This window comes from Nipponia nippon, unplaced genomic scaffold, assembly GCF_047370975.1.
Source record: "Nipponia nippon isolate SJK-2023a ecotype South Korea unplaced genomic scaffold, ASM4737097v1 scaffold_1, whole genome shotgun sequence".
In the NCBI taxonomy this organism is placed as follows: domain Eukaryota; kingdom Metazoa; phylum Chordata; class Aves; order Pelecaniformes; family Threskiornithidae; genus Nipponia; species Nipponia nippon.
Window position 1 is genome coordinate 26,857,403 of NW_028262290.1, and position 144,179 is coordinate 27,001,581.

The window sequence follows — 144,179 nt, forward strand, 5'->3', positions numbered from 1 at the left end:
TCATTTTGGGATTCTTGTGTTGCAAAAGGTCAGGTCCAATTCTATAATTCTATGTATTGATCTTTCTTTACAAAGAGGTGTTTTGTTCAATCTAGACACAGAAAGATAATGAAAGCTCTTTAAACTGGTTAAAGGCGGACATGGATTCATTTATCCAGTCAATTTTGTTGGTTTTTGAAGAATAGTGAAGCACTGCGTTTGAAAAATCTTTGCTGAATTGCCTTGAGGAACCTTAGCGAAATCAAAATCAATGCACTTGTGAATACTTAAAAGAGCTGCCCATGCCATGATGACACATACTTTTTTTGTCTCCATACTGCAATCACTGAAGAGGATGACATAGAAAGGAGCTCCACTGTATTCTTATGAAACATTTTGGGTTTTTTTTCTGAAATGCTTTAGCGACATATGGATATGTTAGTCAGAAAGAAGTTCAGATGAAAAAAATAAAGTTATCAAAATTAATGACCATAAGCTTATCTGTCCCGGACAGTGTTATTGATGAAATGCTGGAGCATGCAGGAGTGTTGGATAAACTGGAAAGAAATAACTTGTCTGGAGATTTCATCATTTCTAATCCATATTAAATGTGGAACAGTTGTCTAATGATCCCCTTACAAGTACAGACCAAATCAGGAGATTACATAAACATACCTTCTCCTTTCTAGTGACTTACTAGCTAGAAAAAATAATACCTTTTTTTTTTTTTTATGGTGATCTGTTTTGGGACACAGTAACCATCTATGAAGAGTAAGAATTAGTTTTTCTTCTAGACAAGCACAACTAGGACATCATCAGGAAACCATGACAGATGGGCAGAGGTCTCTTCCAGGTATTCCAACCACAGTCTTTATTCCTGGTTTGTACAAGGAATAAGGCTTTATAAAAGGGATTTCAGGTGCATGCTGGTGAAGAGATTTTTAGCCAACAGGGAAGAATATGTCATTGTTTTTCCTGTCAAAAAGTCACTGATTAGCTCTTGATATTCTTGGGCATCTGAGCTGTAGGGCTTAGTGAACTTGCAATCATCACCAGCAGCAATGGGTTCAACTGAGCATAACTGTAGGCAGAAACTGTTAGGCCAGACTCAGTGACCTTCCACAAAACATCAGGTCCATGCAATATACCTCATGGAATGGTCTTTTCTAACAACAAAGTATGATGCATTGAACTGCATGATTTCTTTCCAATCTTGATTTCTGTCATGTGGGTGCTCTACTTTATGGGTGATAGAACCAGGTACCAAGAAACACTAGTTTCCACAATTCCAGGGACCTGCGGGTCAGAAGCTTGGTCAAACTGAGTATCTTCTGAATTGCTGAGACCACTGCAGTCAATAAGCCCATGACATTCAGTGTAAATGTAGACCATATTTTACAGCAACTCCAGCCAAGAGGAATCATGGATTCAGCATGGCACCAGCTAGAGGCATTTTGGAAGAAGAGAACCTTTGACTGAAATGCTTATGCTGGGAGCGTGACTTTCCTAAAGCCTCTCCCTGTAGGGTATGTCGGTATGTCTCAGGTTTTTTTCTCTGCATTTTGGACAGGTGAAAGAAAAATTGAGTTACTCCCCATGCTGTAAGCAGCATCCCTTCTGCTGTCAGTGGCGCGACAGGCATTTTCATTCTGGAGCTGTTCTGTGATCGTTTGTCTTGTGGCAAATAAGTGGAAGTAGGTACAAGGAGGTGTCTCACATTCTAACCAGGAAGAGGGGAGCCTGAGGACAGTGGCACAGACTGTGCTAAAAAGATACCCATTGGTGTCTGTATATTTATAAGTCGCCAAGGTAGGATGGATGGATGCACTGTATTATAAGGACCGATAAGGAAAATGTAGTCGATTGGTCAAAACCCAGATCCTTTGTTATAGAGTCATTCAAAGCCAGTGGGTTGGTCTGCTGGAAGCCCATGGCAAATGTACAGTGCAAACATTCACTGTTCATAGCCTGTGATTGCTCTGTCATCACTTTCCACATGGAATCTCACTACTATCAATCAGTTGTGCACTACTCTTCCAAAAGTTACCTTCAAAATAAGAGTTATTATGCCATATTGTATTAAGGAATTGGCTTGATAAATGGAATGCTGTATTTCTCTATTCCTTTGCTGCTGCGAAGTATTGATCTCTTAAGTTTAAACATGATCATACTTCCTCCTCTGTTCTGATATGAGCATGGCAACCACTGTTGTTCCAAGGTTGTAAAGCTTTCAAACATGTGACTACATTTTGTCCTTGTAAGATTACAGTTATACCAACATGTGTTTTTTGATTAAGCAATGGTAGCGGCATCTCATTTTGCATACCTTGTTGGTGGCTTTTTTATTGAATGTCTGAAATATAATAGATAGAAACGTATCCTTGGAAATGTAAAATAGTATTTCCTTTCTCACATATTTTACAGTTTTCTGATGAACACTACCCAAACCCTAGTCTCCTTGACTGCTGAAAGGGTTGATTTGCATCACCAGCTAAGGATGGTTCTGATGCCCAGACAGCCAGCTCCAAAAGGCTTGTCCTTTCCACTCTTTCTAGGTATAATGAAGTGCTCTGGAGCAATCTAAATTATGTAAATACTCTTTCCTATCAACTATGCCTCTCATATATTCTCTTAGAGCAAGATTAAAACAGTGTAGGAAGCGTGCTTGATATTCCTTCTAAAATGCTATGCACTTAAACTGTACTTTTTCATGGCTTTTCTGCTGGAATGAATTAGGCAAAGCAGAATTAGCCTTGTCAGTCACCAAGTCAGCTTCCATGACACAGAGCGCTGTAACTCAGAATACAGAAGTAACCAGAGAGCCCCAATGCAGTCACCCTCCACTGATTCCTGCATAGAGTATGCAAAGTGCTTTGGGGTGCTCTGAGAAGATAGACGCAATATAAATGTAAAGTAATAGTTAGCAAAGAAAAGCCTTTTTGCCTGGAAGTCAAGGGCAAGGGAAGGCGTTCTCAGGCAAACAAAAGGTTTTATGCCCAAAACCATGGATGGTGGAGGAAGCTCTGCACAGACCTCAGACACAGAAACATTGAGCTGCTAACTGGAATGTGTGGTGTGAGCAGGAGTTTAGGTGAAGGAAACAGGCTGCTTTAGCACAAGGGAGAGGAAAAGTGGGTTACCAGAAACAAGGAGTGAATTAGAAAAGAGAGAGCACATGCAGAGTGCTGCAAAAACTGAGTCTATGTGGTGGCAAACCAGCATGAACCCCGGAGAACGGTTGCCAGATCTTCCTCTTCTGGCTAATTTAGTCTGGTAAAGGCAGATGATAAATGGGAGCAAGGTGATCATGTTCTGAAAACATGACGTCTGCATTTATGCTGATGTAAGGCCCTAGGAACATCCTCCGGGTTAGAAAAGAAAAACAGTCTATCTTTGCGTGTACCGTATCTCACCCTCTCTTGGCTGTCTCAAAATCCTGAGCCAAGCCCCAGTCGTTATTCCAATGGACTGTTCCCAGGCAGAGGGCAGGATGAACCCAAAACACTGAACTCGAGCTGCTTCTGCCGATGTTCTTGGAGCAAGGGCAGGTGAGGGAGGACTCGCTTCTTCTCAGACTGAGGAAATCAGAAAACAGGGGAAGAATAAGGGGAAGTATCATCTAGTGTGAACTCCTGAACAATACTGTTAGATACCGTATGTCGCAGAGTGCAAGGGGCACTGTGTTAGACACACGCAAGCAGCCTGGTCCGTGCTGCTATTGAACAGTCTGCACAGATACCAGCTGAGATAACAAATCAGAAATGCCATCCCATGGTTGGCTTGTGCACACTGACATGGTGCCAGGCCTACCATTGCATCTGGCACTAGCGCAGGAACCTCTGCATCACAGGCTGTTGCATGATGAAGACAGGACTATGGCTCACTGGTTACCAGTAGCTCTACCAGTACAGTTCAGTGATACATTTGCTTTAGAAACTCAGCTGAGATCCTCACTAGTCAGGCTGTTCCTGGAGTAACTTTCTGAGAACTATTCCTGCAGCATACTTAAGAGAGAAGACAGATTCTCTGAAACAAGAGCTGAGGGTTTTGCGTTTTCTAAAAGCAAGCAAACAACAATTTCCAAAACTGTGGGGGTTTTAACATTATCAAACTTTCTTCTCCTTCCCAGACTTAGTGTTTCCAATTGACTGTGTTTCTGCTTGGTAACTCTAAAAAAATGATGCCCCTCAGGCTTTGCAAAATTCACAGGCTCTTGTCACCTAGTATAGAACTCTGTTGTGACAGGATGTCCCCCAAATTGGAGATAAAGTGCAATGCTATATCCATTAAGTTATCATTAGTAACTACCCATTTTAGTTTTGTGGTGTTGTTTCCTTGCCACATCTGGTTAATGGAGAAAGGAAGTCCAGAACACTCTGAATGGGAGCTATGGGGGCAATATCCTTTTTTTTTCGGAGCTTTATCTTGCGAGCACTTCAGTGCATCTCAAACGAACCTCTAATTGTAAATGCACAGAGCTGACTGGCATAAACAAAAGTGCCTAAAGTCCGATGGAGGGTCCAAGGCAGCTCTATGTATAATTGCTTCCAAAGAAATAACAGATGACCAGAAGATCTGTCCTATAAAATTTACAGATTAAGTAGATATAACTTTTGTATCAGAAGCAAAGTACTCCTCACTAACACTGGTGCGCATGATGAATCCAAATGTTTCTGGCAAGCTCTTCTTACTTCTGTCTTTCTAATAATGACTAAAGCAGTGAAAGACTCCTTTGTGTGGCAGGAAAGGAGATAAACTTGAGCAAAGCAGAAGCTTCAAGAAGAACATGTCATTTCAAAAGGCCTTGCCTTCCTGAGCTTTAACAGAATAGCCTAATTTTCATGATATAATGTTGCCAAAGAAAAACATATCTCAAAAACCCCTTTGTTCTGTGAACGCCTGTTTGTGTAACAGCAGCAGCATTGTTATTCTGTGTCATCCCTTGTTGACAAGCCTGTTTGAGTTCCAATAATGGAAAACTGTCATGTTGATTTGCTTCAGATTAACCTCATCTTCTTGTCATACTACAGGTATTTTCCATTACAAGAAACAAATATATGGTGATAGGTAAATGATTTTGATAAAGTCTGACAAAGATTTTAAAACAGCTGCATAGCTCCTTATTTTATTTTAGAAAAAACAATAGCATCACAAAGATGGCATCTGTCAGATGTCTTTGGTAATTTTATCATTAGGTGTTGTCATGACTTTCTACATCTGGCTATAAGCAACAAATGCTTTTTTGTGTGTTATAAATATTATTTTGAATAACTTAAAACTTCTAAACCAATCAGTAAGAAGAGCTGAAAATAGTGAAATCACCAGCAAAAGTAACAATAAGGACTGTAAATAATTGCTCTAACCAATTCTGATATGTTAGCTTCAGACTACAATGATTTTGTATCCCAGGCACAGAGCTGCTGATTGCTTCTTTTATATTTTTCTCTTCAGATGTAGGACTCGGGGAAAGCAAATTATTCTGATCCTATAATGATGGTACTAGTGTCACGATGCAGAAAGCATCGAAGCATACAGAGGTATATACTTGTTCTATGCAGAGAATGGTGTTTACTTTATTGTTAGCAATTACCAGAAGTGACTCAAAGTCAGCATGATTTCTGGGTATAACAAGACTTACCACTTCAGTCCCTTCCAACACAACAAAAACTTGTGCAATTGAAACTTTAAAATTCTGTTTCAGAAGGTAAGCTCTGTGCTTACTTAAAATGTGTAGATGTTGCAAGCCTGTATTTAACCACATACAGGTACTGTGGTGTGCACAGTAACTGCCTGTTAGGCAAATAAAATACAAAACCACTTGCATTAAATGCTACCAACACCGGGCTGCAACTTGAAGGCAGTCTCTGCTCTTTTTCTAAAAATTTACCCTTTTATCTCCTTTTGTTTATCAAAGGACGGAGAATGCCTGATTGGTAACAAACTCTTCTCCTTCCACCCCTTTGGACTGTAGTGTGTAGCAGAATCTTGCGTTGTGTTTGTCTATGTTGGAGTCAAGTCATTGGGGAAAGACCTTGGACAAAAATGGGACTGCGTGTAATGCCTTGAGATGGCCTCTACACTCCATAATAATACTGACTTCAGATATGATTTTTAAATTACCAGGAAAACTTGTCAGGGAACATGCAGGTCTTAGTCTGGTATGAAAAAAAACCATGTACCCAAATGACAAACCATGTTTCCACTACAGATTTAGAAGGAGCTGGTGGTTCTGTCTGGTGGTTTAATGCAGAGCCTTTTAAACCTGAACCCCATTGCTATCTGATGCCTACTTGGTCCATGTGAAATCATTTGCTGGTCTCTCTCCAGCTATGATCAGAGAAATGGTCCAACTACAAATTCCAGCATCATGATTAGCACTAATGGACCAACCTCAGAAAACAGGAGAAGGGCTGAAGAGCCAGCAAGGCAGAGCTGAGCCCTCTGATGTGATACCTCTGAATTAGGATCTCCCTCCCTTGACAGCCCACAGGAAGGAAATTTACCTTATCTCTGTCTTCTCTGTAAGTATCATCATCTAGCAGTACCAAATGACCATGACTGTCCAGCTCATGGGATGTAAGACTCTGTCAGAGAGTCTATTACAGACCACAGCAGCTGAGAATGGGACTCCTCCTCTTGTTCCTGTTGTGTCTGCAAGCTCTGGGCACTGGACTGAGCTTGTTCCTTCAGCTCATGAGTGTCCTCTCACACATCCACAACCCCACTCTGCCATCCAGTTTCTTTGTTTTACCTGTGGGAGGGAAGCGCTTGGAACCAAATGAGGGTTTCTAGTGTCTCCTCCTAGGAAGATTTAGTGCATTTTTAGTGGCATTATCTGACAGTCCAGGCACGAAAGTAAGGTCAGATCTATTCCTAGGGCCCTGTTGGCATCTGTAACTGCCTGAGTTGTACTCTAACCGTATGTGACACTCACCGAGTGAATTTATTGTAGCAATCACTTTGAGCATATCTCAAGGATTTCATGATGATATTTTGCTGCTTGCAATGCCAGAGAGAGAACAACAGCATGAAATAAAATGCACAGAACTTCCCCTCTTATGAAAGGGAAATGGAGGAGCAGAAAACAGGCTGAATTTCTCCAGGGTAATTTTATGTAAAAGAAAGACCAGCAACATCCTTTAAGGCCTGAAATGTCAAGCTTGTAAAAATAGTATTCTTGGGAGTTGTATTTGATCATTTGTTAAATACTGTGATATAAAATGTAGAAATCCATGTGTAATGCTTCAAATCCCTAATCTGGTTTAAAAGGTCAGTTGAAGCCTAAAAGGACTTGACATTTTCCCTTTAAAAATCTGACTTTTTGACTCAGAGCTAACAACATTTGAGCCTGAATGACCTGAAGGATAAATACAAAAGCTGATTTCAATTGAACTATTTAGAAAGCAGGGGATCTTCTAATTTGTAAGATAGCATTCAGGGAGGTTTTTCCATTAAGAACTCAATCGACTGAAAAATGATTTCCTTGGGTATTCCACAATCTTTCAATGCTTGTGTAAATTTTACACAGGAGGGGGCAGCGAGTGAGGCTGAAGATGTATAACACAATGCCAGGAGAGCAGAAAGATCTTTATGAAACAGAGGTAACTGGTATTTGCACCAAAAAAATGTACCCTTTCCACCTCCTCCTTCACTGCCTTGGAAGACTGGGTCTGCTTCAAAATCTTTACAGATTTGCTTTCAAACTCTTTTGCCCAGTGCAGGTGAGGCTTGCTGGCTAGTACTGATGTCTTGATAAGCATGATGGTAGTCCCTTCCAGCGACATGCCTGAGACCTCATTTGGCTCACAGTGAGTACTACGTGGGGGTTTGATGGCTGCTTTCGTGGAGGTGCGCACTAACCACCCGCCTGGCTGCACGCGTGTGCTGTGTGGGCGTGCTTCCTCACAGAGACTCAGGCTCTTCTCCTGCCCGGCTCCACCAGAAGGTCACTGTGACAACTGAAAGCATGGCCCCTTTTTCCTCCCCAAGCCTCCACTGCTCCCTGACTGCCTCCTTCCCTCATGACCTCCAGCGCCAGACCTCCTCCTGGTCATTTTGCACCCTCCCATCCATTTTTCCCAAAGCAATGGTGGAGAAACTAGGGTTGCCTCGTGGCCAGTCAGCCTCACCCCTCAGGCCTCTCATGCTCATGGGTGTTGGTCCTACTATGCACAATCTTCCAAGGGGTCCGTGAGGCTTGAGGTGAGCATGGGCCCACGCCAGGGGTGAGGCGCTGACCTCCTTGTCCAGCGCCATCTCTTGAGGGCCTGTGCTGAGCCCTCAGCCACGGATGTCCCCAGGGCAGGGGTGGGAGGCAGACGTGCAGCCCCCCTAGCCCCTCCACCACTGGGGAATCTGTACTGGGTTCCCCCCCACCAGCTCTGGCAGTCAGATAAGCAACAGGGCTGGAGATCACCACCTGGCGGCTGGGAGTGAGGCGGAGGCTGACGGAGGGGTGACACCGCACAACACCTCACAAAGCCCCCCTCTGACTGGGCACCCCATGCGGGTACCTGCTCTCCCTGGCCAATCACCACACAGCTCCCCGCAGTGTGGTGAGTGGGACCTTTGTGTCATACCGACACCCATCAGAGCCAGCGGTTGCATACCCATCAGTCACTCACGGGAACAGAAATACCAGTGATTTAACAGACTGTTGTCCCAGGATTGATGCTTCCCAGCTTCCCCCGGTGTTTATTTTTGATAAATGCCTCAGTTTCGGCTCACATCCACCCAGCAGCTGGGGACTATTATACCGTGACAACCTTCTATTCCATTGTCACAGTGTCAGATGCCTGAAAAGGATAATAGGTAGATATTTCTGCTCTTGGGATGTTAAGAAATAAGTGGCATTCCTATTCCTTATTTAGTTACTTCTTAATTTTAATGAATAGCTTTAGTGATAATTACCAGATTCCTGTATTGATAAAAACTGGCACATTCTGCATGTTAATAATAGCACAAATTTGATATTTATGAACTGCTGTTCTTTTGCAAATATAGACATTTGGTAATCATCACTATGATGATAAAATTCATTAAAATTTGAGAAAGAACCTATTATCCCTTCTGCCCATCATCTTTTAATTAAGTAACACAGAGAGATTTTATAAGACTTTCCTAGTCACACTGCAGAGTACTGTTTCTGTAAGGGAGTCTCTATGTATCAAAATACCTCCATTTCAGTTTTGACAGACTTAATGTAAAAGATCGAAAGAAGATTGACAGTAGATTTATTCCAAAATGTATTTCAGACATTTAAAAAATTTTAGCCACACTTAGTTCAGCACATACTTGAATCTTGTTTGGGTGTAGACTGGAGTTTGGGTGTAGATTGGAGGCTATAACAATGTTAGAGTCTATATTAGGATTTGGTAGTTTGCAATAGGAGAAAACTTTTGTGATAATTTATTCTTCAGAAACTTCTAGCAGTGCGAATGCTGGAAAATTTGTGAGGTCAGTCGCTCACATGAAAAGTTCAGTTGTATGTAAAATGATAAGTAAGTCCCTTTTTTAAATTGACTTTGGCCAAGAATCAAAAATGTATGGGGATGGGTTAGATTCAGACACATTCAAACAGTTCAGGCATTTGAAGAGGTTCAGTCAGATCTTTCAGTCCTCGTCTACTCTTGATCTGCATTATATTAAAAATTTTAAGCTGTATTTTGAATGACAAAAATATAAACAGTATGAAAATTAGCTTTTACTTTGGATCTCCTAGATATTAGTACCTGGACAGAAGAGTTTTCTTAAGTAATGAGTGTTTTGTTATTATCACCATGACCTTTAGGACTACATCCACAACACGCACAGTTTGTATTATTTGATAATATCCTAAATTGAAATCTCATCTTGTTGACGTGCACCTGATGTTGTTTCATTTTTAATGTATTTATTTACCTGACTTAACCAAACATTTATACTAATTTCCTCTGATGCTGCCTTTGTACTCGGTAGAACTGTCAAAAATACTGCTGAGAACTTATTTCAAGAGTTCTTATGTATTTCCTTTTTATTCCCAATCACTTTGACGCTGGAGAATACTCATGTGGGTAGCACTTACAGCACTAGCAAATGTTTCAGGGAAAGATGCAGCCTGTGCATATCCTATCTTTGCCTTTCAGTCTTAACTAGGGCCTAATATGCTAACAAATCCAGGCAGATTCTCATGCATACTGTGATATATCATCACTGTGTTCAGCCAAGAGTGAAGGAAGCAATTTTGTGAGGTCGCAGGATGGTCAATGCTCTTTTATTTGAGTTTTTCTTGGGTTCATCCAGACAATTTTCATCTCAAAAGGTTGTTCCCCCTCTTTACATAGTTAATTCCTTCCTCTACAAATGTGACATAACTCATTTGAGGAAAGCTACATAGGAGTTTCTTCTTCCAGACACGGTCTGGTGTCATGCAGAGGCTATGATGAAAGTAAGGAAAAAAACGTCATGAAATGGAAGAGCAAAATATTTTCTCTTACTTAGTCCAAATTTCGCTCTCGTATTTGTTTGGAAATTACTGGAGCTAGCTGGGGAAGTAAAATTCCCATAAACCAAACCAAACCAAACCAAACCAAACCAAACCAAACCAAACACACACTGCTATTTTAACAAAAAATAAGTAAAACCTCAAGAACTCAAATACTTCATCCTAAATGCAAAGATTTAGAGTCAAATGTGATGCTGCACTACTACCTGGGATTTGCTTCCCTTCTGTTCCCACCATTGTCTGAGGGTTTACTTTCTCTGGCAAACTGGAGTCTCCAGTGATGCATGAGAACCACTTCTGTTCTTGAAGAGCAATGGTATTTCACGGAAAATACTACCCTGTCCACCCACACACCGGAATGAGGCAACTGGACCACAACATCCAAGATGTGCTACAATTGTACTACAGAACTGGCGGAAAAAAACAAAGCAAAACAGTTTGATCCCCAAATTGAAATCTCTTCTGGAACATTTGCTTTATGAATAAACAAATCAAAGCACAGTTAGAGTTTTCTTAGCCTTTTTCTAAAAATCCTGTAGAATCACAGATTTTAGATGAATTCTGTGATAATCTGCAAATCAATATAAACATGCTGGGGAGGGGAGAAGAAGTAAAAATATTCCCCTTTCTAAGTTTCCGAGTCTAAATTGAAGTTACCTGGAATAACGCTGAATTTCTTTGCAAATATTTTACACTGTTCTTGGTAAGTATACCATTTTGTTGCTTTGAAATGACAGATAAAACAAGCTATATTAGCACAGACAATCTGCCAATCCTCTGCTCGAGTACTGCCTTTCACTAAAATTAATAAAAAAGTGATGGAAATATGATTTATATCTCCAGAAATTTCCAAGGGACTGCCAAATGTTGTCTTTAAGCATCCTGCTCTTAGGCAGCCACTATAGTGAAAACGTTCCCGACATCTTTCCAATGCACCAAGCAGGAATAATGTAATACTCTTCCTCCAGATGCATTACATTGTTAAGCACTTAATCTCAAGGACCTTTTTGAAGTTCAGATAGTCCTACTTTATTCATCATCTAGTGTTTAGTTTAAAGTAACAAATGATTGAGCTGAAAGTCTTTCAGGAACAAAATTCCTTTTTTCCCCATACATAAACAGAGTTGCAGCCTTTGCATTTTTCGCCATCTGGCCCGCAGTGTGAAATGACATTAGTAGCATGTCAGGTTTATTCCCTTTTCAAAAAAAAATAAAGAAAGAAAAAGAAAGAAAAAACATAATCCTAATCTATAGTATGAAGAGTATTAAAATGAAACATCTGCCTCACTGAAATGAGTGGATGAACTCTGAAGTCTACAAGCTGCTGGAGTTTGTCAAGTACATGTTTACATTGCTGACTGTTGTAAATTTGCAGGATGATGACAAGAAGTCTACAAACTAAAATATCTTATTCAAATGTTTTTAAACATCTGTTTCAAACAGAAAAGGCCAGAACAATGAAGTGGCATGGTGATCACAGGCAGATCAGGGATGCAATAGTATTATAACTTGGGTTACATAATAAAAGACAATGGCAACAGAGGTTTATAATTGCAGTTACTGGTTTGTGGTCTGAAGTCGATAGATTGGAGTGCTGAGAGGATTGTGTCTGCTGTCTAACTATGTGACTCCATCCAGAGTAAGGACAAAATACAGTCAAATGCCCCTTAAAAAGTTTGCTTTTACTACAGCACCTGCTGATTACAAAGCCAAATAAATTCTGTGCTCCAGAGAACAGCTTTGAACACCTCCAGGAATGAAAGGCAGCAGATTTCTCAAGAGCTTTGTACAACCAAGAAGCACTTGACCAATGAGACTGTATTGTTTAGCAAACAGAGTTTGTCCTCGCTATCAAAGGTTTTTTGCTTTGCAGGACTTCAGATTCAAGTCCTAGAATACAGATCTTTTTTTAATCACCAACGTGAACTTGAGATGTTGCCATGTACTGAATAGAAATCTTTATTCTTGCCCTAAAAAAAATCCAGAGATGATTAATAAAAAGGTGGTAGATATTTTTGCCTCTCATTTTTCTGAGAGGCAGCCAAGAATGAAACATAAAACCCCAGTATCTTCCTGATGAGTACTCTTTTAAAAAAAATTTTAATAAAAAAAATTAATTTATAATTACTTCTAAATTGACTTTGTGATATGCTATAACATTCTTCTGAAAATCACCAAACTCCTTTGGAGTCTGCTGGGACCTAAGCACTTTTGCAACAAAGCAGGGAGAATTCCAGGATGTATTTAAGTCCTCAGCTCAAGCAAAATTAAAATATTCCACTGCCTTCAAAATGCCTTTGAGCTGATGAAGCACAGTGCCAGAAAGCTAAGCAGGGTGACCATGGCAAAAATATGGCCATGGCATAATTATGGCCAGGGCTGTCCATACTATTTATCATTAGCACGCTCTCCAGTCCAGTTTTGGCATATGCCGGTCATCAGCTAATATACGGGTGTGCTGAGGGAGACTGAACAGGACTAGAACCACTAGAACCACTTTTGTTTTATTTTTGGGGAACAGAGGGAGATACAAATTAAATTTAATGATATGGATATAAGACTTTGAAAGCTAGAAAATAGTCCTTGGCCCATTTTATTTCCTAGTAACTGTATGATAATTTATTTCAGCTAACATTATCACAAGCAACAGAATTTTACTGTGTATTTGGTTAATCTGAATGATGCAATAATATATTTGCACCACTGCTTTGCCACGTTCTCTTGGGAGGATTAATTCCCAGCGACTTAACTGCATGTTTACGCACCCGGGGTAACAACGCTTGCTTGTGTTTGTAAATGAATGACGCTATTACGGCCTGCATCAGACCAGTGCAGGATGAACCATCTACCTATGAAGGAAGCGTGCGTCCCAGAAGTACCATCCAGGCTGCTCCGCCAGGAATGTCCAGTCTAGGTGCTAATGCATAGACATACATGAAGTTTCTCAGGGCAGCAGCACAACCTAAATTAATGTTGGACCTTGAAGGAGATGAAGTAAGAGGAAAGCATGAAAGGGAAGAAGAGTGATTTATAAGCTAACGATAAAGGAATGAATAAGGCGCCCTCATGAATCGCCCACTATAGGGCAGTACGGGTCTTTGTTCTGGAGACATAACTCAAGATACAGTTTATACCAAAGAATGCAGTTAAGCTTCACAGTTGTGTTCATATTCATCTTTAACATAGTTATCTGATAGGTTTGAGATAGCTTGTAGTATCGTCTTTATAATATTAGTGCCTGATTTAATGTATCTCCATATTACCTCAGCCTTGCTAAACTTGTAGTCAGTATTACTGACTGCAAATCTTATTCTTTATTTTCATGGTGGTTGCCCTAGAATTCCTTTCATGGGGAGGATCCTAGTAGTAAGTCTTCATCAGACATATCTGTGTCACAGACATGATTTTCTCAGAGACTGCATGAGTTAAACAAGAGCTTGGCTATCCCTTTAAAGTACATCTTCAGTTTCTTTGTGCTTCCTCATAGTCAGATCCAACACTAAGGATTCAGTTTCTGTAACATTTTAGTTCATCTTTTAGGGTCCCTACACAAACCTGGGCTATACCATGTAAAGAGAGCATATTGAAATAACAGCCCATATAGGAAAGAACACAAATCTTATGAGAGTGGTTTAGATAAGGTGTATTTAAAGTAACTTAAATGAAGAGATTACTTATCCAAATAATAATAATTGCTTCTGTAAAGCACCTTTTTGTCTAGGAGGTTCTTAAAGCCTTCATAGACTTTATACCATTACATGTTCCTGTAAATATTTTTTACTCTGAGGTTGGACAGAGAGGTAGTGGCAGTGCATTTTAACAGGAAATTTTGGTGGAAAGAAAGCTAGGATCTGACTGAGATACTAGAATGGGTTATTTATAAAGGTGTCATGGTCCAGCAGTCAGTTAGGCAGCTTGCTTAAAAGAAAGTGTCTCCAGCAGTGCTAAGAAATGCTGGTTAGTACTTAGTGAAATAAAGGAGTGCCATTTTCAACACTTTTGGTTAGCTGCCGCAGGCTCAGGTCTGTTTCTGTTGTAACGTCGGGTGAGATCATCGCTCTGGAGCACACAGACCCTAGTTAATGTGTAAATAAATTTTCTCCATCAAGGTGAAATTTTCTCCATCTCTTTTTTATTAATGTTTTTAATTTCACTTGAACGTAATACCCTCTTTTATCTAATTGTTCATTTATTAGGAAAAAGATTGTTATCGCAAACTTATGTACTGGATTTTCCAACTCCTTGGTTGTCAGTGAGTAGTGTTCCTAATTTAGCCTGGGGTCCAGTTCAGCTAAAAGCACTGGAGCAAAATCTTTCAGTCTGAAAATTTAAGAGTTTAAGGGGTATGTGGAGTCCTCATTCACTCAGTAAATCTGTTCCTGCTGAAACCACAAAGCTTACACAATTACCAAATGCGCAGGCATGCCTGATGATAGAAGCGTGTCTCTTAAACTTAGGGACAAATAATCACACTGTAGTTAATGTTTTAAATGCTATTTAGATGGGAAAGAGAAGCTAAATACCCACAAAGAATTTTCATTTGCTAACTGCTTCTTGCAGCTAATGCAGTCATATAAACATAAAGCAGCCTTTACACATGGAGCACAACTTTCTTCAACATGTCTTTTGGGTTCTCAGCTCATCAGATTGAAGTTCAAACAGAACGCCAGAACAATTCAGACAGTGTAGAAAATGTACAATCGCAGAATCTTCTTCTGTGGCCATAACTCCAACAGCAGTAATGCACTGCCTCATTCTATATAGGGATATAAGACGTATATGTAAATAAAGCTTTTGGAGAGATGTGAACATGCCATATGCAGAATAGGGTTAAGAAAAGGTCATTTATCAGACTGTATTTATACTGAGGGGCAAATCCACAGGCAAAGGACACACAATCCACCTCACTAAAAATATGCTTTCAGCACCCTATCTAGGAGAGGATACGACAAGTCCCCACGATGCTGGTACACAAAACTGCATTTTGTGGAAGGGTTTTCTGCAGAGCTGCAGCGGTGCTAACAAATGGAGGGCAGATTTGTCATTCTGAGCACTCAGGAGCTGTGTCAGCTCCGCACGAATGCAAGCGCAGCACAAAGCCCACTGGATCCTCTGTTGAAGTCAGTGTAGTTGTATAAACATATAATCTATTAAAATCTTTACCTAGACACGTGGTTTCTGTTGTAGTGAAGATACAAGAAGCATTGTTACCTTCTCCACTTCACTCTCTGATGAAGTAAAAGGACTGATCAAATATATCGCATACTATATACTGCAGGGTTATAGAAGGAAGAAAAAAAACATTCGTGAGAAGATAATGTTGTTGGAGAGTTTGCTCTTCCTCTGTGGACAGAAAATTATTCCTCATCAATGCTAAAATAATTAAACTGATATTTAATGTTAGAGCTGTATTTTGCATATTTGTACAATAATCTTTTATCACAATTTGAATCAATAGCAGTAAATATTAATGCTAATGTTTTCCACTGCAAATGAAACAGAGAAAACCTTTGTACATGAAAAAATAGTGGAAGGAACTGTGAACATCAAGATGAATTAAGTGGAGAAATCTTTCTTTCCTATTTGCTCTTTTGGTTGGGAACGGGGAAGACTGAGGAAGGTGTCTATGAAACTCAGACTCCAGACAGCAGTTTAAAATCCACAGACTTTTCATTTCATCTACTGAATTTTTACTGAAAGAAAGCAAGCTGGTGATAGGGCAGCCTTTCAAAAGCACCAATATTTGCAAATAATTGGAAAAATGAGGGGTTACTACGGCTCTTTTAAATTATAGTTTTCTGAATGAACTAGAATTTCATACAATGGAAAAAATATAACAAAATATTTATAGTATAGCCAAAAAATGATAATTGACTTAAGGATAAATATTTTGGCAAAGATTTCGTTCTATATAAAAATACGGCAAAAGTTGAATAATACAGTGTACCTCAATATCTACGGTGCTGTTGTTAGGGAAAATATCCGATTTGCCAAGCATCTTTTACTGATCATGGGATCCTTCAGTTTGACTGTAACTTGATAAAACTGTCTGAGTTATCCTACAGAGTGCTTAATACTTCCCCAGTGGATTCCCAAGGTCTTCTCAAATGTAAAATATTTCATGAAGGGCCAGGCTTTCCTAATCAGGCTGCTTCTGCTTTCCAGTTTATCTAAAAGACACATTATTGAAAATGTTTTCCTTTCACAGGAATTTTGTCTATTGTTTATATAGGTATCACAGAGAGATATGTTTGATACAAATTGTTTCAGTTGGAAAGAGCTTTGCCAAAGAAAACAGACAGGCAGCTGTTTGCATTGCATATAAAAATTTTGTTAAATATGGCTGCACCTGTGTAAACACAAATTTATTTCCAAGAAGTACCCCTGCAGCTGCAAAAGCTTTCAGACATTGCCAGACAAGTTATTTTTATTAAACCATGTAACACACTAAATAGCTCTTTCGATGGTTGTCATGTCTTAAGAACATGTAACATAAAAAATCTTGTCCATTTTTAGGGAAGATACTCTTTATTTTTATTTTTGTTTTTCAAAAGCTAACAGAGCAATGGGCCCACTTTATAATTTAGCATTATGCTCTATTAGTATGAAAATTTAAAGCACTGCATAGATGTATATACTGTATGAACACTAAGTGTGTGTGTGCACATGTATGTGGAGTTTTAGATTTTGTTAATGTCTCGGTATCTGCCCGATCCAGAGTCTATCAGAGGTGACAGAGAGATTTTTACTGTCTGCAGCAGACTACGAATCAGAGTTAGCTTGAAATGCCTGGATCTGGCATGGTATTGTATTTTCCGTGCTTCACCTCCAGAAAGCATAAACAAACAAGACTATTTAAAGACTGGGAGATGCTGGGAAAAATCCGGGGCAGCGCACTGCTTCTTCACAAAGTAGGAGCTCTTTGTTTCCTCCCGCCGCAGAGCCGCAGGGCCCACGCGGGCGCAGAGCAGGGGCTGCGTGGCCACCGCCGTCCTCTTCCCAAGGTGGGCAGAGATGGAAGCTAGGGAAGGCACAGGGTCCCTCCTTCCCAGCACCCACCAACACGCTTACGTTCATGCTTCAGGGAGAAGGGAGCAGAGGGGTAAAAAGTCTTCTGGGTGCACTGGAAACCGGCTCGGATCGTTAGGAATCTGTGACCAAATTAAATGGCAAAAGAAAGCAGTGCGTCCATGCGGTTGACGAGCAGGACAGACCTAAGTCAGTGCTTTCTGGCTGTAAGGCAGAATTTCTTCCCTGGCTCTGGTCACCCTTGAAGACACAAAAACACCTTGCCAAGGTGGGTGCAAATGGGTCTCTGGGGTCCTGTGTGATCAGGGATGCAGCCCACATTTATGAGCATGCATTCTCCAACCTTTAGGAGCCTCTGGGGTAGGATTAATTGACACAGTGCGCCTGGGCTCTGGGTTTCCCTATGCAGATGTACATTATGTAATTTGTCCGGTGTATTTGCACTCACTCAGGTCCATTCTGCTGCTGTGACAGACTTGGACTGAAAATACATGTATCATTATTTAAATTTATACGCATACACATTCAGTCTATGTGCAACACATCAAGAGGTCTACCTCTTCTTAATAAGTTCACAGATCTCCCACTGACATTTATTTTAGTTATTTATATTAAATCATTTTCAAGGAGAATAGAAGCTCTTTTGTACACTGTAGGCTGTATGAATGGCTTCTCTAGAAAGCTGAAATCAATAGTGCTTAGTGATTCAATCAGTGTTAGGTGCAGCACCATTTCAAGGGTTAGGGAGCCTTGTAGGACAGGGTAATGTGGTGCCAATGAGCCTATTTGAGCTTAGCTCTCCTTCCCGTCTCTCCATGAGGATGCAGAGGGCAGGGTGCTAGGGGCACTGCTTGAATTACAAGTATAAGCTGAAGTAATAGCCTGTGTTTTAATTTGGAAAGTGATCCTGCCATACATAATCCTTTTTTAAGGCCTATTTCTGGTGATTACTGTGTAAATGCAAACACACCCAGACACAGATATATAAATATACTTTCTAAAGACATTTCTAAGCCAAGTCTCCCCTGACCAGTGTCTCAATTCAAGCACAAGGGAATGGATCTTCAGTAAATGCCACAGTACCTTTTCTCAGTAGCCTCAATCTCACTTCAAAGGCAAAACTAATTGGTAGGTAGGGTATCATGGAGCTGCCACAGCAGCATTCAGTGAGGAATTTAAGCATCAGAGCAGGTTCTTACTCACTTTAACAAGAATGAAACCTGAATCAGCAGCACTATTCTTCATCTTTGCAGGAGGAACAAGCCTGAACTACTGAGAGAAGCAGTCTAGATAGAGCTGGCATGTACTTGCTTGACATAAAGCAGCCAGATTTCACATGCTGCTCCAGTTCTGACCTGCAACTCTGAAAGTGTGGGGATGATAGTGAACCTAGTTCAGAGAGGGGGAAAAAATGAAGCCTACAGAGGTAGGAAAGAGAAAAAAGCAAAGCAAGTATGATAAAAAGGGATCACCAATGTTTGTTTGAATTCCAAAGGGATGCTGTTTCTGTTCTTCGTATGCCTTTGGCTCCCACAAACCTTTGGAGAATGATTTCTTTGAATGTTTCTGCAGTGACAAGCATTTGGATCCACCATGCTAGATCAGACACCTGCTGGCACATGGCTAGCACCAGATACATGAGAAAAATGTATATGGAGCCTACAGGAGGCAAAGTTAGAAATAATTTGACCTTGAGAAGATCTCAGGCAAGTCAAAAAGTAGGGATTCCCATAAATTTTGTAGGCTGAACTTTCGTGTGACTGCAAGAATGAAGTATTAATGTACTGTGATTCTGGAGAATCTTGCTATTAAAGTGAGTTGCACATATGCGTAAGAACACATGAAATTTGTTGTTCGTTACTGAGGAATTATTTATTACTGTTCCATAATTTCATAAGCTGGTCAAGGAGAAGAAACTGTGTGAAACAAGTAATGAGAACAATTGTCAAACAAACAAATGTTGAAATACGTTGATGAATTCAGCCACAACTGAGAAGTGAATATATAAAAATGGTGAATCACCCACACACATACAAAAATCAAAACACAAAAACAGTAGGGAAGAGGGGAAGGGAGAAATAAGCTCTTATCCAAAGAAACACCCTCCCACATTCACATTTCTGCTGGTGGGGGAACAATATGAACCTCAGATTGTATGTGCAGCTCTCCTGACTTGTAACAGATGAGTTCATGCAGCAAGTGTCTGTCCCAGAATCAGATTGCAAATAAACAAGCACAAGACTGGATTATATTGTGTCCAGATCCTGTGACCATGATGAGTGGAATAACTGCTTTCTCTGCAGTGAGTGCAATTCTGAGTGAAACTTTGAGCCATGATCTGGAAGTGGTTTACTCCATACCCATGCTGATGGCTATAATTTGTGATGTGTGGATTTGGCTTTTGTGAACAGCATATTCTTTATTTGTATGAGAGCTGGCTAGTTGGGAAAACAAAACAAAACAAAACAAAACAACAGAAAAATAAAAAGACAAGGTCAGTCTGTCTCCAGTATTCTTGGTAAGAGAGGCTTTCATATTCACAAGGAGGGAGGCTTGTCTCCACTCAATGGCAAAACATTCTCCTTTGGCAATAAGGATGCAGTCCCATGTCAGGAGGCAGCAGTAGGGTACAATGCGGGATGTACAGTTTCCGCAGTGGGAGGCATGCTGGCATCTGTGATGGAAAAAACATGGCCATCAGTCTTCCTGCTGAACGGGTAAGGAAACTGATGACAGCTATCAATTCGTGTTTTTTCCATCCAGACAAGAAAGACCGTTTTCCTAACCGTCTGCTGTGTCCAGAATGTACAAGAGTCATTTTGGGTTCCTTATTCCTGGGAGAATGCACAGCATGACTGCGCAGCCAGCACTGTGCAGAGCAATCACGAAATGCATTGTCCATGTGGTAATTCATATTTTATTGAAGAAAGCCCTAAAATATAAAGTGTTGGTTGATTATGGATAACCAAATTATCTTAGATGTCCATAAGCAATTATAATAAAATATTAAAAGAGTTTTATAGTCTAGCAAAAAAAGATAAAAATATAGAGCCACATACTTTTGATTTAGTTGCTTCGATTTCCATTTTCGTACATTAAAAATGTATATAGGAGCTGCCATCTCAGTTGCATAGGATATCAAGCCTATTTATTTTTTGAGAAACACCAACCTACGTACAGTTGATTTGCCAAGTCACAAAGATTTGCCCCGACTAAGCTGCATGTAACTGAGTCATGCTCATGATCCCTCCTTAAATAATAAATTTAGAAACCTTATTAGAAAAAGTGTTGCTGTCTAGCACTTGGAGATAAACTATGTTGTAGAAGTCTCTCGAAAAAGATAGAAATAAGTCGCTTAATAAAGTCTAAATCATTCCTTAGGTTAGCTAATAGAAGCACCCGTGGTTATAAAATTAATCAGTCTCTGCTATTACAGCAAATTGGTGAAGATTGTATTGACACATCTTCATCTGCATGTCTCATCAGAGGTGTCCGTGCCATTTAGCTACAAAACCCTGGAGGCTTTACTCTGCACAGAATCTTATAATACTTCAATTAAGGGACACCAAGCTGCCAGCCAGACAGCAGAGCATTTATTTCTTGATGACTCCTTAAGTTGTGCCACAGGCCTATCATTAAGAGAATATTTTTCACAGCATGTTGCAAAGATCCTCATGCCATTAAAAGGAATTGAAAAAGCATCAATTTGTTGTTTCCACCTAACACAGATATTTTTCATTGCTGGAACAGCCATTAAAAACAATCTGTTTTATTGCGTTCTGAAAAGATCACAGGAAGTACACACTGTGATTTATTTTAAGTATGACATTAGTATTAAAACCATAGTGAATCTGAAGTATTTGAAATAAATACTTAAGAATACAAAGGATTAAATATGCTTTCTTAAAAATTTTGCTGAAAAGTTCTTTGCCACGTTTTCGTATGAGACCTTCAAACAGAGATTCTTAAATGCCCTTGAGGGGATATTTGTTTTTTGAGAGAGAATAAGGCCCTTTTTGTCCATGTGATATTCAGAACTAATGAAAAATGCCATATAATGGATACAAAACTGAAAAGTGAATTTTTGTCCTCATATTCCTCCTATGGCTGTGACCTTTCTTCAAGGTGGGGTAATACAACCTCTAGGCCAGAGCATAGAAAGCTTTATATGGAATATAATATATATATTGAGTAAATTACACTTTCTCTAACAATTTAGGACTAAACTGCAAAGGGACTCAGGCAGTGCTCAGCCACTTGAAGTACTTAACTTCAGTAGCAGGAAAAACTGAGGTCCACAAAAGCAACTAAACCCTCAGGTGCCTACATTTCCTTAGACACCAAGGAGTTGCCAATACATCTGCCAAAATGTGACAGTCCAAGACAACCTTACTGACCTGTTGTGTTCCTAACCCTGGGTAACCTAGAGATCAGCAAGCCCACACTGGTCATTCCTGCAAACCCTCATCTAGGGCTCATTCCCAGACCTGCCTCCTTACTGGACATGACTCAAGACGTTAGGGTCTAGCTGAGTGATATGCTCAATTTTACTGAATTGGTGGGTGAATGGGGTTTTCCTCTTTTTTCTCATCATCACTCTGCCTGCTTTAGAGCAAGAATGTAAGCCCTGGTCTCATACATCCACAAGGGAGTCCCCCATCTGCCAGAGTGTGCTCTCCTCCGGGGCATGTCACCTCTAGTGTCTCCTGTGGGAGGTCTTTTGCTTTGCATTGCACTGTAAAGGCAAATAAGCAAAGCCAGAGGCGGTCTCCCGCAGCCGTTGTGCAGGGACTCACAGAGTCACAAAAATGGGGGTCAATGCTCCAAATCAGGCACTATGGGGATCTGAAGAGAGGTTTCTCACATCCCCTGTGACTCTTTCAGCCATTGTGCTATCAACGACCATGCTGCATCTCTTTCTTGATATTCCCACTTTACCAGGCAGTCTCTTAAACTCTTTTTTAACCCTGACTGTCCCACATACAGAGGGGTGGATAAGAGCCTCTCAAGAGCCCACACAACACTTACATTGCCATTTTCTCCTGAATACCACCGCTCCTACCTCTGTGTGCTGGGATATCTTTCCAAGGCACCTAACTGATTCTGCCTGAAAGAAAACCAACTTGAGCAATTTTGAAGTGGTTCCACCATTTTACAGTTTGAGAGGAGCATCACCCTCTCCCTGGTGCTGGCACAGCTATTTGTGCAGTCATGGACTTCAGCTGGGCAAATAGTAGGGATTAAAGCTAAACTGATCAAAAAAATAATTGGTTAGTTTTCAGCCAGATCAGTCCTTGACCTGATCATGCATGGCTCCACAGCTGCTTGGGTGGACTTACGCCAGGGTGGGCTGAGAAGGCAGGAGCAAGCAACGTGGAGCAGAGCAGAGCAAGAATCCTTTTAGAAGGAATAGTGCCAAATTAAATTATTCTGTCATGGAATTTTACTGCTGGTACGTTGTCGAGTTAGAGCTGGTAAAGTAAAAAATAATATATCCTGAATCTTGCAAAAAGTTTACCTCTTGAGCATCTCTAGCACACAAAAATGAAAAGTAACACTGAAAAGTGTTTGTCACCCAAATCTGATTCCTCAAATGGCTATTTAAGTGTAAAATGTTTATTTAATATAGACCAAAAAGCAATCAATTCTATTAGCCTCTGGTTTATCTAGCCTTAATCTTGATCCTGGAATCAAAACTCATGTGAGTAATCCCACTGAATGAAATAAGATTCTTAACATGATTAAAACCTGCTTCCTTAAGTAAAAACTTCTAGGGTTAAGACCCTTATTTGTAGTAAGTTGTTTTGGGATGAGCCATTAACAAGAGACATCTTCATTTTAAATCAGCACTAAACTATCATGTTAATATACTCTTGAGAGAGAGAGAGATATTAAATTATTTGGCCTCCTACCCTTATTCATAAATGTTGATTTCTGAAAATATACTGAAAGGAGCAGCATTTGCAATTTCATCTCCTCTCCAATTAATTTATTTAAAACTAACATGTATGGTGAGTGTCAATTTTGTGGAGAAAAAATACATTCTAGAACGAGGGCCAGACTCTATAGCTCTAATTGATGTGAATAGTCTTGCTTGTGTGAATAGTCCCATTGGTTTCAATGGACTATTCACATCAGTTCAATGGGATTATTCACGTACATAATAGCCTATGGTATTTGGGATGAAAGGCGCTGTATAAATGTAAACTATTATAAAAATATTAATTCTATGCATTTTTAGTTTCAGCAAAATATGCGTTTATCCTGGTAGTCATTATAGCCGATAAGGTAAATCATGCTTGAGCTAAGAAACTCCTACTACACATCCAAAACACTTATTTAACTGTGCTACTAATATGTAGTTTTTTTGTAAAAATACAAATACACATTTACATGAACAGAAATACGACATGTATTTATGAAAAAGCTTTTGAGAGCTTTCAGGTAAATACTATGTATGTTTTCTTATTTCATAAAGGCAATTTATTTTCTTTTTTCTTTTTTAGAATAAACAAAATACAAAGGTCCAAATTCATCTCTGCAGTAGTTCTATTGACTTCAGTCAGGTTTTACCAAAACTAGGAAGGCAATTTCACACAAAGGGTATCACAAAAAACTCTACTGCCAACTATTCAAAGGGCCAATTTGCAACATGTTGTGTGCAAGCAGTCCCTGCAAACCAGCATGGAACCCTTCAGCAGCTTCATAGGAGCTGAATTGCACATTAGGCAATATTCACATTTCTAATGACAAAACCTAGAAATCCATAGTTATCATAGATCCACAGAAATTCATAGATATCATTCATGATTGCAGTAATAATAATAATTAGAGAAAAATTGACAGACAAGTTACATCTGAAGAACCTTTCCCCAGTCAAATAGTGTATTAAAAAAACTCTGTGGGGGCACATCCACAGCCACTGTGACTCTGCGGTCTTCAATTCAAAGTCAGCCAACTCCTAAAGAATAAAAAAGGGGAGAGAAAGCGTGCGAGTGATGTACAGTTTGTGCCTCCCAAACCAATAGCTGTGCAGTGAATTAACATCACATAGTCTAGGAAATCAGTCACTGTCAGGGAAACAGTCCGCTAATTTATTAGTTTGTTATTACTCTATTTTCTTATTTATTTATTTCTTACCAATTATTCAGGATGCCCAGTAATGCAGTGAGTACAATGCAAATCCCAGTGGTGTCCCCTTGGGTTGAGAGGCAGGCCTTTTTAGGTAACCAGCACGACAACCTAGAGTAATGGAACCCTATATTTGTGCTACATGAGGCAACTCCACAGCCCTTCTGCCCCCTCTTCCCACTTCTTGTTTGCTGCATGGGAGAGAAAATTGGTTAGAGATGATGGGCATGGTGGCTGGATCTTCAAACCTGTCCTCCAGGCAGAGAGCTGCGTGCCATTACTTACATCAGTGAGCACTTGGGCTCAGCATTTCTACCAGTGTATTTTTTATTGATGTGTTTTTTCTGTCCCCTCTATGTTGTGTTTTGACTGATGTGGATGTACAAAGACAAGAAAAGAGAGGACATGAAGGGTAGGCCTACACTACCAACCGGCATGACACAAAGAAGGAAGGACAGGGGCTTGATTTGCTGGAGCCTTGTGTGGCTCCAATACTGCAAGTCTACATTGTGACTTCAATGACAAGAAGGTTTGGATGAGGTACCAGGCCCAGGCACACACTGTCTGTGCACAGAGGACAAACTGGTGGAGAATCCTGCAGCCACACTGTAGGTAGACCACCTAGATGGTGCCTCAGTGTATGACTTCAACTTTGTTTCCACTAAGAGGGAAACTTCTTCAAGTGCAATGGTGTGTCTGAATGTATGCAGCATTAATCCATGTATAGGCATAAGACAAATTTGGACCCCAGAGAAGCCCTCCTATTTACTAAATTGACACATTCAATGGACACTTTAACGTTCTCCCTTCTCTCTTCTCCACTCCCAGTGTTACGGTGATGGCACGAGATGATCTTCATATGTTGTGCTGCTCTACTTCTTTCCAAGTCCTTCATTCCATGTGTCAGGCTTGAGAGAATGCACAAAGGTGAGAAGAGAGAAGCAGGAGCTTCTCCCTGACAGAAGCCCTGCCATGTAGCCCAGTCCCTCTCACACACCTCTTTACATTTTTCTGTTATTAATTTTCCAAACTTGTCCAAACTATAATGGGCTTCCCAAACTGAAAAATAAATTGTTGTTGATCTGAATCAGAACAACACTGGAATCGCTTCAGTCACAGCTGAACCTGAACCAGAAACATGCTGATTCACATTCCTTGATTTGTCTCCTTTCCTTGGCTTGCCTTTGGTTTCTCCTTCCTCAGATGAAGTTCTTCATCTGCTCTCTACACATTTTCTTTCACCTTTCCATCCCATCTCTTCATCTCAGGAAAAAAAAAAAAAAACAAAGAAGAAGTGCATTATTCTAACAAGTATTCCACAGCAAAATTTACTGGTCCCTGGGACGCTTCTTTCTTCCCCTTCCCTATTTTGCGGTGTGGTCAGACAACTGATCAACTGAAAAGAACAAAGTTAACAGGAGGGACAAAAATGAATGGGAATGACAACCAAGAGCTGCCCATCAGGCCATGGGAAGATATGAGAGGTTGAAAAGGGATTGTGCTTTGTACTGTCAGACCCAACTCAAAGTCCGGGTGGGCTTCAGTCTCTCAGAAAGATCAGGCAGATCCATTCCAGTGGTTTCAAAAGGGCCCGCGAAAGTCTGGTATTTTCATTAGCATCATACAAAGACTGGTATGTTCATCATCTTTAGTGACTCTTTTTGTTCAGGACTTAGTGCCTTATATCTGAAAGCAAAGTAATAATCAGGTGGTAAGCAAAAGAAGATAAAACACACTTTTGTTTAGTGACTCCTTAAGCTGAAGGTTCCTTTGGATTAGTCACATTTAACAGGTAGTAACGAACCTATCTTACATAGAAGTCTAATCTCTTCTTCTTAAAAAAAAAATCACTTTTTATCTCCACAGTATCTTGTAGCAATGAGTTCCACAGTGTAAATATGCATTTTGTCTGCTGCCTGATCTTCCCTGAGCCTCCTCAAGACAGTGACTTGAGAGTCACTCTCTTACACTCTGCTTTTGTTTAATCTCATCTTGCTCCTTCCTCTCACCGTAAAAACAATTATTTTCCCATCTTAAAAAAAGACTGCCCTTCAACTGCCACCCTATTTGTTTTCTTGTCTCTTCCATTTAGAAACTCTAGAGTTTTTTCTGTTCAAAATGATTCTGAATCCTCTTCAACCTGACTTCCATACCACTAAGGCTGGCAAATTGCACTTGAGTCTCCCACGAGGCTATTCTGACCACTGAGGCACTGTATAAAACAGAAGCAGTGGCAGTAATTCCTCTTCCAGATGTGTTTTCTCTGGGAACAGCAAATTTTCAGAAAGCTGCACCTTGTTATTCTCTGCACAGCCAGCCTAGAATTCTCCTTTTCTGTGAAACCCACAGCAAACAATGCTGAGACTGCTGCTTGTTTTAATGTTTCCTTTAACTTCCTTACATCCATCTGCCATATCTTCTTTTATCCTCTGAAACTTACTGAAACATGTCTTTTTGTCCTGTGCTTGTGCATCTCCTTGCACACAGAAGTCTGCTGTGCAGCTGAGATTTCCAGATGCTACAGAGCTGCAAGCGGTACTAATAACACCACATCCTGCACCGGGTTTTTTGAATGTGGAACATGTACAAATTTCCTCTTCATATGCAATGTGAATAAAATTTTGTCACAGATAGAAAGACACATTTCAAAAAAACTCAGGTATCTATTGGTAGGATGCCAGGTATAAGAGTCAACATTTTATCCCATTCAATCACTCATTTTTACAGTATTTTAGCACTCTGTTCATGAAAAGGAGGAAGAGAGAAGCTGAGGGTTTTTTCCTTCTAATAATAGTTTTGGTGAGAACTCAATCCATTTTTCATTCTTGCTGCAAGTTAATGGCATGGTATTTGTGACTGCCTGGCTGGGGTTACCACCAAACAAGAGACTGACTTAGTGCATGATGCTCATCATTCAGCTACTTGTTACCCCTCCATCACAGAAATGTTGTCCCTTACCATGTGCCATTTCTACTCCAGTGTGACTGAAGAAAAATAAGGGTGCTTAAGCCAACAGTGGGTCTCCAGTCCTTCAGCAACTCTTCAGCAAATATCTTTTAGTCTCTAGAAAGTCCGGTTTCATTTTTTTGTCTGATGCCTAGTTTTGAGCCAAAGGGATAACTGCCTACCTGCCCTTGACAGCTATGATTGTGAAAGGCCTTTCTACCTGTAATGCCTTTTTTAGCTTTCTTTGAATTTGGGAAAGCTCCAAACACAACAGCAATGACCAGCTTTGCCCCCAAACATAGAAATAAATTTTATAAACTATTAAGAATTAGAACCACATCATTTGCTCACACAAAATGAAATGGTAAAATTCTACCTAAGCACAGAATAAGAGTAATAAAATTATACCATGAATAAATTTGGGAAAAGAAAGAGGCAAATACAGGTGAGTGTGTGGGAATTTTTGACACCAAAAGGAGAAAAAACTACGAAGACTGACCCTGATCCTGCAGACATTGATATGAGTAACTTAGGTCCTCTGTGCAGAGATTTGTTTCAGCATCTGAGGTTCTGAAACCAGAAATGGGTGAATTTTCAGCTGATTCTTTCCCTTTAAGAAGCCACCATAATTGAGTCATGAAAACTTTTTAATCTCTGCAAAAATGTGCTTGTAAGTAGAGTAATACCATAAACATAGATGAATGCTCATTCATGCTGGACCTGTGATAATAGACTTGCAAGTCACTGTCAGATGATTTGTTTCCATAAGATGCCTCATTTTTCTTACATAATTTAGGCAGCTCAAGGCATAAGCATTATCTTGACCTAAAAAAAAAAAAAATCTCCATATACAGAGTTTTGTCTTATTCTTGCAAAACTCCCCCACGAAAGAACTGATGTGCTTCAAACACCCCACTAATGGTACAGTAAATTACATTTTCTCATTTGGAACATTGTAATAGATTTCTCTACAGAGTGATTTATCATGCAACAATTAGGAACCCTAGGGAATTAGATGACCATTTTAAATTTTATCAGCTTGTTTCAATAAACTGTTAATGTGACCCTAATGTTTGGGAAGCACTTTAATATAATCAGATTTCAGTTGTTCAATCTACTGACATTAATGGCTACCTCATTAATCATAGGATTCTCACTGAGACCTCAGAGGCTGTGCTAAGTTCAGTGGACCAGTTCTTACAATAATAAAAACAACAAGCAGTTTTCAACAGGGAAAAATTCTCATTTTAACTGCAAAACATTGGTTTTTGTTATCCTCCGGGAGTTGACAAGGTCATTTAATAATCCCTGAAAGCTTGGAAAAACAACTTTTTTTTGTAGTTCAGCTTTATTCCTAAATTGATCAACTAAAAATGATACAGTAAGAAGAACTGCAATCTTTTGTTATAAACAAACAGTGGCAGCCTAAGATGTAAAATATGGGAGGAAGACTGTGTAATAGCCTATGTACGATTGGGCATTTTGGTTCAGAATATCTACCCCATGTACCTAGGGACAGCGATGTTTCCTCTCTGAAAGCACTCGTATTCCACGGTGATGGCTCTCACCTTGCTGAATGCACCACTAATTACCAACAAAGCTTACCAATCTGTAAGGCATTACAAGAATACTGCAGTGGCTTCCCTGCCACCACCATCAAAATATCTTGCTCTCCTGAGGAGTTTAATGGAAGACCATATGAATAATACCAAAGGCTTTGTAGCAGATAAGGTGTTAGAATTTGTGTCTCAAAGTCTAGGGAAGTTTTTATGACTGTCCTTATAAAGGCCTTGACATTAGGTGTCCTTATGGAATATGTTAGGAAACACATGTCATATTTCAGTGCAAACCTTGAAGGGATCTAGGCATGGTTTGAAGGAAAGTTGAGTCCTTTGCATGAACAGATAAACAAACAACCACTTAAATATTTCTTTTCTTTCATTCAGAAAGTTAGTAAGAAGAAAGGTGTGGGCATGGGATGTGAGGAGATATTAAAACAATTTCTGAGAAATTAAAACAGCAGCAAAAATTACTAGTATCATAAAAAGCTGTAAACTGAATTCAGTAGAAGGAGCTTTTCCCTGCTAGTTGCACAAGTTGGTTCAGCAGCTGAAGACCTCCTTGTCAGCCTTTGATGGACAGCAGAATAGTGGAAACTTCCACTGCCTCCAAAAGAAAGTGCTTTTGCTAATAAATTATCTTCTGGAAATGAAGGAGACAATAATTGCTCATAACTCTAACACACAGTCCGAGAATGCCAAACAGCAGCAAGCACTGAAACAGTTAATTTTAAAAGTTGATTTTAATAGGCCTTGGTTTCTTTATTGATAATGCAGTCTAACTTAGCTATATATAATTGATAAGTTATTCACCTGACAGTCAATACAGTTAATGTGTACTTAGTTTATTTGCTGAGTTAATCTGTCCAAAACAGGAAAATGGTAGCAAGCCAAAGAGGATATGTACAGTATTGACATATTTATCCAATAGGTTGTTGGGGCTTCAATAAAATTAGGTTTACCAAGTTAGAGAGTCGGTTCTTTAAGACATTAGCAAGGATCACGCATTTTGATTCCTACTTTGTTTAGTAATGAAGATAACAAAGACCACTAAATTAAGTCTGTTTTTCTAATACATTTAAAATACAAAAAGATTACTTTGATCTTATCAGACAGACAGGTTCAGAGGAAATGTTAGCAGCATTTTGGATAGACTGGAAGGCAGCAACGTAAAGCCACACAGCAGAGGTGATTGCTTATATAGCACCTGAGAAAGGGATGTAGCATTCCTAGGTATGGTTTCAAGGTTAGTGAAAAAAAGCAAGGAACAGTAAAGACCCCTGGATCACTAAGTCTATGCCCTGGCTATCACAAGCACCACACCAGGCACTCTCCTTAACGTCTGTCTTAAAAAGGGTTGGATTTCTTGCTACAAATACTTCCCTTGAAAGCTATTCCATTTCTTCTGCTCTCAAATGGTTAGAAATCTTCTTAAAAATCAAATAAAAATCATCCATGGTGAATTTTGTCATTGTATTACTCTTTTATAAAAGTATTACCATACTCTTTTTGTCATTTGACTAGCATTATCATCTAGCTTAAATATTTTCCTACCAGCCATTCCCACTCCCTTGGCATATATCCCACCAAACTCCAGGTCTTCTAATTCACTGCCATATGAAATATTTATTTACCTGTGCATCCAAAGCTTTTAATTGTCTGTTCCAGATTCATCTAATTCTTCTGGAATATGGCTGATGAGTCTTGCAGAAGTGGTCTCATCAGAAGAGAACCTAATATTGGAGTACAGAGAGCTATGCCAAAGACATAATGGAGTGGAGGAGTTATAATTAGTATAGAAAAGAGGATTCTGATACTAAAAGACTGAGAGCTGCTGTTCTGAACTAGCTAGATGCACATATGTGTGGCTATAGCAGAAATTGTATGAGGATGGCAATTAGAGAAAGTAAACTCACAAGGTAAGCTATTGTATGACGAGTTCTCAAAATCTTATCTTCTAGTTCTGTATAGATTTTTTACTTCTCAGAAAAAATCCTATTTAAAAAAAACCCTGATATAATTTAAAAGGGCCTATTTGAGGGAGTCAGGATTAGCAAAAGGGCAGAAGTACTGCAGTGACAGCTATCATTAGAAGCTAACTAAAAAGCTTGAAAGGTTCTGTAATACAGGACCTCTCTATAATACGCAAGTGCAAGAACAAAAGGGAGGGAAAGAGCTTCGTGGAGGCGACTGATGTCGGACAAAAGAACTACCAGAGAATGTAGCACAACTGGAGGCACAGGAGATCAGAACGAAGATACAGGAAAATGAACAGCACTACAAGATTTGGAGAGACTGAGTCATTTTAATTTTGACTCAAATCCTTGAAAAAAATTTCAAGCCATAATCTGTTAGTGATTATATATGTGGCCTTGGCTGACGGTCCAGTGCAGGAGTTACCTGACGTATGGCTTTAGTGCGAAATGTGACATTTTTAGTACGTGTTATCGGCAGTGATCCATCACAGTGTAATATGTAAGATTACCCACTGGAACACAGTCTTTTTGCTTCATGTGATTTTATTTATAGTTTGTGCAGGTGCAGATGAGGCAGTGAATCTAGGCTAGCATATGAAGAGTTGAACAAATGAAGCACCTTCCTTCTGGACCGTGCTTTGAGACAGAGGGGGAACTGTCAGTTGAGCATCTCACGTTGAAAAGCTACCACAGGCTTTAAAGGGACAGTTAACTCCAGGACACAGGTCCGGCTGTTTGCTCTGGGTTTTGAGAGGGAGGGAGAATAGTAAGGGTTGGTGTTTCAAGGGAGGATGGTGTTGTTTGGATTTCATTTGTTTTGCTCTTTCTGATTGCCATTTGGAAAGAAATGGCTTTGAACTCTTAATTGTATATTTTGTTTTTATCAGAGCACAGACCCGTCCTGTCCTTTCTCACTCCCCCCCTTTTCTCCTGCAGTCCTCACTTTACTGCTTTCTTCCTTCTCTCTTTCCTTTCATCTTCCACCCTGACAATAAACAGTCTGGAGCTGAATCCAGAGAGCAGAAACGGCTCTGATTCCCTCCCCACCCAATAAGGATCCCAATAAAACTTTAAAATGGCATCCAGATCTTAGCTGTGTGGTACAGGGTCTGTCTCCAGTGAAGAAGAAAGGAACACAGCATGATTAGTCAAGGAGGAGGATTTTCCTCAAGCAATCTTCCACACTAAGGAAGGTGCTCCCACATTAGCAGCAATGTTTTTGTATGAGGAAATGAGCACTAGGAATGGAAGAAGCAGCAGCTTGGGAAGAGGTGGAGCCTGTGCAGAAAGGATGATGAAGATGCTAAGGATTAAGAGCCTGGTTGCCTCTTGATGCACCAGGTATTTATGTCAGTAATTCTCATTAGGTTAAATGTGAATAACAGTCACAGATCCCCTGGGGATTTAGAAAAAAAGATTCCTTAATGTTTCCGTTAGGAATACTTTCAAAACCTTCATAAAACATTCATATTTGATGGAAAGGAAAACCTACTTTAATAAAACATGTTTACCACTATTATACAATCAGCAGTTGGTATTTTATCTACTTGACTATCATGCATAACATACTTACATTGCCAGTATATATTATAAGGCTAAGATCACTTTACTTCATATTATTGGTTTGTTTATCTAACATTAACAATCCGTTTTACTGTAACCTCAAAATGGAGTATTTTAACTAAGTAAGCCAGAATGAACCCAAGTTTACAGAACAGTTTCTTTTTTCTTTCTCTAAGACTCTATTTCTGAATGTGGATTCAAAAGCAGACATCTGTACCACAAAACTGCTGAGCTTGAAGTGATTGTTATTTAAGGTTTATTTTAGTGCCTTACAGAAGGACACAGTTAGGCTGAGGTCCCTTGTGCTGGCCACTGAATAAATGCATCAGACTTTCAGAGGGGTAGTTTGTTGACTAAAAAGGGGTGCGATGAGACACCTGATGTGCCCTAAGGTATTTCACTTGGCTGCTTTAGAAGACCAAAATGTCCTGCAGGCTCTGTGCCTTATGTGGCAGCCCTATGGAGAGGCCCTTAATACACCACGGCATGCAAAACGGCACTAGATGCCTATGTTCAGGCAACTTAATCCCATCTTTAAAACATTTGCTGCTTCCAGAATACAACCAGGGACGTTTTGCTTGTGACTACACAGCCTTAATGTCCTTTGACTACAGAATGGCACAGGACGTTCATAAAACAAGGCACACACTACTGAAAATACTCAGGGTTGCGTATACACTGGTACTGAAATAGATACAAGCAATTCAGAGGAGAGCAAGAAAAGCAAGCTCTGCTCCATAAAAGCCTTTCTCTGTCCTGGTGTAATTATCTTCATATAATACGAATATTCCAAATCAAACTAATGAGTATCTATTGTTGATGGAATTTTACTTATCGTAGCTTATTTTTAATTCATGTGCAAACATTTTAGAAACCAAGGATAAAATCTGTCCAAGTTCCAGTGCAGCTGGGTAAGTACAGGTGTGTGATCTCCAGTGTTTTATATACCTTTTAATGGCTGCTGGCATTTCAACCATTGTGAAACTAGGAGTAGCACACACTTAAAGCTCACATATCATGAGTAAAATCTGCCACACTTCTTGAGGAAATGTTAAAATGTTCAACATCCGTGTTCTCAACAAGTAAATAACACATTATAGGGCTACATTATGACCAGATTATATCTATTAGTTACTGCTGTGCACCATGTAAATCTCCAGATTCCCCTGGGAAATGAGAAAATCATTTCAGACTTCAATAACTAACAATCAGTTATTGCTCTGGGCAATAATAAAGCTGAATGCAATTACCTAAAGTGAAGTTAGCAGTGTAACAAATGAAATACAGATTTCTTTCTCTCCTAAAATAAATGTAGCATCTCCTCATCACACACTACTGCATGGTATAATAGGGTCTTCTAAACAGTGTATTGTCTGAACAGCCTATTTGAGATTTGAAATATATGTGATTAAAACTTATAAAAGTTACTTTTTATGACATCACTTGCATGATTAGTGCTGGAAAAAGACTAACGGCTATGAAACTGCAAAAGTAAAGCGCTCATTCTAGCAAAACAGATTTCAAACCAAGATTCTCTGCTCCCAGTAGTACTCCTCTTCGCACGGTAAAGACAATTTACCCTAAAAGGGAAACAGAAAATTTCTGTTTATAAAATGCTTTTGATCAGATTTTTTTCAAAACATGTTAGAGTTGTAAATGCAGCATTTCAGTCTTCATACTTATCCTACCTCCTGTCACGTTAATTTATTATTTATTCTGCTAACATGAAAATGTACAGTCTGTTAAAGAGGAAAAATGTTTTTACTTTAAGCTGATTTTTAAATGAAGTGTTTGAGAACTGAAGTCCCTAGAAGCTAGAACTTTTCTTAACTTAGCACTGGATTTTATAATATAAAGCATATACATAAATGTTTGCAGAATGAGGATTTTTGCATATAACTCTGGAATGAGTAATATTTTCGGTAAGAATGAAGAGATTAGATACTGGATGGAAGAAAAATATGCACAAAAATATTCATAACTAAGAATAATACTGTTTTTCAGCTATGCTAACTTTTGCCTTGTTATGTAGGGTAAGTATTAATTCTCCATGCTGAATTATTGCTAATTAATTATTTGCATGTACTTCCTCTTTGTCACGACAGAATTCAGTTATCCTGGAACAGATTTCCCAGTAGAAAGTTAATCCTAATTCCTGATCTTTTGAGAAACCAGCTTTTTATTTATAAATATAGGTTGGGCTTGAACCAAGAATGTTCCAGTTATTTCCAGCTACTCAAGTCTTGTTTCACGCATGACGTTGAAGAAATAGCTCCGTATTATGTCATTGGGTATTTTTTGTACCAAAAAAAAATGTTGACATTTTTTAACAGCTCCTTGGAAGCTAATGACCCCACTTTCGAACTGTGTCCACTTTGTTGTTGCAGGGTAGCTCATTAGTGTTGCACGAAGCTCATCTTCAGAAATATTCAGGCAAAGAATCTCTCTTTGTTGTATATTTATATGGTGCATAGTTCAACAAATCATTAGTATTACCAGCATTAGTAATAATATATTTACAAAATGTGTTGAAGCAATTCCAGTCAGATCTGGCTGCCCTTCATTTGGGTAAATGTTTTATTGGAATAAAGATATTGAGTCAGTGGATGCTCTGAGCAGATGAAATGAAAAGATGGATCACTTTGGCTATACTAACTCTGAAAATATCCTTTTTAGGTAATTTTAGCTTATATTTAGATCATTCGGATATAAATCTCATTTTAAAAAAAAAACAAAAAAAAAACCAAAACAGAATCCACACAGCCATTAAAGCAGGGCAGCATTGAGAACAGTCATGCTATGCAGCAGCTAGGAGAAAACATTACAGCACGAAGCTGCATTATTTCGGTTCAGATTTTCTCAGTTAACTGGAGCAGTGCCTGGCAATTATTTGTAAGGTTTGAGGAGTTCCAGCTTGTTACTGCTCTATTCTTATTCCACCCCTGCAAAACCAGGAGGAGAATGGGGATGCTCTCCATGAACACTGTCCACCATTATGAGCTTAAGATTGAGCGTCCAAACTCTGGGTCTGATAACGTTTAAATAGAGCTTTCATAGGGGAGAATGAAACTCACAAATACGTTTTGCAGTCAAGGGGAATTAAGGAACTAATTACCTTACATCTTTGGACTCGTGGCCAGCCAGAAAACACAGGTTATGTCTGTACTTACTTAAGTGGTTTGAAGTGCTGACAGAGAAAGCATCCACATTATCCTTGAATTCAGGCTGTGTAAAAATCCCATCTGCTTTTCCTAGCAGGTGATGCCAGGATCTTTCTAGGAAGGATCCTTCTGCCTTGTGTCAATCATTACCAAAGGGAAAAGGTGTTCGGGGGGGCAGCCCCACCAGGCACAGCATGCCAGCCGCACAGCGAGGGAGCCGCTCCTGTCCTCCCTCCTGCCAGCAAAAAAGGACCGGCAGCAAACATGGTCCGGAGGACAGCCTTGAGGTCGCTCCTGCACTTCAGTGGCCTGTGGCCATGACGCATCCTGTCAATTAGGCAAAGGCTGTCAAACTAAAAGACCTGCTTTCTAATTGTGAATTTGTTATTAAGCTAATTGGGAAATTTTGGCAGTCCACTTGAGTTTGTGGGAAGAAATGGTAAAGCTTGACTTTCTTAATAACAAAACAATACAGCATGCATTAAGGATATTAAGAAAGATGGTGAACTAAAAAAAAATAGTAGCTATTATTGAAGATGATACACTTCTACTGAGGTTTTGCAGGGAATGGCAGCAGGCCACACAGGCGTTAAGATTTTTTCCAAAGCTCCAGCTAGAAATATAAATTCATTTTGATAAAAAATGAGAACAGAAAGGTTGGCAAGTAGTAAATAGCATCGAAGATGTTATTAATACAGAGTGATAAGAATCCATTGCTAACCTGGAACCATTAAACCATTTTTTAATGAAGCCAAACAAAGAATTACAAGTGATATCTACAAAGGTGAGAAGCTTTATCCTGAAGAACAATGATTTGAAACTATTATGGTCACTGATTCCAAATGATTCAATGCAGTTTGCCAAAACAAAGCTTTGACAAAGCACATACTCAGTTGTTGGACATAAAATCAAGTAATAAAGTAATGGTCAGGGTTAATGACATGCTTTAATTCTGAATTTGTCATTGATGGGATCATTTTTGGAATAACTCATTAATTTCTATCATCTGTATTTTTATAAGCATTTTGAAAAATTAGATAGACAGCAGCAGACAGCTGTAAAGATTATGTGAGAGCTGAAGGAAATTCCTAACAGTAAGAAATCTCAGTAAAACTTCCCAAATTTCACTAAGTACAGTTTATTAAAAGGAGGGTTAGACTGTGGTCTGATTACAGTGTATACATACCTTCACAGTGAAAAGATACTGAAGACTTCTCTGATAAAGACAGTACAAGAGCCAACAGCTGAAAGAGGGAATCAAATAGATTCAAATGAGAAATTAGTAACAACTGTCTTTGGCTGTTATTTGTTGGTTTTTGATCTTAACTATGAAGGTGATTAATTGTGGGAACAAACTGCAGCAGAAAAATTACTGATTCTCCGTCTCTGGATTTCCATAACTCCTTTGCAGAGTGTACAACATGTTCATACTCACGTCCCTGTGCTCAGCGAACCTCAGCACAACAGTAAGTGGGCAAGTTTTAATAGCAGAGTATATACAGACCATGAGAGCAGATGATCTAACCTTCTATTCTGACTATAAACTATGAATTGGGGGAACACAGGCACTGTTGTATAGGTGTTCATGATGAACTATACTTTCTCTGAAATACATGTAACCTGTCATGATGAGTGAGACAAAATTCTGCAGGAGCCATACTTATTTCAGTCTGAATCATTTATTCATTTAATTCAATAATCTTCTTACCCATCCATAAAATATATGAAATACATAAAAGTCTAACACTGCCCACATAAAACAAACATTAACTAAGAAGAAATATTTCTAAGCAGCCTTAACCACAAACTATAACATAAATGCTACTCTGATGGTAATAACCTTAAAATAACATAAAATCTTTTTTAAAAAAGAGATGAATGTCATATTTATCCATTTGAGATTCAAATCTATATGTATAGAGAGTTTTATCATACAGTAAGGTATGGAATTTCTTGCTAAATTTACTGTCAGGAAGAAGCAAAAACAGGGCTCCTCCACAGGGCAAGCTGGCCAGGAGGTGCCAGCGGCCGCAGGGCAAGCATTGCCCTCACCAGCAGGACCCAAACCCACAGCATGACTTCTGCTTTGTTCTCTATTTCTTTCTAAACAACTCTGATCATTCTACTTTGATTTTTGGGCCTCTGCTAAACACTGAGTTGATATTTTCAGAGAACTATCTACAGTGACTCTAGAATTTCTTTCTTGATCAGTAATAGCTCACTAAGGCTGTATCTATAGCAGTACATTGAACCTTGACACTAGGCACTTGCATTGGATCACCTGTGCTACTAAATAGCTACAACAGCCCCCAACACAGTATTGGCCTATGCCAGCTAGCTCTCTCCCAAACTATTCCCAAGCATGGTTCAAGCTTCCTGAAGCATGAGCCATCATCCACCAGGAATGGTTACTAACAGGTAGCCTGTTTGTAACCACACTGCTTTAGAGGGTTAGAGGGAATATAATATTATGGGCATGTGCCATGACCCCAGTGTCAAAGAACAGTTCTGGGTAAACCTAACATACAAGTATGTTTAGGAGACAAAAGGAAGACTAGGGAAAATGTGGGCCCATTGCTCAATGAGATGGGGGCCCTGGTTACACAGGACATGGTAAAGGCTGAGGTACCGAAGGCCTTCTTTGCCTAAGTCTTTACTAGCCAGATGGGCCTTCACGAATCCCAGGTCCCAAAGACCTGGGGGAAAGGCTGGAGCAAGGAATATGTACCCTTGGTGGAAGAGGATCAGGTCAGGGAATACTTAAGCAAACTGGACAAACATATATCCATGGGCTCTGATGGTATGCACCCACAAGTGCTGAGGGAGATGTCATTGCAAGGCCACTCTCAATAATCTTTGATTGACCATGGCAACCGGGAGAAGTGCCTGAAGATTTGAGGAAAGCAAATGTCACTATCTTCAAGAAGAACAAGAAGGAGGACCCAGCTATTAGCTTTTTATATATATATATTCTTTCTAACAGTATATAAAGGTTAAGGAGTTCTTTGTTACCAGATTTTGATTGCTTAGATAGCTTTTCATAGATGGTGATCAGAGCACCCAACAAATTTCCATTGTTGCATTAAAGAGATTGAGGTTCATGAGGCTGGGGTCTTAGAGAGTCCCTTCGGCTGGATATGCAAAGGACTTAGGCATTTAACTGCCGCTTTAGGTGACATTCACATAAAAATACAGTCCAACATTTAGTTGTCCCTTAGACACTAGACTCAGACACTTGCTGCATCATCATAACGCAGCATGGTCAATAAACAGGAGGAGGTGGAAGCCATTGCACAGCAGGAAAACTATGATGTGGTTGCCATCATGGAAACATGGTGGGATGACTCACACAACTGGAGTGCTGCGATGGATGGCTACAAGCTCTTTAGAAGGGATAGGCAAGGAAGGAGAGGTGGTGGGGTAGCCTTGTACATTAGAGAGTGTTTTGATTGTCTAGAGTTCAACGAAGGTAACGATAAGGTTGAGTGCTTATGGGTAAAGATCAGGGGGAAGGCTAATAAGGCAGATAGATATCCTGGTGGGAGTCTGTTATAGACCACCCAACCAGGATGAGGAAACAGATGAAGTTTTCTACAAGCGGTTGGCTGAAGTCTCACAATCTCTAGCCCTTGTTCTCGTGGGAGACTTCAACTTACCAGATACCTGCTGGAAATACAACACAGCAGAGAGGATGCAGTCTCGGAGGTTCCTGGAGGGTGTGGAAGATAACTTCCTGACACAGCTGGTAAGCGAGCCAACCAGGGGAGGCGCCCCGCTGGACCTGCTGTTTACAAACAGAGAGGGCCTGGTAGGTGATGTGGTTGTTGGAGGCTGTCTTGGGCTCAGTGACCATGACATGATAGAGTTTTCGATTCTTGGAGAAGTAAGGAAGGGGGTCAGCAAAACCGTTACCCTGAACTTTAGAAGGGCAGACTTTGGGTTGTTTAGGAGTCTGGTTAACAAAGCCCCTTGGGAGGCAGTCCTGAAGGGCAAAGGAGTCCAGGAAGGCTGGACGTTATTCAAGAAGGAAGTCTCAAAGGCACAGGAGCAGGCCGTCCCCATGTGCCATAAGTCGAGAAGACCGGCGTGGCTGAACAGAGAGCTTTGGCTGGAACTCAGGAAAAAAAGGAGAGCCTACTACCTTTGGAAGAAGGGGCAGGTGCCTCAGGAGGACTACAAGGATGTTGTGAGGTTGTGCAGGGAGAAGATTAGGAAGGTGAAGGCCCAGCTAGAACTTAAATGGGCCACTGCCATTAAAGATAACAAAAAATGTTTCTACAAATATATCAGTGACAGAAGGAGGGCCAGGGAGAATCTCCCTTCTTTGTTAGATGCGGAGGGAAACATTGCCATGAAGGATGAGGAGAAGGCTGAGGTACTTAATGCCTTCTTTGCCTCAGTCTTTAATAGTCAGACTGGTCATCCTTGGGGTATTCAGGCCCCTGAGCTGGGAGATGGAGATAGAATGCAGAATGAAGTCCCAGTTGTCGAAGAGGTGGCAGTCACCGACCTGCTCCTCCACCTGAATGCTCACAAGTCCATGGGGCCAGACGGGATCCACATGAGGATACTGAGAGAGCTGGCAGAGGAGCTGGCCAAGCCACTCTCCATCATTTATCAGCAGTCCTGGCTAACCGGGGAGGTCCCAGATGACTGGAAGCTAGCAAACGTGACGCCCCTCTACAAGAAGGTTCGGAAGGAGGATCCGGGGAACTACAGGCCTGTCAGCCTGACCTCGGTGCCGGGAAAGGTCATGAAGCAGGTCATCTTGAGTGCCATTATGCGGCACGTGCGGGACAACCGGGGGATCAGGCTCAGCCAGCGTGGGTTTATGAAAGGAAGGTCCTGCTTGACTAACCTGGTCTCTTTCTCTGACAAGGTGACCCGCTTAGTGGATGAGAGGAAGGCTGTGGATGTTGTCGACTTGGACTTTAGTAAGGCCTTTGCCACTGTCTCCCACAGCATTCTCCTGGAGAAGCTGGCTGCTCACCACTTGGATAAGTGCACTCTACGCTGGGTTAAAAACTGGCTGGACGGCCGAGACCAGAGAGTGGTGGTGAATGGAGCCAAATCCGGTTGGCGGCCGGTCACGAGTGGTGTTCCCCAGGGCTCAGTGTTGGGGCCGGTCCTGTTCAACATCTTCATTGATGATCTGGATGAGTGGATCGAGTGCACCCTCAGTAAGTTTGCAGATGCCACCAAGTTGGGTGGGAACATAGATCTGCTGGAGGGTAGGAAGGCCCTACAGAGGGACCTGGACAGGCTGGATTGATGGGCCAGGGCCAACTGTATGAGGTTCAACAAGGCTCAGTGCCGGGTCCTGCACTTGGGTCACAACAACCCCATGCAACACTACAGGCTTGGGGACGAGTGGCTGGAGAGCTGTCTGGCAGAAAAGGACCTGGGGGTGTTCGTTGACAGCCACCTGAACATGAGGCAGCAGTGTGCCCGGGTGGCCAAGAAGGCCAATGGCATCCTGGCTTGTATCAGGAATAGTGTGGCCAGCACGACCAGGGAGGTGATCGTGCCCCTGTACTCGGCACCAGTGAGGCCGCACCTCGAGTACTGTGTTCAGTTTTGGGCCCCTCACTACAAGAAGGACGTCGAGATGCTGGAGCGTGTCCAAAGAAGGGCAACGAAGCTGGTGGAGGGTCTAGAGAACAAGTCTTGTGAGGAGCAGCTGAGGGAACTGGGGTCGTTTAGTCTGGAGAAGAGGAGGCTGAGGGGAGACATTATCAATCTCTACAACTACCTGAAAGGAGGTTGTAGCGAGGTGGGGGTCGGTCTCTTCTCTCAAGTAACAAGCGATAGGACGAGAGGAAATGGCCTCAAGCTGCACCAGGGGAAGTTTAGCTTGGATATTAGGAAAAACTTCTTCACCAAAAGAGTATTCAGGCATTGGAACAGGCTGTCCAGGGAAGTGGTTGAGTCTCCATCCCTGGAGGTATTTAAAAGATGTGTAGGTGTGGTGCTTGAGGACATGGTTTAGTGGTGGACTTGGCAGTGATAGGTTAATGATTGGACTCGATGATCTTAAGGGTCTTTTCCAACCTTAACGATTCTATGATTCTATGATCATGCCAGTTTCATTGGCATGATAGCATTTGGTCTGGTGGCACTTCTCAGATCACACCTTACACAGAGTTTTCCAAGGACAGGCCTCTTCATGGAGAAGAAATTCCTGTTTTACCTTGCAGTCCAGAGAAAAGGGTATTTACCTGGTAGGAATTGTTTTCAACCCCTCTTTCTACTTGATTCGAAACAAAGACTAGATTTCAGGTTCCACACTTGCTAGGAGAGGGTCCTACGGATTCTCCTGTAACTGGGGGTATGAGGAAAAGCTCTCTGTTTCTCCTGCTGATGTGTTCAACTCTGTATTAGCTAATGGTACAGTAGTGTAGAAAGGGGGACAGTGCACAATTCAGTTAAGGCACACATCTGGGATGGGAGAGAAGTAAGTTCAAGTCCAGACTTAATGGAATATTTTATTATTTGTACAAAATGAAGGAGATTTCTGACAGAAACTGAGGAGAACTCTATCAACCTAGTAATTTGGGCACTATCCTGCAACATGGCGAACCTGGCTCCCAAACTATATTATAAGTAATTTATAAAATTGTAAATAGGTTTTCATTTCCCAGATGACCACACTAATATTTGGAGGCAGAACATTTCTTTGGTTAATTTTGGCATGGCGAAACCCACATTCATTCTTGGAAGCTGAGCTTTTTCTTTGATGCTATAATAGATAACTATTGTGTTGATACTTAACAGGTTAGCTTTTTTAAAAAAAAATAACTAAAATAGCGTCACAGTGATTTTCAAAGTATGTGATTTTCCACAATATGAAATGCATCATTGTAATTATCTAATTAAACCAGTAAATATGAAAATCTTCTCCCACAACACAGATGACAGTTGTTCAGGTGTAAGAACTGTATGTATTACATAGAATCATATTTCCAAGAACTGTATTAGAAAAAACATCATATATGATAAAGTTATTAAACTTCAGTTGGAATTGGGACATGCACATATAAATATGTAAAGTTATTATTGAGGTTTGTGGGGATGTTAGAGTGTCCAGATTCAGCTCATAAGAACACACAATCTCTACCATATAGGAAATCTGTTAATGTTGTTGAATATAAATAAGGGGGCTTTTTTATTCTGCAAGGTCCCCAAACAAATAACAGCTTACCTCTGTCTTGTAATAGGGCCTGTTCCAAAGACCTTTGAAGTTTTCTATTGACTCAACAGGCTTTGGATCTAGCCCTAAAGTAGTAAAACCTTTGTTGAATGTTTATAGATAACCACTTAGTCAGTGCTGGCTTAAGAAAAGAAAAAGGAAATAAATGCATCTTCCACTGACATAAGCCTCATGAAGAATTAACTAGGATAAGCACTTATTCTAGTTGGTGCACTGTCGATCTGAACAATGTAGACAAAAATAATAATTAAAACATAGCTTCATGCTGAGATGAAACTTTCAAGAGTGTCTACTGTGTTAAGCTTATGATTTTTCTGGTTTTGTATTTGCAAGCATAATTATGTCCCAGAGGCAACAGGAGCTAGTGCTTGTCAGTCCCCATTTCCCCCTCTGATAGGAGATTAATTTCTTTACACAGAAATCCAAAAGTTGATGCCAGAGCAATAATAATAATGTAAACAAGTCTTTTATTCTTTTAATCTGGAATGCATAATTTAATGGCATAGTTGTATAAATAATGAAAATACCACATCTACTTTAGACAATTAAGGGTAAACTGAAGGTAACATTTAATGTAGTATTGATTGGCTGTATCAACAAAATGACGGCAGACATCTGTATGGATGATAGCAGTTAGGAAAATGCTACCAAGTCTATCAATACAGATTAAGTAGGGATGGGATGGAGCAGACTTGATGGCTCAGAGGACGGGTAATGGAATATGCAGCCTTTCACCTCCAGCACACTGACTTGAGCCAGCCTAGGTCAGTCTGTGACTGCAAGTCATTACCATCAGATGGCTCTTCACTGAAATGAGTTTGTCCTAATGGCAGGCTGTCTGTGTCACAAAATGCACCATCTATCATGACTGACACCGCGTTGAGATTTTTAGCTGGAAGGCTGGAAGGAGAGAGGATGGGCTCCACGGCCCTTCTACCCGCCCGGGGAGCAGGGGTAAGGACAGTTGTCTGGGGTGGCTCTGCTACAGGCTATGCTGCAGAGGTTTTAAGAACGTCTGGTTTTAGGGACAGTGGTGCTAAATATTAACCAAGCAAACAGAAAGAGGAAGGCACCTGTGCTGAAGAGATTGCAACTGAAATGTAAGACAATGGTAAATACAGGAGAAGCATGATTAGAGTCGACTCAGCACACCAGTGGCCTCAAGTTACAGTAGCTGTCCTGCCATACTTGTGGTTTTGGATGGATTTGAGAGTAACAGTGTTACATGGGGCAAAGCACAACAGAGTTTGTTAAAAAAAACGTGAATAAAAGCACAGTGGAAGCCAGTATCCTAGGCTAGCCAGAGGTGAGAAGCAACATATTAAAGCTAAGCGAAAACAAGACAGGATAGGAACAAAGGATTTCAAAATGAAGGCAAAATGCATACAGAGATGGTGTAGAGATGGGAGACACTGGAGAGATGCAAAGTGGGGAGCGATATGGGCAAAGAGATGAGCGAAGGGGACTCTTTCTTTCAGCAGCAGTTCTGGTTGGATATGAGCAGAGCAAGACTGTATCTGTCAAAACCACCAGAACTGACATGGTTAGGAAGTGACAGGAGCATAAAGAGTTTTAGCTTTGTGGTTGGATGATGAATACTGTGCCTTTTAGAAGTTCCGGAGAAAGGAATTACCTGAAAGATTTAACGATAGCCTGAATAGTAGCACCAATTAAATAGCTGTTTTATTGGCAACGTTCAGGATACAGTCTTGGATGAGAGATGGGGCAAAATGAATGGAACAAAAATAATTAAGAACATTCTTTCACATCTTTGAGCTCAACCTGGTGGTTAGACATGAGGAGACATCAGGTTAGACAGCAGACAAGTTGTTGCATTTTGGGGAGTTAGTTTTCCATATGTTAATTTAATCTGTGTTGTCAACTTGCAACAAAGATGTTGAGCATCATTTTCCAGCCTTTTATCTACTGAACTCTAAAAGCTCAGGGACTGCTCCTAGGAGCTCTGCAAAAGATAAATAAGGAAAGGAAGCTTATTTTCAGTAGGCTTAACTTCTATTCAAAATTTTTTCACAAATTGTAAAGTCAAAAACCATAGCATAGAAGGAGAATAAAAAGGGACAGATTCTTGTCAAATTGTCAGAGTAAGCTGAAGGTCTTGTGAAGAAACAAAAGGAGGAAAACCAGGAGAAGACAGTCACTGAAAACAACGGCCGACACATTTTCTTCAAAATTTTGTGAAACAAACCCATGTAAGTTTGAAAAACACTTCTGGATTTTTAAATTAATCTGCTCAAGGGATATGGCGCCAAATTGATGGGTGTGGCAAGATCAATAAAATATTCCTCTCTGATTGATATACATTTCAGTCATAGTTACATATTTAGTAATTGTATCCCTTGTGTATTTGCACCTGTAAGAGAGAGATTATAAATATCCTATGACACATATACTCCACCCAGGCTGCTTCTTATCCTACAAAACACAGCACGCCTGTCAGTAGTACTTTCTATCACCTAAATGTCAACCGCCCTTCTGACCATTCCACCAATACACACGCCTTCTCTGCAGAAGAAACCTTGCAACGGGAAACAATCATTTTTCCTATAAAATGAGGATTAAGAATGAAGAAATTAAAGACAGTGAAACTAAACATGGTGAAAATTTCTCAGTGCTTGTAGAGCTCCTTTTCATGAAGTCGTAATTCCTTATGACTTCTTTATGGATTCAGTATCGAGGCTGCTGGGCATACACAGATTTCTTACTTAGAAGAATAACTTGGTGGTGAAATGAATATCGTGATTAGGTGAAACTAGGTGAAACTCAACTAGGACTAAATGTATTTTGCTACAAGGACTCAAAAGGACAAACTCCTCAGCAGTGGTGCAGATAATGCAAAATCATGTAGCTGAATACACTGATTCCAATATTTCGTCATGTTTACTTATTTTGGTTGTGACTACACAGTCAAAAACCACGTGTAACAGCTATGTGAATGTGATTGCTGTTTTGCACATAATATATCCAAATATCCATGGGCAGAATCATGAATTGGGTTTAACTGAATCATATTAAAACAATCAAGGAAGCAAAATAAAGTATTAAAATATTTCACATGTATATGGTCCCTGGCTTACCACTAAGAGTATGAATTAAATAAAATATTGTTGAAAATTCTGCACACACAAAAGTTAGAAAAATCAGAGGCAGTCCCCACAGTGGGTGTGACACCCCCTGTCCCACAGGGGACAAGATACCCTGGGAAGACAACATAAGGTTGTGTTCAGTGAGCTGCCATGTTCAAAGCAGCTAAATACCCTTATTGTGAGATTACTTGGGAGAAAAGGTGGGAAAAAAGCTTTGTGTTTCATCACTCGAAATCAGGACAGGCTGTATTTCTATGAAAGCTTTTTCATTTCAACCAACCATTAAGCTTGCTACAGAAATGACTGGAGAAAAACCCTGCGGTTTGGTACGCATGCCAGACAGAAACTGTGGTTAATCAACTTTTCTGTAGGCTCATTCTCCACTCTGTATGCGTGTCATCTAGAAAGATGGGGAAGTTCAGCTGGGTACGGCTTTCACTTCCTAAGCTGCAGAGGTAAACAAATGCAAATATTTCTTTTCTGTGTATCTTCCCTTACAGGGGAGTGTTACACTTGGTTATCAACTGCCATTTTGCAGGAAGCAAAGCGTGTACTTGCAATACTAATCAGTAAGCTTTTCCAAGAGTCAGTGGCTTACTTCTTGCACCAAAGTAAATGAATTCTCTGTTGCAAAGGTCCTAGCATCATCTCAAGGTGATGAAAAGTTACCTGACAGGGTTAATAATTTCTAATGAGTTATGTTTTTAGGACCTTTTTAGTAAGTTTCCACTGAAGCCAGCTTGTGATGATGATGTGAAGGTGGCTGATTGCTTTTCGTTCTACACGTTCGAGCAACATTTCTGATACAGGTAGGCAAAAGGGTGGTAAAAACTGAGGGGAAGGTGTGAAGGGGGCGATGCTGAAGTACTCCACGACTGAACTTTCAGCCTCCCCCAAAGCATCTCCCCTGGAAATCCCAGCGAGCCACCCGAGAGGGGAAGGCAGGCGGGACCGCGACCTCCTGGCAGGCAGGCAGGGAGGCAGGCAGGCAGGCAGGCAGGCAGGCAGGCAGGCAGCGAGGCCCGAGGCCGCCGCTGCCCCCCTGGCGGGCCGGGGCCGGGGCCGGGGCCGGGGCCGGGGCCGGGGCCGGGGCCGGCGCCCTTCCCCGACACACCTGCGGGCCCAGCTGCCGGGCGCCGCGGGAGGGTGGGGTCCGGGTAGCGCTCCCGCCGCCGCAGGTGCCGCGGGGCCTGGGCAGCCCCCACTCCGGCGGGCTCGGCGCCCAAGCACGGCGCAAGCCGCTGCCCGGCGGGGCGGGAGGGAGCGGGAGGCGGGGCGGCGGGGGCGCCCGGGCAGGAGGCGGCGGCGGCGGCAGCCCCGCCAGCACAGGAAGTCGCCCCGCCGAGAGAGGAGGGAGGAGGCGGAGCTCTGCCGCTCGGCCCCAGGTACCGCGCCGCTTCCCGGGGTGGGCGAGGGGCCGCGGGCGCCGGGGCCGGCCGGCGCGGCCGGGCCTGCGGTTGTCACGGCAACCGCCCCCCCTCGGGGCGGCGGGGGCGCGGTGCCCCGCCGCTCCTCCGGCGCCGCCATTGGCCTGCGGGCAGGGCGCGTCCGCGCTGGCGGCGCGCTCGGCCGGCCCGCTGTCCGCCGCGGGCCCGCCCTGCCATTGGCCGGGAGAAAGCGCTCGCCTCCGCGATTGGCCGGAGCGCGCTGCCAATCGGGGGGGCGCCGCGGGCGCCCGGGTGCCGCCCTCGGAACGCGGGCTGAGGGGCCGGAGGGGTTGGCGGCGGCGGCCGCCGCGGCCATCTTGGGTGTGGGCGGGAAGAGCTCCCTCTCTCTCCTCCCCCGCGGCCACCGCTGTGCCCAGGAGGCGAGAGCGGGCGGCTCCCCTCAGGGCTGGGGCTGGCCGTGCCGCCTTACAGAGCCCCGAGCGCTCCTCGGCTGCTCGGCCTAATTCCCCTGTGCCCACAGGCGGCTGGTGCCAGGCTGGGTCCTTCGCCAGGACCACTGGCGATTTGGAGGGAAATAAACCCGTTAGCAGGGGGCCTCCTCGGCGGAGGCTGTGTTCGAGGCTCGGACCGGGGCCTGTCGGGAGCTGACGGGAGCCCGCGATGTCTCCACGGCTTTCCCTCGTGAGCTCAGCTCCTCACGTGCTGCCCGCCCGCGCGGCGTGGCTGCGTGCGCGTGCCTGAAACCCGCGCTGCGTGGTGTCTGGGCGCTGGACAAACGGCGGCTGTGTGCGTAGGCTGACGCCCCACAGGCAGGGAGGCCCCGAGGTGTCGGAGCCGCTGCACATGCGGTGTGTAACGGGGCCGTGTGGGGCTGGCCGGCTGTGCGTGTGCAGTAAATCTGATAGAACCTGGGCTTGTTGAGCTGGCCGTGTTTACCTTGCAGGCGTGATGTGTTCCGTGTACATTGGAGCCCTTTGTGTTTTCTGCAGAGCGCGCTGATCGTGCTTACGCTCGGAAAATCCTGGACAGAAAATGGGAGCTGCAACATTTCTAAATGTGAAGTGTTGGCAGGGATTTCTGCCAGCCTACTCGTGTGGCTTTCAAACTGCTCTGCCTTACCTCAGCCTACGTAGTTACGAGGACAGAGCGTAGTACCAGAGAGCCCCTTTCAAAGACCTTGTGGTGTAGCAAGGCTGTATGTACAGCACACGCATCCACACATAGTAATGCAGTTACATGTTATATAGGGTTTGAGTTCTTTGCTGTTGGGAACCAGGCTCATTCCTAAAGAGCTAATCAGAACGGAAGGGTACCTGTTAATAAAGACGTGTTGACTTTCTTCCAGCCTTTGCTACCGACGTGTGACTTTCATAGTGGAAAATTGTGGAAAGTGATGTTTAAGGGATGCACAACAAGCTGCAAGTATGAGGAAAATTGAACCTTTTTTAAGCAGTGTTATTTGGCACATCTTCCTTGCCTGAATCACTTCACCCCTTGGTAAAAAACAGGCTAGGGACAAACTTGGTTGTTCAGCAAATAGCTTATTTGTTCACTAAGGAAAAACTTGGCAGATGCTTTTGTTGCTGTGATTATCTCTGATCATGGATTAGTACAATTTACCCTTCTAGGACTTGTTTTCTGTCTTCATGAAAGCCGTGAAGATGCAAATCTACTTAAGGTCAGTACTCTAAGTGTGAGTATAAGGAAAACAAAGAAGTGGTGTTGACTTTGAAATAAATTAATCACACCAATAGAAAGAGTTGATACTGTTTGTTTGTTTTTTTTTTAGGAAAGGTCAGTTGCTCACTTTTTGTCTGTTATTCTTGCTTCAATATATAAATCCTTTTTGTAATTTATTTTATAATTTACCTGTAGTCTTCTAGCTGAACCTGTTTGAGCAGGGGCAGGTGAACCCAAGTAGATGATCTCAAGAGGTCCCTTCCAACATCAGTGGTCCTGTAATTCTGGGAATTTGATTTGTTAATTTGACCAAGTAGAGATTACAATAGTCTACAATTGACTTCTTAGTCTGTCTAAAATAGTATTTTGTATCTGCAAAAGCAATATAGAAAATACTCAATTGTTTCAGCACAGATGTGCGAGCTCTTCAAACATCTAGGTTTTGAAAGATTATTTCAAATCAAATTATTAAAGCAGAGATTCCTGTTAGCATTGGTAAAACTCCTCTTATAATTAAATCTAAATCTTGTATCGATATACATATAAACACATATATGTGTTTCTATTAAGTTCTGTAAAAACAGGATTATCCCTTCCGTTTCAGACGTACGCAGTTGAGTTCCTGAATTCAGTTACTGCATCACATTGAATGAACAGTATTTTTCCATACATCTTTCCTTAAGAACAGACTTTAGCAAAAGGTAATATGCAACAAGATATATACTTTTCTTTGTAAAATCAAGAATAAAGGCAGTGCTTTTATTACTTTTTTTTATTTATTTATTTTCATAAACTTGAACTGTACAGAGTAAGTTTATATGCATTGGAAGATTCCACGTGCACTTCTGGCAGTTGCCTGACTTCTTCGTAGGTCTTGCCACTACATCCTGCAGTCCCTTCAGAAAAGGAAGCCAATTTGTGTGCGAGTTTTATGGCAGGTATGGGAAAATCCTTTAACTCGCTCTTGGTCACAAATACAGAAGAAAGACTAGTCATGTAAGCTAATGTATTAACCTGTGATACTGCCCAGTGTATATTCAGGATTTACGTGGTTGAAATATTTCAGCCAAATCCTGCAGCCCAGTCTTAAAGGACAACTTAAGCTCAGTGCACTTCATGGCAGTACCTCCAGGAAGCATCCAATTTTAGTAGACTCTACATAGAAAAGAAGATGAGGGATTTTTTGCAGTGCAGTGAAGACCATTTCCCTTGGATTTTTCTGTGAAAATTGTTTCTTGATACCATGAATTAGTTTTGTTTCTTGCATAGTTTTAAAAATCTTGCAAAAGAAACCAGACAAATACTGACAAGGTTAGTCATAATTAATCACAGTTGGAATTTTAGAGTTTCCATGAGATTTTTCTCATAACTAGGAAGTTCTTGGTTTTGTTTTCATTTGGGATATTTTGCACATTAATCTACATTTTTCATTAGGCAACACAAGCTGTGAATTATAGATGAGGATAGGGTACTTTGGAAAGTCTGTATGTTGCTAAAGCAGGCTAATGTTACAAATGGGGTTACCTGTTAAAAAACCCTAAACCAGTTTAATATCATCTTGGAGAGCAGAGTCGCTCTATTAGTGCTTATTCTTTGTAAGTAAATTGTTACATTTACATGTTACGAGGTACATAAAGAGACCGAAACATAGATGGTTGTAAGGTGTAGACAAAGAAGCTAATGATTTTCATTTGCAGTGGAAGTCTCCCTCAATCCTCCGGCCCTCTTACATTACTACTGTTGTAATACAGTTACCTCTGGGAAACAGGACTGTGAAAGTATATGTTTTCTGACACAAACTCTGCTTTAAATTCTTCTGCTCTTGTAGATTTTTTCATTTGCTTGCAGGTTTAGTTTTTATTGAGGAAAAAATGTGAAGAGATTTACAGAATACATACAAGCTGATAATTTTTTAAAATAAAAAATGAAGTGCTTTTCAGTGAATGGCTATCCTCATTCCAAATGAAGTCTGCAATGATTAAATATTAAAATGATCGATGGTTTAAATTAATATAAAAATTTTTCAGGAGATTATTACAAAGATTAACATTTTTAATGTTAATACTTTCATAGTTTATCAATCACAGGCACAGTGAAACTGTTTTTAGTTACCAAGCTGATGATCTCATATATCATTGCAGTATTACGCACAACATAAACATGGTGTCGTTGGTAGAGGAGATGAAGAAACACAATTTATGTTACTGCTTTTTAATAACCAGATTTAGTCTTGAAGTATTTTTTGACATACAGAATAAGCAGGTAAGATTTTTTTTTTTTTCCCCCTTTGGAAAGAAGTTAAGAAGGAAAGACAGTTCCAGAAAAACTGTGGTGTTTGCCATTTAAGAAGGAACTCTGTTTCATGTAATGACAAACATAGATGGTCACTGGTACTGCTACAGAAGAAGAAAAAGCACTTGCATGTGTTTTTCCAAGTAGGACTTGCGTTGATGCAGCTTTAATATCCCAAAATTATCCGCAACAGCCTATGATTCCTGATATGTTTTTATTCATTAGAATTATGTTTGAAGGTCATGGGAAAATGTCAAGGCACCCCAGGTGCTTTTGTATCACTAGCTGCACGTAGATACCCCTGTAATTCAGTGGGCTGAGTAAACTCTTACTCCAGGCATTCTTGATATGGACAGTGCTAATCCCTTTGTTTCCCATTTCTTCTGCATTTTTTTAGCAGCAAGGCTAAAAATCAGCATTAGTAATTTTAAGTTTGATTTTGCCTCTCCAGCCACATATTGCAGTGATACAACACAGCTTTATACAATACAGTTTATTGTGTCCCAGGACTTTTTGCAATGTAAATATGGTAATTTGTACATCAACAAAATATTGTTTATTCATGTGTTGTGATTGTTCTTGGCATTGTCCTTCATTTAGTATGTTTTACCATCAAAACCAAGACAGAATTGGAAAGACATGGTGTGATGAATTAGCCAATGTAAACCCAGTATCAGGTGTGAAGAAGGATGGGAGGTAGTCAGGAGAGGAAGGGTGAAATAGAAATCCAGGAATAGATGTTGAGCTGGTGAAGTGAATAAATGGGGAAAGACTTGTTCTGACAGCAGAAGCTTACGGTGGAGAAGTCACTTACACCAGAAAGGGCAAGTGTGAGAGAGGGAAAGAGCAAAGGTTAGCACTAGGTTAATGCTGAGAATGGTATTGGGAAGTTAAAATCCAGCGAGCAAACTGAAGCACATCATTTTGTACACAAGTTTGTTGTCAGCCACTAACGCTGTTATTTCTATTCTTAAGTAAGACAACAAAACAAAAGATGGAGTTACATCGCCTGTAGCTGGTTGCCTCTAGCCAGAAAGCCAAATTTATCCTCATGTATTTCTATTGAAATAAAATAATTAATGGAACAAAATAACCTTTTATGTTACAAACTGTTTTTTATAGTGGGGAAACAGATTGGGTTGTAATGTAGTAGATTTCAAAGTTTCAATTGTTTTCTCTCCGGCTGTGCTATGTGGTGTAAATGAAGAAAAGGTTAAGTTTACCCATGATAATTCTTTCTCACATTTACATTATCAATCAGCCTTTGTAGCTTTTTGTGCTTTTATCTATGGTGTTTTCATTGTAATCTTTACATATGAAGTTCTCAATTCTACAAACTCTTACGCTCAAATTTATTCACAAATGGCTCTGACAGATGTGCTCTGGAAGCCCTAGATGCTCTGGTTTAAGATTGCTGCCAGCTGGTCGACTTCTCCCCACCCTTCAGATTACAGTCTGTACGGAAGAGCCAGCAATACTTCCACCTCAGTCACTGGAGTTTGCTTCCTTCACCTTAACTCATATTTCTTTTTGGGTGTCTTGAGCTGATGCATAGGCTGGGAATGGGGTCCTGGGTCCTGGGGGCAGAGCGTACCCCTGCTTGTTGCCCTTTCTTTGTGCTGCTCATCCCTGGCAGAGAGGTGATTAAACACCCAGAGTCAGCAATGTCTTAAAGCCTCTCAGATACCCGAAGCTTGTTTATGGGACTCCCCTGTAGTTTCATGCTGAACATGTTTTAAACTTTCTATTTTAAATTACCTATGTTTTCAACTTCTTACTGTACCAAGTCAGTGTGGAGGATATTTCAGTACTTGGCTTTACCATGTCACCATCTCTACTTAAACTTTCACCTCATGGTTTTGTCTGCTCTGAAAAGTGATCGTGCCTAAAAGCTCATATTAAAAAACACAGGTCTTTCTTCCATGTACGCCATAGAAATTGTCCAGTAGGCACTCATTGTGTGTGGAGCTGATTCCACTGCCTCCAATTAAGATTACATCACTTACAAAACTGGTTTAGCAGTGAAGTATTACTTGCGTTCTTGCCAAAAGGAAACAGTTAACCTGAAGCAATGTATTACTTGGTTTTGTTTTTCTGTCTTGGCTGTCAAACTGAAAGTACACTATTTGTATAGCTAACATTTAAATTTGATTAGGTCCTTGATTTACTGTTACTCAACTAAAATTAATTTAAAAATTAGGACTGTACAGTAACAATAAAATGGATAAAGAGCTGGTGAGCTGCCAGCACTCATAAGTAATGGCTGGAGGCCACTGTCAACAGATGAGAGCTTGTGGGGACTTTCTCCAGTGTTCGTGTTGGGTGTGACACTTTCTGCTGCTGTAGTCAATTGTCTGGGTGTAAACTAAAAGCAAGTGACAAACTATGGATGGTTCAGTGATTCCTGGATTGGTGAAGAAGGGATGAAGTTTAAAGCATGGCTGAGATCATGGAAATACGAGTCTGTTAAAATGCAATTTGTCTGCAAATGTGTGGAGGAAGAAGGAATGCTGGATGTGTGTGTGGAATGGAAGATTTTATCTTGTAAAGCTGTGACTGTGGGAAGACTTGGGGTTGTGAGGAAGCACCTGTAGCCAAAGGGGATTCAAGTGCAGGGCAGTGGCAAGAAGGGCTGGTGCTGCCTAGTAGAGGTGGGGGGGAAGAGGTAGGAGGGCTATTTTAATCCCTTTGGTAAGACCAGTGCTGGAATGCTGCATCTAGTTCTAATTTCTATGAAAAACATGTCCTGAAGAATTTGAAAGCATGATGAAGGTCCAGGAAGACACAGACTTACTTCTGCTAATGGTATTACCTTTGGCAGGTGGGCTTGAGAGTGGGTTCAAGCTTGCCGTGATGTTTCTGACCACACATCTACCTTACCTCACCCATGTTGGACCTCAGCAAGCTCTGTTAGCTAGCTATCCCACCTGGCTGCTGCAGAGGCCCTCCTACGTACATAGTGTTGAGTGTCCTAGACAAGGCTATCCTGCATCTGTGAGAATTTGTCATTTCTTCCCATTACAGAGGGCGTGGAAAGCATTGTTTCTTTTTTGTTGTGTATATGCATCATGGAAAGCTTTCTATAATATGTTTTTTCAACTTCAGACTTCGGTGCGATGAAACTTAAGTATGGTTTTAATGGCACCACAAGGAATTGCAGCAGCTAATAAATATGTGTTTTTTTTTTTTTTTTTCATTCTGCAATCATAAAGTGGTCAGAGCAAGGATGGATGTTGCTTTCATTGGAATTTTTTTACATATGCTATTTAATTTATGAATGAATCTTTCCGTAATTTGGAGTGAAATAGTTAACAAAGCATTCTTAGATTGCTGTTTACTTTTTTATTCTGAAAGATAGGATAATTTGAAAGCCTGGATTATTTTGGTATCTTTCTGGGTATACAAAGCAGCAGACCAACAGGCTAAATAGGAAGAGGGTATTCTGGAAAAATGATTATTATAGAGACAAAACCTATTTAAAAAAGCTTCAGACTATTTTCATTGTAAGTACACCAGTGGGATTAAATAATATTAGTAACTTCTGTTAGAGTAACAGATCATAATAATTTAAAACAAAAGGTCCCAGCGCACTTGCTAATATCCTTTATGGCTTCAGTAAAATACATCTGAAATGATTTACAAAGCAAAGCTTCTGGATGAATTCTTCCAGTTCTGCATGGGAAGAGAGCCTGTTTATCTTCATGCATGTTTATATAGACCCATGGAAATTATGATCTAAATGTGGGTACCATACTAAAACATAGCCATATATGCAGAGTAAAGAATTCAAAGCACTTGCATTCTGTCATTTATTGCACACAAGTAATGTATATTGTATAGGCTCAGTTCAATTCCGTATCCTGACCATAGAAGGACTCAATAGAATATTTACTGTACCTTGAGGAGACCTTCAAGGGGAGGGAATGGTGTGTGTAGGAAAAATCTCAGGGCAATGGCTCTCTGACCAAACTGGTCTGGTTTTGAGCCTTCAGACTTAAGCGCTGTCAGTGCTGGAAACAGGGAAGAGCTGGAAAGATGTTTCCCCTGTACTACATTGGTATACATTTTCATTAACTCACCTTATTAAAAAAAAAACAAAACAGTATGGAAACAACTGGGATGGCTGTAAAACTGAGTGCATGGGATAGAGTCTTTTGGAAGTTAGAAGCAACTTAGCTAAAGTCCTTTTCAGAGTTGACCCATCTCTCCTTATACTTCTTAAGCTTTGTACAGCTTTTGGTACAGTAGTGGCCAGACAGAGCAATTGTAGTAGGAAGAAAACAGACCTGCAGTTTCTTGTGATGTTGGTGTTGAATCTGTTTGTTCTTATGAAAAACCGGTCTGAACTCATTTTACTGTATGCTCTAGCAGGTTTTTTTTGTTGTATGCAGTCTACAGGGCTAGATTTCAGGCAGTATATCCCCCTCCTCCTAATAAAACTTTCTGGCAGTGCTGAAGCATACATTCTCCTTTGACTCTAGCCACGGGCATGTGCCAAACCCCTAGTGCTTAGAGAGATGCACTCAGGAAATTAGAGTGAATGGAGTGTATTGTCATCTGCCATTTTATCTCAGGCTAGGGTTTCTGAAGAAATGCTTGCAAGCTGATAGCTCATTAAATGGTCTCTTTTAGGAGTCTCATAACTATTCCATTCCATTCCTAACTAGTTTGAGGTGTAGAAATCTCTCATCAGAGGTATCTTTTAGGCCAGAGAAGGCCAACCTTTCACATGTCAGAACCCAGGATCTTAAAAATGTGCCATCTCCAAAAGCAGCAACCCATGAAATAGTATTCATCCATTCTTTTAATTCAATTTTTGTTCAAGATTCAGATTTCTGATAGATATCAATGATCTTATATTCCCTTTTTGCCCAAATAGAACATAAAGCTCCTCAAGAGATGGTATCATGTACACTATTACTTTATTCTTCATCTTAAAAATCATTGCCTTTAATGGGATCCCTAGGTAGGTTTCAGGAGAGCCAAGTCTCGAGCAATTTAGATATAATCTGCGGAGTGTGTGCTTGGCCTATTGTTTTGAACTACTTTGGAAACTACTGAGCTGATGTTATTTAAGCCGTATTAAACTCTTCACCCAATTATGGCCTAATCCTTCAAAACCAATAGAGCAGGACTTGGTTTTGAAAATGCTGCTGCTAACATCTATGGGTCTGTTCACTAAGCCTGACTATTAAGCTCATTATTAAGTGCTGTAGGGCTGAACTTTACATTTGATATGTTAACACTAAGTTATCTACTGGTTTATCTACTGGTTTTTGCCTCAGACAATTTTAAAGAAAAAAATACAAAAGATGATGTATTGTGTTAAGGCAAAGGAAATGCATGTCAGCTTTATCTTCTGATTTTCATGGGGAGGATTAACAGGTTATTCTGTCTTTAGTCAGTTATTGAAAAATGGAGGAAAACATAAATGCCAAAACCACAAAATTAAAACTCTTTACACTTAATGTTTCTTTTGCCTGGTGACTGGAATAGATTTATTTTTTTTAAGCTGAGTTGCTTTCCTGAATGCCTAATACAGCATGTGAGACAACAAAAGTGGCATAAAACTATTTTTCTTCATTCATAGATCAGTCTGTTTAATACTTACCGAGCTGCAGTAGTTTCAGAGAAAGGAAAAAAAAAAGCCACATTTATTCTGAACGCTGGATGGAAAGATTACCTTTTAAGTCTTTTTGAACACCAGGTTTAGTAATGGAACTAATAATTCAGTTTTGTTGAAGTGTTACGATTAGGTCTACGTGTACTGATGTGTTATTTGCTGCTGTCATTTGTAGCCTGCTTTCAACTTTTGCATGCTTGCTCAAGGTAAGAAGTGAGGCAATCATTAGGCTATAAATGTGGTGACCAGTTTTAGCAATTACTGTGACTTGAAGTCATGTGTGATGGGACATCGTATTATACTGCAGTGAAACATAACAGAAGGGCACATTTGTCCGCCTCCCGGCTTTGTGCCTCTGTGGCTTATTTGTCACTGTTTACTCTTCTTCTGGTTTTCAGTTATTGGGTTGATTGTCAAGCAGGAACAGACTGTTTGCTGAGAGCTGGTTTTCTTCTCAAATGATAGACAAATTTCAATGAAAATGGAGTCAAAATAGGTGGGATATCAATATTAGAATTAATGGGGAAAAAATTAAGCTGAAACTCAGCCTAACATACTTTAAAAAAAAATTGTTCTTAAAAACAAGGTCAGAGGAAAGGATAAATTCCAGCAGTTTCAAATTGTCTTGTTTTGATATATTACTTCAAAGAAACTATTTCAATTTTTAAATAATTCACTCAGAAATTTTTTTATTTTTACTGGTCCAAGATAATGCAGGTGAAAAAAAAGGCACAGTAGAAACAAAAAAAAATGATCAATGCGGAGTTATTTATTGTTCCAAAATTTTATTTTGTGTGAATAACTTGAAAAGTTACAAGATTTATCCTCAGGGATGGTCGTTATGCCATTTTGCGATATTGAAAACATCGTGAAACAGACTTTCTGTCCTCTGGATGGTTGTGAACTCTAGTTTAAGATAGATATGCTAAAAGGAACTATAATTACTTCCTCAATATTTCTTCTCACTTGAGGAAGAAATAAGAATTTAATTTCTGTCCAAAAATGAGCCTAAGCTTAAAATCTACAAATGAGGAATTAACAAGTGTATATAATTAAAGCACCCAGGCTTATAGCAAGCGATTACTTCTGGCAGTCCCAGGAAAGGAGTAACATCTGGAAAAAATGGAATTTTTGTCACTTCCCAAAACTAAAGAGAGGGGAGAGTAGAGGGGTTATTTTCTGATTTAAAGAAGGGAAAGAAGTTGCTCTTCCCCTGCTGTAACACCTAGGAGGGCAAAACAGAGCTTCTGAGGTTTTGAAATGAGACCTTAGTGAAACCACGTGGTGCTCTATTAAATTCAAGAATTGTAAAACTTCATCACATACTAGAAGTGAAGTGCTTAGGCAGACTTAGCTGATTTTGAAATTTAAGGTCTATGACCTCTAGCTTTATACCTGTTATTTAAATTATTCCCTACTTCATCAAAGGAAATGAGTGCTGAAGGGGTGTGTGGTGGGGATCAAAGAGGGAATAAAAGTGCCTGGATTTAACTGAACCGCAAAATGTCTGCTGCCGCTGCTTCAATTACTGAGATGGAGCAAATAATTGTTTCTTGTCGTTGCTCTTGACTCGATGAACTTTTAACTCGCGAGGCAGAGAGCACATGCTTCGTTTCCATCTTGCGCTGGTGTGCTGGTGGCGTCGTCGTTGTCGGTGTCCTCTATACTTACCTTCAGACCACAGAGGTGTTCGTGCAGCATCTGTGGTTGTTCCCATGGAGTCTGTACCCATCCTTGGTGGATGTGCCTCTGGGCATTGGGGTGGTCTGGATGTCCATTCTCTTCCCACCCTTTTTACCTCTGATTTCTACTGTAACCACCCCCCCCCCCCCAAAAAAAAAAAAGTTTAAACAGATTCTGTTATTTTGAAGAATGTTATTCTGAAATACTGCATATGGTGTAATTTATTGTGTAATTTTCCCTTTAGCAGAGATGACTCTTTCCTCTGGGAAATACTACATTTTGAACTGTCTGGCAAGGCAGAATCAAACCACATGTATCCTTTTTTCCTTCATGAACTTCTTTAAGGATATGTTCTTGACACACCAATGCCATCTTATATTCATAAAAATGAAAAAAGTTCATCTTTGAACGTTTGGAATTTTAAATTTGTTCAGATGAAGATCTGTCTTCATATTAAAATGAATATATGTTTCACAGATGGTGTAACTCTACCCGGCTCTGCAATGAGTAGGGAATTTGGTTCTGAAGACAAATAACAAATCCTAATAATGAAAAGTAAATGTAAGGCGCATAGAATCGCCACAAATAGGAATATTCTTCTGCAAAATGTCATACTGTTTTTATAACAAGTATAATGACAATTGCTAAGCAGATATCTTCTGTATAAGTACTGTTTTTATAAGTGAGTTTTGGCCTAGTACATTTTGGTACTTCTTTCCGTAGAAGCTGTGACAAATTGTACTCTACTGGGAATGGAAGGAACCTTTGACATTTCTAAACAGCTTCTTTTTCCTTAAAAAAAACAAATGTACATAAGTATGAAGTCTTTTAAAAAAAATCTTAGTCAGGTTTTGCAATCCTTGAAATTTTCACTGTTTTCCTGGTTATCATGAATACATTTAATGATAATCTTTTCAACTCTTCAAAAGCATTTTACATCTAGCAAAAGTAAGTAGACTTTTTGTTAGAGGAGCAAATGCAAATATTTGGTCCTAAATAACCCCACCAAATTTTAGGTACTTAGGGGAGGTTTAGGAGCATAGCAAGAAAGCAGGATTGCCGGAGACGATTTGGATTCCTTACCATTGCATTTCTTTCTTCATTCACTGTAAAGGGAGTGGAGGTGGCCTCCTGCATAACTTGAGTGTCTCACTTATCTTCCTGGATTCAGGTGGAACTAATCTGGATTGTTGATGAAATTTATTTTTCATAATATATTGCCTCAGGATTTTGAAACGTCCAGGAGAATATGCTGAGTGATCATATGGACTATTTCTTGTGTACTACTTTTGTTAAATAAATCTAGAGCTAATTTCATGCGTTTTGTAGGCACCGTATAACTAACAAACAACAGAGCAGCTCCTTTCCTTAGAGTGCAAAGGGCACTTACTGGAAGTAACAATGCGCGTTTTGTTTCTAGTGCTTACATGAAGGTATGAAACAGCCTGATATATGTCAGAACAAAAGATGTAATTCCTAGATGGTTTTAATCTTGCAATATGTTACAGTGTTTGTTGTCCTTGTGTAGAAAGTTAACATCATTTTAGCAATATTTGTTCCAGCTGGAGTTATGGATCCTGGCTTTTTGATTCATTTTCCCAAATTTAATGGAATTTAAATCACCTCTGCTGCTTTCAAGGTTAAATTAAGTAAAAAAAAAAAAAAAAAAAAAAAAAAAAGTTAAATTCCTCTTATTAAAAGAAAATTAAATAAATCCCCAAAGAAAATAGAGCTAGATTCTGCAAGTAGCACCATGGGCAGGTACTCTTTCCTTTGAAATAATGGTCTCATCCTTTGAGAGAGACTTTCCAGAGGAATGGTGGAGACTACTTTAAGACTTATCAATAGAACATAAATGTTTTTTTTTTTCTTTTCTTTTTGTTGTTTGTATGGGTTTTTTTAAGTAATAGTAGTAAAGGTTTTTAAATTCTTTTTCTTGGCTAAAGTATGGTTGAAGTATTCAGCTGCATTATTCTTGCACTTTTGGCTGCAGGTTACTTCCACTGCATTTCTTGCACTGCTGTACGGACAGACCTTAGTTACTGTACTTGAGCAGTACACCAGAAAAACCGATTAAAATAACCAACAGCAATGATTTCCAAAATACCTACATGCAGACAGATTCCCACTTTAAATGCAGTGCTACCAGTTCTTTGGAATAACTTGATGTTCGCAGAGGATCTGATGTGCTCCTTGGATTTTACCCGAGGGGGATAAAAGCCTATTTTTGCACTCTTGTAACTTGTAAGGGTTTTAATATCCATTATTTATTAAACTATGAGCTATGGAATTGAATGGTAAAAGACCAATTCTTTCACTGACATCAGTAAGCTTTGAATTATATTAAAGAATGATTTGGGCTATGAGTTCAAATTATCAACCTGCAATGCATCCAACAACAACAACAAGAAAAAAAGGATTTTTAAGTTAGATATCTATTTGCAATTAAGGATAAGGTACTTCTGCATATATGCAGATATTCACTGTGCATTCACCGACATTTTCAATTACAGCTGAAGACTTGGTCCAGTACTTTTCCATTCTGTAGTGGTTCTTTTCTATCCTGAAGTTTTACTTGCTTTTCTCTCAACTGACTAGCTATATTTCAGCTAGAAAACCAGTCATTTCACTGATTATTTTTTTCTTTAACGTGCCCTCTATTAATATTTAGGCAGCTTGTTGTTGAAGAATACAGACATACTATCAAATATCACCACTAAGAAAGTTTGTACACATGCAGATAGGTAGATCTTTGAGTGTTCACTGGTTCACACTTTAAGCCTTATCACTGTTATTAATCATTTGTATCGCACCATAAATGCACAAAGTGCAATCTTTGTGCTGTATAGTCCCTGTACTTATTTTTTATTAGTATTTCTAAAGTCATTCGTGGTGAGTTTCTATTTCATTAAAGTAATTGCTTTAGATTTTTTTTTTTTTGGTTGATACAGGCTGTGTATGCATCAAGGAAAGTGAGTCGGGATTTAAACACTCCTGTGGCCAGACCTTGAATGGACATTCGGAACTGTTTTTTATCTCACAAAATGCTATTGACAGTTGAAGGTGATAATAGGCAATTTATTGTGTGTATCAGTCACTGCTAATGAATAAAAGAGGAGGAAAAGAAAAATCGTGTTCTTCTGAGGGTTTAAGCCTTCAAAGGTGAATTACTAGAGGGGAACAGAAAGAGTGAAGGGAACCACAAAAACAAAGATGTCTTTTGACCTTGAAGTATCTCTGATATAGGAATAAACAAAATACCATTCCATTCGGCCTCACTTCATTTTCTTAAAACCATCTTTTGTAAAAGCTTGAAAGTTGAGGAGGGCTCACGTTGCTTTCAAATGATCTGAAATTACTCTTAAAGTATTTTTAGTAGCCAGTAAAAAGAGCAGTGCCAAGCTCCTTTACGTGTTTTATAAATGGTTATGTAGTCATTAAAATTCCAGGGACCTGAAGGCCGCTCGGGGTACAGGCAGCGCGGCACGCTGCCTATCCCTTCTGTTTGGCAGGGAAACTGAGGAGAGGCCAGATCCTCCACACGCTGACATCGGAGGCAGAGGAGCGGCCAGAGACAGTGGGGAAAGACTTGAGTGCAAATGTCATTTACAGTAAAGATGACCAATTATTGTAGGATGACTGCTGCTATTTTAAATGCGGAAAAGGTGCTTTTCAAATCATTTCGTGACTCATAAAGGTTCCAGGCTTTTCCTTTACAGAAACGGATCGGAAAGTTACGTTGGAAATCACTCCTACAGCAAGGTTCATAAATAATAAATATTATCTCTTATTAATCCATATTTTAGTTTAACTCTGGCTCGTGGAAAGTTGCTTCCTCAGGGAATGCAGGATTCTTTACAAGAGAAGGTGATGAGCCACAGTCCCTGAGGAATTAAATTGTGAAAACAATCTCGGTTTCGTACATGCTAATATAGATCTGTTATTCCCTTTCCACATCTATCACCACACATTCTAAATTGTGGCTGATCTTTTATGCAAATAGCTGTCTTATTAGACATTGCAGCTGTATGTGCTAATGTCTCCATGGGTTTCTCGGGCGTTTGCTATCTAACCATCAAAGCGGTGGAAATGAATGATGATTACTGCATCCCTTTGAAGAACAAAGAGGAGTCGAGGTTCTAGATGCGGGAGTCGGTGACACCGAGCCACGCGGGCAAACGCGAGCATCTCTGTGGCTTGTATTAAGTTGGGAAATAATTTTTGCCTGCATTTTCTTCTTGTGTTTATTGGCACTGCTAAAACTGCAAACATCTTTCACAGCTGACGTTTTGTTACAAAACATTGGTAGGCTATTGGAATTGCAAAAGGCAAGACAAAACAGTGCCTAACAGTGGCATAAAAAAGCCAAGAACTAGCTTTGCAGTGTAAAATGTATATATTATCTCCTCAACTAGCTGAAAGTTCAAATGGTACTTTTATTTTGCACTCTCATTGTTCTGATGTGAACGTTATGTGAGAAATACAGCTCAGTTGAGAGAATAGCTGGGAAACATAATAGAGGGGGAAAAAAAACGCAGTGGATTTCAGTCCACTGCTTATGTGTTTTACATAAAATGGGAGTATTCTCTGAATTAAACCGAAGTAATGTATGGAGACATTAGAATGCTATCATTGAGTTTTCAGTTTGGATTAAAAAATGACAGTCTTTTATACCTTGTTATTATTCCTGAATTCCTTTAAAAAAGGTTGCTGATTTTTGAGCACCAAAGTTCATTTTATGCTCTGTGTCCCACACTTTAGATTAAGGAGCCTGGTTCCATCTCTGTTGTTCTGGATTTGCCACTTGGCATTAAATGCCAATAATTCTTGTAGAATAGATAAATACAAAAGAAGAAACTTTGTGGTTTTAAAATGCGCAAATAACTGGTGGGATCATTCCTGCAGCTATACTATAAACCTTGTTTGAAACTATACAGGAAATAATGGTGGATGTTTAAGGTCGTGATGCTGACGGTTGTCCGTTCAGCAGTGCCTTGGCATGCTTTTTGGCCCATGGTTTGGCTTTGCAGTGCCTTCAAGGGCTGCGTTTCCCAGACGGAGTGCCTTGGCAGAGCCCAGGGAAGCTCGTCTTGCTGTAGCGCAGCTCGTTATGCCTAACAGAAAAGTAAAACTTGCAGATACTCTCAAGGCCATATGTGCTCAATCTGCAGACGGTTTGTGGCTACCCGGGACAGTTCAGCCAAAGTTTGCCCTTGGCACCGTGCTTGCCAAGGCTGGTTGGGAAGAGGCAAGCGTCGGCTGTTGTGCGTCTTCTGTGCTCGAATGGTAAGTCTGACACTTTGCAAAATGTCAGTTCTCTTCTGAGCGCAGAGGTTGATGTTGGGACACTTGTGTTATAAAGATGGTCAAATAGTGGGGCTTAATCATCACTGTGATGAGTGATGTCGTCAGCCCAGCCAAAATGGTTGAAAACCAGTGTTTTGAGCAACAAGCGTGACTATAAAAGCCAGGTGTTTTTTGACTATGGAAAAAGAGGTGAAATGAGCATGTTTGTAAAATCTTACTGTATCTTTTGAGTGGCAGCCCTGTGAACGGATGAATAAGAGACCGTAAGGTTTTGCACATTAAACGGGTATATCGGGGGGTTGCTAGAACACTGCTCAGATGATGCTGGTTGAGTTACATGGGTGGTGTGGGAGCACCAAAGTACCAAAAAGAGCATCTTTGGATGAATGATAGTGCAGTTCCCTGTGCAATCCTACTGTCACTGCTTGTGCCGTGCAACGTGAGAAGCCCATTCAAGAGTCAGGATGGTTGTTAGCTAAATGCATTGAAGGTGATTTAAACTCTCAGTGCTTTGGCTGAGAGGTGTAAAATGGGCACAGCCCCAGCTCTCACCTTTATTCTCCACTTTCTTTTCATTGGCAGATCTCTAGAGCCCATGACGGGAGGGTAGGAGAGTGTGGGGTTGCTGTGTTTTAGGTATCTGCTCCTCTCTTTTGCTCAGGGCGGCTGGAGGGCTGCGTCTGCAGGTGGGATTCCTCAGCAGTTACACCTGTGGATGCACACATGCCTAGTCCTGCCTCAGACTGCCAGGCGTAGTGTAAATGTGTTTGCCAACAATAGAAGCAGCTCGCAATGCTACATTCACTCTCTGGTTTACTAAAGAAAAAAATTATATAGGAATGTAATTCAATGGTACCAAATGGTGAATTACAGTGCAATCAGTTTACATCCTTTTTTTTTTTCTTTTTTTTATTCAAACTAACAGGCATTCTGTAATGTTAATAACCCATGCAATGGGGAAAAAGGTACGTTTAGAATTTATCTAATAGTCTTCAGAATAGTGATGATTAACTAACTCCAATGTCTCATTGTACTCTGGGAAGGCTTATGTCTTCGTGTATAATCATGTAAATGTTGCTTGTTACAGTTTTTTCTGATGTTGTAAGTCATTGATTTCCTTAGTAACTTATTTAGGAATAATGCGCTTTTTTTTTTTTTTTTTTTTTTTTTCTGATACCGACAGTGATTTTTGGATTGAAAACGATGGGTAGAAAAGATGCTTCTACAGCAAGGACTCCTGTTGACCAGTACAGGAAACAAATAGGTAAGAGATCTGAAGAAAAGTTTGTGTGGTTAAAAAAAATCTCTTTTCAGCCACAGGCTGAACTCTTTCAGTTAGTGTAACAAAATGTATTATTCCTCTTCAAAAACTTTATTTTGCTTGTGAGTGGTGCAAAACAATGCACACTCCAGGGAAACATTTTTTTATATGCTGTTGACTAATTCATTCAGCAAAACCTTTCATGAAGACAGTGTTTCGAGTAACTTGAAAAAGCCCATGTTCTGTGTTTGGAAATATTGGTGAAATACTGCAGTGCAGCAGTTCCATGATGTTTCACTGTTGGAACTTTCCTGATTTTCCTGTTTGTCTCTAGTTTAAAATATGGGCATTTCGAACAAAATACTCTTCCTGTTTTGTAACAATTTTTGATACGCTGAATGATACAGACCTTAACGTTTTATAACTGGATTTATTCTCACACTAATGGAATACTTTTAACATGTTAATAGTTTATTTTTCTAGGTCTTTTTCTGTTCTTACCCGTTGTATATATAGGTGACGTATACAAAGTATGCAAATGCACACACACGAATGCACACATGTACACTCACACAGATACCTACATAGGAGACTCAAATCCCTATTTCTTTACTTAAATGCAAAGGTAAGTGACTTATTTTTGGAATCCATATATGAGGATTCTGTCTCTCTAGGTGTTAAATAATATTATAAAACAGACACAATATTTTAAAAGTACGTATATAAAATGAAGTACCTTAATCTATACTCAGTTATTTAAGTAAATGACTTTGTTTTACAGTTGCTAAGCACCCACATCTGTGTTTAAATATGCAGAAAAACAGCAAGTGTCTGTGAAAAAAAGGCTGTTTATAATGTACATTCTCATGGTGAAAGAGCTAGATGTATGTGAATAATCTTATTTTTATCATGTCTTAATTTTTTTAGTGCTGCCTTATTATTTTAATATAACTGTTTTAATGGTCTTTTCTGCATTTAAAATTGAAAGTAAGGGACTATTTTGTATTTTATTTGTTTTAAATAGCTGCGAAATTCTCTATATTTCCTAATCTTGGGCAGTTTGTGTGGCTGACTTCCTCATTTCATTCTCTGAGATAGTTAGAAACGTGGCTGAAAACTTCCAAGTACCTTTACAGATGGGAAGCATATACACGGGAAAAATGTTTAAATAGGTGGGCTCTACACTTTTGTGCGATTTAGGTTTCGTGTAGGAAACCTTGCAAGGAAACTATTACCAGCAGAAGATGACACCACAAATATTTCACCCAAATGGGTTTGGTGAGAAGTGGGAGCCCTGCAGCTCATCTTCAGGACAACGCCTCCCGTGTAACTGGGTGTTTGGAGAGAGGATGATTGCATCAGCCTTCTGGCATTTTCTCCACATGTTTTTCATCGCAGTCACTTCTTTTTCAGCCATCTCCTTTAGGGTTGCTTTTCTTCCTTTTGTGAACACCTTCAGGTGATCACGGTTGGAGTTGTTTTTTGAAGTCCTCTGTGGGATCCCTGGAGAGCAGGCTGGGCTGCTGGAGGACCAGGGGATTGTAAAGCTGCATCTAAGTATGAGACTTACAAAATTACCTCCTGCTTTTTCACAGCTCGGGCTATTTCTTGCACATTACTACCACGTTGCACTGCGGTTCCACATCTCCCACCTGTGAGATGCTAGGACTGATCATCTGTGCCTTGAGCAGGGGAGGGGACCCTGTGCTGTAGCAAGGGGGAAAGCGTATTTGTATTGCGGCCCAGCACTCAGAGGGATCCTGTTATGTAGCTGACTCTTCAGTTTCAGGCTAGCTTGTTGTCTGAACACTTTGGCACCTTCCCTGTTACATGATGCAGCACCGTGATCCATTGGGTACTGCAAGATGCAGTGTCTGAGGGGGCTCATAATAAGCTTATTTTCCTTAGATGTGACGCGTTGCTCTTAACTTGGCAAAAGCAAGTGTTAAAAATTATCGTAGGGAAGAATCTCACACCGGCAGGCAAATAAACTATATAACCTAGGAGGTGTTTCTGTGATTGTAGTATTCCTTAGAGGACAGAGAGCAAGAACTAAAATAGACTATCCACTGCCTTTTGCTCTGATGATGGTCGTTTCAGCTCCCACTCTGGTCATTCACTGATATAGCCATAGCGTTTGCCAATGGAAATTAGTTCTCTGATCTCACCAGTGAACTTAATGAGAGGGGGGAGTCGAAAATTTATGGATACTGTTTTATACTGTAATGTTGCAAGCATGTTTGAGTTTTATGTATAAGCATTTTGGGCTAGCTTTAGGCCGGGTAGCTGAGCTTAGTGGAACTATCCCTCTAGTCTCATTATGCGTCTGGGTGTATTATAGGACAAATAGGTGTATTATTGACAAATATTGTCCAATAAAAAACTTTTCTTGCCATAATGAGTATGGAAATCTTTCATTTTTTGCCATTACTTCTTGATTTTTTTTCTTTTTATATAGTTTTGCGTAAGTGTTGATAATTCATCTGTTTATCACAGAATCACAGAATGGTTGAGGTTAGCAAGGACCTCTGGAGGTCATCTGGTCCAACCCCCCTGCTCAAGCAGGGCCACCTACAGCCAGTTGCCCAGGACGGTGTCCAGATGGCTTTTGAATATCTTCAAGGAGGGAAACTCCACAACTTCTCTGGACAACCTGTTCCTGTTTTGACCACCCTCAAAGTGTTTCGGTGGGTGCCCATTGCCTCTAGTCCTGTCACTGGGCACCACTGAGAAGAGCCTCGCTCTGTCCTCTTTGCATCCTCCCTTCAGGTATTTATAGACATTGATGAGGTCTCCCGAGTCTTGTCTTCTCTTGGGTAAACAGTCCCAGCTCTCTCACCCTTTCCTCATAGGAGAGACGCTTCAGGTCCTTAATTTTAACTCCTCTTGATCTAATTCTTCATGATCTGATTTAATTCAGATACTTATTAGAAATTATACAGGAAGAATTTCATTTTTTTCTTAAAATCCATTCATCAAATAAGCCCTAGATTTGGCAGCTTAGGTACTTTTGCACGGATGCTTTAGTGTGAGGCTGTTCAGTAGAAGACCTCCCAGAATACAGAACGCCGTCACGCTCCAGGACTGTGTAGCTTATGGGAGGGTCATTCTCATTTGTAGGAGAACAGAGACAGAAGGCTCATCTGTTGTGGAGGTGGACGTTCGATCACCCTTTCCCAGATAGGTTATATCTAGAAACAGTGGGCAAAGGGAGGCTGCATGGGGCCTGTCTTTAAAAAAATTAATTTATCAAACCCATTTAAAGTTCTAAATCCATGCTTGGAGTGGTTGCCATTCTTCTTTTCCAGGTGTTCAGTATCTATGGATTCTTGAAAATATTATGATGGATGTTGGCTGAACAGCTATCTCTTGGTGACTAGTGGTATGACATTTTTTTTCAGCTCACGATTTAATACTGTCTAGCCTTGCAGAATAAAAGGTAACCAGACTGAAACGTTTTTAATACTTTTTTTGTTTTTGATGGAAAATGGCAGTCTTCAAAGAACAACATGTCACAAAGTCATGTCAACTTCAACACAATTTTCAGTTAGATGTTTAGTGGAGTAATTTGAAATAAAAGCAGATTTTTAATTTCATTTTGTTCCAAGCTTTCTGTTTTGTTCTGCGTTTCCATACGGCACACCACATGTTTGCCCTGTGCCACGGTTCAAGTTCATATTGATCACTTTAGTTCAGCCGCTTGCCATTTTCTCTCCTCCATGAGCTTAGGATCGCACGTGTCTCGTTTGCCGCTGTGCTGTTAGCGGTTGCTGTTTGCTTCAGTAGCATTTTCAGAGGATTCCCCCGGCATAGAGATTGATATTGCTCTTCTCTGTCAGCTGGCTTTCGGCCATCTCTCCTGCCACCAGCCAAAATTTGTCTGTAGTGCCTCTCGTTCAGCAAGTGCTCCAGTATCCGACAGTGGCACTGCCTTTTCCGTGGGGAGCAGAGGCAGCCTTTTAGTTATCAGACCAAACTGGCACTGGCTTTGTGAAGACTGTCCCCAAGTGGGACAGGGAACAACAACAGTAACCTTTTCAAACTGGCTTAGACTGTGCCTGGAGGAGGGAGGACGGTGCTGAGGGACTCTCCCCATTCGGTTCCCCGTGAGCAGCCAAGGCTCTGGAGGAGGCATGAGGAAAAGTAATTTTTACACTCTTTATTCAGCTCTCTCACACGTACCCAAACATATACCTGTAGCGCAGCAGCAAACAGGGCAGCTCTTCTGCACAGCGTTTCCTTCTCACTGCTGCTGTTTGTGCTGCTGTGCTTAATTTGCTGGGATCGGAGGAAAGGTGTGAGGCAGTATGCATCTTTCTGCATTTATGCAGCTTTGCTCTGCAAATGCTGTGAAAATAGCAACAGGTTTTGCACCATATTTGCTTTGTTTACTGTTATGTGTGCTTTAAGTTCCCAGAACAATTCCACATGTATATTTTCCATCCTTCTTCATCTGGTGTGTCGCTTGCTCGGCATGGAAGCCGCAGGATTTGTGGGTAGTGTTCATGACTCGTGTGATTGTGGGATCCTAAGCAGGCATACTGAGAGGATTATAGCATAACTAAAACCTGGTCTACAAATCAGGAATAGACATACTTTTGGCTCCCATTACTATTGTGTTGCTGTAGCATAATTTTTCATGAGGAGAGGTTGTTTGCCAATCATTCAACCTCCAATTTGTAGACTCGAAGGTCTGCTTATTGTCTGCTCTGTATCTTCTGACTTGCTGGCTTGATCCTTTAGGGGCTGGAGCTTATATAGGCATAGCCCAGGGGATCTCTGGAGTAAACAAAGCTCCTCACATCCCCTGGGAAGGAGTAAAAGTTGTGAATGAAAATAAATTCTCTTTTTGTTTTGGAAAGCACAAGGCGCTAGGCTGAGCACGGTGGCTCGGTGGAGGAGGTGGTGCTCATTGGCATAGCGCACGCAGAGCAATGGGGTGGTAAAGGGGACTGGGTGGGGGTCACCCCGGCTGTAGCAGCGCAAGAGGGGAGAGAAACTGCCCACCTGAATTAACAGATAAAACTCTGTGGGTAAAGTTGCCCCTTTTTTAAAACTCCTCGGTGTGGGGAACTGGTGAGTTGTCCAGAAGAAAGGCGCCTCATACTAGTGCCAAGGGCTACGGCCTCACTGTAGCCCCAGTGAGATGGAGAAGAGCTTGTCTCTGAGTGCGAGCATGGTGGGCAGAGCTGGGCTCTGCTGCCTCCCCACCTCCTGCACAGAGTAGCTCAGCTGTCAGCTGGGTGATTGTGAAGGAAAGCAGTCCCAGTCTCCCACACCAGGAGTCATTTGTGGTAATATGGTTGCGCTGACAGTATGAAGGCATAGACCTTGGTGAGATGGATGGGTGAATGATGGATGGATGGGGACTAGTAGCAGCAAGAAAGTTTCTGGGGTTCCCACCTCCAGCTACCAGCTCAGTCGTGAGCATGGACCTGTTGCCTCGCTGTCTCTGGAGGGAAGCTCTTCTTGTGGCAGATTGCCATCTCCACTTACCCTACTGCGAAAAGAAGTGTCTTTACTCTCTACCACCTCACCTTTTTCTCTGTTTTCCATTATTGTTCACCTTCTTTATTTTTTTACAGAGTTAATGTCCCTCTGCCTTCCCTATCCTGAGTAGTGCCCTTACGTGCTCAAATCAAACTGGCCGCTAACAGTCTTCCTTTTCAGCTCAAAAAAAGGAAAAAGTCACATTTTGATACTTTCTTCTGAAATATATTACATACTTTGAAGTGAAATGTGATTGTTTTATTTTGTTTTGGATCAGGAAATGTTTGTTATCAGCATCAAAATTTTAGATTTCATTTCTGAAACAACAGCAACAGCAGCAAAAAATGTTTGGACTGAATTTGTGCTCAAAGTTTCAAAATCACACCATTTTTCACAAAACAGGAATCTCTATATCTTTTGTCTGGTAAGAAAAGGCACAGGACCAGCAGACAGCATTTGCATCATCGAGATTGCTCTCCTCTGTCACAAGCAAAGATGTAGCAGGACTGATGTCAATGGAATGGAAACTCTCCAACCTGGTTTTTTTCCCCATATTTGATGTCAGTCACCTATTTATTGGGGGAAAGGTACAGAAGGGAAAAGTACAGAAACAAATACCTGTTATTTGAAGTTGAGACCAAAAGGGAAGAGACCTCTCCTACTATTTACTTAGAGTGTAAAAACAACCCAAGAAATAGGCAGTTCCAGTGCACAACGTGCCCTTTTTTTTTTGCATATGGAACATTACATTTACTCGCTTGACTTTTTCTAATAAAAATGTACTATTAAGCACATAATAAAGAGAAGTAAGAAAAAACCCCTCCTTTTGCTATTATGTGTGACTGTTGGCAAGTTTTGGAATCTTTTCCTATGCTGAGTTTCGTACTTCACAGTGATATGCCCCGGATACCACGTGTAGTCACTTTTCTTTTGTTTGGGAGGAGGTTTTATGAAGAATGAATTTCTTTGTCACAAAAATTGAACTAGATCTTTTGGTCAGTGATTGTTGTTTTGATTTCAGTTTTATGCCAGTGGCATCACTTCTTGGAAGCTGAAGCAGGAGCAGCTGATGAAAACACTGCTGTGAAGTGAAGCTTAGCCTGGCTGTACTAATTTAATCCACATTTTGTGACGATTGGGATGTTTTTAACTATGTTCTATGAAGGCTGATGGGGGATTTTCAGCACATACAGTATGTGATCACTTATTTTTTAAAGTCCAAAGCAGTAAAGCTATATTTTATTGCCTTGGCTTAGAGCATAAAAGGTGATGGTAGATCTGGATATGTACTTGTGTTTGCATGGATATTATTTAGTTTTCATTTGCCGGGCAGGCGCAGCCCCAGCCTGAGCAGGGACGGGAGGGGCGGCTGCAGAGCCAGGGGGCTGTGGGAGTGTGTACACACACCGCGCAGAGATGCTAAGGAGGAAGGTGGTGTATCTAACCCTTGGCTCCCATCTCCTCTCCACAGCAAAGGCCTAGAGTTTCTTTGTACTTGTTTGATTATACTACTTTTACTATACGTTTATACTACACTTGTTTAGTACTTTTATACAGATGGAGGCTCATAGTCTGCTCTTATTTTAATCTCATCAACAATATCACCATTTCACTCAGTGGAGTTGCTATGAATTTTTTTGTAGGTGTAAATGAGAGTGAAATTTGACACGCTGTTTCCAATTGCTGAACTGCATTTCAGCATGGTGTTATTTCAAGCACTTGCAGTTCCTGTAAGTTATCTGGTGTCTACAGGGCTCTTGCAATGATACGTATTAGTGCTTGTACTTACTCTCAGTTTCTGATCCATTCTTCAATAGATTCATTTCTGCAGTCAAAAAAATCAACCGAAAACAACCTCTTCCCATCCTCTCCAAAATACAGAAAAATTTCACAATAGACACATAAGCATGTATATATTACATTCAGAGGCAGAGCAGTTTAACATTTTTAGAAATTCTTTCACCAGGCTTTGAAAATCTTAGCTCGTATGTGTGAAGGGTGGACTTCAAAGTACTCATATCTCAATGTGAATCTGTAAATCTAACTTTAGACACGCATTTCTAAAAACTCTCAGACATAATTTTTCTATGTATACAGTGTTCATATATATGCCTTCTCTGTGTGTGGTGCATATGCTTGTATTTGTAGGTAATATTATGTCAATATAAATGCAAGGAGAGTTGGACAGTGAACTACAAATCCGATCTCTTATTTTATCATAAGGCAGCAGTTCAGAAGGTATAAGAATGAAATGCCTATTGCACGTGCATCTATCAAGATGTGCTTGATAGATGTTTAAGGTGGACATAATGCACAGTTGTCACTGCATTTCTTCAGTTACAATGCTATGAGATGTAGCACTATTTTTTTTGGTGCAGTTAAGTCTTGACCAGCCATTGTCCCACAGTGGAGGGTGGCAGTCTGTTAAACCTCTACTGCTCCTCCACTCTCTGGACTAGCAGAAATGAAGGCAACAAGGAGTCTGGTGAGCATTGCAGGGGGCACTGGTCTAAGAAGAAAGATACAGAGTCCCCTTGGCTCAATGCAAGAGGTTTAACTGAAGGGACTTTTGTATTTCATGCTTCAGGACATGACCATGTGCATTATGTAGTTCAGCAGGTATTGCACCTATTTATGGCCTTAAAAAAATGTGTTAGATGTCTGTTCAGGGTAAGCATGACCATAGAACAGTCATCTGGCTTTTGTAATGAATTTGTTCACATTGGTGCTTGCTGTCATGCGGTCCATTAATTGCACGTTGTCAGGGATTTCTGTAACTGGTTTGTATTAAAAATATTTTTTCAGTGGAAGCTTTTGCATCTATTATGCCTTATTTTGGAAGAAAGTTGGGAACTGGCTACAGTGTGGTTTTCAAGGTCTTGAACTATTTATGGGATTGTCTACATATTACTTGCAGGCTTTAAGCATTGGATGGGAAATGAAGTAACAGGGCAGCAGGAGAATGATCTTAGTAAGCTCAAACTGCTAGAATGAAAATACAAGCAGGCAGTTGCTTAATTTGAATTACAGTTACAGAAATTACAAACATCATGTGACTAGCTTTTGCTTTTACTCGGTGGTAAAGGCTGATTAAAAATAAGCACTATTGAAAGTATTCACACATTCATAGTTATTTTGAGATGTTTCATTTGTGTAGCAGTTGGATCAGCACAGCAAAGCACCATGAAGTGAACAAAGAGCTGTACAATAAGAAGTGGAATGTGGGAAATCAAATACTCTGCCCTGATTGAGTGCTCTGGTTGCAGTTAATAAATTTACAGACAATATAAGGCAAGTCAGTAATCTGTTGTTTAATCTCTGAAATACTTTACTTGAAATCTGCTCCTTGTCATCATCCCAGCTACATAGATACCCTCTTTACCATGGGACCAACTGAGTGAGTTTTGCTCTGCTGAGCTATTGGTACTGTTCTAAAATAACTCATATATTAAATAATAATATTTTCAAGACTTTTGTCTGCCTGTTAAATAGAAAAGGTGGAAAAAGCCTGCCTTTTCCTTAGTTTATTTTCTATGAATATCTTATTATCACCATATCTGCATTGGTTCTGTAAGATTTGTAGCAATACTGATATCCTCGATTGTGATATTTGATTTTTCATTAACAAGGTAACAGTAATTTTAGAATGCATGAGTTTTTTGTTAGAATTAATTTTCCTATGGTATTTTAACCGAATGCCTGTGGGCTTTCTTGTTCATAAGAATTGGGGTTTGGATGATCTAGGGTGTGATAGGTAAGAGGATTTGACACAGCTTGTCACTAAATCACTTGCTCAGGTTCAGCCTAGGTGATAGTCATGGGAAGATGGTAACTGCCTGGCAGATGTTGGGTGGCATTTATGATGCGATGTTTGTGCATTCAGTTCCTAGTGGAGAAGTGTTGGAAAACATCATTATTTGTTGGCAGTCAAAACAGAGAGGAGCTGGATAATGAACTAGCATATGGAGTGAAACAGTGTCTCAGCATTAGACATGGTCCCTTCAGCTCAAGGTTGCGGTATACTGATGAGAGCATGGCCCAGATTCACTGAAGCTGTTGTGACTAAGTCTGAACTCAGAGGGTGCATTAAATCCCTCAGCTTTCGACCTTTTGAGCATAGTGTTCGTGTTGACCTGCCTCTTAGCAGCACTAATTAACTTGGCCACGATGCTGTGTATTATGGCAGTGCATCTCCTGGTTTGAAGTTGGCTTGCACCTAACCAGTTCACATCACAGGCAGAAGGAGTGTGCAGCTGTTTGTGTAGACCTGGCCTGAGGGACCTTCAGTCACTGTCACTGAAGAGCTGGAAGAAGTTTTAAGTTAGAGTGCAGGTGGGGCCTCCTAGGAGTTTTGCAGGCATTGAGTGGGGATGTGTAAGAATCACCTTTGTAGGCTTCTCTTCTAACAGGTAAAAAGTCTGAGTTTGGGCTGGTGATTCATGTCTGCACTTGCAGGTTAAAGAAGCCTGGTACTGCTTTCTGGCACAGAGGCCAACTGGCATCGAATGACCCTGACCACACTGTTAAACTCTTTTATCCCTAAAACAAAGTGGCTGCTTGCAAACTGCTTATTGAAAATTGCTCCAGGCCTATGTTAACTCTTGAGCCATGTGTAGGAATTGCTTGGGAGAGGGCTACTCTGGGCACAAACTGTGCCAGGGACTGTGGTAACAATTGGAGGGTGCAGACCATTGAATTCCAGTTCCTATTGGCATTGTATAATATGTTGGTACACCTGCAACCAGATAGCCAGAGGGTAGAGTTTGATATTACAAAGTGACCTTTGGCAACACCTACCTCTCTCTACTTGTTCTTGTCCCTGTGTCACAGTGTATACTATACTGTCCTCTGGGATGGCACAGCTGTTCGTGTGCCATTTTGATCCAGCTTGAAGAAAAAGATGTGCTGGGCAGTTTTTCAGTTGAATCAATTCCCTGATCATCTTCATCATCTGGCTGCATGCACAAACTGAGCTAATATGCGTTGAAGAACAAGATGGCACACTGCAGGGACTGAAGTGTGTGGCAAAACTCAGCCCAACAAGTGCCATAAGCCAGTATTGCTGTTGAACATATTGCAAAGCCAAGCTACACCTCGAGTGAGTCTAGAGTCTTTATTCCGTACAACATGCAGATTGAACAGATTAGGAAATGTAAGAAGGATTCGCTTCTTGTGTAGGCTTCCCCTGACTTCTTAGAATCACTTTTGATTTCAATCCAGTGGCCTCTGTAGGTCAGATCAGTCCTACTGGCTGAATTACTTTATAAATAATAACTACGATAGTTTAAATCCACGTATTTTAGAGGTATTTTACACTGTCTGCAGCGAACAATGATGTCTTCCATACATGTGGAAGGCACAACAAAACCTGAATGCAGTACTTTTTTTGGCACAGCCTTTTCCATAACATTCAGGTATAGTACAGTGTATTTTGCCTACTGAATATTAGAAAGAAATGGAGTGAAGTGACTAGGGCGATTATCTCTGAAGAAATACTTCTCCAGAAGAGACAGGCTGCAGTCCTCTGTGTCTTTTCTGGAATAGATGGGGACTATGCAAGCTAGAATGAACTGCACAGGGAGAAACATTGAATAAATTGCAAATCAAATAGAAATGAAGGTACAATCGTTAACATACTTCATAGTGTGAAGTGTCTCAGAAAATCAACCTGTTAAGTACAATACCAGATGGAAACGATTGGTAGAGTTACAAGAAAATCAGACTCATGTCTGCAACACAGGAGGCTCCGTGTATCTTGATAGGCAGCTTGGAAAACCACAGACCCCATAGCATATATTCCATGGAAGAGTTTCTGTCCAAATGGCTTAATAAAAAAGCAAATATGACCTGTTGTGTTTGTGTAGAGAAAACTATCAAATTCTAATGAGTAGTCATCATGAAAAGGACAAAAAGGGAAGTGCTTTCATGTACTCTTCAGAGAGGGAGAATAAAATATTTTGGCTGTGGCAAAAGCAGAAAAAAATGTAGTCCACAGAGGACTGTCTTTCCCATCTTACTTCTATCACTCATGCAAAAAGAGACATTAAAAAGCATAGTAGTGTTAACTTTTTTGCTTTATCCAGCTACCTTTCAGGTAATTTTGAGTCTGAAGGGAAAAACACTTCCTACAGTCAAGAGGCCATGAATAGGAATGTTGGATTTTATGGTGGTGGAGATTTGGGACAGGTATCACACTACTGAATTTAGCAAAGTTATTTCAGATGCTCATCCGTGTAACTGGGAGCAAAATCCAGTCTGTAAGTGTGAAGATAAAATGAATAACACTTAGATACTGGAAAAGCTTATTACATTTTTTCACAAATTGTTTGCTGTCTGTTGTTAAAGTACTATCGAAGAACTGTTCATGTTGCTAACTTAGTAATAGTTTTGGAAAAGTTTCACGATAAAGGAGGCTAAACACCAGTACAGGTTGCCCAGAGAAGTTGTGGCATTTCTGTATCTGGAAATTTTTTGAAACTGAGTTGTATGAAGACCTGAGCCATGGGATCAAACTTTGAATTTAGCCTGGCCTAGCTTCTGGTTAGAGTAGGTAACCTCCAGAGGTCCCTTCAATCCTGAATTATTCTGACATTCTCTGCCATTATTCTCATTTGTTTCTGAAATGCTGGGAATATTTACTTGGAGTGGTACCGGCATAGAGTCCTACCACAGAAAAGGTTCTTGGAGCTGCTCAGTACGCTCAGTACGCATGGGCAGATGAAGAAACAGAAAACTAATGATATGGTACTGCTCATACATCTCTGTGTGGGAAGGTCAGGGTGAATTGCATCAGCATCTTAAAACATGGCGAATCTCTTTACTTTGATGACCAGTTAGCTCAATACCAATGCTGTCAATTCATCAGCTGGGAATCTTAGAGGAAAGGTCCCCTTGTTTCTGATGATCACCTGAAGTATGGTCATGAAAAAAAGTGTGGTTTATCGTTGTATGTATTTAAAGTAGATACAAGAAATACTAAAGCCATTAAATAGGACACTGGAGACAGTGTGTTTGAAGTACTGTGTACTGCTTTGCTCATCCATGTTTAAGAAAGTTGAATTGAAAATGAGAGAGATGCTGAAAGAACTAGTAGGATGACCAAGAAGAGCCTTGTTCAGCACAGCTGAACACAAACTGAGACAAATATGGTTCCTCTCAGGGAACGTTCTGGGAGTAAACAGTTGGGAAAGACAACAGTCCACATATATCCAGTCTGTAACTGTGTATAAATTGTCCGTAAAGAAACATAGCTGGACATTAGAAGGCGGTTTATTACCAATAGGAGACTGAGCTTCTTGAGTAATGTCCTACTTGTAGTGCTAAAGAAAAAAAAAAATAAAACAAAGCTCTAACTTGTTTTCCAAGTGATGGTTTTCTATGGTAAGTTTTGAACAAAACTGAATGCTATGGGTGCCTTCACTAACAGAGTACTGGATTTCAGTAGTTCACCAAGTCCTTCCTAGTCATATGTTCCATATGGACAAAATTTCACTGCAAAGTGGAGCAGCTTTCTGAGATATTTATAGCTAGAAAATGCATTTGGAAGGATTACCATAACTTTCTAACTGTAGTTTTACTTGTGGAAAAATTAATACTATTTTCACCAAAATCAAGATTTCAGGAGAACTGAAAACATAATCTTGAATTTCACAGGCTTTTTTTCCTTTTTGTTGAAGAGAATATGAAATTCATGCTGAAAGTCCAGGCTGAAAGGAGAGAGATGAGGGAAAAGAGGCATATTTCGATGGTAATATTAAGCTTTATTTTTCCGTGCCTGTGCTCTCAACATAATGTGGTGAAACTATCAAAATATTTCCACAGCATCATCTTTTCCTGTTTGTGGGGTGTTTTAATAAACTGCTGGGTGTACATTTGGTGTTGCTGCTCTTTTTGTTCTTTATATTGTAGAAGTGCAGTACTTAACAGTCTAGTAGGAAGTACAGTGTGCAGTTTCTCGGAGGATCCCCAGTTGTACATTTTTGACAGGACTTTCTTATGTCACCCCTTGGCCCTAGCTGTTGCAACATGTCCCACTGGTAGGAATAGGATGTGACTCAGGCATTCTTGTCATCAAAAAATGTCAATGGGAAACTAAAAAATGGTTCGCACCAAATACTTCTAGCAATTAGCTTATCTCCAGGGGGGCAGAAAAGAGAAATGCAATGTATATGTAGGTTGTCAAGGAACCTGGGAACATATTTCATTCAGTAAGTAAATAGGAAGAGTTTGGAAACAGTGTACAGCAGGTGCCAAAGGCTGTGGTATAAGGGCACGGTAACATGGGCTGTCTCCACTGCATACATCGCTGACTGATGTATGACCTTTCTTTAGGTGGAGTTTTCCTTCTCCACCTATGTATTTATTTATTGAACAGCGTATGCAAAATCAGTCACTTCCCAAGAATTATTTTAACATAGCTTAGCACATTTTGAAAGAAATTCATGTGTGTGTGCAGCACTAAGCATTACTGAAATCTTCGGCATAAAATTGCTCAGATCTTGGAAGTGCACACCAGTATGGGTGACAGTGAAAGAGCTTTGTTCCCAGTAAATCTTGGAATAGGTCGATGCATTGGCTGGAGTGGGTTATAGTTGGGTAAACATCTGGAGTAGAAAGTGATCAAGGCACATGTATTTATGTGGACTATTGGTCACTAACATATCGCAGGGACATATCAGCGAAGGCTGCCATTTGATCGTGGCGTGGGATGCTGGCCTCAGAGAAGAATGAAGTAAGACTATTGGCATGTTTTACCTCATCAAGTCTCTGCACTTCTCCTAACCCAGTAGAAGGAAGACTGTTATCTAGGACTGCTTGCACATTTGATGAATCAAAATGTGAATGTCTTGTCCAAGGTCATACCCAAAACATGTGGCTGAGAGAGGAAACGATATTCTGGTCCTCATCTATTACCCTAACCATAAATGCATTTGTCATCTTCCATTGGTCCCTTGCCTCATTTACTACACTTCATACAACTTGGTCAACAAGTCTTATCATCCATATTTACTTAGCTACTGAAAGAGAAAGGGGCTTCTAAGCAGCATACATTATCATAAAATGATAAAAAGTCATAGAAGTCTGTATTCTGGTATATATCTTAGGAGCAGACAACTTTATATTTATTCCTTGACTTTTCAATGCCTGCCTTTGAACTTGCTAGTATCTGTATCTGTATTAAAAATACAGATGAGTGCCTAAAGATTTTTCCTATGATATTTCTGTGGAGAAAAACAATAAAAAAATGAAGCACTAGCACACCACGGGGTGAACTGTCCGTCCTTTTGCCACACTCTGTAGCCGTTTTATTGTAAGAAAAAAAAATTACTGATTAGAACATGAGCATTAAATTAGCATTGTGTTTCTGCTACACCTTTGGATTTTGCACCAAAAGAACTAAGAAGTAACTCAATGTAAATCTTCATTTCATGCATGTTTCACTCAAATGTTAGTTGCAGTAATTTTGTTTTAATAATTTAGTGTCCTCTATTCTGCATATGCAAAATCCCTTTGCTAAATTCTTAGAACTTGACATAATCAGATCCACTGGCTTTTTCTTGGGTCTAGGAAAAGTATGTCTGTCATAAGGACTGTGTTGTTACTGAAAGTGAAGTTGTGTCTCTTTTCTTCTGAGGAAATGAGCTGTTGAAAAACAGGCCATAGGGAGGGGGTGTGGCTTTGTTTTGTTCTGTGTTTCTATATCTATCTATCTCTGAAATGAGACATTCAGAAAAACAATACACTTCAAATGTGAGACGAACCTCTAGGTTGTGAGGAACTGAAAAATGACTCTGAAAAAGAAATACATTGGCTGTTTTTCACTCTACATGCTGTGTATAATAAAGGTGTCCTTTCTGGTATGTTTAAAGAATGAAATCAGTCAGAGCGAGAAATGTTAATAGCGAACTGTTCAGGTAGTTTACAAATAACCTCTCTCATCTGTCGTGAGCAATGCCTGTCCTGTCTGGTGGGAGCCCACCACCACGGGAGGTGGGGGATTTTCTCTGCTGATGCTGCACATGAGGACTTTCCCACAGGAGATGCACTTGCATTAGTCACTGGTCACCTAATGGTGCATGGCTGAAGTTCTGCGTCCTGTATCGCCTGCTAGAACACACTAGGTCACTCTGCAGAGAGGGACTTCTTCAGCAAGGGGAGACAGAGGGGGGCGTGCGCTTACGCAGGACCTTTGTGATCAGAGCAGTGCCCATATAAACAGTTTGTGAGGAAACAGGCATAGGTAAAAGTCAGTTTTCTGTTTAGGTCTGTTTAATTTTGTATGCTTTTAATTCCAGAAACTGAAATTGCTTTGTGCATGGGTTTATAAATATTTAACACACATTTTTAATGAATAAGAAATTGACTTTAAGGGTCAATAGCAGATTTGGTTACTTTTTCAGGTACTTTTTTTTAATTGTTTCTCATTATATTTGTAAATGTAATTGTAAAATCTTTAAGAAGAAATTAATATAGGCCATCAGAGAATAATCTCTAATAGATAACACTCATGAGTGTTTTTCACTTCTGTTACACCATTAGATCTCAGAGTTACACCAGGATCTCAGAGTTTTTGATGAGTACCAAAGTCTTGCAAGGAAAAGAAATTTCCCAGGGTCATACAGTAATTTTATGGAAGATTCAGGAATAGAAAACAGCTCTATGCTTTATCTGCTCTAATTAAATAGTTTTCCAGATGTTAGACTATTTTCCTCAGCAGCCTCTCCAGCTTTTGTATGTTTTCTACAAGAGGTAGCGTACTTAAAAGATCATCCTGTGGAATAAGGTTTCAGAAAAAATTATGCTGGGAGCAGGCCTTGTTTCTTTGAATAAATTGCCCTAATATGTGTCTTTCGCTGTTTAAATTGTTTATAATATAGTCATGTTCAAAATAAGACTATTACTGAAACCGACTGACTTTCTTCATTAAAACATCAACAGAACGCTGATGCTGGTGCGAATGATGAAATAAAATCAAAAGGTCTCAGATAAACTCATTACCATCACTCTGATGGCAAAGTGATTGGAAAAATACAGCAATTAAGTTACTTGACAAATTTATATGCCTACAGAGAGGATGTGAAGTAAAGCCTAGCTATTCTTCATTATATATTGAAGATTGCAGTGTTTGTGAATGATACCAGACATTCACCTGTAAGGCAGCAAGTCCAGTCCTGAAGTCAGGAGTAAGATGCCATTATTTTACATGTTTTAATATGCTACATGCATACACATGGAGTTCCTTTTCTATGAGCCTTCAGAAAGGGAAGGGAAAAGGATGGAGTGGTATGTCTGAAAAAATAAAGATAAATTTTAAGGTTAGCTAGGCTTCTCTATCCTATTATCTTAACACAAACACAGATCTCATCACTGGCTGTAGCCCAGTTTGGCTTTTGAAGGTAAAATTATGTCTCCTAATATGCCTTCAAGACATTATTACACCTTTAGTTCTGAGGTCCATAAACCATTACTCTGGGTGCTCATAAATATGCATTTCCTTTACACTTTTAAGTAAGCTGCTATTGCTGTCATTCACTTTTAGTTAAGACCTGTCAGGTGGTGTTTCTGTTGAAGGAAAGAAGTTTAAATTATGGGCGAACTGAAGATACGTAGTTCTTAGGAGTGCTAAAATTATGGGTGAGTTGGAGAGATTATTCCTCACAAGTAATTTTAGGATCCCAAGGGATAATGGTGATGTGTACAAGAGATGTTCCCTTCTCCGCTAATTCCATTAAAAGCCTCTGATTTCTGCATTGCTGGAGTGAGACTCCAAAAACCTGCTTTTCCATCTTACATAATCACTTTCACAGTATCCTGTAACATCCACCTCTGCTAAGACTGTCGGTGCATTGACTCCTGGAGTGACAGTGATATATAGGTCTGACAAAGCATCCTTCGCAATATGCTTCATTGAAGTGAGAACTGCAAATGCTGACAGTATTACTGGAAACCTTTTACTTAGGCAGAATTAATAAATTACAACTTGTATTTTGGGATGGTCTCGTAATATACAGCTGGTCCAGAATGATATGACTTACTAGTAGGGAATTACTGCATCTTGGCAGACAGCATCCAATTTATTTTCAATTCTGAGAAAAGCATTATCCACTGGATAAGACACTGGATCAGGAGTTAAGGCATTCAGGATCACGGTTGTGCTATTCTTCTGGTGCCTGACCTCATGCAAGTCTCTTGACCCAGAGGTCTTTTGTTCCTTCCTCCACTCTTTCCCTTTTTAGACTGTGCCGTTGTCCTTGGGGTGTGATGTGGCTGTGATTGTTCATAGGGTGTCCCCCTCAGCTCTTGCAACTTCTCCACTCCTAGGTGAATGCCATGAATCCCATACTTGGACTATATCCATAAATTTAGTCTGTTACCCACAAGTTCTAGCTCCAGTCCATGCTTTGTTTGGTTCAGACTTGGGAAGCTTTTCTTTAGCAAGTTGTGACCAGTGGTGAATTAATGATGTGTCAATCTGAAGCAAATAATGTTTTTTATCTTGGCAGCAAGGACACAGGCCAATGTTAAAAGGGATTTCAGCTCAACAAGGCAGGCACTGGAGAGAAGTGGCCCTGGCTTCTCCTGAGCTGCACTGTCTCTGAGGCTCTGTCCCTGGCTTATCATGAAACTTTGTCAATGTTCTTTGTTTGCCGCAAGGCTTTTTTTGTTTTTCATATAATTGGATATATGATTTAATGCTGGGTGATGTACTAATACCGTTCAAATACTGCCATCCTATTGTGCGTGAGAACAGAAAACTGTGAAACTGTTAGAAATGGATGCAATGTGGTATCTGCAGTGGACGTCTGGTACTCTGTTTCATTTGACCTCATCCGTTCTCCGAGTTGCTTAGGTTTTCTGTGCCACCCCCAAGACCTCACTATTCCAGCTAGGGAAAAGAAAGCTGTGGGTGACAGGTTGTGTCCTTCCCTTCCTGGCCTACCTGTTCCCATCCCTCCTCTAAGCAAAGTCCCACAGCAGAATGGCTGGTCAGGTTTGGTTGGGGAAGTCTGTGGCTCCTGGGAGGGGGCTCGTGGAGGAGCAGGGGCACAGGAGAAGGGATGATTCCAGATCCATGTGGTGCCACAGTCCCCTTGTGACATTCCCCCATGGACAGGCCCTGGTCACCTAATAAGGTTGGACACATCATGTAGTATGGGGTTAACTATGGCAGAGGGAGAGAGATCCTCCTCACCTGAAACACCACTGACCCTTTATCCAGAAAGTTTAATATTATTATTACAGTACTTGGTGATGTTGTGGTGCTTATTCAGCAACCACTGCTGTGAATGACTCAGTGATGTTGTCTGGCAGTAGCATGATACACACCAGAGTAATTGGGAATAAAAAGTCAAATTAGTGGTATTGAAAACGTTTTTCAGGCAGTGGTTGGTTTGGTCCTGTTCATGTGATCAAGAGGTTAAACTTGTTGCCAGAGACGTGGTCTGGAAGATTTTCTTGCTGGTTCAGATAGGCTAGGGCTGTTGAAGGTGTTTTCTTCAGTGGGAAAAGAAGGAAGGGGGTATTGCTTTCCTTTTGATCATGGTCTTATCATCATTTACATGTGTCTTGGTTTTTTTCCCCCAAAAAATACCCTAGTAGGGAATCTTTGACTTCTGCTGTGACTTCAGTTGCTCCTGTTCTGTTTAAGGTCAAAAGAAACTAATTTATGTAAGACAATGGGAGAAATTTCTGGCTATGTAGTTGCGGGGATAAGAAAAACAGAGAAATGTTTTGTGGAACATCTGTTACATGGATATGCTTTATTGTGGGCAACTGAATTGGATGACCTGGTCATCAGTCTCTGTATTTTCCTTTATTGTCTTTAAGTACTCTCAGTGGAGAACTGTTAGTAGTATTTTTCTACCTTCCTGCCTAAGCACAGGCTAGCTTATATTGGAGCTAACGTCTAGTAATTATAAAGCCAACATCACAATAACAAGCAAACAGATGGGACAAATAATATTCATAAATTATTGAATGCAGCTTCCTCATCCTTCACAGTAAGCTCTTCAGGACAGGGACAGACAGTGTCTTGTAGGCACCTACAGTACAACAAGGAGGTAGGCAACAGCCAATGTGATTTGTCAAATCAATTCAATTTTCTTCTCTGGCAGAGTAGCAAACCTTATTGATGGGGAAGAGGAAGAGGTGCCATATGCCTTGACCTTGTTAAGGCTTTTTGACAATGTATTCTGGTAAACAAACTAGAGATGCATGAATATGAAGCTACTGCGAGATGGCTACCAAATTGGTATGAAAGCTGTTCTCGGTAGTTATTAATGGTTTATTGTCTGTTTATAAAGGTGTAATGAGGGATCCATAGTGGTCTGTCCTGGACCCAATATTTTAATTGCAAGTGGGATGTTGAATTTAGTTTGCAAATTATACCAGTATGGGAGGCAATAAAGAGATAAGAGTTTAAGATTAAAATTCAAACTGAATTTGAGAAATTGATGAAATGGCTTGGAAAAATAGAATATAATCCAGCAAGGAAAAGGGCAAGATTCTTAACTTTGGTATAAATAATGAACCCACGGACTGAATATGAATAAGAAATGCTTAGGCAATAATTTTGGAGAAAGGGTTTGTAAAATTGAGCAGAGTCACAGGCAGACTGTGATTGAATGTGTAGGGAGAGTATATACATAAAAGACACCAGTGAGGCCTCAGGTGAAGTGCTGTGTTCGAATTTTGTACAAAGATCAGAAAAGAAGTCCAGAGGAGAGTAAGAGGAGCCCAGAGAACAAAGACTGAAGGACTGGGACTGAAGGACTGGGACTGAAGGACTGGTTCCACCTGGAGAGCAGAAGACTTGAGAGATGTAAGGGCAGTCATTAAATATATAAAAGCCTTATGCAAAGAAGAAGGGAATAAATCAACTGTCCTCCAAGTCTGTGGTGGATATGACAAAAAGTAATGTGCTAAGAATTCAGTACGGGAGATTTGAGTTAGATACTGGACATGAGGAAACTTTTCATGATAAACCTAGTGAAGCACAGGGGGAAAGCTAGTGAGGCTGTGCTATCTCCATTTTTAAGGACCTGTTTTTCTGTGACTCTGTAGTCCCTGTGTGGAACATGGTTGCTGGATGTGTCCTCCAGGTCGGTATCTGTGACAACAGTGTAATCATCTCTCTTTCTCTTCTCTTAGATTCTATCTGGCAGATCCCCTCCTGTTCAGCTTTTTCTGCTATTAAGTGACCTATGAGTACACCTTGAAACAGGATATATTAAAAAAACTCTGAGGCCTCTAGAGACAGAGATGGCAAAGACCAGAAGAACACGCTTAGGACTTGCACAGCTCTGGAACGATGGCACTGCATGTTACCTCTGTCTTCCTAGAAAGTTCTGACCATAAGTCTGTTCCTACTTATTTCAGGCTATATCACATTTTCTTCTATTTGCAGCCAACAAAGTTAATAAAATCAGCTTAAGCCAAATTGGAGCTGGGTGCAGTCTGTCTCACAAAGGCAGAAAGACCCTTTGTGTGCCCTGTGTCGCTCTTACCACGCGTTACGCTGCCTTTTTCACACCTCTCGGCATCAAAGAAATAGCACGATAGTTTCTGTTGTCCAAAAATCATCTAATCAAATGCTTCATAAAAGTATGGCTTTTAATTGTGTTATTGGCACGTACTTCACTCCTAAGCAGTAGTATTTTTGTTTTGCCTTTCTCTTTTTCAGAATTTATACTAAAACATGGTTGTTTATATGAAAGTGCAAGTGCTAGTAGTTGTTTCATAGCAAAATAATAAAAGTGTGCTCAAAACTACGTATGCACATTGATGCATGTATATATTAAGTAAGTGGAGAAGAAGCAAAGCACCCACCCAGTGATCTGTTTCAAATTAATTGTGTTAATTTATTTTTAAGAAAGGTATTTAATGTTTTCATAGTTGTCTATTTGAGTAGGAAATGTTAAGGAGATTGTTGGAAAGGTTAATTGAAGAACTGCCATCACGTGTGTTGAAGATACTCCTTTTACGTGGAGCTATTACTTTTTAATAGCTGTAGGCATGCACCTATTGGGCTTGAGCAAAAGATTGTAAAAGATGATTTAGCATTGAAAGGTGTGAAAAAGGACTGCCCATCAAATAGTATCTACTAAGCATCAATATTTTTAGTGCTGTTCTTCAGGCCTTTTATTATGGTCTTACAGTTAATTGAGTATATTCTACAGGTATTGAAAACAATGAAATTACCTGACTAATTAGCTGATTTAAAGTGTTGATGTTATTTTTTCTTTTGTACATTATTGATAACCAGTTTTCTGAATTTCTTTTCTTAAATGCTTATATAGATTTTTAAAATATTCCTTAAAACAAGTATCAGAAAAGGTGCTAATTTAAATATGTTCTTAGTTACTCATTATATTCAATGTATGCCTAATACAAATTTTTAATGTAAAGCATTTCTTTAATGAAATGCTTCTTTTCATGGCAACTCAGAGCAAATTCCGAGGGATTTTCTGTTTTCAGTTAGAATATTATATTTAAGAAATATTACCAGACTTCTGTTTTGGAATCAGGGAAAGATAGCAATAATGAAATGGGTATATTTTGGTATACTTAAGGATGCTTTATATTTTGGGATTTTTTTAATCTTTCATGCAGCATTAAAAAAAAAAAAGCAATTATTCATTTTAATGCATCGTTCTTGTTGGCTTAAAGCTGAAATATAGTTGCTTGAAAATTAATTTACCCCTCTTGAATGACTGGTTGGATTATCTTTGTAGCATTAAATGTCAACCCTGAGCTCAGAGCACATTGTGTCTACGGTAAAAAGTTGTCCCTGAGCACTTAATGTTGTGTTAAATGATGATGTGTCCTTTGCAAATGTATTATTAGTGTCAAGCTGTTCCGTCTCTCAAGATTGAAAAATGGTCAGTGATTTGAGCTGCCATTAAACCTGAATAAAAAAGAGAGAGGCTGTGGGGGGTTTTCATGCCTTTTCTGAGTACAGACATACCCCTGAGTACGTATAAGACATATCAAAATGTTTCTGTTAACCTAAGACTCCAAAAACACCATTTGGAATCACAGCAATTAAAAATAAGAAAATCTTACTTTTGCTTCTCAGGAAAAGAATGGTCATTGAATATGGCTGTGTGACGCTAAGAGCACAAAAAATCAGTAATAAATACTTGGTCTTGTTTCTGTAGATGTGAGCTAGAGTTCTGATGCCGATTCTCAAACGTAGCTTGTAACACCGTTACTGATGTGCGATTTGCTGTCTGATGTTAATTGAGGTTAGGCCTGAAATTCCTTTGGAATTTTGTTTTTCTGAGGTTCCTCTAACATCCTGAACAAATAGTTATTTCCAGTTTTAGAGTTACAGTGTTATGGATGAGGCATGCATGTTTAAGATGTGTCATGTGTGAGTAAAGTTTCACCAGGTTGAAATTCTGTTAATTAATATACAGCGACTGGTTTAAAATATCTCAAAGATACTCAATCATATACTTCTGTACACACACCTTAGAAGCTAGGTGCCTAGGTACCTTTATGGATCTGGGTGATGTTACAAAGCACTTGAGAAAACACTTATTTCCCCATGCCAGACACCTAACTTGCTGGCATTAATAAAGGCACTTAAAGAAAAATTCTTCTACTGTGTCTGAGGTGATAGAACACAGATTTGAGGAGTTCTAGGGCGTGTAGGGAAAAAATATACTTATATTCCCTCCTATTGAAAAACAAACTACTGTAAAGTTATGGAATTGTTGAAAGTACAAACTGATTTGAACTTTTTAGTCCATTGACTTGCTGTTTATAGACCCTGCTGAATTCCTTTGGTGCGCTTTAGTTACACTACTATAGCTACGTTAAGGTATTTCAGACAATGTGATTTTATGGCCAAATTCTCCCTGAGGTGTCAGCCATTTAGCTGGTTCCAAGGAAGTGTTCCCTGATGACTGGAAAAAGACAAATGCCATTCCCATCTTCAAGAAAACTTGAAGGAGGACATGGACATACTGGAGTCCAGTGAAGGGCCAAGATGACTGTCTGGAACATGGGATGTACAAGGAGAGGCTGAGAGAGCTGGTTTGTCCAGCTCTGAGATGAGACGGCTCAGCTGAGATGTTATTGCTGTCTACAAATATTTAATAGGAGGCTACAGACAGGGTGAAGCCTAACTTTTCTCAAAGGTGCACAATGGTAGGACAAGAGGCAAGTTAGAACATGGAAATTCCAATTAAGTAGGTGAAAAACGTTTTTAGCAGAAGGATGGTCAAATGTTGGAAAAGGTTGCTCAGAGAGGTTGTGGAATCTCTACCTTTGGAAATACTCAAAACTCAACTAGACAAGCTCAGCTAGACTAGCTCCCTGAGCAACTGAAGGTAACTTTCAGGCTGGGTCCAGTTTAGAAGCTGGCTCTGTTGTGAGTGGAGGGTTGGACCAGATGACTTCCAGAAATCCCTTCTAACCTAAACTATCCTATGAGGCTGTAGCTTAAAGTGCCAGGGACCATAGCTGGCACACAGGAACAGTTCTGAAGTAATGTGATAATTATGGTACATCTTTGCAACAGTGGCTCTGTAGTACAGACGTAGCTAGCTGGCTTGGGAACCACCACAGCATAGCTGAGCAAGGGTGGAATTCAATGGGAACCACCAGTTAAGCTGTGGTTTTAGATGCATTTTACAGTCCCTTCGTGGCTCTCTGATGTTCTCTCTCTAGTGCTAATAATACTTAAGATAATTACTTCACAGGTAATTTGGCCATGTCTGCAAATGTCCCGAGAGTCCAGATAAAATCATGTAGGAAACCGATTCTCCTTCTCCACTTGTCCTTTGGATCTAGTTTCTTTGGCTCAGATTCATTCTGCTTAACCTTAGAGGTGAAACCAACCTGCCTGACTTGGGTGCTGAACAACTCTAGGCTCTCTCTGTTGTTGATGACAGTAAAATAGGTGCTGCCAGGGAGCACTTTAGGCTGTCCTAGACTGCTGTCACTCACTCTTTGGAGAAGTGTCTCTATGGGAAGTAAAGAGGGACCTAAACAAGCAATCACCTAAAACTGAAGTCAGGTGCAATGGCTGTGACCTTCTATGTCTCGCATGTAAGGAGGTTGTGGAGGATAGTGTGACTGAGCCTTCCTCCATCTTGGACCTTCATCCCTGCCAGCGAGATCTAACTTTTCCCTTCCCCCTGTTACAGCGGGCAAAAGGAGGGGATGCTCGAAATCAGACTGTGAAAACCCTGAAAAGACCAGAGGACCATTTTCTTGTTCTGTGTTCATCTGCAGGATTTCATGGGAAGGTTCGTGGAACCTTTGCTAATTCAGATCAATAATCATAATAAGAACATTGATTTCAGTTTAACTAGGTGTGTGATTTCACACTTTCACTTTGACAGTAAAGCTTGCCACAGTCTGTCCCTAGTTTCTGACTAGCTATGTATACATTTTAGTATAGGTTTCAGCATCAGTTACATTAATGTACTTTAGTTAAACTACTACTGGTAACTAAAATTTACCCAGTAGTTGTAGTTTTATTACAACTTAAGGAATACTTTAACATATGAAATGGATTGCTACTGTATGGAAAATGTCTTACTAATGTTTTGATTATGACTATAATACCAGCACAGAAAGATTCAGGACAGCAGTTTGTTGGTTGTTACGAATTATAGTGAAAGTGCTGAAAGGAATTTTAAATCTGTAATGTTGATTAGCAAATTTTACTATCTGTCAGGTTTTTTGGCATGCTGTAAATAACTCATCTTCAAATAATTTGTCTGAGTAATTAAATTTAGATTGCACATTTCTCATTTCAAATATTTTGACTCTTATCTATTTGCTTTTCCATTGTGACTTAATTGGTGTGGTCTATATAAACGGACAATAAATTTATATACCTTTGTTATAAAGATCAGTCACTGAATAGAACTTGGTATTCATCCCAGACAGAATTATGATTGAATGTATTTGCAAGATTAAAGTACTGAATTTACTTTTTTCTAATTAAAGGCAATTAAAGATTTGCAGACACAAATAAAAGACAATGAATTGAGGAATAAGTGTAGGAGCAAGTCCATTTGCAGGTGAAAAGAAGTGCCTTTGAAGCAGAACCAGCTGTATTTTCATTGAAAGAATAACAGTTTAGGAAGCTTTTCTGCATGTGCTTGCTTGATAGCATAATGTACTCATAAGCAGCTTACGCAGTACAGTATTCAGAAAATAGCAGTGCATTAATTTTTAAAGTAGCAAATGCAGGCAAAGAGCAATGCTGCCACATGATGATAATGAAGGTGGATATTGTAAAGTCTACTGAGAGAAAAGAAAGCAGGGAGCTCCTGAAATGTGAACATTTATAAAACAATAACTAGATATTCATATGATAATAAGATTGGACAGCAGCATCAACAAAGGCCAAAGACGCAGTCCCGTTTCTGCTAAAGCCTGATGAATTGAAAAGCAGAGAGACAGTCTTTAGTCTTGTTATTCAATTCCAGTAATAAGCGATTGTTAGAATGAAAGAGTAAATATCTAGAAGTGTTGGGAATCTAATTTTTTCTGTCGTGAAGTTATTCTATAGATTTGTTCAGGTTGTATCTTAAATGGCAGCATCTTTAAACACAGTCTTAAATGTAGTCACTTTTCTTAAATATAATGCTCAGCATGTTGCATTCTCAGTTGCGTGTATAACAGAGCTTGGTATGTATGCAAAAGTACAATGTTATGTGTGCTACCTGGTAATGTCACAGTATTTCTGTAGACTAAAAAAAAAATGGTCACCCAGAACTTAATGAACTTGTCTAGCTCATATGTATTATTTAGTTGGAGTTTTGCATTAATCAGGGTGTCATTGGAGGTTTAGTTAAAAAGAATACTGAATGTACCAGATCAGATCGTCTCTAATCTGTTATTGAAATTATTGAATAGAAGATATATGGGATCTCAATTTCCCTTGTGAGTAGAGATAAATCACAAAAATTCTTGTGAAATCTGTAGGTTTGTAATCCTAGTTACATGAGGAGAAACAAAGTCATGTTGCATATTGTATGAATCCCTAATATTCACTCTGAGGGAGACACTTTGGCATTTTTCACAATACAGCTGTGTTTATTAGCTCAAAAAGTGCCTATATTTCACCTTTATCTTCACCCTTTTCTAATTCTACAGCTAGTAGGATAGTCTTCATTTCTACCTGTGGAAAGTTTTCAAAGCCGGATCTGTAAACAGGGCACAACTCAGTTCAGCTGCTGCTGAGGTCACTCTGCCACCAAGGGAGTAGAAAAAACTGCAAGAAGGATGGAAGGAAGGGGCGGGATGAAAGGTGAGCTCTGGAGAGCTTCCAAAGGGCAAAGGCAACTTCAGGCACTGAAGTGGAAAGGTGGATGATCTTTGCACCTGGTGTTGGCAGGAGGCAAGACAAGCAGGGAGATGATGGCTGTAGTCAGTAAGAAAAGTTGCCTTATCGTGGACTAGGTCTTTGGTCTTAAAAATGGAAAGAAAGCGATGGACTTGGGAAAAGTTGTAAAGAAAGAAGTGACAAATTTGTAAAAAAAAAATGGAAATTGGGGTAGTTATAAAAAAAGTTAAGGAAAGCTGACATTGGAGTTTGAGAGAAGAGATGAGATGAAGAACTGATAATGATAATGAGAAGTAGAAGAGGAAAGGATTTTGCTTAAGTAATACAAAATTTGGTCTGGAAATTTTCCAATTCTATATTTTTGGCTTCTTCTTCTTGCCTTCCTACATTCCCTCAGGAAAACTCAGTGTCTGTCTTGAATAGACATTAGGTAAAGCAGACAAATGGGGCTTTGTCTGATGAGTCCATCTTAACTGGCTTTGACGGTTAGTTCCTGGGAAGAAGAAACAGCCTAAGCTGATGACTCTGACAGATAAGTGTACAAGAAAGCTTGTAGGATAAGTGAGATAAAACTAGAAGTCATTGGGAGTGTGAATATATGTATTCCAACTGGTTGAATTTGCAGACCCAAAAGAACATAGGGAGCTTGTATTATGTATTTCTCCTTGTTTTCCAGGTGGTAATGATCAGCATTCACGTGGTAGGGGCTTTGCATTTCATAGTTCTTTATAGTCCTGTAGTACAGACGTCTTTCCCAAGGCCTCAGAAAGTTCAGATGCTTTAAGAGTCTTTTAGTACAATTGCTAAATCTGGTTTTCATTACAAAGGACTCCACAGATGCCCTTTTTAAACTTTTGCACTTGGCGGACTCAGACTGTTTCCCTACCATATTTTTTTTCCCCTTTTTGGCTATCACATTTAGCAAGGAGAGTGGTAAATTAATGGCAGGTGCATAGATTTGGAGAACTACCAGCTCTAGAGTCATTAAAATAGCCTATTTGTTATATAGGGGGGTTTAGTTGTTCATATCAGATTTAATATATATCTGGAAGTATTCTCTAGATAAGTAGAATCCAGTCTTAGCCATAGCCACGATACTGGAATAAATAGGACCAGAGTGCTTGAAACCGAGGGAAAGAACACCAATAAGCTTTCCCTTTTCTAGGAATAGACTTGGTCCTACCGATAGATCTAGTTCTTAGGCTGGGTCTCCTGTGCAATGTTTACCCTTGCTCTTGTCACCTTCACAGTTGAGCCTTGGAGAGGAGGAGGGAGATTGGGCAATGGGAGGAAAGGGAGGTGGGTTTCAGTAGCCAACTTGTTTCCCATTTCTTACAGGCCTTACAAAGCTTTCAAGTTTTCATGATCTAATACCGTTGCATCACTGGATGGGGAATCTCTGGCTGTCCTGCTTTATTTACCCCAGATGGGAGAGCAGCAAACCTGAATTATGAGAACTGAAATTGAACTTAGTCCTTGTCAGTTATAGACTTCTAAACAAAGGTATTTGTCATGCTTAAAACATCTCGGATAAATTTCTATAGTTTGTTCGCAAGTAAGTAAGAACAGCTGCATCACTTTATTGAAAGTTGGCTCCCAACAAACAAACAAAAAAATTCAAGGCTGGGGTATATCTATGCCAAATTTCAGCCTGGAGTGAATTTTTATGAGTTATAAACTCTGCCATTTATAATGGAAATTCTGACAGCTCTTTAACTGTTTCGTAGCAAAACTAGACTGCAGTACTTTAGGGAGAAGAAACACATTCTCTTTCTGGCTGGCTTCATCTCATGACTTAGCCATTTTGGTAGTTGCTGCAGTTCTTTCCCTAACTGTTCAAAAAAATTACTGTACTCCTGATGCATCCTATTGTTGAATATCATTGACTTCTGAAGAATAATGCTGCAGTGGTCCTTTCCTGCAAATGAGATATGTTGACTGGATTAATATTTTGGAGCCTCAGTCATTCTGTCATCTTTTCTTCACTCTGTCCTCCAAGAAGGTTCCTTGGATATATGCACTTTTTTTTTTCCCCAATAGACATGGTTTCAGTTATTTTTTTCTTTTGTCATTGAGTATTTTCTAAGTTATTTCAGGTCTTTTATGAGTAATATCTGACCAAAGGATAATACGGAGACCTTCACAATATGTAATCCCTAGGGCTGAGGAGAGATTATACAATGAAAGCAAATTCATAATGCAAGTTCAGCATCCACAGTATGCTAGAGAGGAGCTCTGTATTGAATATGAGCAGAGTGATAGAAAGAGTGGACAAAGGTAGAGGTGTGTTTCCATGAATCCAGTGTATCACTGGAGAAGACCTTTCTTTTCCAGTTCATGTTTCAGAATTTCACCCCTGCACTATAATATCCCAGTTTTGAAGGTGATCATAAAATGAGAAGCTTGCACTATTGGTTATGAATGTAAGAACACATCTGGTTGAGCAAATGGGGGTGTTGCATGCACAAAACTACTGGGCAGAGTTTTAGAGAAAAGGTTAAATTATTTGAATGTAGCAATGACGAAAGCTAAATGTAAACCTAGGTAACATTAGTGGTTAAAAATGGCCAAAGATTTCTGCTTTAAGCATTGTAGCTTAGCTTTGGAAATAGGCAAAAAGGAGAAAAAGGCATTTATGCATTGGGGGGGGGAAATGGAAAGGACTTTTTGAAAAGCCAAAGCGATTGTACTGAGGCTCTACCCCTTTGAGCAGTTTCTTCACAGATTCCTCTTTTCCTTCTCCTCCTTTTGTGACTGGATCTGTACCTTGACTTCTGTTGACTTAAAGAAGCTGTGGTTGATAGTAGATAGTACAAGAGTAACAGGCCCTTCAGACAACAAAAATATCCCTGAGAGATATCAAGTGTTTTATGCTTTATTATTAAGTTGAGATAAATGATTTATGCCATTTCTAAGTACTTGCATGTCATCCTCTGAACTCAGTTCATACGGACTCACAGTAACCAAGCACGTAGTTGCAGTCTTTGTGAAGAGATAGTCCCCGTAACTTTTTAAAAAGTCCATCTAAGACACTTCTAGACAATTTTGTGTAACATGTTTCTACAAGCAGATGGTGTGAAGCAATGGTTTTATTAACGCTTACTTGGACTGACTTGCATGTCTGTGAGTTCTGCTGCTCGCAAATAATGTTGTGGTTCGGAATGATGAAACATTTACACTCACCATAATGTCCTGTATTACACATTTATATATGCATTAGAGATGACTAACCAACAAAAATTATAATGAAAATTTTGTTTTGATTGAAATGTGAGGAAAAATGCCATCCACCTTTAATCTGCTTATTTGCTGTCTGATGCTTACTGAACAATTTAATAAACATTTTACTAGTGGATGGCTATCCGTACGTGTATTTTGATGTCTCTCTGGAGTGATAGGTTCTACGCTGATTTGTTGGCTCTTGCTTGTTGCTGTCATTGTCTGTGTTAAGGACCGTTGTTCCACAGATCGGGCCCCTGTCTTACAGAGTAGCTCCTGCTTAAAGTGCTGGACTGTGGGATGTTTTCAAAATGTTAGATCTGACTTTTCAACTGAAATAATTGCAGACATTCTTTATCTTCTTTTTGCATCGTTTTCATTAAATGTGCTTTTCTACTCTAGGAAAACAAGATTATAAGAAAACCAGGCCCATGTTAAGAGCTACAAGATTAAAAGCAGAGGCCAAGAAAACTGCACTAGGCGTAAAGGTAGAGATCTATTTGATAGCTTGTACCACCTTTGTGTATATGTTGTTTCTTTTCCCAATAGATGTACTGTGTGAATATTGATTTCTGAGAGATATTATGACACTTCAAAATCTAAGTGGAATGCCAGAATCTAAAATATTTATGATGGATTGCTTTTACTTAACCCTAAAATAACTGGAATAGTTGAAATGCTTAAAAGATTTTAAGTAGTCCATGTCCTTGTTATGATGCATACTTACTTTAAGGTCAATAAAGTACTGTATGCTTAGAAAATTGATCTTTTCAGGGAGCCTCTCTACACACAGAACAAATGCTTTAACGATTTCATGTAGTTATAAAAATTACAATAAACATCTTCCTTCTTCCTCTTCCTATCCTATACCCAGGAGTAATTTAAAGACTGGGTTTGTTAAGTATTGTAAATTCTCAGCATTATTATCTCAGTCTATAACCTTGTGTAATGCCTCTGACTCGGAAAAAGAAGGCTTAACTAACAGCAAAACACATGAAAAGGCACTGAACTTTATTTTGGAAATGTCCCTGTTTCAGGCAGGTATGAAGTATAATAATGACTATTTGATCATGGCTGTGAATATGAGCAAGAAGGACAATTAGGAATATTTTGTGCTCTCTGCTACCCAGTGTGTCATCAAAACGGGATTTATCTGAACACATATTGTTTATTTAAGTTGCATCCAGTATTTTTCCCTCAAACTTATTTTTGAATCAAATTGATAGTTAGCTTAGCAGCAAGGGTAAAAACTGAGCAAAATAAAAAAGTGGATCAAATACCTGGGTATTCTAGTGAAGGAAACTTCAGAATTGTTAAAACAAGAACATTTTCTTGTTTCTGGCAGATGAGAAATCAATTTTTTCAAGTTATAGCTTATAGCAAATGCCAAGGTATTACTGCCAAGCTGTAACAGCTGTTGAGCTGCCAGATGATGTATTTGGTTGTCTTCCAGAATTTGCTATTATAATCACGAAACAGTGCTTTCTTTTTGCTCCTGATTGCTGATCTCGATCAAGCATTACTGTGCGATGCAGTATGTTTTCACAACATAATCTCCTCAGTTAGTGCTGTGTGTCAGGTTTTAATGAGAAAAAGTAGATTGCCTTTTTTGTTTAAAGGATAGATTATTAACCTTTTGAGTGCAATGTTTTTTCCTTCCTTTCTTATTAGATTTTACTTTTTCTTTTCATTTTGCTTTCAATGACATGACCTTTTAAAAGTGATGTTCTACTTGGAGACTTTTACTGTACAGCCTAGTTCTTTTAAAATGTGCAAGTTTTTTCATGTCTTTCACAAGTGAGAAAAATATGGAACTTGGTCCTTCAAAACTTGTTCTGTTTCCTTATTTTCTTAAGTAATTCTTACTTAAAAATGAGGGAGAATAGGAAAGTGTATGTGTAATCATATGTATAATGAAGAATCATTTATTAGTGAGTAAAGAAATCAAGAACAGCTTATTTTGTACATACATGTTGCTGTGTGTTATAGCAGAACACCAGCTGACTTCTAGATAAGAATCAGTTTTGCCATCAAGGCACACACGTGCTCTGCAGGTCATGGGATGTTGTTTCTGGGGTTCTGCTAGTTGCAGTGTGCAATGTCTCAGGTTTGCAATTTTGCCTCTGCCTCTAAAAAAAAAAAAAAAAAGAAAGAAATTCTTTAAAATATTGTCTTCCGGCTGTAATATTTTTTGCACGCCTGGACCTTAAAATATGACTCTGGATCATCCCCAAAAAGATCACAGTCATTTGCTTTGCTTCCTAATTACTGAGAAAAGCTGACAGAGCTGAAGCAAAAGGTAAGGTAAGTTGGGCACCTTTCCCTCCGGGGATATGCTTGTGGGGGAAGGAAAGCAGGGCCTTTGTATGCATCCTTCTCACTGAGCCTGCTTAATGCCAACAACCTCAGGCTTACTAAATGTTACAATACTTCTACCAGAATGTGGGCAATCCCTGTAGAATAAAACTCTGCACTCCTGCTGACAGACACTGCAGCGCTCAGCACGGAAGCGAGGCATATTTAATGTCTCGGGGTAAATTGCACCTCTTCCCCTCTTGCAGTGACAACTCTTCACCCTGCTCTTTCCCTCCAGTTCAGCAGAGCTTCACCATGGGCAGTGGATATGCCTGGAGTGTCTGCAGGGAAATGGCCCTCCACACCGCAGGAGAGGCTGCTTAGTTGTGGAGCCCCATAACCTCTCTCCCTCCCTCAGGCAGGGCTTGTTTTGCTCTGTCCGTTATTAAGTTCCTCCAGCTGTCCAAGAGCAATCTTCTCATGTTCATCCTCCACACCTATCCCAGCTACTCCTCTGTTGTCTTCTGGATAAATTTTTAAATAAGAATTTCTTGAAGTCTCCTGCTTAGTGTGACAGCAGGGTGTTAAACTGCTCCTTATGTCTGTGGCTGTCAGAAAAGTCAGCAGAGTTGAGGTCCCATCAGGTTATGTACACTCGTGAAACTATTTTGAGGCTTGAATGTGCAATCCTTTAATTATTTCCTAATATTCAGAGCTTTTGAGTGTGCCTGAGATCTTCCTTTGGGAAGGTATCGTCACAGTTGTCACTTCATATTAACAAAGTTTTCTGGTGGTTGTAAGTGACATCATTCACCTTCCAAAGGCTGGGGTTTTAGTCTTTTTATATGATGTAGGCCCCGATACTGTGCTGTGACAGTTGATTAACTGTTTGTGTTGAGGAAAAAAAAAAGCGGTGTAACTACAGTGCAATGTAATAAGTAGGCAGCACTTTAAATAGAAATGTCCAAAGTTCTTGTAAATCTTTGAGAAAACATGTACATATGTGTATTTACTATATATTTTATTTGTTTATCCAGGTTTCGGTACATGATGCAGTGTGCAGCATTTCAAAATATATTAACATTTGCTTATGAAAAGCTAAGTTGCAGTTAATAAAAATACTGTAGAGGGAGGATATCCTTATCATACATGTAAAAGTACAAGCTCTCTGGGAAAGAGGAATATTTTTATAATTCTGTGAAATACCTAACACAGTAAGTACCATACTGCCACTTAAAACATTAGGATTTTTAGTGCTCATTGGTACCTCTAGAGCTGTTTTGCAGTAGTGTCCTGAAGAGCTTATCATCCTGGCTGTAAACTAAGACTTGGTGTAGTATTTAGGGGAAGAACAAAACAGAGGACTGGAAAATAGTGAAGGGATTTTAGTCCTTAATTTCTGTGAAGATAATGAAATTCAGCTGTTGTGTATTTCACCATGAGAGCTGACAACATTTGCTTAAAAAAAAAGGCCCTATAAATGACATAAAACTTTTCAGAACCAATCCCCTGGAGATCCTTCACATTTCATCGCTGGCATACTAATTAGCTTGTCTTGTCAAACTTTGATTGCCTTGTCATTTTAATGCAAGGTTTAAAGTAACAAAGTTTCTTTCAGTCCCTGGCATTTAGTACTTTTTAATTTCCCCAATGAGAGATTTTATCCATGTTGATAATGTCAGGAAGCAGCTAAGCACTAATAACTATCAAAAGTTAGTTCAAGCAGGGTGACCATGCTAGTATTTGGTGTGTAATATTTGCTGTTTAAACATCTTTAAAAATTAAATATTGTAGCAGAGCTATTGTGCTAGCTCTGTTTGTGTATGTGACACTAATGCCGACAGTGCCAAAGTATATGGTGTCTCTTGGAAAAGCAGGACCCCTGTGTCGAGAAGCAACTTGGAGAGAAAGCGGTATGCTGTATGTCTCCTGGTGTTTGGGTAAGACAAAATTCTTTGTAGTGGTACCAAAAAGGGAGCCTCTGAACCTTCTCTGCGTGGTTGTTTTGTTGTCCCCCCGTGGGGGGCTCGTGCTGGTGGAAGCCCACCTGCTCCTCCTTACCAGGCGAAGCAGCAAGGAGTCTGCACCATTGGTGCTAACTCTGCTCTCAGTGGGTGAGGAAGAGGTGCCAGCAGGAGGGTGGCAAGCAGAAAATGGTTTGAGGAATGTGGAAGCTCAGCCCCAGATAACTGGAGTTTGGTATGCAGAGCCTGAAAGTAATGGGAGTTCTTGGGGAGAGATTCTTTTCACAGGCTGCAAGAATGAATCAGTGGTCCGTGGGATAGATGATAAAGTTTTCTCTCTTGTTGAAAGGTAGACACAAATCTGAACAGTAGTATTTTACACCCACTTGCAAAGACATAATCGGCTACAGAATACCACTCCATAGAGAATTATTAGCAATGTACATCAATTGAGCTAAGGAGAAAATGTTTCCTAAAAAAGTGAGAGCTTACTGTCTGTCATTCTTTTGCATATCTACTTAATCTATTGTGTAGCCAGCTAGCTCACTATTAAGAGTTTATCTCATCTGGAACAAGTTATGTATGAATAGATAACAAGGCATTCCTAGTGTATTTTGGCAAAGGGTATTCTCTGATTTCACACTGTTCATAATCTGCTAAGTTAGTGAACTGCATTTGCGAAGATAAGTTGGGAATATAGTTTCATAGCTTTGCAGAAATTAAGGCCACAAGGGACTATTAGATCATTTGATCTGGCCTTCTATATGTTACAGATCATAAAATTTCATCCAAATACTTTCTAGGAAGTCCAAGCACTTTATAACGGCCAAAATACTGGGTCTTCAAACCAGCTTATGTGCCTCACATGAAGAGCAGGGCAGCTTAATGTGCTACCAGTGAACAAAGTGTGTTATTCCCAGTGATCCCAGTAGTCAGACTTTGATCCCTGACCTTGAAATGGAAGGGAGGGGAAAAAAAACATACAAAGAGAAAAACAAAATCAGATTGCTCCCATCTGACCCTGGCCTGACCTGTACACGTAAGTACAGTAATCATGGTGGTTTGAGCATGTGAACAAGATGCACCAAGCAGGAGCCTAGGAGGATTTTCTGTACCGTTTCGGAGCAGTAGTCCATCTTTCTCAGGCTTTGGTCTCTACTTATGACCAATCTCTAACACTTCAAAGGACAGTTGACAGCAACAAAACCTCAAATCCCAGAAATGAAGTCAATACAATTGGAGGTAAATTTCCTGAAATAGAAGGAAACTGCTTCTCATCCTGTATAGAAAAGTGAAGCACTGAAGCATGAGGTGCCATTACTTTTAACAGCCTGGTGCTTCAGGGGTTCAGAATGTCACACTGACCATGTAAGTAACCCCGGTCTTCCCAGGGCCTGAAGGAGGGGAGCAGTCTGGAGGGCTGAGTTTGCCAACTCCAGGGCTGGCAGCCAGAGCCTTCTTTTCACACAAGCCCAGGTTAAAGTATTCTTCCCAATAGCTAAATAAAAACGTACTTTTTTTGAGAGATCTGACCATAAAAGACTCACAGCCATGGAAGTCCATAGTTTCCCCAAGAGGGAACTGGAATGTTCAATCATTCTTGCTCCTAGGAAATGGCATCCTATTTCAAGACAGAGCTTATCTAACCACAGCTGGACCTTGAGAGGTTCTTGTAAACAAGATAGGACCCCACACTGTGAAGCGCCTTACTTAAATACAGGTGTATGGCATATATAGTTATATGCTGTAAGGAAATTACCTCTCATTCTTCTCTATGATAAAATAAATACCAGTTACCTCCCTACTGGAAATCCCTCCACCTTTGCACAGGCAGAGATTACTCTGAGGGAGTGGTTGCCCCTTAAATCCAAAGACCTTTTTAGAGTCACAGTTTTTCAAGGCAGAGTCCTCCACTTTGTAAGTACTATCTACATCTTTGATACCTGCATATATTATCTTGCATTTAGGTATATTAAAATGAATCCTGTTGCTTTGTGATTATATAGCCAGGCCTTTTAGATGACTGTAATAGTTCCTTGTTCTCATTACTTGAGACAATAACGATCTTTGTTCCATCTGAAATTTTTACAATAAAAAATTTATAACATAAAAATTGCTGATAAAAGTTAATAAATTACTTTTGTTACCTTGTATTAGATGTAGAATGTTCTGCATTAAGGAAGTAGACGTCCATTTTTAAATATGATTTTGTTGAAACTCTAAAAAATGGTCACAGTGCATGTCCAGATAAAGTCTTCCAATTAGAAATTATATGGGATAAAAAGGTTGACTGTCAAGTCCGTGTATGTTTGTTTTATTTCTACAGGTATCCTTGGTCAGCAAGATTTTCTTTTCATCTCTTTTCAGAAATAGCTAGGGATAGTTTGGCATTTCAAAGACACTAATTTGTGGTACACTTTCACCTAGTTTTAAGCTGGTTTTGGATAAAAAAGGTACGATTCTCTTTGGAGGACAATAAAAATCATGTAAAAAATCCGAAATTTCCTGAAAGTGTGCTATTTCTCTCTATGTGTAGGATATGATGCTGCTATACACAGTGTCTAGATTCGTGTTATTATAGCCAAAATTTTTTCCTCAACCCTGTTTTTTCATCTCCTGATTAATCTTGTTTAGATCCCAACTCGGCAACTTGCTCCATCAGGGTGAATCTGAGGACATTATCCAAGTATTTTGGCATGAAAGACATAAAACTGACAAAAAGTGATAAGAGAATTAAATCTATGTTATGCTGTAATGGCATGTGTTTCCTTTATGGAAAAGTTTCTGAAAAACTTAACCAAGCTGAAATCAGTAGGGTTCTACAGACATTATTCTAAATATAAGAGAATATAATAGAAAATTCTGTTCCTTTTAAAGGCTTCTTTGACTGTAGTTTGAGATTTGAGAGCAGGGATGTTATTTCCTAGTGTTCTGTACCACGTTATAAAAGAAAAAAAGGAGAAAAAGCCCTGTGATCATTTTAAGTTTATTTCTATAGGACTTTTTCTATATTGGTTAATTATTCATGGTGAAATCCTCTGAGTAAATGGATTTGGCAGAGGGATGATGGGGATGATCCATAAAGTGCAAGAGAAAGGGAGCTATATATGCCGAGCAGGGAGTATTTTAACATTTCATTTCTATGCATGGCTTAAAATACAAATAGCAAAGCCTGATAAGTATAAAACAAATTAAAATGACAATATATACTGTTGTTGCAAAGACAGTATAGTGGTGTAGCATCTCATTTGCTATTTACATTTATGTAAAAATTTATGTTTATAAAAGTTCATAAACTGGATGCAATTCTTAAGAGACTGCATATCCCTAGCTGAGAGCCAGGTGTCCTTTGTTAGGCTGTTTATTTTAGATTTTTGTTACTCTTCCTTCTTCAGTAATTCAAAATTAAGGTTCTTGCATAATTCACAAACCTGGAATTTCAATAAGGCTTTTCATTCCCAGGGTTAATAAATACTGATCCAGCCACCCAGTTCCTAATGCCTGTGTAAGGAAAGTAGTATTGTTATCTCAGCGTTATTCACTGTAAAAGTTAGGCAGAGGAATTAAAGAACTACTCCCATCAAAGCAGTTACTGGGCAACCTGAGAATAGAAATGAAGATTTTTCCAGTTCCACTCCTAGAAAACAAATCTTTAATGGAAACATTCCCCCAAATTTTGCTGCTGCTACCACAGCGTTTCATAAGGGAGCACGGGGAGAAGGGAGAGGAAAGGTGAACCTATTGTAAAGCAGAAAACGTGGCAAGCGTGGCATCCAAACAAGGGAAAAAACTTTTCAATACCGGAATGAATTTGCTCTCTGTGTCAAGTGTGAACGGTGCCTGCATTGTACGGTTTTGTTGTCCACTCTCCTGAGCAGATGGAGCTTGCAGTTGTATGTCACTTGTTTATTACATCCTCTTAAGATTAGTAGCTGTGTGGCCAGATGGGTCTGGGAGCACAGCTGTGGATACAAGGAAATAAATGAAACCTGTCTGATGCTGCCATGCCCTTTTGTGAGATACTGACGTGTTGCAACTGCAACAAAGCAAAAATCACTTTCCTTTAATATATTAGTGAATTAGATGTACTTTCTGTTTTTTTTTAATCAAATCATATGAAATCAGGAGGATGAGGTTCAGAGGATGATATAGTAAGAGGAAAATGTAGTTGAATTCTGTAGCAAACAGCCTCAGCAAATTTACAGTAGCAATTTTAATGTGGTAAAATAAATTTAAAGTACATCTCAATTAATCATCCATATAAACTGTAAAGCAAAGCTTTCTATAGAACAAAGACTCCTATAGAGCATACGCCAACTAGGCAGTAGTATTTCAAAGTTTATTAGATGGCATATGTTGAATTATTGATCCAACATTCTGATAAACTATATAATGCATTCATGTAAATGCAAATGAAATGCTGTTCTATAGAAGAATGCCAGATTATGGGCTAGACTTTAAAAAATGAAGCTAACACAGTTTTAACTCCTTCATGGCAGTGGACACACGAAGTTGGTCACAAAGCCACCATCAATCTACAGATACTGGACAGAATTCGTCCCACAGCACAAGTCTCCGCACCAGAGCTACCATCTCCACTCCCCTTCTAGTCTAAGAGGAGAAATAGGCATTTTTAGGAAGAATTCACCTGACCTCTTTTAGAGGACACAATGAATCTTACACCAGAGAGGGTCAGATTCTCTACCTGGATGGTAAAGGGTGTCTGATCGTCTAGGTGCGGTGTAAGCATCTCCTTTCAGTCCCACTGGCAGAGTAGATTTGATATGGTATCTTCTCTACCAATTCAGATTAGTTGTTATAAAGTTGCTGAACTGTTTTTCTTCTCTCTTTTAAGTATACAGCTAGATTGTTCTGACGCAGATGGTTTGTAAGTTAACATGAAGCTCAGATTTGGAAGGGAGGTTGTTGCTTCTTTTTGTGGAGGGAAAACGGTTTTGGGGGGTACAAAGTAACCTGTTCCTTTTGAGCACCTCAGTGCGTGATTTTAAAAGTACATCATGATGACAAGGAAGGAAGCAGTGCATGTTGTTAGCTGTGGAAGTGGCACTTTCTGTGAGCTGAAGGAACATAAGGATTTTTCTCCGATTTATATTTCTTCTTTCATTGTCTAGCAAAATGAGAGTCAACACTACAGGAAGTGTGCTGTGCTTTTCAGGAAAATAAAAACTTAAAAATGTGAAATACTGTGACTTTGAAAGTAGTGTTATAAAGAGGATGATCATACTATGATTTGTTATATCTGAGATCTAAACTTGGAGCTTAACAGAGTCCAGCCTTAAGATAGAATATGATGATAGGCAGTCACATAATGAGTATGACGTGTAGTACAAAAACATTTTTCTGCTTCTGAAAGCTGCTATAAATCATGTATACTTTGGAAGACGCTTTTATGTTAATTAAGGAAGATGCAGCAAGTTGCAGTATTTTATGGGAAGAGAGGCAAGTGCAAGTGCAAATTGTTGTGCTTTTTGCCTTATTGCAGAGGGGAAGGAAGAAAAGTTTTGTCCAATTCTGAAGGATTTTGTAGCTCCATATTGTAACGCATGCCAGGAGGTTGGGAGGTAGAGGTAGCAATTTTCATTGACTTCCACCATACTGTGTTTGCTTCATTAAAAAATTACAAATTTGTTGGCAAAAAGCAGTAACATATTGCTAGAAAACATCAAAATTCACAGTGTAAATTCATAACTTAAATTTGTATTCAAAACTGTCGTTTGTGAATTCTGTCTTTTCTTTTAAAAAAGGAGGAATGGCATAATAAAAGGGCGTAAAGCTCCTATTTCTAGGTCAGACCAAAGATCTTTAAGCCAAATATCCTATTTCTTGCAGTATATCAGACTCACCAAAATCTTTATTGAGTGAATGGATTTTATAACATTCTGAAATGGTCATCATAAAGAAGAAATCATTAAAGTGTCAATGCCTTATGCAATTATGTATGTCTGATGGTATTTTGATGTGCATTATAGAATGGAAATAATATTTATTTCTGATTTAACTGAAAATATGGTACTATTTATAACAGGTTTTGTTTTGGTTTTTTTCTCTTATTTCTACAGGAAGTTGCCCTTGTCCTTGCAGCTATACTGGTATTTTTGTTGGCTTTCTATGCTTTCTTTTATCTTAACATTTCCAATGAAGTTGACCTTGATCTGGATCCAGATGAAAACTAGCAGATGCAATGAATCTATCATGAAGATTTCTTCAGCTCGAACAAGACTACGTAGGAACACACAGTCCCTTCACTGTGAGACAGTAAATGATGCCATTTCTTGCAATCCAAGTTCATAAGAAAGTTTTGCAATACATCAATCACTTTTACATTCCAGATCTCCAAAATAAGAGAACACTCATGCCTGGCAAGTGTATTTGGTTAATACCAAAGCCAGGAGCAGCAGTACAATAGATGAAGTTTATTGTTTACATTATTTTTTTCTCAGGCAGAGAACTTTGATGTTAAAAGACAGGTGCTATTATTATCATGGGTATTGATGCTGACTTCACAGGAGGAGAGTCTGCCTTGACTAAATTTAGGAATCAAAGCTTCCTAATAGCCAAATTAGGTTCCTTTTCCTTTCCCAAAAGAAAGCTGAAATACCAAACAGAAAGTCTTTTCTTGATTTGTATTTAAAGTGTATCAAAAAACTCTCATCCTTTCTCTCCCTTTTAATCTTTTTTGTGCTTGTGTGCACACGCGCGCGCAGGAAGATGGAAGAAATTGTAGGAAAAAAATAGCTTTTTAGAAGCAGTCTGTCACCTCCTATATGGACTTAATTTTATGTCATCCCAGATTCTGTGTGCCCATATATCTGCAGTAATCTTTTTCATTCTTTTGCCAACTGTTCAGCACACATGTGTTCTGTCAGAAATGGCACCTGGATGACAGAAGCTCTAACATTCGCATATGCCTCTGAAACACAGTTCTTTGCCTCCTGTGCTGTCTGAACTAGTGTAAATAGAAAGTTCAGTCGATGTTGGTTTTAATTAGTGTATTGCTCTATTATTAATATAAAGTCAAAATCGTATTTTAATTATACTCTTCCTGCTGGTTGTGGTATCAACTTGCTCTGCCTGTTAGGGGGATGTTGTAAAAAAATTGCTTTCCAGTTATACAATCATTTTAATCATCAAAGTAATGTGAGACGTTGTAAGTATTAAGAAACATTTTCTTTCATGCCTACTAATAATTTGGAAAATCTTGTCCCCATGACATCCTTCAGTTCTTGCAAAGTACCTTGCAGAAGATGCACTGTAGATAACATTTCTGATCCCTTTGATAATCACAAGCCACTTGAAGAAGTCGGTAAGTCAAAGCAGCTGCAGGGAGCTGTAAAATTCTGGCTTTATCCTGTTCTACTCTGGCTTTGGCATATAACTGAGCTTGTGGTTGTAAAGGTTCAGTTCTGATCCTTCTAAAAATGTGGTCAGTCTTTCTCTAGTTCGAATTCACTGATACCAAGAAAAGCATAGAGCCATTGATGCTGAATGTGGCAAGGGAGTTAGGCAGATTGACTTCCAGAAAAGTTATCATAATTCTGAAATTCTATTAGCAAACTAGTTTGGCTTTATCTTTGATACCAGTTTCAGGGCAGAACATTAGGTTTAGTTGCAAGTGAGATATTTACTGACTTGGTCCAGAAATGCCTGACTAAGATTTCTTATAGTTATTTTAAAGACAAAGGGATACAAATCATAGCAAATATTATAATGGAAAATATATTTATTTTAAATTGACACAGTCCCATTATCACCACTTAAGGAACTTAGATCAATACAGTTAATTTTTAAACCATACAGTAACTATGACCATATACATTATGAGTCTCTAAGGAGCCACTTCTTATCTGTCATACTCCTCATTCACTTTATGCAATGCAAAACAACTCCTCTAGAAATTCAAAGTACAGCAGTCTTCCGAGAAGAATATGAAAGAGAAGCATAAACATATATGTGCAAATATTTCTCATTTTCTAATTATGACTGTTACAGACACAAAATCCTAACATTTACGCATTCATATGACTTATAGTCTGCTAATACTTGCACTCATGACCAAACGCTCAGCAGCATGTTGCATTTATGGTGAGGCGTTATCTGACACATGGCCCGACTTTCAGTGGAGAGAAAGGCATATCACAAGCTGTCTCCTTGGATGTGACATGCCTTTCACTTCACCAGTGCCACACCACATGTCACAGAAGCTGCAGACCTCTCCTGTTACTTTGCATGAGCAGTTTTCTTGTTCCATAAAATGCTGGAAGGATTGCTTTCTTAATGTCTGCACGTAGCTCTCTGGGTGATGTGTGGCTTGAGAATGACGTGTAGTTATCCTCTTCAAGCAGGTTGTCTTGTAACTTGCTTTCTGAATCAGTTACATGAAAAAGCAAGCTATTCTTACTGTCAAATTTATGAACATGAAGTTCCTAGAACAGGAAGATTGCGTTTCCCATAATTATGACTCATAGACAAAATCCGAAGCGTGTATATGTGTGATGGAAGCAGCTTCCCTGATTTGTGGCTTATCAGTCCGTATTGCCCAGAAGTGCCGTAGTTTGCAGTTTGTCTGTTGGCTTCGTTTAGGTTAGGCCTTTTCACTCACATGAAAGATATTCTCACGTAACAAGAAAATTTCCTTTTGCTTAGATAAACTGGATAGACTTTTGTTCATTGTACATAGAAATACGTGGCAAATATTGCAGCAAATACACTTTTTCTCGTATCAGTACAATAATTTCTAATGGGACTATGTCAATAGTTTTTTAAAGCTAAAAGCTCCCACTTTTCATCAAATTATTCATCCTTGGTTTCTAAAAGGCACAAGCACAACAATATTAGCAATGAGATCTGATTCTGAGCTTACTAATTTATGATTCCCCTGAGTTCACTGAAATTACAACTGATTTACTCCAAGTGAAAATCAGAATCTGACCTGAAGTTATTTCTGTTTTCTGGAGCACTACATTGTCCGTGCCTGATATTTTAAAGTAGAGACTGATTTTAATCTTGCAAACATGCAGCTTATTTTGCCCTTAATTATATCTGAGATTGAATGTCTCTTGGTTTTTGGACCACCTGTCTTTGTATGAGTTGCTCAGTGTCTATTTTAATAATAAATGTATTTTTACTATTTTTGTGCTCTTATTAATGTTAGATGTGTCACACTGGATTATATATACATTTGAAAGGACATTAAAGCAATCTAAACAGCACAATGTTCAAATGTGAGCAGTGATACTCACCAGTTTTAGAATATCTGCATTATTCTAGGCAGTTCTAGCCCCAAAGCTCATATTAAAACTAAGCGTAGCCTATGAATACTTAAAAGACAATAAAGAGAACTTGCCTTGGCATCCTACCCATTACCAATAGACCAGATCTCTTTCTGCAGACAAAGTTGTTCTGTGTAGCTCACATCAACTTCAGACAGATTGACTTTATTATAGAAATAATATTTTATACACTTGTTTCAAAGAAAGATTGCTGATCAAACTGTTTATGCAGCAGCCCTGGCTTAACGGGGCAGGCTTTTTCAAGGGTATTCACTCTGGAGAAAGGGTAGATGTCAGTGTCGTTGTTGCCCTCTGCTTGTGGAGTAAACTGAATTTCTTTCCAGCAGAGGATGTGGAGGAGATTCCTGTACCGAGTCCTCGTGCTGTGGGTAGGAGTGGATGTCCCATCTGGAAGAGGCTCTGGCTAGGAAGGCACGACAGTCTTCCAGTAGTGATTTTACTCAGTAAATCTTTTCTCAGCAGTTTTCCTTTTCCCTTTGATCCTACAAAAGCAGAACCAGCATGTAGACCATCTCAGGACAGAAGCCTCAGTATAGTACTTTTACTAGTGCTGCTGGTGAACATTGTCAAGGAAAGGCTTTAACTCTGTTTCCTAGAGTCCATAAATGTATTTTACTGGAAGCTTAGGAGGCATGTTAAGCATTTCCCTAGTGGACCCTAGAGATATATTTAAACTTTTCTTGAAGAACGCTTTATTTAAAGTTCACTGTTGCATATCATATAGATATCATGTGCTTCATGATCTGTCATAGCTCCCTCCATGCATCAGACCAGCTGTAGCAGGGACGACATGTAGACTCTGAGGTTATGCCACAACATGTAGCTGCGAACATACGCAGCATGAGCAAACTCATCTGTTTAGGTGTCATCTAGAGTAGTTGACCTAACAAGTTGTGTTTGAAAACAAATGGTTTTTAACCTACCCTACTAAATGAAGGCACACGGAAAGCCCTACAAAACCGCTCATCCCATTTCCATGAAAACTGCTGCCATGGAAGAGGCTTATCTGCTGATTTAGGGCCAAGTTTTGAATGCTGCCCTTTCAGGGAGGAAAATGTTGCTATCAGCTCCTGGTAGAGTGATGATTCATTTTGCTCTGATGTGGGATTGTGCCTTTAAGGCACAGCTGAGCCAGTTGGTGAAGGTCAAATGCATTCAGGACAATTCTCAGTAAAGGACTGTACTTGAAATGCAGACTAGGCAAGTTAGAGTGCCAACAAACAGGATACTACAGATCTTGATCGCATTTCAAGTTCTACTTACAGTAGCATAATAATTAGTGGTGCTTATGACTAAGAAAATAACAATATGGCACATCAATAAGACAGCAGAAATGTGATGTTGGAACTGCTTCTTAAAAGATTTTGTAGTGGATTATGCCTGCACTTTGGGAAATGAATCCATGAGATGAATAAACTGGCAAAGATTGTCTGTGATCTTATGCTTAGAATATTTTGCCCTGAAAGAGCCGACGGAGGTATTTTGCAACACTTTTCCCCATCATCCTCTTAGTTTGTTGTAATACATTCTTTTGTAGATGTATTTCTACACTTTTCCAAGAGTGGAAAAATATTTTTTGTAGTTCATCAATGCACTTAATTGACAGAATCCTCTACTCTTCCTCTTATCCCCCCTTAATCACAACCAAATTGGTGGGGAAACAGCCAAAATGTTAGGTACCAGTGTCTCTCAAGCAGATGTCACACCACTATTTTTTAGCTCGTTTAAATGAATAAACATGTTAAACTGTGAAGTATTACATTTTAGATTTTTTCATTAAAAAAAAAAATGGGACAATCTGTTTACTGTCCTTAATTGAGACAACAATCCTGGTGGTTGCCAGTTTTGGCAGTTGTAATGATGAACTATAAATATTGGGACAAATCGACTAACTGGTGATTGTGGAGGATAGTTCAAGTAGAAGGCTCATTCTGCATGAATACTTTTTTCAGTGCTATATTTTTTCTAACTTCTATAATTGTTATACTGGTTTTGCATGTTAAAACCACAAATAAATACATGACCAGTCAAACAATAGGCTTGATTCTGTTGTCTTATTCTGAATCACTGAAAAAGCAGATAAAAGCTGACAGCCCTGCAGCATAGTTTGTGCCTTACCCAAATTCTCCCCAAAAGGTGTTTGTTTAGGTCAGTTATAAATGTAAGCTATGAAGAGCTTCATTTTGCTGAACCTTGGAAAAACTGAGCAACGTATAGATCTTTGGGAGTTTGCCCTTTCACAAAGAGATCATAGGAATTTTAAAGAGCGACGCCACAGGAGGTGAGCATGGAGTTTGGTGACAAACTGATGTTGTTCTTCTATCGCAGTTCCTCCGGGAACGAGAGTGGAAGAAAACTGAAGTAAACCGCCCAGTTCTTCCAGGAGACAACCACCTCACAACTCACCATGTTGCTCAAGAAGAAGAGGGTGGAAGAAAAGCTGATTCTGATATCAAATCAGAACTACCTCAGCTGCTTATTTTTCATAGGGCAAAAAAGGGCCAGGAGGAGATAAAGATGTCTGAAACAAAGCAGCTTCTCATTGGATCAATGGTTCATTTATTTAAGTAAGGAATAAACAGGATTTGGGAGATTCACACAAAGCATAAATCAGGCTAACTGCTGTTGCCTTCATGTATAAAAAAAGTCACGTTATGCCAAGCTAGAGTAGCTTGCTATGTCTGTTATTGAGTTGAATGTAAATGTACTGATACTGACAATCTCCCTATTTCTCTAGAGACACCTTCTTCTCCTGTGATACTATCAGCAGAGAGGAGGGACAGGGAGGGAAATGGCAGGGGAACCCTTTTGCTGATTCTGCACTCCTAAAGCATCACCCCTGCTCAGTCGGGAGCTGCTGGTGTTTAGAGTAGGACTGCAGTCCTGGATTGCTTTGGCCAGGCTACAAAAAAGAACAGAGCAGAGCTTAACCTACAGGGTGAGTCTCCTACCATCACTGGTGCCTGATTTGTTACCACAAATAAATAGAAGCTGAAACATTCAGGCTTTTTACTTTTATTTATTAAGTTCTCAGGGAGGTGCCAGAAAAATTGTCTTTTGTTATCCTTTTGAAACTTGTTTCTGCACAGTTGTTTCCCTTAGTGTCTGTGGGACTGCTTTCGAGTCAAAGAATGCCACGCTCATGCCTACTGCTTTTGGTAGGGAAGCTGTAGACGTTATCTTTTTGCAAGGAGGGGCTGGGGAGTGACCTGCCATCTCCCCTGACTGAAGCTGAAAAGGCCTCAAGTAGCTATTACATTGTAAATTAGCAGGACTTGCTCTGGTTTGGGAAGCACAGCAAATTCTGAATTCAGGGCAGCTTTATTTAGCCTTTCCTGCTTGAGGAGCCTTCAGAGCAGCCCACACGGTGAAAGTCAGGTTTTTGCTTGCTTCCCTTTTGATGGCTTCCTTCAGCTTCTCATTTAAAAAATGAGCTAAGGTGCTATGGTTGTCTACTTAAAGCAGGGCTGTTCTGACAACGGTATCATGGGTTCTCACTGCCCTAATGAGCTTGTGACTGTTCCTTCTTAAAAGGCAGGCAATCACATTTGTGTTTATCTGTTCATTAATTGTAGCCGTTCTCGAGCTGCTCTTCTCAGGCAGTACGTTAGCTTTGTGCCACAGTGTCTCTGCTGCTCCAGTAATAATGGGATGTGCTGAACAGAGAAAAGAGTAGAGCAGCTTCTTCAGATCATTACCAAAGCCACAAATTCATTTAAAGTTAGGCAATATATGTGGGGGAAATTTTCCCAGTGTGCTATATAGATTTTTATTTTGAAAAGCAGCCCTTTAAAACCTGTTCTGTTCTTGTGAATGCTGTTTGACAGTCCTTGCCCTTATACATGAAGGCTTGTGAGTTCACGTTAAAATAAGACAAGTTATAAACATGATTGTGTTATTCATGAGAATACATCAGAATATTTTTTTCTTATAAACCAGTCATCAGCTGTTTTTAATTAGTAGAAAAGTGGCTTTGTTTGTGGGTGATAAAGCTTGGTCAAATGTAGCTTCTCATCTGAAATGTTACAGAATGATAATTACCTCCGTTTGGTTAAGGGCTGCCTCAAAATAGGAATTACTTGTAATATGTATGACTTTTTCCAAAGACTGTGATGCTGAAATTTGGTAAATTCTCCACAGAAATATCAGATCTATGACTCTAACAAGAGCAACGGTTTTAAAATTTCCCCTTGTCAATGAGTTGTACCTTCTGTATTAGGAAATTTTCAAGTTGATATCATGATGGGAGTGGGTAATGCATGAAGGACAACTGAAAAGAACAAAATAAATGCTTAAAAGACTTTTCATACGCATTATTCAACCTCTTGTATACACACTGCTGTGACTGGACTATGTCAGTGTTACGGGGTGGTGGAGAGGCAACGCATCTGAGACAATCATCTACTTTGCTTGTGAATGTTGCACCCTCAAACTCACAGGGACAAGTGTCTCTGCTACATTCTGATATGCTCTTATACACAGAAGAGATGTCGCTTACTAAATGAATTCCTACGTACAAAAGAAGATAACTTCCATTTTGTACATCTTCCTGTAAAATATAGAGATAGAAGAAAGAAAAAATGCTCCCTGTGAGCAAGGGTGTTTGGAAACAAGAATCATTCCTGCAGCACAGGAGTTGTGCATAGGCATAAAACATGTTACATTTAAAAGATAATACAAATACAGAAAGGAAGTTTTCATTACATTGCACATTTATAAAGGATAAAAGTAGGCCTCGCCCCTCTGTCATATATTCATCATTCCTTACAGTACAGGTCTCTAGAGTAGTTTCCACAAAGCTGTTACTCCCCCTATTCCACCACTAGGTTGGGGATCATCACTGTCAACTCAGAATGAAAAATGATCTTCTATTTCCCAGAACTTAAACAAGAAAATTAAAGTATCCTTGTTAAGCTTTGAGTTATTCAGTTGCTTTGAAAGGGTCTACCAGAGGGTATGTACAATAATGTGTAATGCAAAGTGATATAGCATAACAGAAAAAAATTACAACTGACTTTCAACTGATCAGCTAACTATGGAGCTGGCCTGGGGGCCTTCAGTGCTTCCTTGCTGCTTCCTTGCAAAGCCTTGAGGAACAGATCTGTCACATCCACTCATCAACATTTATCTCAGTTACTATCTTATTTTTGTGTCCTTTGTAAAGAATTAAAACCTCAGGGTCATTTGTCTGGAGAAGGCTGGGTTTGATCTTTGCACCTAGATCAGGCCTTCCAGCTTGCTCAGATCAAGGCTCTTTGTCCGATTCCTTCCGGAGAGCCCTGAGCAGTTTGAAAAGAGACTGCATACTCCTCCATCAGGTTAGCAATGAGACAACACAAGATGAAGACTGAAAAAGTGACACAGCCTCCCTTGGAGAGGGAAGTATTTGCTGAGGTTGTCTGGCAGTGGGGTACCAGATATGTCAAGCTCTGTACGAAGGGAGGAGTGAGCCCGGGCAGACGGATCTCAGGATGTCAGCAGGGACTGGATGCAGATGTACTGCCAGATGCTTCTTCTTATGCACTCCCTCCTCCAATGGCACAAACCCAAGAAAACTTATGAGAGGACTCCAGTGCAATCTTGCACTTCAGGAGGAACAGTCAAGATCATGAGAAGTACCTCTCATGCTAAGGATGACAAAAAGTTGGTCAATTCATTACCAACTCAGGATTACAGGAACTGCAAGTGCTAAAATAAACCTGCCTTAACCTAACAGCAGGGGTTCATTTGTAAATGAACCTTTGCAAAAGTCTTGGCGCATTATGGGTAACCAAACAGTTTAAAGCTTGTAATGGGGAAATCTATGCAGCTGAATATGAGAGAAAAAAACATTTCAATGAGAAATATGTTAATTCTGTTCCAGAGGAACTACAGAGGCCGTAGCTCTGATGGGGTCTGAGGAAGGAGTCATGTACACTAATGATGTCTGCCTTCTTTCATCATGTGCTAGTAACAGGGTACCACATCTTTCCACCCAGCCAACAGGAGTACTTTAATTAAGTAAAACGGGATTACAAAACACCAGGCTACCTAACTGCCCCAGTTTAGAGAGCTGTAGAAATAAAGCTCTCAGTTCATTAAATTATAGCTTATATAGATACCCCGCTATTACGTGCCTCACAGCCAAATATCAAAACCAGATCCACCAGCAACACAGAATCATAGAATCATAGAACCATGTTCATGCCCTGACAAGTTCTCCTGTGTCTCAGAAGTCTTGAGGAATACAGAGGCTGTCGCAGGTGTGAGATGTTTCGTCTTATGTTGCTCCTCTCACAAAATGTTCCTTGACCTTAGCATAGGCTGAGAGCTGAAGTTGGCAGGCTAATGAGGAGGAAAAAGAGGATATTCTGTAAAACCTCTGTTATGTGCTAGTCTTAATCATTTAGAGGAAGATCTCACAGCCATCCTTGGAGGTGGAACTGGGATAAAGTACTCCGGGAAAGACACTGTTGTTCCTCTTTGGAAAGCACAGTGGAAAAAGTTTTGGACGGTCTATGTCCCAGTGGAGGAATAATCAGTGATGTGGAAGGCTGAATAGATGGTCCTGAAATGAGGACAGCAATCAGCAAGTGGAGCAGCCCCTTCTTACAGAGCCTCAAATCCATAGCAGTTCTATGGCCCAAAGGAGCAGCATTGCCTCTCCTCCATATGAGGCCCAAGCCTTCAGCCAGCTCACTCTGCCTGGGACCTTGGGAAAAACAAACCTTGTGTGACCCTTCAACAGCAATTACACAAGATGTCTCTCCAAGAATGAAAATTTGCTCACACAGGAGAAAAGAGCTTGAAAACCTCTGCAGAATACTACCACCCACCAACACCCACTATTTGTGAATTATATCACTGGCATTCACCCCTCTGAAAAACAAAATTGATTTGACTACTACTGTAATGTTCCTAATGACTTGTGTTTTGGATATATGGCAGCTGCATTTTGAAAAAAAAAAAAGAAGCCCATGCAGATAGTGCCTTGATTCACTGTGGCTGGCACAGCTGGCCCTTGCTCAGAGATGGGTGCAGTGCCTCCGGCAGGGCAGCTTGTGTTGGAGAAGGCAGGAGTCTGTTCATGGTTATGCCCGCGTGACGCGCTTGTCCCAGTGGTATTGCCTGCTCTGGGAGTCCTGAGTCCCTGCCGGGCCAGGGCGGCTGACGGTGCTCCCTGCTGCTGCATCAGCCCTCTGAGCAGTTTACGTATTGACAGGGCTTATCCGTGCAGTAGACCTGAGCAAGCAATACCCTGGAGGCAAAACCAAGTCGGGGGAATGCACGTGGGAGGAAGAGCAGGAGCCCCAGGGGCCACAGAGCCTATATGCTAAGCTGTCAGGAGGACAGTGTCTAAATCCAGCTCCAGTCACAAATGAAGGGAACTCAGAGGTTGGTTTGTTTTAGGGTTGATTCTCAGCTGATCCTGAACGTCCAGTGAACAACTGCCCACACCAGAAGTCTCTGGAGAGCAGAAGGCAGTCTGGAGTTGCACATGCGTGAACATGCTTCCAAAGGGCTCCTGCCCTCCGGGCTGTCTGCTCCCTGTCCACAGTGGGACCACAGGTGACTTCTGCACCAAAAATGCAATATTTGTTTCTCCATGGCAATATTAAATTTACCTCTGGCTGTGCTCGGGTTTGTGGGCCGGTGATCTCTGAAAGGCTGTCCCCAGCCGCTCCCAGGATAGCCCATGTTTGTTGCCCGTATGAAGGGTGAATATGCATGAATAGGCATGAATATTGCATTGCAAAAGAGTCTGTGGGCATACTCAGAGTAACTCAGCCTTTGGTGTAAAGGTTCTAAGTTTGCTCTGGCATAATTATATCCTTTTTGTTTATGCCTTGTGACTTGTTTTTTTCTGATGTTTTTCACACAGCTGTATCTCTAACCACCACTGAGATTTTAGCAGAACTTTAGGAGACTGTATCACTTGCTGTCTCCCACCCACATGTATGTTTTCTTGGGCTACATAAAATAAGATGCTTTGCACTCACTATATTTTGCAGGAAGCCAGTGTGGCAGAGTTGCAACCTCTGAATAGTTCTGAATTGAAAATATAGAGAAAAGAATAAGCCTAGACCCTCATTTCCAAAAAATAAATTGAATAGTTGTATACATTATTCAGTCATGGATTAAAATACTTATTTCTAATTATTAAATAATTAATAATTTAAATACTTTAAAATATTTTAATTAAATCCACCATGCTGAAGAATACTAAATTCATTAAGATAAAAATGATAGGTTGGGATGAATATAGGCATCTTAAAAAGTGGTTCGCTTCGCTCATTGAGTGGTACCGGCAGGCTTCATCCTGAGACTTGCTCAGAGCACATTTCACAGCCATTGGGAAGCTGCAGTGCTGGCCTGTCGCCGGCAGGTTTTTCCTTCCTCCAGCATGGTGCTGGGATAGCTGTACAGCTTCAGATTTTGCCACTAGGATGAGGCAAATCTCAAAAACCTAATAATTACTAAACACCCCATAGAACTTTTCTCCAAAGCTAAGGGTTTTTAGCTGTGGTTTTCCTACAAACCTCAACTTAAATAATTTCCCTGTCATTATGACTTAGCTACAGTACTTCTCCCTTCTCCTGGTCCTAATCTGTCACACTGCATGATATTATCCGTGTTTAAGCAGGTGTTGTGATTCGCTCCACAGGTGACTGCGTTTCAGTAGCTGGATAAAGTGGTCCCACCATATCATTTTGCAAAGTTTGTAGAATGACTTGGGAGGATACATATTTAACTGTAAATTATTTTGCTATTATCATTATTATTATTATCATCATCATCATCATCGTCAACTACTAGGAGTGAATAATAAGAATTTATTTATCCACATTTGGCGTAGAAGGAAGCACACAGGGGAATACAGCAAAGGCATTTGTCTACCTATTGCTTAATGTGAATGGACTCATAGTTTATTATCAATGTTGTATTTTTTCCCTTGGCTCAGCTAGCACTAAATGTAATGAAAACAATTTGGAGGTATTTGTCTGAATTCGGTAAACAAATTGTTTTAAACAGTTTTGAACATGAATTTCACATTATGGCTTCATTTTCCTGGCAGGCTTTATTATTCAGTTGTAGGACATCATTACACCGACTGTGTGAAGCACTCAGAGAAATGGTTTACAGGTGCATCTCACCTGTTGCTCACTGTGACAAGATTCATACCATTTAAAGAACGGCTATAAAATGCTCTACATGGAAATATGCTACCTGATTATCTAAACATGGTGCATACAATTAATTCCTAATAAAATCTGGATCAGTCTTTGTTAACATAGCCTGTTCTCCAACTGTGGGGAAAAAAAATCTGTCCTTTGCACGTCCGAAACATCCTGGCTGATGGCAGAAAAATATTTGGAAGTTCCCAAATACAAACCCCAGGGTTTCAGAGGATTCAAGACCAATGAAGGTTTTACCCATTGCAACACTCTAGCATTGCAGTATGCAATTTCTCAGTCTCTGATCCTTGGTTGGGTACCCAGGGTTCATGAACAGCACATGCAGGTGCACAAAGACGGAGCGTGCTGCCTTAATTGATCAGCGAACAGAGAGATGTGGATGCCAGGAGCCCATCTGAAATCCCATGCCCTTCCCACTTTTGAAAGGTTTTTTAATAGGCTTTTGAATTTCTGTGCCATCATGAAGACTTGTCCGTTTCCCCGCCATCTGAATGCTCTTTTGATGGTAGGTGCCTAAACCATCTCTGTCAAAGGTGGAGCGGCCGTCACATCTCTAAATCACAGTCCTGATGGAAATTACTACTCATTTTCTGTAGAGAAGGGATGAGAAAGTCTCACACTGACTTCCAAGGAGATGAAGCCTCCTGACTAGAGTGTATCACAGGAGGACTGAGCTCTGACTGGGCAGAGTGAGGCATTGAACTGTCTCTCATATCCCATTCAAATACTGCAGTAGCTTAGAAAAGAGGAGGACTCCAGCGGCCATATTTCAAAAGCAATGGATAGCTGCCATTGTGTTTTATGTAAAATCCAATTTCAGAGCTGTTTGGTAGGAATTTTCAGAGTGCTCAAACCAGCCCTAGGGGAAGATAAACAGAGGAAAGTATTTTTTGGGTCCCAGCTAAGCTGGTGCCTGAACTGCATGTTAGGCAACTTGAGCTTTTTAAGACTGAAGAGCTCTTGGGTATCACCAGAATTCAAGATGTCTGGGGAGCTTTTGTACTGGCAGCTGAAGTCAGGGAGAGTTTGGAAACCTCCTGCAGTAGAAAGCAGAATCTCTGTTTTGGATGTAAGCACATAAATTCCACCTCTGCCAGGTCTTAAGCACCTAAGTCTTTTTCTGAGCACAAAGATGTGACAGATATATGGCCACCCTTCAATCTGAACTCGGAGTGGCTTTTTCATTCTTATTGCACAACTCAGGAAACTTTTATACCTTAATTTATGCTCAATGTATATTGAACAGCACATTTTATCCTGAGTTTTCCTTCTACCATTTCTTGCTAAACTAGCATGCAGTGGGCATGAAAATGCATGAGGGGTTTCTATAACAACACTGTGAAATAATAAATACCACAAAGCAACTCTGCAATCTCCAAATAATGTAAATGTTTTTTTCATTTAATTACTATCCACATTTCTGTCCAGCGTCAGAATAATACAGCTGCAAAAGTAATTAATTAATATAGGAACGCAGTTTAATAAGAGCACAAGGGTTTTGTGTTCACCCATTGGTTACGGGCACTAGCTAGCATGCTGATAACAGGTTGTTGCCATTGTTGTCACCTCATTAGAAAATTAGCATTTAATTAACTTAGGAAGATATAGAACAATTTTGATATAGGAAATATTTGTACACATTGTCTATTGGAATTAAAAGCTGCCATCCAGCAAAAAGCACAGCAGCCTTTACAGCTGGTGGCTGTTGGCCCACAGAAACTAAACAGATTCGCTGGTCTGTGCAGCTGCAGTCGCTGGCTTTGATTTGGAGGGGAAAGGGAAGCTGTGAGACGCGCTCGTATCTGAGGCATCGGATGAAAGGAGTGATCCAGCAGTGGCGTCAGCGCTCGCCTTGCAGGCGCTGTAGCAAGTCCCCAAAAGTTAATGCACGGCCAGCGCCAGCCTATGAACTGTCAAGTACAAGTTTGGAAGGAAAGACAGCTCTGCTTCAACCTGGGCCTGAGGCAGCCTCCCCTGAAGTCAGTGGGAGTCTTTCCACTGACGTCAGTGGGCTTTGGACGGCCCCGCTGGGGTTTTCTGGCCTGAGAGCCCCGGTGCTGCTGTGAGCCAGATGCAGGGAGAGGCAGGTCAAGCTGCCAAAGGTTAACCACCACCAGTCCAGAGGGTCAGAGGGTGAGGAGGAGAAGGGGACAGCAAGAAAGGGAAGGGGCTGCTGAAAGGCAACTGTTTTTTTCTTGCTGTTGCTTTCTTGTGTTGACACTGTCTGAATGGTCTGAGGTTTGATTTAGATGCTCTTGTGGATGAAAAGATACTCTTTAAACTGCAATGTTGAAAAACAGCCTTAAATCTCCTGCTAGCAAACACAAAATAGAAAAAAAAATCCTTGGTTCCTAGGGTGATTTGTTATTCTGACCAGATACTTTTATTTAGGTTGATGCAAAACCAGAGGAACAGTCAGATGACGTTGAGCCTCACTCCTGTGGGGTGAGGAATTCACACCTATGTGTGCCAACACCACTGTGCACATCCGTGGGGGATTCCTCCAAGCAGGGGTAAATGGTTGTATCACCTCTGTCATCCCTCGGGCTCAGGAGCAGATACTGCAAACCCTCTGCACGTGTTTAATGTTGCACATGCAAAGCCGTGGAGTCGTGCCAGCATCCCACAAGTTTCTCCCGCTGACGTCCCTGCAGCTGCAGCTGCGGCAGCAGGATCCATCCTAACCCCGGGCTGAACCAGCCCTCTGCAGCAGCCAGCTCGCCTTGGCTGCGCTTGCAGCCCTGCTTCGGTGTCTCCAGGTACTTCTGAGAGAGATGTCACTGCCCTTGCCAGCAAAAACAGAGCTCCCAGCTCTTCGCTTGCCCTTCCCCAGCCCCGCCGAGCAGATTACCACCTGCCAGGAGCGCTGCAGCAGGACATTAGGGTCTCACTGAACAGGATGGGTGGGCTGTATTGTGTAAGGCTGTCTCCCCTGGGGGGATCTCACTCCTGTCAGTGCGATGGGCTGACAGGTAGGGACCGACAGCACCCATCAATCACACCTTTAACAGCCTGAAATGCTGCCATTTCTCTTGCAGAGAGCAGCAGCCAAGCTGACAGGCTGCGCAGGGCTGTCAATGAGGCAAACGTCCTCGGTGACAGAGCTGCTCCTGAGGGGATCTCCCACAGTCGTTCGTGTTTATCCCGAGCAACTGCCCCCTATTCTTCCTGGTGTGAGGTGAACAAATATCAGAGCTGGAGGGATTAAGAATAATTGTGTTGTGATCGGCACAGATGCTTTTCAAGGCAGACACTGAAGTGCGTGACACTGCTGTACGCTGTGTGTCAGGGCGTGAGGCAGGCAGATAAAATGCAATGGTATTCCTTCAGCAAAGGACAGCCAGACCCAGCGCCACGGGGACAAGGTGTGCGTGCCTGCGTTACCTGCCTTTAATTGGTGGCAGCAATTAAAGGCTGTTTGTGCGTGTGAAGCAAGCAATGTAGAAGAACATAAGCACCGAGGCTTCGCCATTTCTTGAGAGGGAAATGATCTCGGCCTTGAGAACTGCAGCATTTTATCACCCAAAAATCATCCATCGGTTCCGAGTAAGATCAGCGCTGAAGGTCAAAGGTGGAAATAATGTAGCTCAAAGTCCTTTCAGTGCCCAGCAGCAATCGTTGAATACCTGAAGGGAGAGCAAATAAATGAGGAAGCAAAGCAAAAAGCAGGAAACAAACAAAACAACTCATTAAAATCTCACTCTGTGTCTGTCTTATGTTTTCCTGCAACTGGTTCAGAAGAACTGGCTGCTTCTAGCTCCCGGATAATCCCACAAGCCTGTTGTAAGGAGCACAGGTTGGGTCCTCATTGACAAGTGACAGTTGTTGTGTGGGGGGCTCCATAGGAAGACCTAAGGACAGATCTCTGTCTGGTGGGGCCTGATGAGCTGTCGTATAACGCAGACTGACTTAGGCCCGGGCCTTTAGAAGCAAATGCTGCATAGTCACACAGTTTTACATTGGCCTTTCCATTTACATTTTCCTGTGTTTACGCGTTACTCTCACTGCCAATAATTTATCTTTGGTGAGATTCAGATCACCTACTTTGGTGCTAAAATCTAAGAATATGATTTAAAAACCTGCAGGCCATTGCAGCTTAACCCTAGAGGCACCTATATCCATTTTAGACCCCAGAGCTCGGGGTAACAATCACCTCCTCTTCTCCGAAATGTTTGGGCATTTAAATGAGCAAGAATGGGAGCACAAAGCCATCATCTTGTGCTTACGTGCGGCAGCCAAGAGGCAACTGAAGCATGGTTGGGGTCTCTGACCCGTGAGCCTGTGTTGGTTCGGGGCCCAGCATTAGCGGCAGGGTCATTGCATCCCTGCTCTGTATACTTTGCTCCCCCCAGGTTATCCAGCTTTCTGGATGAGACTTGTGGGCTACATCTGTCCTAGCAAATCACACCAGGCCAGAACACAGTTGCGTCTCCCACAGTTGTCTGGACTGTTTCCTTGGCAGGTTTCTCCCCAGCAAGATTCAGGCCTGAGCCCACCTGCTATGGTCAGTCAAGGTCTGGTCAAGATCTGGGATGTCATGTCCTTGTCTGCCCATCCTTTACCTAAGAGCCACTTCTGCCGTCTCTGGGCACAGATGTGCAGTAGCTGAATCCTTACAGCCCATCCAGTCCCTGCTCTCAGAAAATGTAAAGAGAGTTACACTGTTGAACGCTGATGAAATTTCAGGTAGCGCTAAGTTCTGCCCCCGCCATGCTACCTACATTCTGGCATTTCACTAATTTGAATTGCTGATCTATTTAAAATGTAAATTGCTGATCTATTTAAAAGGCTACAGCAGGAGCACAGCTTACATGGAGATCCAGCTGGGACGGAGGGTCAACATTCAAGTTCAGTGTTTTCTTTCTAAATAACGTGGCTGCTAGAACAACACCTCAAGGATTTGAGTTTAGTAGATCAAATTTTCTTCTCAGTACATCCCCACTGACACCACTTAGGTCAATGGACCAGCTTCTGATCTCAGTTAAACCAGCATGTATTGGGAGTAACATTACAGAGACTAGTGGAACTATTCCAGATTTATATTGGTGCTAATGAGACCAAAATGTGGTCCAATGTACTTGCGGAAAAAGAACTGAGAGCAAAGCATTCATTCCATTCCTCAAGTAAAATTTACTGCCCTGCAGACTTTTTTAAATCTTTGAACAAAAGTCTGTGTATAACAATAAGAATAAACAGAGAGAACACTAAAAGAATAACAGATTAAAATTTATCCACTACCTATACCAAAACTAGTAAAACCTGCGAGTATTCCTGGGTAGATGCAAAACAATATTGATCATCTCAGATGAGCTACATGAATGCTCAAGTTATGAGTTAGCAATTATTTTTTAAATGTTCTAGTTTAACATAACATTTTGAGATGAGAAGAATAATTCAAGGTTCCAGCCTTGCAAAGACTGGGGTACACTACTTCTGTTAGTGGTACCAACATCCCATTTATTTTATTCATGTTTTTTTAATCACTCATATGATTCTTTGTATCTGTTCCCAAATACCTGCCAGTTCCTTTCATTTTATTCTTTCCACCTTAGCTTCTTTGTGATTTGTCAGCTTTTTCAGAGAATATTGCAGAAAGCGAACTTTTTTTCATTATATGCATGAAGAACAGTATGAAAATTTTATAGTTGATATGAGAATGATTACCAAAATCAGAAAAGATTCATTCAGGTTCTTCTTGAATGCTTATTATGATAGAAGAGACATCCCCCTCATTGGAAACATCTGAATTCTTCCTGTTTGGATGATGAAAAGTGGTAACTAGCACTCTGATAACCAAGCTCCCAGTGCTAATACAAGTGCAATGCGGTTGTAGAAACCAATGGGCCATCAAAAATAGAAGTATGAACTGGAGAACAACTCGAACAGCTCCAGTTCCTCCAGCATTAGCAAAACTTGTAGTTCAAAAGGCATTGGGATAGGGTAGCAGAAACCTCTATAAATTGCCTTCCACCAAGTTGGCTCCTTTTTCCAGGTGTGCAGAACGCTGGTCTGGAAGCGTGGGAGAAAAAAACACCAGGAAAGATTTTTCATAAAATAAAAAACAGAGGAAGAGAGAGCGATAGCAAACATATACATCTAAGATGCTCTGTCCCTTTCCTTTCAAATTAGATGAGAATAGGGATGGGTGGGGAAAGAGGGACAGTAGGGCAGGGGAATAGGGGAAAGCTAAAGAAAGGTTTTAATCCCTCAGGGATCCCTCTGAAGGAGGATGTTTCCTGTCTTCCTGCTCTGGGAGTCCTATTTCTAGGGTTTTGCTTTTTTGTTTCCCTTCTTTCTTCCTTTTACAGTTATATCTATATGAACTGGGATTCAGTATAGAAGAATGTGTATATACATGCTGGAGGTTTAGCTTTATGGGAATCAGTGGAGCTTTGCTGATTTACATAACAAGAGGATCACACCTTCCTACCTGGTATTTAAACTGAAATAGCAAGCTACTAGTGGCATAATTTGTACAGTGTTTATATTTCTGTTTTAGCCAGTTTCTGATATGGATAAGGGGGAAAAAGCACATGGAGATCTTTATTATCATCTCTAATAAGAATCTGAGATCCCAACTTGATAGTATGTGACTGTGCATGAAATTAACTGTCTGTTAGCAGATCTGGCTGAAGTTGTGCGTGATTACATTCTGCACGCATATTTGTTTTCAGTCATATTTACAGGGGTGCCTCTATCCTGATGCTTCAGTTAACTGTTACTTTGAGGAAATAAACAGAGGTGAGGGTCCAGTCACCTTCAGCTGTTGGAAGCTAACAAGGTGTTAATGAAACATTGGCAAATAACAGCAGTTTAGCACTCAGTTGACACTTGATTTTTAAAAGAGGCAGAGTGTAAATAAGCTGTGTTTGCAGTGAAAATTAAAAAAGTGGGAGGTGGAGGAACAAATAACACTCTCACAGCTTATTGGTTTTAAGCAGGAAACACTTGATAGACCACATCAGGGAGAGTAACTCGCATGCCACTGTCACTGGCTGTCAAACAAGACAGGATGGCAAAGGGATCTGTTTTCATACATCCCTTTCTAAGACACTCTTAAAATCATAGAGTCATACAATCATTTAGGTTGGAAAGGATGTTTAAGACAATTGAGTCCAACTGTTAACCTATCACTGCCAAGTCCACCACTAAACCATGTCCTCAAGCACCACACCTACACATCTTTTAAATACCTCCAGGGATGGGGACTCCACCACTTCCCTGGACAGCCTGTTCCAATGCCTGACAACCCTTTTGGTGAAGAAATTATTCCTAATATCCAAGCTAAACTTCCCCTGGTGCAACTTGAGGCTGTTTCCTCTTGTCCTATCACTTGTTACTTGGGAGAAGAGACTGACCCCCACCTCACTACAACCTCCTTTCAGGTGGCTGTAGAGAGCAATAAGGTCTCCCCTCAGCCTCCTTTTCTCCAGACTAAACAACCCCAGCTCCCTCAGCCACTCCTCATAAGACTTGTGCTCTAGACCCTCCACCAGCTTCGTTGCCCTTGTTTGGACATGCTCCAGCATCTCGACGTCCTTCTTGTAGTGAGGGGCCCAAAACTGAACACAGTACTCGAGGTGCAGCCTCACTGGTGCCGAGTACAGGGGGACGATTACTTCCCTGGTCCTGCTGGCCACACTATTCCTGATACAAGCCAGGATGCCATTGGCCTTCTTGGCCACCTGGGCACTCTGCTGGCTCATATTCAGTGGCTGTCGACCAACACCCCCAGGTCCTTTTCTGCCAGACAGCTCTCCAGCCACTCCTCCCCCAGCCTGTAGTGTTGCATGGGGTTGTTGTGACCCAAGTGCAGGACCCGGCACTGAGCCTTGTTGAATCTCATACAGTTGGCCTTGGCCCATCGATCCAGCCTGTCCAGGTCCCTCTGTAGGGCCTTCCTACCCTCCAGCAGATCAACGCTCCCACCCAACTTGGTGTCATCTGCAAACTTACTGAGGGTGCACCCGATCCCCTCATCCAGATCGTTGATAAAGATATTGAACAGGACCGGCCCCAACACTGAGCCCTGGGGAACACCACTCGTGACCGGCCGCCAACTGGATTTAACTCCATTCACCACAACTCTCTGGGCCTGGCCATCCAGCCAGTTTTTAACCCAGCGAAGAGTATGCTCATCCAAGCCATGAGCAGCCACCTTCTCCAGGAGAATGCTGTGGGAAACGGTGTCAAAGGCTTTACTAAAGTCCAGGTAGACAACATCCACAGCCTTTCCCTCATCCACTAAGCGGGTCACCTTGTCATAGAAAGAGATCAGGTTGGCGAAGCAGGACCTGCCTTTCGTAAACCCATGCTGACTGGGCCTGATCCGCTGGGTGTCCTGTACATGCCACGTGATAGCACTCAAGACGATCTGCTCCATAACCTTCCCTGGCACTGAGGTCAGTTTGGCAGACCTGTAGTTACCCAGATCCTCCTTCTGGCCCTTCTTGTAGATAGATGTCACATTTGTAGCTGGGCATCTTAATTTATATTAGAATTAGAATTATATTAGAATTATATATCTGATTTATATCGGCCAGCCGATGCACATAACCAGTGTAAGAGGACACTTGGCACCCCCTGCCTCCCACCCCTGGAAGTGTTCTGTGGGAACATCTGGCCTGTTTCAGACCACAAATCCTATGAACCTTTGTGGTTGTTCAGGAGGGATGTGCAGTCCCTTTCTGCAGGGCACCTAAAGCTGTCAAGGAGCATGACCTCTGTTGTTCCTGCTGCATTAAGGACAACAAACTACACCTTGAGAAATGGTAGCACTCTGAAGATTTATTAACTTCTGTGTCCTGTAGCAGGGCTGTGGAAGTGATCTCTGGGATGCAGGAAGCAAGTAATTTAGGCTTGATATGTATCAGGCAGCTCTACATAAGGTAGTACAGCATCATCCTGAGTGAATCTTTCCTTTTTTCACCACTGACAATATAGAAGTGGGTCCTGGAGATGGTACAGCCAAGCTATACTTGGTATCTTGCTTCCAGCTCTGGAGGAAGAGGAAGATCGTGATGGAGCAGGAGCTTGATTGGCGAGGGAGTGGAATTAAATGAAGGTAGCTTAGCAGGCTAGCTCTTCAGAGGGATCTGGGAAGAGCATTAGTAGTTTTGTTTCAGAGTGGCTTCTTGGAATAGGGAGCATTGACATCGACAGCTAGAATAGATCTAGGCTCAATAGGAAGGGGCACATTTGTAACTGATGCACTGAGGATTTTCTGTTTATGCAGTATATCCAAAAAGATTCCTTGCTAAATTGTTCTACAACAGAAGAGCTAATGCCAAGGCAATTAAAAAAGGGAGATACCCTGGGGGCATCACTTTTTCTCCATAGTTACAAAGACATTGTTTGTTTTGCAGGTGAGCAGTGTCTGAGTGATGTTTCCTTGCCACATTGGAGAGACTGGTGGGTTCCAGCAGATTATCAGCCATGTCTGAAATTACTTTAGCAGTGTGGAGTTGTTATAGTTAGTCACCTGAGTTACTCGATTTATTTTTTCCCCCATTCTCATGTGTAACATTCATTCACAGCAGCCCTTACTATAGTGTACCTTACCAGCATAAGGCAGCTCCTTTGGCACACATACTGTATAATAATCTCTTACAGTACATTACAATTGCAGATTAGAGTTAGCTTTAATTTAAAATGTAAAAATTTCATTTTTCTGAGGTAAGGATTGTCAGAGGAATAAACCTGTGGGTGTAATAAACCCATGGGTATTAGCAATTCTGAAGTGTTGAATAAATGAAAGACACAAAGCCTATATTTTTGTGTAGGGTAAATAATGCCACACATAAATATTGAAGTATTGAACATAAAACACTCTGTGCAAAAATATAGACTTTGTTTGCTTGATTGTCCCCGATGTGTTAGAAAAGCTTTAACCCAAGGGGGACTGTAAGTGTAGTCTTTAAAATGGATTCAAGTGTTGTATGTTGTCTATAAATTTCTCTATTGAATTACTGTCTTATTTTCAGTTTGAAGCAATATATTGTTTTGTTTGTGAAGACTACAGCATAGTGGGTATCTTTTTGGTATCAACACACTGTGAGATAAACATCTTGCAATATGTTTGACAGAATCTGCAAATTCACACTTCCCAAATGAGACAGAATCCCACATTCTTGAATGTGCTTCCCAGTAGTGCTGGAGTTTGGCCCCAGTCAGTCAGGATGTTGGGGAGGGCACAGGGGGTGCCCCACGTTGACTGTGAAGCAGCTTGGGTACCCGTCCACTCACACACTGGGGACTTGGGGTCAGGATTTACCCTGGTCAGGCTGGCAAAGAACATTGAGAGCCCTTTTTCTGCCTTTGTAGTATGTGGTCCATTTCCTAAGATAATCCATTTTTTCACTAGCTGCTATTATGAGGACATAAGACACCAGGAGGTGCACTTTGACCTCTCCTGTTCTCTTCTGTCATACACAGAGTATTTGAAGCTTTTGGCCTTTTGTACTAAAGGTCCAGTTTTGTTGTAGGATGTCAAGGCTCCTTTTGTAAGGGCCACGGAGCATAATTCCTATGATGCTTTTGTCACAACAGTGTATTTGTTTTAATGACAACTAAGCCACCTTTAGCAAAAGCAATTGACCCTTGGTGATGGACTGACTTTCTTGCCATCAGAGCACGGAACATTTGTTTTGACATTAATGCAATAATACCAGTACTGCTGTTTTCTCTAAGTATTGTGCTCTGACTATGTAGCCAAAATTTGTGAATGCAGAAAATGCATGTTCAGTAGTTAGAGCATAGAAATCTTTTGCAAATAGAATTTTCATCCTTTTTCTCCACGTTTAGCATTTAAAATAAAGAATACAAGGTCTGTTTTCTTCAGATCCAGGGCAGTGCAGCAGAAGATTGTGTCACCACTTATAAAAGGAGTCATTTGAGGCTATGAAACAAGGAGAGAGACAAGATGAAGAAAAACCACTATAATTTATGGTGTAGCAGAAAGTAAAGAGGGGACTGAGATTAATAGAAAGAATGAAGGAAAGAGCACTAATATATCTAGAAAGTAATTGTTTCCTTTGGGATATTTTAAAGGAAAACCAAAAAATAATAGGAGTTTAACACCTGAGGAAGATCTGCTCTATGATTGTGCTCTGAGTTGCTCTTTGCTCATAAAGGTTGAAAATCTGAAAATTACCAATTTGGATTATTCAGGAGCTAAAAAATTACTGCACAGAGTTCTGTTTGATTGCAGGACTTGGGGAAGATTATTCCAGATGTAGCTTTTCCTCAACCCATGAAGACAATATTTTCCTAGGCTGGGCTAGAAGTTCAGGGCAGGATTCAGTCTGGGATTAAGACATGCACATTTGAGTGCCTAAATGCAAGTGTCTTAATCTAAAACAAGTCTAAACAGTCTGACACTCCATGGCTATTCCACACCAATGTTTAATTTCCATTTATGTTCATTGAACAGGAACCGTCATCTCCTGAAGAACTGCCATCCCAGCCTGTGGTCAGGACTGCAAGCTAAGTGGGATAAACCCCCTGGATATGCTCAGATGACAAATTTGGATTAGACACCTGAATGAATTTGATTAAGATGACTTCTACCTCTAGCCTTTAAGCTTCACTTTTCAGCTGTTCCAGATTCCTGTCAGTCCTTGGGGAAGCATCTTCGAAAAACAGGTTGTCCTCTGTTGGCATACATGTTTTTCATACCACAAGGGCACTGATGGTTTACAGAAGCATTTGATGGACAGGATGGCACGCTGTCCTGGGGACAGATTTCAGCCTGTGAACAATTGTGTGCTGGACATGGCAGAATTTCAGCTTCTGGTCTGGGAAGCTCTGGAGGAACTTATGGCCTCATCTTGTTGAACTGCTACCAGTTGGTTTGCAGTGTGCAATGGAGAGTGGTTGTTTTCCATGGTCTGAGAGGGACTTTTTTTGGAACGCTATCTAGAATGCATTGCTTATTTTGCTGCCCTTCTACACTCTCTGCGGAATTAGCTTTTGAGCACTCTTGGGGTGGGGTGTTTGTACATCAGGGTCCCCGTTAGCTGTGGCATGTGGATTGCAAATATAGCTAGCATTCAGGTTGCAAAGTGCCAAGGACTGATTATAGGCTACTAGCCTCTTTGGGTAGCTTGTTTGGGCTTATAAATGTCTTGCACAGGCCCAGCATGGCCATGCATAAATCTTTATTGCAAATGAGGAGAGGAAGGAAGGCAGATCCGAACAAATGGGCCAAGTTCCTAAACTGGCAGTAAAGCAAAGGATGTTGAGACCTTTCTCCCATATGTAACAATACCTTGTGATTTCTCTCACTGTGGCCAGTTTGAAGTTTACACAGGTGATTTTCTGATGGATAACTGTTAGGGTGCTCTGATCCCAAGCAGCTGGACCACTAAAGTCGGAAGCTCTGTTTAACTGCATTCTCCATGTGCAGATAAATAGTCATTCTGTTATGAAGCAACAAGCATGACCGTGAACAAAGGGTCGAGTCCTTTTTAATTAGGTGCTCCCATGATGATTATTTTCCTGGCATACAAAAAAGGAAAATTAACCTATGCATAGTTTGCCTCCAAGCACTCTTCAAGGGTTTCATTTAATTTGTCAGTGATACAGAAAGAGGAGTAGTTTCTTAGTAGATATTTATCTGGAGGGAAGAAGGTGGTAAATAGTTACCCAGGCCTGTGAAGTGCAGGTGTTCATTAAGTGTACCCTGACATAAATCTCTTCTTTTTTTCTTTTGTCTCTTCTGTTTGTTTGCTCTCTCTTGTTTTATTCAGGAGCAGCCGAGTGTTACCCAGCAGAGATATCCACCTATGGTCACTGGGGTAGATATGTCATAAATGTTACTGGAAGCTCATTAAAATAAATCCAACCCTGAAGAAACTTTTGTTTGCTTTTGAGCATTCTCTTAAGAAACTCTGCAGCTAACATTTTATTACATCAAGTATGACTTTTTCTCATGGACTCGTCCTTTATATCACTTTAAAAAGAACTGGTTGTGCTCTTTTTTAGAAGTGACAGTTAGAATTTCATCTATAATTACAGCAAGCCCACACTTCCTTAATAGGTTGCAACTAGAGCCTTAAAAAAACCCAACCAAACAAAAACAAAAAACACAACCAAACCCCGAAACTTCAGAAAGCTTGAAACTTTGCTCTGCAGTTTGCATTACTAACTCATTGGTCATTCGAAACACCGGCCATATAAAACACCTCTTTTACTCTTTCACTTTTTTCTCAGTCTGACTGTCTGGTTGTGTTTTTCTGGGACAAATTTTTTTACACTTAAACCTCTTAAATCATTGGGAAAAGTTGCAGCAAAAGCATGTTCGAGTCAAAGAGGCCTTGAATACAGAGTTATATTCCAAAATAGTTGCACTTTGCATTTTTCCGACCTGTTTCTAGGAGTTGGTTTCACAGCTTCCTTCTCTTCACTTCAAATATTTTACCTCCAAATTTCAAAAGTCTTTATTATGGTCACAACCATTTACAGTGAGCTTTAGCACATAGCACATAGCAGCTACCTCGGTGGTTTCTGAGTTGAAAGCAGTTATTAACATGGCAATGACTTTACCTGTTGTCTTCTTTAAAGGTTAGAATCAAGGCACTGACCTCATGCAGTTAGACTGAGAATAAGATATGAGTTTGGAGCACACAAAACCCCCAGCCTTATATTGTCTTCCTTTTGGTTAAAACTATAATTCCTGCATTTCTATGCAATTAGAAGTATGTTTTAGGATTCCTGATAGATGCATGAAGATTTACCAAAAAGGATTTGATTTGTTAAAAATCAAATATATTATGTAATAAAAAATTGTTTTCCTGCTTTATTAAGATTGTTGTCACGCACAATACAGTAATAAAATCCAAATAATTCAAACTGAAAGCTCAAAGTGTTTCTTTGCCACGTTCAAGTTTGCAGAAAGGTTTTATTCAGGGATTGAATGCTATTAATTTTAAAGCCTTTTGGCATTTGTTCAGAAGAGAATAATGACAATTTTGTTTAAATATAGATGGCTGTATCTATATTTTATTGGAAAATAATACCAAAGAGAAGAATAGAAACAGTAGACATTAAAACTCAGGACATAGTTGTGACCAGCTGAGACAAATTGCTCAAGGTGGCTCTCAAAGATAAGCAAAGAAGACCACAGAGACCTAGAGGATGGCAGCAGTTGAGGTATGGGCATGACAGACTTTTTATCAAACACAGCTTGGAGATAGGATTCTGCAAGACCTGGAGCCCCAATGAGGTCTAGTGGTGGACATTGCCTTTCCAGCTGGAGAACCCTAATCACTGATGTCAAGTGGAAATCAGCTGCTCTTGCAGATGTATAGTGGAAACTTTCATAATGTAAAGTTTGGTCAGCAAACAGATATTGGAAAAGAATATTTGTCATTTAGTTATTCAAATAATTAATTTTCAGCATATGTTATATTCCAGTGGGGAATAACAGGCTGGTGTCTTGGGGGATGAAAGCATAAACCATTCAGGAACTGTTTGAAAATAATTAAGGAAATAAGATGCCTAGGATATATAAAGTGGGCTTTTAATTATAATAGAAAAGAGATTATTCAGAAATCATTTGTGAGATAACTTATTTCTCAAGTGTGTTTTGGCAGGGTTTCAAATAATGTATCAGATAGCGATCATGTATTGTGTGACAGGATTACAACTAACCCAACACATTATACAGGCCCAGCCCTGCTCCAATCCAAATGTAACGGTGTGCTGAGAAGGTTTTGGAAGAGTTCAATCTGCATTCAGGTACTTTTGTGTGCAAGAAGTTGTGATATTGCATCAGAGGTGGAGAAGCGTACTGTTACACTGAACCAAAAAATCCTGACCCAAGCAGGTCGATAGGATGGTCTCCACGGGGAGCATGAGAAGCGCTTACTCCCCTTCGCAGGAAGGTGGTGGCTGCATGGTGCAGGATACGATCTGTTAAGTCCAAATTTGATCTGGATCAAAAATGAGTATGTGAACAGTTCTGTTTAATTAGCCAAAGCATGCAATACAGAGTTTAGACTTCATGCTTTTATGTGGCTTTACTCTTCCTCTGGCAGGACAAAGAATTAAGGTTGTGAGAAAGTTTTGTCAGAACTTTTGAATTAATTTGGACTGGGAAAGTGAAGTAAACAGCTGGATTAACTCTTTGTGTCATATGGGTACTGCAGTTTTTGCCCCACCAGGATTTACAGGAACCGGTTTATCCATGTTCTGTTTGGCAAGATCTGAGCTGGTGGTAAAGCTTATGCTGTCACCAGTTCTCATGCCTGTGGGGAGAGCTGGTGCTGCTGTTTTCGTTACTCAGGGTGTCAGCAACTGGAGTACAACACTAAGAGAAGAGGCTCTTGGGTTTAGCTTCTTCCTTGATCATTTGCAGGGATATGACACTCTACCAGCAAACTCCCAGGAGACAGCTGTAAGTGCCAGCCCTTATGGGATCTGGAGGAGAGATGTTGGCAGTTACTGGGACGAAAGAACAAGGAGGCTCAGTGGTGCCGGCATCACCCAGGGAAGAAATACTAAATTCCCCAAGTTCCAAACCATGTTGCAGTGCATCTTTTGGTGTTTCATATGATATCATAATTGTAGCAAAGGCTAATGTTTCTGTTTGGGCTTTCTGCTGAGCACAGGAGGCCCACACTCTGTATGTCTGGTCTCTTATTATGAATATGCATTAGTGCTTACAAAGAAGACAGGAGGAATTCAGAAGATGCCACCTTAGACTGCAATCTGTTGATTAAGGTGTGTTCTCAGGAAGAGGAAGGTGAAAAGGAAGATACTTTGGGTTTGGTATGTGAAATACCACTCGTGACTGTGAGAAGGCACATAGCTAGTTGTGTATCATAATTGTGTGCCCACCACCTGGAAGGCTAACCCTACTTATTAGACAATCACAGAATGGCTGAGGTTGGAAGGTGTCTCTGGAGATCATCTAGTCCACCCTGCCCCCAACTCAAATTTTGGAATATTTTTACAGCGCAGGGAGTGAGTCCCACCTAATATAAAGACTTTATGCTTTTGAAACCTGTGATACTCTAGACAGTATGACCTTTGCCTATAATACACTGAAAGTAATTACACTAAAATTTCCCCCTTGAAATACACATGATTCTTTTTAATTCTCTGTCTGGCTCAGAAACTAGTGTAATATTTGCGGTTTCTGTAAACTGCCCTTTGCAAACAGCTTCTTTTCTTCAACTGTGAATCCCAAGCCGTATACAAAGCCAAGGGTATAGCCCACAGTTTGCATTAAGTAGCATTTGATTAGGTGGTAATAACATTAATTGACACCCAGAATCAGTCGGCTGTAGGTGATCTGAAGCGATAATGCACTAGAGCTTCTAACATTCTGTTTTAAGTCAAAATGCTCCCTCAGCCTGGGGAAAGATGCAGGTGTTTGGGATAAAAGAGTGTTTTGTAAATGAAGGACTTGAACACTGTGATTCCACTTCATTACTCTTCTGCTGTTGCTTAATGTAAAATGATTACTCTATTACCACTTTTCTTCTGTGTTTTAAAAGTATTAGAAAATTAAACAGCAGACCTTAAAGATAAAATCTAACCCAAATATTTTTTTTGAAAAAAATCATTTCAAACCAAAGAAGAAAAAGAATATTGAATAACTACGTAACAATTTAGAAACATTCCTGATTCAAACCAGTGTGTCTATTACTAAAAGCTCTGATTATAAATGACTAGTTCTCGATTATCTTCCTTGCCTTTGTAACGATGAACCCTTCAAAACAGTGGCCTTCCCTGAAAGATTGTTTCAGCTTTGTGGATTAGGGTCTTCATGGAGGTAGAATATATGTATGCAGCTGGCAAAGCAAGTGTCTCAGTGAATGGTAATTGTTCGCCAATTGCCACAAATCCTTTCATAAACTATAGGCCTCATTCTTTTTTTAGGTGTCTTTCTTACATTTCATTAACAACCGAGCCTTTGCTGAATTATACTTGATATACTCAGGAGTTAGGCTTTAGCAAAGATTGCACTCAGCAATGCCGACTGAGGGAGTCTTAGTGCTCTAGTAATTTTGCACCCTTGGGAAAAGGAAAAAACGTGAGCAACGAACGATGAAAGCCTCTAAAATTGGTGTACACTATATATGGCCATGTAATACAAAATACATAAATGTAACACAAAATACAGTTTGACTTTGTTGTGAAATTACAGGTGTGCATTTCATGTCTTATTACCTTCTCTGAAAACTTCCCTGTCCTTTTTTTTTTAAGACCCAGCACCACAAAGCTGTGAGAAATGCTCCATTAGCAGTGCGTGTGCAGTAACAGAGCCAGAGCAACCCTGGCAAGACCAGGGAGGTCTTCTGCAACCAGGGACCATGACATTAATCCCTGCCCCAGGAGACTGTCTTCTGGCTTCAGGCAGAGTATGGCATGGGGTGGTCAGGCAGTAAAGCAGGGGATATGACTGTAGTGCCTCCGACCAGCTTGTGTGGGAGGGTAGTGTGCAGCTCGTGTTGTAGCAATGGAGAATGCTCCTAGTATGAGGTGGAGGCTAGTTGTATGATCTGTGGGAATAAACATATTCCTCCTCTTTTAAACATATGCACTGTATTTGTCTAGGGTCAAAATGATTCTTGTGGATAATTCTAAGCAAGCCTTTGGTGTCCTCAGTTGTACCCAAGAATAACATTGGTTATCTTTATTTTTAAATAACAAGGAAGAACAAACATAATTAATGAAAACACATACAGTGGGTAAAGCTGTGCACGGAATAAAGCAGCATTTAGACATGTAGATCAGTATTTCTTAAGTTACGCTGTTGGAACATCCCTGCGGTTTCTATGGGCAAATCATTTGTATAAAACACGGAAGAAAAATGTGTAGCATAAACACAACAAAGATCCGATTCTTTTCTTAAAGACTATTATGCAGTTTACATAGCTTGCGATTCCCAAACAAAGAGAGGTTTTGTCAGACAGGGAACAATGTGCATTGCTGCAGGCATGAGAAAGGAGAGCTGCATTTGGAAAGTATTACAATTATAATGGTAGTAGATTACGAAGCAGATAATTAACGGTAGGGATACAGGATCTTCCCTTCCCACTGGGATTCATTCTCACTCTAGTGGTGTAACTTATAGCCCTGAGGAACACTCTTTTTAGTTTCAAGGCTCTCTTTTCTAATCTCTAGGTCTTTTAGTGTTTTATTGCATTGGTCACAAAGGTTCAAGGAGGTCACTCCAGAAGATATTCTCTCCAAGGGATTAAATTGACTCAGAGGAACAAAGTAATTTGGAAGAGTTTTTGCAGAAGCCTTCTTCCACCTTTAAACTACAAAAAGTCTCCTATTCTGCTCCTGCAAGACCATTTCCAAACGGCTTTGCTCTTCTGATTTGTGTTATTCTTCCTTCAGGAAGACAGATCAGAAAAGAGTATGTAAATCTAAATTGACTTCATAGTTATATCTAACCAATGGAAAAGATATATTAAAAATGTGTATGCTTGGAAGATTATTCTGAATGTTCAGATCAGTTATTTATATTATTATTGATTAATATAGCATTGCTCTTTCTTTTAAATTACATTAGATAATATAATTTTCTCTTCTGAAGTATCTTTTGTTATAAAAAATAAGATTTTGGATGGAGAAAACTAATCTGCAAAGGATGATGCTTCCACTATTTTTTTTTTAAGTCATTTCGGTAGAATAGGGTAGATCAGAGAGTTGGTGTGAGATTTATTCCTGAAACACTTTGAAAAGCTGTTGAGCATAATTATTCACAAAGATTTAAGAAAGCAACACAAACATTGCAAGCAGAGAAATCATTCTTAAATTTTGAACCATTAAGCTGGCTGGTCAACTATATAAACCATGAACAAGAAGCATAGGTTAGTATATTCTTTAGATTATCGGATACAGATTGTTGTTCACTTAGTGTCTGACCTGTAAATAGAAATCTTCCAATTTGTATGCTAAGCACATATATAAGAACAAGAGAGGACTTGTAAGTGGAACACAGCATCACCTTGAAATGCTTCAAAGTTATACGGAGTCATCAAAACAGTAACTCAAAGTACCATCAAAGCAGTAAGCATCATAGCCTCTATATAGCAATATGTAAATAATTAGAGGAGAGCCATCTGTAATGCATTATGAACAAGTGTGTTCTGGATGTTGATCTATTAACACACACATATATTAATGCATTTAATGTGTTGAGATATGCCATGCTGTACATACTGCTAAAGTAAAGGAAAACTTTTTTTAAAGCATTTTTAATTTGTATTTTCTTCTATGTGTACTCAAGGATTTCTGCATTTTTGTCTTAAATGATAATATTAAATTTAGCCTTTATTGATTATATTTATGTGAAGAGAACTAAGTCTTTCAGTAGGCCCATTGATATAGGTAAAAAAGGCTTTTATCTAGTCACTCAGTCCCTTTTGGTCTAACATGCATGGATATTGTCCATTCAATTAATGTATTTCAGTGTAGAGTAAAAAAAAAAAAAAAAAATTGGAAAAGTTTTATAATTGCTGAGGTTGCTGGAAGAAAAGGTGTATATATACATATTCATGAAGTGGGCCCTGTAGTTTGATGTTTTGGATAATATAAGCCCTAGAACATCACCAAAAGACAGCCCTGCTTAGAAAAAAATGCTGACTATATTGTTTAATAGGAAAATAGAAAATATTATTGATTTTATAGTAAAATTATATATGCAGACTTATTTAAGATTGAATGCTGTTTAATTCATATCTGTATTTATTTTGCAGAAGGTTTTGTGCAGTTCAATATTACTGAAAAAATAGTACTTCTACAGAGTCAAGCTTAGGGCTTGTGATATGGTAAGGTTGGATAGTGTTGAAATATATAGGTAATATCTTAATGTGCATACCATTTGTGTTTTATGATTAGGAGATAGATACAATTTTGCTGAGTCCTCAGATAGTTAGTGTTTTTCTGTAGCAATGCTAATAGATTTTTTTGAAACAATATTGTTGTAAAATTTGCATTTCAAATTTCTTTAACCTATACCTTGTGGATTTATTTTTTTTTTTATGAAAAGGAAGTGAAACTCCATTTTGATAATGATAGAGATGATGATAGAAAATCCCTAGTAGGACAGAAACTCTATGTAACAGGCATTTAGGAGAGAGCAGCTCCTGTTTCAGTGATTCTGTGGATGAAGGTGAGAGGACAGGGAGACAGGAAGAGAAACAGGTATAATTATCACCATGTCATATATGGGAAAATGACATGGAAGAGAAATTGGCCAGGACAAAGTTATTCAGGGAGACTTCAACATAGCCAAGAAGCAAATCACATGTCTGGTCCCAAGTCCTATTACAGGTTCTTAATCACAAGACTAGTCTTCCTCCTTCAATTGCAAATTAATAATAGCATTCTGAAATTATAATTTCACTCAGCTTTGTTTCCTGTTGTGCTGGCTGGTGGTTTTCAGTGTATCTGGTATCTTACCTCTTATTTTTCATTAATTATTTGGCATTTGATTAGCCACCAGCCTCCTGAACAACAGGGAATTTTGTATGTGAGCAAGCTGAGGTGAGAATTGAGTCCAATATAAGTCATTTGAGCACAGCTGAGCTGGAGATTCAAGGTGTTAAGTACTTACTGAAGACTGTTCTTATAAATCAGGTCAGTATGTGTATATACAACTATGTAATCTGAATTAATACACTTATGCATGTTCTGTATTTTAACAGAGCTGGACAAAGGAGGTACAGTAAGGAACTAACTCACTCGGTGACAACCTAACTGCCCTAATGCCAATGGGACAAAAATATCTGCATATTTACCTACAGTGTAGCCAGACTGTTGGTTTTTGGGTTTTTTTTGCTTTGCACGTTCGTATACCCTGAATGTGAAAATGGAGAAGTGAGGTAATGTGGGACATTTGGTTTGTTGCTGTGCTTTCACTTCTGTTCAACAACTATCATCTTGCTTCTCTCCCTCAGCCATAATAGAGTTGAGGACACCTTATAAGAAAAGAAGTCCTACAAATGCCTGCCCTCTTCCCTAAGGAAAGGTTTTCTAAAGTTTTTTTCTTTATATGTAGTAGAGCAAAGTGCTCCAGTTCACTTCTGGCTAGTGTTGAAAAGTGCTTGTTACAGTCTGTCTCTTTTTATTTTTTGTACCTTCTGCAGTGCCCTTTTACCACCTGAAAATTTATTGCATGGCAGAGAAACACAGATCCCGTAAACGCAAAACACAGAGTTTGCAACATTTTGGAATCAAAATACTTTAGCAAAAAAGCTTCCTGTTTTTCTAGCATTATAGGAATGAGAAGGGTCCATAAATTTGTAAAGCAAGTCATTAGCTTAAATGTCACATGTGCTGTACTTGTCATGCAAATTTAAAACCTGATTTACAGGCTTAAAATGTTATCAATTGAGCTAGCATATTATGTAATACCTGAAGTAACTGCTCACCCTGCATTATTCAGAAGCACGTATTTATTAAAGAAAAACAAATTGAGCTGAAGCTTTTTTGTGTTAAATTTAAAAAGGGGAGTAAACTGACAAGTAATCAGCCATAGCTTGTAAGAATGATTTGTGACTACAAAAAGGGAAGGGGGAGAAAAAAAAAAGAGGAGGGGTGAGAGGTAAACATTGTACTGAGCAGATTGGTTGTGCTTTATTCTGGAGCAAACTTGTCCAAATGAATTATAAATTTGATAGCTCAGTAATAAATGGGGAGCAGGAGGGTACAAGCAATAAAATTAGGTGAGTGCATAGAGTGCTCTGTATTTTAGTTAAGTGGGTGGTGTAATGTGGCAATAGAAATCCGTTACCTGCATACCCTGTTTTAATGAACATTGCTTCGTTATACTGCTGTAGTGAATGTTTCTCATTTCCCAGAAGATGAGAGGGTATGTTACTATAGAAAAAGATATATTCATTAAACTGCAAAGTTGCCCTTCTTGATATATACATACACACACACACATGCGCATATATATGTATATAAAGCATAAAATGATTAAAATATTCCTGAACCCATGCATACAATTTAATTTTTGCCGTATTCATTTTGTCTATTGCAGAGAAATGCTGTTTAATTTGAATGAGACTGTGAATTTTGCAAAATGAGGAGGTAATAGCATTTTACTTAAACTTATGGCATCTCTGTTCATATTGTACGGTTCGGCAACAGTTTCTTCATAATTAAAGTGTCAAAAAAACACATTTGAATCAAGAATGATGAAATTCATTCAGGATGATTTGCTAAAGAATAATAACTTTAAACTTTCTCACTTTAAACAGAATTGATTAGGGTTCTTTCATGAGTTGTCCGGGATCCTCTTATTTCCTTTTCTTGTTACCCTTGGAAATGAACTTTTCTCTTACAATACTTCCTTTATTTCCATGTGCTCTGCATATTATATACATTTTATGGGTCAATTATTGGAGACTGTTGTACTGGTGTATTATATGAAGATTGGTAAATATTTTTTAAAACTTCACTGAGTCAAGAAGAAGACGTAACATATTACACCTCCAGTACAAAGGGTATAATCTGTAGAAGTTCAAATTTTTACAGTAATGCGGAGACTTCCAGGAATCCAAGTTGAAAAATGTGAATTTGTCAGCATGTCGAACTTGACTCCACAGTATTTGGCTTATTAGTTCACTGCTGAGCACAGGATGATACCTCTGGCCTTGATTCAGCAGTCTTTAAATAAATGGATAAGTGCTCTGCTGAATCGGGGCCAGAGGAGTGTAGTGCCTGTACGGGGTATGTTGGGTGAATGAAAATGTTGACCATGGGGCTTTGATTTCTTCTTCCTTATAGGGCAACAAATCTGAAATAAATCAGGAGAATTATGTGCACACAGAAACAATAGCAAGAAAGAAGATGGACTGAAAAGTCTTACCTGAAAGTAACTTCGTGTGTTTAGAACAGTGCTTGTTCTGTGAGATGGAAAAGATTTGCTTAATCTTCATTATTTTTCTGGCTTTTTTTTTTAATTACTCGCTGGGGTCATATATAATAAGGGTGGGATTTGCTGCACCTTAATGGCTATCTGAAAACTGTCTAGTCTGAGCTTCTTTATGTGGGAAGAGACAGGCTTTCTCTAGGAGCTGATTTATCCCATCCTAGGGTACATGTGGTGAATTACCCCCAGGGATTACCCCCAGAGATGCTGCTGTGTGGAGGGAGACTAGCAGACTCCGATCAGACAGGAGTTAGGTGAGATGAAGATGATGCTACCTGACTAAATATAAAAAAAGCTTATTACACAGGTGTCTGTCTTGTCTCTTACCCAGCAGAATTAAGACATGAAATGAAGGGAAGAAATTAAGTTTACGATTTACCCCTGTGCCTGTGTGAAGCAGGTGTCTGAATATGAGCCAAATAGCCAGCCCTTAGATCCAGCTTAATTTCTGGAGGATGACTACTGCAGAAAAATCTCCCAGTGTTCCTCACATTGACCTAGTTTTCAATGTTATCTAGTGACTCTGTGCTAATGTGACCCAGTATTTCTTTGCTGTTAGCTGCCTGGTCCATTTAGATTTTTTCCTTTGTGTTTACCATTGGCGTCTATGCTCACCAGGCATCTAATCCTGCAACGTGCTAAGTCCTACCCGGGAGGTATGGGCTATTCTCTTTTCTCGTCTAGCAGGAGTCAGTCTGCCCCATTTCTCTCAAGATTAGACTGGATAAGAGACAGGTAACCATAAACAGCATTGTAGCTAGTTTTAGGATTGTACCCCGGCAAAGGTCAAGCATAATGGTGCAGTGAAAATAAAGCATTTTGAGTCATTTATTCCTTTAAAAAGGTTTGTATCATCCATGCAGCTGCAAAGCCATAATGCTTTCATTAAAAGTCACATCTGTGCTGAATTAAAACAGGAGCCTTTTCCAGCCAAGGAGTATTTGTCAGGTTGAAAGTTTTTCTCTTAGCTCCTGCAGCTTTTTTCCAAAATCCAAGGGCTAAGACAGAGAGCAGACCTTGTCACGAGCTGGTACCGAGGTTTAAGTACATTCCTGCTATGTTATTCACCGTCTGGCTCCAATTTGGAGGTACATCTCCCTTGTGTTCACTTTATTAACCTACATATGACTGGCTCTTTTGTTTAAAGTGGAAATGAAAAAATAGATGCTGGGCCCAAGAAAAGTAGTCTGAAAACATCTTTTTCCAGATTTTCTGCTCCTTGTGGCATATTAAGCACTTGCATGGAAAATTTGGGGATAAAATATCTTTTAAAAGATGTTTTTTGAGAGTAGGCATTTTTAACTTTATGTGAAAAGACTTAAGCAATCATGAAATGTTAGTCCTCTCCTCTTCCCTAACTTTTTGAGCCCATTTACCAATTTCTACCAAAATTGACTTCAAAGATAGAAATGTACCAAATCCATGAAAATCACCGAGCAGATAGAAGAGGATAGCCAAAATCAATTCCTGCACTGAGAGTGCGTCTGAAGCATCATGAGCCCCGCCGCTGTGTGCTGTATAGCTGACCAGCGAAATAACAGATGTGTATTCCTCAACAAATTTTTGGATGCCTATTTCACAAAAAGTGACCACATAAGCTACTACTGGTTTGTCCATCTGATGGGTGTGGGACCTGGTAATAAGTGGGAGGACTTGAACTAGGAACTGGAGGTATTGTGGGAAGTTCTGTGGTGGATATGAGTGTAAGTGTGGGTTGTTGGGCATGTATGTTTGCTGGTTCTGCTGCTCACAGGCCAGCTGACCTAGAGAAATGCTTACTTCAGAAGGGGTAGAAAGCTTCAACATTTGTCTTTGTCGTCTGTTCAGTGTGACCACTTCAGTTAGAAAAGGACAACAAGCAGCCATCTGTGTGACAACCATAAGCGAAGAGCCCAATGGAGTTGGGTTTCTAAAGCACTGCAAATTATCTTCATTAGTTTAATGAAATTTTTTATTTGAATACAAGAACAGCAAAGCTTTGAGAAGTAACTAGGAAGAAAAGGATTGGCATGCCTTTATCAACACGAGTGATAGGAAAAAGTGCAGTGGGACGAGAAGGGTAAGCTACCTTTTATACCACTGTGCTGCCCAGGAATCTCTGGTATTATCCAGGACTCCTTGTGCTAAACTTTGTATGGCTGAGAAGTCCCTGCCCTCAAGGATCTTAGTCTACTTTTTCTGGGTAAAATAAACAAACTTTGACAGTTATTTAGGCTTTTAATACTTAACATACATAATATATTTGTATAGATTATCTATCAATCTATCTATCTACACATGTGTATACATAAAAAAAATGAGGGCTTCTTCAATTCTTTAGAACAGGTCAACAAACAAAGAAACTACTTTTTATTTTAGAAACAATAGCATTTCCACTAATTTTTTCCCTTCCCCACTCTACATCCCACATGGCTGATGTCAAGGTATTCCCCAGTCACAGAATTATACTCTCTTATTTTTCCCAGTAAGGACTGTCATCTCAGAGGGAAAGTTGTACCAAGGTTTCCTCCAGGTTTTTGGCTGAGATGCTTCATGAGGGAAATATTTTGTTTGAAGAAGGTATTTGGATGTATTACAAACAGCGCGAAGAGCTTCCCTCCACTGCGGAGGAGAAGGGGGAAACCACCTCCAACTCTTTTTTCATGAGAAGTGGCAGATTTTCAGGATGTGTTTAACAGCGCTGTGCTAAATCTCATATCCTGGGGAGAATTTCTGGCTCTGCGGAAGCCCACAGCGATGTTCCTGCCAGCTCCCGTGAAGCCGAGCAGAGGCAGGACTTGCAGGAGCAGGGAGGGGCTCGTGTCTTCCTCGGTGCTCTGGAGTGAGGTTTGGGAGGGGATTCCCTCTGGAGCCTGCATCATGCCAGGTCTCTGAGCTCATACAGCCGCAGCTCTCCCTTCCTCTCTGTTGTGGAATAGTTATCTTGTTTCCATTGTATATTTTTATGGAAATAAATTTAAGGAAAACACCCTCAAATGTGACCTTTGATTTAGGTGTTCCCTCAGCATTGATCGCTTAACCTTCTCCTTCCTGCAATTGTTTAAAAGGAGAGGAGGATGGAAATACATGTGAGAGAAAGCAAAACCAAGGGAATTGAAAAAAATGTTGTTAAGAGAGAATTTCTGACATG

General features: G+C 40.1%; 1 protein-coding gene across 3 annotated transcripts; it reads left to right on the top strand.

The window, feature by feature from the left end:
• The first annotated feature begins 47,440 nt into the window (after positions 1 to 47,440).
• Positions 47,441 to 107,847, top strand: TRIQK (triple QxxK/R motif containing). Of its 3 annotated transcripts, none has more exons than XM_087750089.1 (5): positions 47,503 to 47,526; positions 49,158 to 49,207; positions 65,298 to 65,378; positions 95,800 to 95,885; positions 105,737 to 107,847. In XM_087750089.1, exons 3-5 carry the CDS (start codon positions 65,318 to 65,320, stop codon positions 105,848 to 105,850), a joined length of 261 nt encoding a protein of 86 aa, XP_087606215.1. In that variant the 5' UTR covers positions 47,503 to 47,526; positions 49,158 to 49,207; positions 65,298 to 65,317; the 3' UTR covers positions 105,851 to 107,847. The 3 variants fall into 3 exon arrangements, with proteins under 3 accessions (XP_087606204.1, XP_087606215.1, XP_087606226.1); XM_087750100.1 differs by lacking the exon at positions 47,503 to 47,526 and adding an exon at positions 48,086 to 48,377; XM_087750078.1 differs by lacking the exon at positions 49,158 to 49,207 and having other exon boundaries at positions 47,441 to 47,526.
• The last annotated feature ends 36,332 nt before the right edge of the window (positions 107,848 to 144,179 follow it).

Bases quoted from the DNA above. Each gene is read 5' to 3' on its own strand.
- TRIQK (XM_087750078.1), top strand. From the start codon at position 65,318: ATGGGTAGAAAAGATGCTTCTACAGCAAGGACTCCTGTTGACCAGTAC. The intron at 65,379-95,799 runs GTAAGAGATCTG...TTTCTACTCTAG, and splicing joins CCAGTACAGGAAACAAATAG to GAAAACAAGATTATAAGAAA. The intron at 95,886-105,736 runs GTAGAGATCTAT...TTATTTCTACAG, and splicing joins AAACTGCACTAGGCGTAAAG to GAAGTTGCCCTTGTCCTTGC.